This window comes from Trachymyrmex cornetzi, unplaced genomic scaffold (assembly GCF_001594075.2).
Source record: "Trachymyrmex cornetzi isolate Tcor2-1 unplaced genomic scaffold, Tcor1.1 scaffold16, whole genome shotgun sequence".
NCBI lineage: Eukaryota > Metazoa > Arthropoda > Insecta > Hymenoptera > Formicidae > Trachymyrmex > Trachymyrmex cornetzi.
In genome coordinates, this window is record NW_017296201.1 from 2,440,584 (window position 1) to 2,558,121 (window position 117,538).

Consider the following 117,538-nt stretch of genomic DNA (forward strand, 5'->3'; position numbering starts at 1 on the left):
GGCTTCCTCTATCCACAGAAATACATACCACTCTCTATTCCCCGTCTATTCGCCCGCGCGGATCAGCGAAAACAGAAATACGACGGGGAGAGCGAGAGGAATCGCTACTTTTTTGGTCGAGCCAATCGGTGCGTGGCAGCTGCGATCCTTTCTCGAATCTCTTTCCTTTCGCGTGTGTTCCCTCTTTTCTTCGGACCGACAGGCCCAGGTTTTCCCGGGTAATCCCTTCGAGGAAGAACGTATGATGGGCGGCGGGAGGGAGAGAAAACAGAGAAGAGAGAGAGATAGAGGGATAGAGCAGAGCGATTTCGCGCGCGCGGGAGCGGAAGAAACGAGGATGGCTCGCGAGAGAGGACGACCGACGGATCCTGCGCTGTTTGCCTTTTATTAAACTCTTGTTAAACGCCGCCTTTCACCGCACACACAATTGAATCGGCAAAACAGCGAAGATAATGCCCCTACTGGGCTCGGTATACGCCCGCAGGACGTGGTGGCTGCAACGAAGGAAGGAGAGAGAGAGAGGGGGGGAAAGAGAGGAGGAAGACTTACCGCAAACACCAGTTCCTTGTACGTCTTGAAATGGACACCGTGTAATCCGCCTCTTTATGCAGCGACTGCGGGGATCGTCCGGGATTCTTCTTCAGCCAAGAATCTCGCTCGCGCAGCGGAGAGGATCTTCTCGGCGTGAAAGGCGGTCTCTCCACGATCAGCTCGAGATCGATTTCTCGTGAAAAGAAACCTCCGCAAAAATGACGTGGTCCACCCTCCGCAAAACGGACCCGTCTGATGAAAATATTTGGATGTTTCCAACTCGAGATCGACACGGTCGTCGAAAGGGGCCTCGTTTCGGTTTCAAAAGGCTGTGGAAATCGAGGGCCCTCTTCTTCCTCTATTACTCCGCGACCAATGGAACCCTTCGCCAAAGTTGTTCCTTCCACGTCTTAATTCGCATAGTCGTGACACGCGAGAAAGAGGATCACATTCGTCAGACCACCTTAAATCCGTAATTCAGGATAGAATTCTATTTATACTTTTGTGTCATGTAATATGAGCAACAATTAAAATGAAATAAGATTCCTTACATTAAAACAAATAAAAATAAATTGTTTTAATTTAGCGCAACTGTTACACCGATTCCTAATAGCCCTCACTTTTAACTTTTTAAATTTATTTTAATACAAAAAATATTTAAAGAGAATCAAAATATGTAACTATGTAAAATGTACATTAAAATATATGTCTAAATATGTGTATATATACAACATATAAATTAATTCATAGAGCCCACTTTAAACAATTTATGGTTTGTATCAAAATTTACAGTAAAAGTCTAGTTTTGTACGGAAAGAAAAATAAATGAGAATCAAAATACATAACTACATAAAATACATAAAATGCATACATAAGTCAAAATAGAATTATAATTATGATGTTCTATACAATCTATAATTCGTATCAGAAAGTTCAGAAGAGAATTTTATTCATGCTTTTATTCGTGTAATATAGAATATAATATTTGAAAAGAAATATAATATATTTATTATAAATATATATTGAAATGTGCATATATACAAAATATGCGATATTTATAAAGCTACATGTAAAATTCTCTCTTAAAATCTAAAATGTTAGTTCTATAGATTATTTAAAACGGACTTTTAATCACTTTAAAACGATTATTTGCTTTTATCAAAAAGACGACAAATTCACGTTGCACACTTCATTCGTAACGTTTCACTAAAAAAATATGTATCTCAATATTATTCGATAGAGAATCGAAAGTATAAATGGATATTAACACTTCGTTCGCGGGAGCCCTCGCTTGAATCGATTAGGAAACAAATAAAAAAAAATATAACAATAAAAAAATCTGCGTGTGTTTTCCCGCGACCGTCTCTCCCCTACCCGCGTCGATTATTATTATCCGCGGTCGCTCGCAACGGTTCGTTGCGTCACCGCTCCGCCCCGCCCCGCTCCGCTCCGCTTTCGGGCACGCATCGGTGACATCGGTTTGTAAAAAAAACACTTTTAATCGCTGGCTTGAGATACGTCTCAACATCAGAGGTTACGCCGTGAAAAATAACGGCGATACACAAACGGCGATATCGCGGCTCGGCAGAGTTCTATCATTATTTATTGCCGTAGCAGAAATGAAATTCCTGGAAGGCGGGAGGGGAAACGGGCGTTTTTCTCTCGATCAAATCGCATGCAAACAATCGCAATGCAATCGCGCCGTCGCGAATAATACTCCGGCTGTTCCGCGGAAATTGGAGTGGAGCACCTGCGAAAAAGGAAAAAATTGTAAAATTCGTGGCTCGTTTTACAACCGTTGCGGAACAATCGGTTAAGCTTCTCTCGAGAAATAGTTGATTCTCTGGAGAAGTTTCATCGATCTCTATAATGTAGAGCATTTAATTGTATTTAATTAATTCGCAGATTTAAGAATATTTGATTATCGTCATAGATAGCATGAGAATGTAAATAGATCAAATTCAAGTTTGGATAAATTTAAATAAAGTACCTAGAAAGTTGGACACCTTACACTTTCCTATCTAAATAAGCCATATGTGTTGAGAACGTTTTTTTATTTGTTATTTTATTAATTATATGCTTTACTTTTTTTAATACAACATAATAACTTAAAGTTTGCTTTATTCGGAACTATAATAATATAATTTGATTTATTTATATACATTTTTCAAATAAAACTATAGTTGTGCAGGTTTTATACATGGTAAAACAATCATATAACGATATTGTTACTATCATTAAAAATTACAGAATAAGGTCTGTCTTTGAAATTTTAACCTCTTCTTCTTTGTAAAAATCCACTTTAAATGATCTACAATCTCTGGTACACAATTCGCGTCAGATAAAAATTGAATACATTTTTATTAAATACGATTCGTATATAATTTTATAGCATTCATACGTGTTTTATGAGATAATATCTTTTTCATATATTTGTGTGTATCTTATGATTCTTCAAATATTTTTCATGTTACATAACACATCGAATTGCAAATAAAATTGTATTTTGAATTCCAACGCGCCAATCGCAGATCGTCCAAAGCGGATCTAGGTAGCGTAGCGTGGAAAAAAAAGAAGAATGCGCGGGAATGATTTATAAACATCGTTTATTTCTGCACTGTGTATTTTGTAGTCGGCTCGACAATGACGGGAGCAAAACAGTTTTAATCGTTTACCCGCGCACTATCTCGCGCGATTCGTTTTCTGTTTCATACACACCTACAGTGGTGACATGGTATAACGAGGTAAAAACCAAATAATAAGTACTCGTACAAAATGTAGAATATTTTTCTATCTTTTTCCCTTTTTTTTTTTTAAAGGAGTCGGGGAAAGGATAGAAATTTTTGTTTTAAGGACACGTGATAGGACTCTGTACACGCGTACGCGTATATTTATACATATATATCTCATTATGTACACATATACTTTTTTTTCTACACATTCTTTAAACAGAGATGACGTTGTGCATACCGATAGGTGTATCCTCGATGTAACGGTAATTTATATTTTGCTTTATGCTTACATTTTTCTTATATTGATTACCGTTTTTTGTTTCGTCTTCTTCTCCCTCGTCTACCTAATCGTCAGTCTCGTTCATTATCCAATGACCGACGATTATTTTAATTGATTAATAAATACAGTGGCGAAAGTACGAGATTATAGAATCTGACCTGCGCTCGCTCAACGCGCCGAAGCCTCCGAGATACCGATATAGTTGATATATGTATCTATATACTTAATTGCTAATCGCTCTCATTAGATATTACGCAACGTTTGACCTTTTAACCGCTAAACTCTTTTGCTCTATGGTGCAACCAGCAATAATTAACTTATTAATGAGTAGACTAATTTCAATTTAGATTATAAACGGTTCTGAGCCATGTTGCGGGTGGCAAATGGAAAGAACGTTCCGTATTAAAGAAAACGGATTAAAGAAGTAAATATAGGGAAGCTATATAAAAGAAAAAAAAGCAATTGTAGAATAAAACGTGACGTTACACTTTATCGAAACGAATATATATGTTAAAAAGCCCATTTTTAAAACGAAGCTACATGGTAAGAATAAAATGTCGTCAATCCAAAATAATCCCCTTTAAGGTAAGGTATTCGAGGTAATTTTTAATAAATAATATATTATTCGTTTACAATTTCATATACAATTTTATCCCAGAACGAATCTATCTCTATCATTGCTTAATTATAATTTGTTAAAATTATAAAATTTGTTAAAATTGCTAAATTTCACATCTTCAAAGACGCCTGTCTCCCCATTGTGACTTATTGAATTGCGTTTTGTGCAACTAATGACGTTACCGAGTTACTTTCATAAAGTCTCTCAGTTCAAAACAAGCTCGTGTAACAAGAGACGGATACGCGTTGCCAGTTTGTACCAGTCAGTATTAGTTTGTATCAGTCAGTATTATCCGGCAGCACGGAGAAATGCGTAACGACACATATTTTTTAAGTAGAAGATCCTGACGTAGCCGTTTCTTACTTATTATCACTCGCACAAAAGCAATTATACCAGTATAAATACCAGCAATCTTCTCTTACCTCTTTTTTTTACATATATTGTATATCTTATTCTACTTACAAAAAATGTAAAATTTCATTTAAATCTATTTTTTACTTTTTTTTAGGTTTTGCTTTTTTTCTTGCTCTCTCGCATGAAATCATATGTTTCCACAATTGCGCGTTCGCTATAGATTAACAGAGCGTATAATTCTTATTCCTGAAAGAGTGTTAAGGTTCATTGTAATTATATAACGATATCATTTTTACTCTAAAAATTGTATGATACGAAAAAGAAATTGGCACTCCAGTTTTGGATAAATTGTTACGGGATTGTATAATTGTATAATAAGTAGACACACAGTCTATAATATTGTGTGAATTAAATTTCTATTCTTAGATACGAGAATGATTCCAATTGCTCTGTTAAGGAACCTAGTTTTAATATCAAAGATAACTTGCACCTATCCCGCGATGCGTTTATTTTTCTCAGAGAAATTATAGAATTCAATAAAAAATCTTTAGTGTCATGCTTATCCAAAAATTTAACGATTAATATTTTTAATATTTGTAATATGCGTGTATTCGGAACGTTATTGATAAAATAAGGAGGAGAAAGAGGAAGAAAAACAAATAAATTAATTAAAACATTTGTAAAGAAAAACATACTTCGTAAGTATTATCCTGAGAAGTGTTCTTTCGTCAACGAGATAAAACGCAACTAATAAAGATAGTATGCGGGATTCAGTGTTATCTACCGAATGTTTATCTTTTTCCTGAGCGACGTGGACCTAAAAACTAAGTATTTAAATGCTATATCTTCGTGGAGAAATATACGTATCGTGTTCCATATGATACATTTATAAATTCGGTAAGATTACGTACATCGAAAATATAGATATATAATATATACATCTTTCTGTTGTATAGAGCCAAAGTAGAAGTTTCAGTCGCATGGAAAACATCGTAATGTACTTCGTACACGAGTTCAATATTTTTCTCGGGTTAAGGTCTAACCGGTATCAGAGAATACATCGACAAAGCTAGAGAGTCAACGTAACGATTTGATTCTTCGTACTTCTTAAACTCCGCATTAGCGACTCTATTGGTAATACAATATTGTTATTACACTTCTCAATTAAGAAGAATCATTTCGTTTCTTTGGATTTTTTGATCGCGAGTCTCTTTAACACCTATATTCAACATGGTTTAGGCGTGGGCCTCGTTAACTTCTTTTCAGCTTTCAGCTGCGATTCCTTTGTTATCTCTTGCTCCTTCGTCTATGTTGGCTGACTTTACGCTACGAGTACATTATAATCCTATGATAGATATATATCACGCCACATATACCCGATATGTTAACATTTGAGCATCACCTATGATTCGAGAGGTGTTTTTGGCGGGGTGTAAGACATCTCCATCGTAATACCACCACTGCCGCGTCGAAATCGTGATGGGATACCCGGGATGTCAATGCTGTTGCGAGGCTTGCGCCTGCTGAGATGCCTCTCGACCCACTTCAACATCGTCAGAACCGAATCCGTACTGGGCAAACGTCTCTCCGCGGACGTGCGAATGATGTGCGATGATGCCACGCGGAAAGTAGCCGCCATACCTTTCAATGCCTAGATAAAAATAAACAGGTTTAAATGTTGATAAATTATCAATGATAATACACTAATGCAAAATGTCCTTCTTGATAAGCTGACTATTTTCGTTCGGACAAGAGCAGTAGAAACGATCAATTTTGTACCTTCATCGCGTCCTCATCCGTAACATCATCGCCAGCGTATATAATTCTAATACGCTCGCTCCAGTCTAGACCAAATGCCGTGCGTAGGATGTAGATAGAAGCACGTCCTTTGTTCCATTCAACCGGTGGTTTCGCCTCGATGGCGCAATGAGCTGTACAGGCCTTGAATCCAGCACCCTCGATGAGTCGTTTAGCCTGATCGACCATCCTGGAACGACCCTCCATCGGAGTTTCACGATAATGGAACGTGAGAAGCGCACCTTTATTTTCGACCCAAGCACCGTCCCTGCAGAGCTATCAGAAAAGCAAGATCGGGATAAATATGTGTTTATGATCACGATCTCTTAATGATTTCGCATAATTATTAAATATTTAATTTATTTATTAAAAATATTTAATGGATAGCATCACGTTAACAGTTTCATAGTCATTGCGTATCATCCATCACCTTCTATCAATGAGAAATGTTTCAAGCGATAACACGTTCACACACATATCTATATTTATATTACAAGGATCGATAGTAATCTGGTCGATAGTACCTGTTCCTGAAGCGTTTGCATCAAACTGGCCACCTTGTCCTCTAATTCGGCAGGCATTGGATGGACAAACTTGCTGCCATCCGGATGCAGGATCTCTAGTCCATGATTGCCGGCATACGTGATACCCTCTATTCCGACCATCGATTTTACATTGATCACGTTTCTGCCTGATATAATCGCGATGTAAACATCTGACATGTTCGACAACCTTTGCAAGACGTTCTTCGTTTCGAGCGGCAAGATCGCCAGATCGGGATGCGTGGCGATGGGCGCCAACGTACCGTCGTAATCCAACAAAAGCGCCAATTTATGATTTTCTCCGATGTACCTAGGGGACATGTGGTTGTCACTGGATCGTTATCCGGCTTTCGTCATGAGTCAGGTAACATTCGCTCGCGCGGGCCCGCCGGCTTTTATAAAAGCGTTTTCTTGATTTTTCAATGTCTCCCACCCCATGTCAATCACCCCATTTACAAGTCGGGCATCAAGGTATTTTTAGGATCAATACATCTCGCATAGCAAAGTGCATCGTAATTCATCGTCGTCACTGCCATCGGCGACGACGTCATAAGCATAGCCGCATCATATCGTTACGCTGCGACGTACCCAAACTCATGCTCGGTTTAAAAGTACTTAAAAGCGTAGCTGATTTACAATACTATTTAACGACTAAGGCATCAATGCAGTGAGCCTTTTTCCTTGCAAGTGCTATTTTTACACGAGAATCGCTAATCAATTTGAGATAATAATAATCTCGTGCGATACTCGTTGTTTATATATATATATATATATATTTGTATATCACCTTATGGATATCTCCCGTTCATGCGCATGCGCTGGTCGGGCCCAGTCATGCACATCTTTTAACAGATCTGATACCTACTTGCTCAAATAATCGTCGAAATCATCCATAGTCACGGGCTGCATTGTAGTAGCGCCCACGGAGTCGTGCTCCTCGAGGGATCCCATGACCTGAAGGAAGGACTTCATCCAGTAGTTAACATCATATATCCTCTCACGCCGACGTAAGTGATTCATTCTTAATGTACGTTCGTCTTCGGGCATGGTGAGCGCTCTGTTAAAATCAGTGTTTAAATCTCGTTTTATTTCGTTATAGACCATCAAAGTGTATCTTAATTAAAACTAGAGTACAAGATATGGAAGAGTAAAACTTTGATTCGATAAATAGTATATAATTTATTTTACTCAAACAGTTCCCTTATGGTTTTATTATTGAAACGGACAGTCATGTACCTGTGAATCACCTCCGCGGCCTCGTCGATCTCATAAGGATTGCAAATCAAAGCTTCATGCATCATTTCACCGGCTCCAGCGAAAGGCGATACTATCAGCACGCCCGGCGGTGTATTGATTTGACAGGCAACAAATTCCTTGGCAACTAAATTCATACCGTCCCGAAGTGGTGTAACGAGAGCAACGGCGGCATCCCTGTAAAACGCCGCTAGCTCGTCCTGACTCACGCAGCCGTAAATGTAACGTATGGGCGACCAATTGGGTGTCGTGAAGCGACCGTTTATGCAGCCGATCAGTTGATCCATCTCGAGCTTCAAATCCTGATACTCGCGGACGTCCGTGCGTGAGGGTACTGCGATTTGAAGCATCGTCACCTAACATACGCCACGTGATTGAATATGACTGTTCAAACAGCTCCGATAGCATCGGCAACTACTTTGCGAAGCAAGAGCTCGCGAGTAAGCGTATTAGATAATGACCTGTTCGCGATGCTCGGGATGTTTCTCCAACAGCATCTCGAAGGCTTTTAATCTGTGAACCAGGCCCTTCGTGTAATCGAGCCGATCGACGCCGAGGACGATCTTCTGATTCGACTGCATGACTTTTGTTGCGGTCTCTGCCAATGAAACGAACCTATCGAATGGTATACCGATAGGCAGCGGTCTTACCCGCACCGTTCTACCACCGTGTTCAACCAGCAGGTTCTTACGGTCCACTCTGCAACCGAGACACCTCTGGCAGCAATCGACGAAATTCAGGCAATAATCCTGAATGTGGAAGCCCACCATGTCGCATCCTAAACGTCGCCACATAGGAGAATCACGTTAGAAATTAATTCGAGAGAAGTTATTCAAGACAATCTTATCGCGATATCACTCACCCAGCATACCCTGCAGGATTTCGTCGGCCCACGGGAATAGCCTGAAGATATCCCATGGAGGAAAGGGTATGTGAAGGAAGAAACCTAATTTAAGCCTGAGATTCTTCTCTTCAGCCGCCTGTCTGATCCAATTAGCGGCCAACATCAAGTGATAATCATGGACCCATACTAACGGTGTACCGTTCTGCTGATTCTCTTGTTCCTTATGAATTTGTTCCAATGCACCAACCTACGTCAGACAGAATCATTTGGGAGAGCTGATCAATTATTTAATTATTACAATCATATTTCGAAAATACTGAGTATAGTATTTCTTTATAATAGCACTTAGCTCATAATTATTGTAATTTCTTTTTGCAGTGTGAGAATAGTAAATTATTATAACATTAGATATTACTACATTTGCATCTTACTGAAAAGGAAATATTGAATTAAAAGTGAATTGCGAGGTCTAACGACGTTGAGGATAGGAATTAATGAGATAATGAGTGGGAGTAAAAATGTTCTCAAACTGCAAAAACGCGATCAATAATCACAAGTGTAGAATCATACTGTCTTCGCGGCGAACTGTTCGTTGACCGCGGAATACGCGCGCCAGTGTTCCGCGATGAAGGTCGCCCGATCAGGCATAGAATGGAAGAGAGGCCAGAAGGTTCCATTGCAGCATCCGTTGTAGTACGAGTCAAAGATGCCGGCATCAACGTGAACCGCTACTACCTGAAAGTAAAGAGAGAAAGAGACTGAGACGGGGGAATATCTCGTCACGTTTCTCCGCAATCATTCGTACTCATGATATGCATTTCTATCGATATTTCAAGAGGATTAATTTGAGTTACAAGCATGCGAGTACAATGCAATTATTATGTCAGATACAGAAAATCTTGGCAAATCTATCAGTGAGTACAATTGTTTTTAGGTGCTCCACATGTAAAATAAGTAATGTACAGCCGTGCATGCCATGCATATATTGCATATACATGCATGTATGGTTATTAATAATAATAATTATTATTATTAATGATATTATATATTAATTATTAATTATAATAATAATCATTGTTAAATATATGATTATATAGTTCATTTAGAATAATAATGTCCAGTAATAATTATATATAAAATTATGATTATACTGTGTGCGTTTCGATTCTTTTTATTAATTCACAAAATAAACATCAAATGACTTAACTTTGTGTATTATTTTTTCTCTAGATTTTAAATTTATCCTACAAAGAAATGACAATCAAGAATTAAAGAAAATAATGGTCAATAATGATTTTAATAAAAAAGTTAATAATACATATTTATCATTATGTCATTAATGATAATAATAAGTTAATACATTAACGAATACATTAATATGATATGAATACTTCGAACTTTAACTTTTTAACTTTTTTATTTTTCTTAATCAGCTCGCATTATTTTTTTAAATTGGATTTTATATGTATCGAACTTGATTAACGATTAATTAAAAATTATTCCGCATAATTTATATCAAGTTGAATTATTATTGGTCACATTGTTCCAATAAAGATTTCAGACAAAAGAACTTCAACAAAAGCTATATCTTAAAAAAAAAAAACAGAAAAAATATATTTTTAAAAGCTTCTAACTGTGTAATATGTTTAAAATATACGTACATCAGTAATATGTTTAAAATATATATACGTCGGCGAGCTCAAGAGTCATTATAAATGCAACGGAAGCGATATATCGCAACGCGAGAAATTGACTTAATAATAAGAAATAAGAAAAAGTAAATATCAGCTGCTAGATCAAAAGTATACGTAAAGTCTAGTTTTGTTTAATCCCGAAACACATAGGTGTAATAAGCCTTAAGAAATCAGTTGATTATTCTCTTCATATTCGACTGTGATTGATGAATATCTCACGGCTTAAAACTTACTAAACCTATTGTATGTTTCAGGACTTACCGGTCTTCTCCTGAATGTCACTCGTTATCCCGCGAAATTTTGTTATTTTGCCAGCGACATCGCCTCCTTTATTTCCGATTGCTCGCGTGAAAACAGGCCGTGCCAAGAAAGATCACTCCTGACGCAAATGAGCAATCGCTGACGGGCGATAACGCGGTTTAATACTTCTACGATAGACATAATCAACCGCGGCCTGGTCGTCGGTTTGTTATTTCTTCGGACGGATATCGCCGCTTTACGGGCACATTAATTAAGAGAGGTCAGGGAAAGCGACGCCGGCTCTCTTTATCCGTACACGCGTCCGGATTGGGAGATCGTCGCGCTTTGTTTTATCGCACGAAAAAGAAAAATCTCGTGCTCGTACATCGTCGAAGTTGCTTAACCGCGTCACGATAAAATATATATCAATTCACCGACAGTGAATTCTTTAATCGTCGAGCGAGATCGGGAAACAAGCGATGACCTCGATCGATTTTAATTTGAGGGATCGTGGGGTCAAAATTGTGTTAAAAACGAAGCTGCCGCTTCAAATTATGAACGTCACGTTAAAGCGTTATAAATGCAATTAAAGAAATCGTAATAATGTATTTAAGGCGATTAGTTTTTCAAGAAGTTTCTCAGGCAAGAAGTCTAATCGAATTTGGTGCAAACGATTTGAGAAATACGCAATCAAGAAATTTCAAATTGATCGAATTGTTATCCAATAATTGCGAAGAAAAGATTTAAAAATAACTGAATCATGTTATTTGCGAGAAAAGATGCTTGGAAATTGAAAACAAACAAAAGATTTCGTATACTAGTTCTGACTGGTATACTGATTGATACATACTGACGTATATCATCCGCGGCGCAATTTTTTTGAACGATGATCTCAGATCTTCCTTATTATTAACATAATTATCTTTGTTATTTAGAAGTATCGGAGGCTCAAAATCGCAAAGGCGGATTTTTATAAAAATGTGTATCTTGCATCTCTGTTTCGCCCATTTAAGGAAATAATGAAAATACTTTAATTACTCGTTATCGCGTGTCTCGCAAGCGTACTCCACGTGACATGACATGATAGTCAGCTTTTCCCCCTTGCGGCGTTGTTTTTTCTTCTCGTCTTCTTTGTTTCCTATATGCTCGTTGTGTTATGCAAACATATTATTGAACGTCCCCCGGCCAGTGATAGACGGCAAAATAGGGCGGCTGAGCAACGGACGACGTATATAGCCACTGACGAAACGCTAATGATAGTAATGATGAAATCAATGCAAGGCGGAAAATTAAGTTGCAAAATAAAGTAGGAGGAAGAACTTTTACAGCGTCACAGTAAAAAAACAATTTGTTAGCATCGATAATCCAGGCGGTATCGCTGATCGATGGGAAAATCAACAAATCATTGCCTTTATTGCCTTCACATAATTAGAAAGACTTTTCCGGAGAACAAGAAAGGTAGTACCCGTGCACACTTGTGTAGTATTTAATTCTACTTAATACAAAATAAACCCAGAAAACATATTTTGGACAAAAAGTCCAAATTCAGAACGTAAGATATCTTGAGTGGCGTCTGCAATGAGATTTAAAGACATAAAACTTAAGTTTTAAGCCTCAAATCGTAAAAAAATAACCAATCAGACGATTGTGAGAATAATTAATTATAATTATTCTCAAATTCGTTTAAGTGGTCAATTTCTCACAGTTTAAAGTTTAAATCTTATCTATCGCTTTAAAGATACTTTACGAGAATGATCTATAATAAAAGACGTCTAAATACGTCTAAGGGTGCGATCCATTTAAAATGCTTTGAAACATTTGTAGCATCAAGTGAACCGTAGCCTAAAAGATAAGATAAAGATGTTTTATAAGACATCTTATGTCCTAATTTTGGATTTCGCGTTTGACAAGTGTCTTTCTAAATAAAGTATCTCTAAAAAAAAGCGTCTGTCTGAAAAAAGACATCTCTTTAAAACAGCTATAACAATAATAATCCTTTCCTTTATATCTTCACAGCATCAAGTATCAAGATACATAAAGCTTTTATATTTTTATTATTTTAAAATCATTATTTGTAATTAAAGTGATAATTACATAAATAATTATTATTTTGATTACAAATCTCTCTATTGGTAATTTTTCGAGATACTTGTTCAAATGGAATCGTAATCGTTAATCCGTAGTCGGGCATAAAAAATTAATACTTTCTGGGATTAGTGTTGTCTTCTCTCCTTTCCTCTTTTGCCGAGTAATCTAACGTCGGCTGAGTAAGCTGCGCCATTGTGTGAATTTCACGTAACGATAATAATCGTTCGTCGCCACGCAGCCTGCCGGCCGCGCCGGGCTTAATCACCGCCCGTGCTGTTTTATTTAACGATGTCGAAGGCTATCAAGGCTATCGTTTGGACATCATTATCGACGATCTTGAAGACTCTTGCGGCGATTCACGTGATCCATCGCAACGTTCGCTCGTGGGTGTATACATGGTGCCCGTTAATTTGTTAATCGCCGACATAGCATACCGACAGCTAGCTAAAAGTCATCATTCCACAAACGATAGGCTTGCAACGCTGTTATACAGTTGATAGCCCGATTGACCTCGTGACAGTGCCAGCTATTTTGGACTTATTCATACTTGAAATTGTATTAGGTGACCGATAACATTAGGTGTGTGCAAAAGTTTTTCTACTTTTTTAGTATTTTTCTTCTATTTTTTCGGCCAAATCATGTAATCGACGACAATAGCGTTTGGCATTAATGACTTCATTCAATTTAAGGGCTCTTAATGAAACATACTTTTTACATCTTATTAGATGCACACGAGGCATCTTCATGCCTTCAAAATTACTGCAGTTTGTAATACGATCATTTGCATGTATTGTGAGACGCAGTATGTACCCTCGTTAAGAAAAGTAGAGAAAATTATATGCAATGTCAAATATAAAACTTCGTCGTTCATCGTGTTCATTGTTATTTTGTAAAATTATATGCATCATTAAATTATAAAATATAGCGTTTCAGGTAATTCGAGATCAGTCTTACAAATATACGATAAGGAAATAAATTATTTGAATTTACAAAAATTATATCAGAACGTTGAAGGAAAAGAAAAATTCGCTAAAACTTCTACATCTAATAATATTAATAAAAGTAAATAATAATAAAAAAGAAAAGAAAGAAAAAGAACGATAATGATGTTAATAATAATAATAACAGAGATAATGCTAAACGCACTTGATGTTACATATTTATATTAACTATTATGTGATACATGAAAATGCATGTTGATCCAAATTCCATCTCGATGAACTATTAAATTGGAAATCGAAAATCAGTTAGTCCAGTTCATATGTGGCGCAGATAAATACGGAACGTATTCGTACATGCATAATACATGATCGATATCATTGTGCCAGATACATGGCGTGTCAAAACGTAGGAATTTCAACATTTGTTTCCTACGTCATTTTTCCTACAAAGGAAAACAGGTCACCGAACATTTCTCTGTTCATATCAGAAATGTTCCAATAAAAACTGTTAAAGCGCGCCGTTTTTATCGTGTTGTTTCAATCTAGCTAACGACAAAGCGGTTTACGACGATTAGTAATATGAAGTGCGCGCATTAATCACTATAAAAGCTTTATGCTCTACGTGTAGTAAGTACGTGTTGAAAGAGAATAAAATAATCGCTTCTCAGAATGCACAGTCGCATTGCTTTCGTCGGAAGATACGCGACATTGTGTGTCGCAAAAAGTCTATTTTCTAAACGAATATATAAGCTGCTTTGAATTATCGCCGAATTTTCTAGTGTCGAGAGAAAGGCAAAGGGCATCTCCGAATCGATCTACTTTACCACTTTTTTCTACATTGTAAAAAGCAATTTTCGTATAGTCAATGTAATGCAATTCACAAACTTGCACGTATTGAAACTCTTTGCAAACCCGTTACTTCATAAATTCGCAATCAAGTAATTCTATGTGACATTACACTGTTAAATCTACAGTATCAACCTAATTTAAGTCGTCATTGCTCTTACTCAATATATAGTTATTTTATATTAAAACAATGGTTTTTGACACTATAGATTTAACAGTATATGTCGATCGAATAGCGCTGGTCCTAGTTGTTACAAATGAAAGGTAGGAAATTGCTGTCGTTTTATTATTGTCGACGCTACTTGCAGCAAAAGATGATCATTTCGAAACATTCGATGGCGTATGGAATATTACAGGTTGATCGAGGTGGGGAACGGTGACTATTCTCTCCGCCACGCGGAGGTGGTACACATTGTCAATGCCAAGCATAGTATACTTCGTGTAATTGAAATAGCGATAACGATAAGACACCGCTTGGTCCACCTGAGTTCTGAGTTCTGAAAATCTTTCTTGACCTCGTTTTAGTCTAAATACCCAGAAGACCTTCGTGAATGTCTCTATACTTAATATTTAAATACCTTAAAAGATTGAAGACAAGGTATCGCTACGACTTGGTGATCGAGAACGAAGATCTCAAGAGCAAGTTTCAAGTTTTAAATTGTTAATAACCTTCGAATAAGTTCGAATATTAACTCTCTGAAATTGATGGGTCTATTGGACTCACTCGACTATAAATCTTTGTAAAAAATGTCAAATAATTCAATTTTCTTTAAGTTGTATCTGCAAATTTTTTATTTTTAATAAAAAAATAAAATGTTTGCGATTTAACCGGCTGTTGTATCGAAAAATTTGCACACAAAAGAGTCAAAGTGATTTCTAACAATACGCGAATTAAATAACTGTTTTTTCTTTTTTTCTATGTATGAACGATCGTAATGGTTACATAAAGCAGCGCAAATTGCGGTCGTAACAAAATATCAACACGTTGCGATTAATCGTCGTTAACAATGACTCACCTTACGCGATAATAGACCAGCCGTCGGCGTGCGATCGTTAGGATCTGATTCGGGAATTGGCTCATTCGGGTTTTCCATGTGCATACCCGGCCATCCGACCCACACTCCATTTCCGTTTATAACAACAGGCGCTACCGCGGTTACCAGACCACCGGCGCTGTAAAAGAAAGAAATTTACGAAAAGATGAGCAAAAATAAACAGCTCGTAAAAAGTAAAAGCTTCAGATTTAAAAGAAGAAATTTTCTTTCAAAATAATTTTTATAAGATTTTACAGTAGAATTAGAATTAGAGAAAAAAGTACGTTATAGGACAGTATCTCATTTTATTTAAATAAAATGTTATTATAATTCCAAAAAAGCTATAATTTAAAAAAAATTAGTATAATTCCAAAAAAATTAAATATTTTATTATAAAATTATTTATTTATATAAAAAATAGCTCTTTATCTTTTATTTAAAAATCCGGCTGTATTAACGTGATATTTTGAAAAACATTACAAAAGTTTCGATACCATTAGATCGTTAACAGTAATGCCTATACCTGTGAGCTCTAAAAAGACGCAGAGTTCTATAATTGAGGGGATGGGCGGAATAATGGTACAATTCTACTTAGGCCCTTTTTCCGGTAATTAGCTTTTTCATGTATAGTTGATAAGTATTGTAACGTAATAGAAAAGTATTGTAACATGTAACTTCTTAAAGACATTACATAAATTCATTTGATATTGGACCCATTTATGCATAATAAAAAAGTAGCAAGTTATTTTAATTTTTATTAATATCAAGATTTTGTAATTAGGTCTTTATTCCGCCCATCCCCTCAATTATATCTAATATTTTAAATTTAATCGGTGACATTAATAAAATGGAAAATAATTTGACAATCGCATTAAGCATATTCTTGAATTGTAACTACTTTCCATTTTAATTGTTTACAATGCATACATTAAATACACAGAATAAAAAGATTATAAAAATAGAAAATTTAATATTGCTCGTTATCACCATAGAATTAAAAAATGGGAAAAATAGAATATAAACATCTAATTGTAGGAAAGTTTAAGGCCGATATTCATAGTTGGTTCTTATATATTTAAGCTCATCTTAAATATATTTAAGACGATTTTACTCTAAGATGTTATAAATAAATCAAAGAACAGTATTAGCATCTTAAAACATTACTTAAGATGGTTTTGAAATAAGAACCGACTATGAATATCGGCCTGAGATCGCTATCAAAACGTGTCTCGACTCTTTAATGAGAAGTCGATAGTATTGCTATCTTAAAACAATTTTATTTCGAGTGTAAATACTTCAAGACAGCGGAAAAGAATCGGTTAAAGGATATATCCTTGTATTCTCGTCATTTTATGGCTTAATTTCGCTTGCATTTTAATCGTAGATGAAAAAAACACATTTCTCGCGTGTAAAAGTATATTAGAGAGAGCGTACGCGATTGTTGTAATATAGCGTATTAATTGATCGTCGCAGTTTTGTTAGGACGCGATTGCCGTAATTAATTATACATTTAGCGGACACGTTCGAGCGCGACATTGAGTATAATGACCAACTTGTTTACGTAATGCATCGTTGATTGTGCTCGCCTTGCTTGTAAGCAATCAAGAGAGTTCTTAACGTGTGTTGAAACTGTCGAAAGTACACTGAGAAAAAAAAGTTGCTGTTTTAAAAAAAATATTAGTTGATTCAACTAAATGTAGCGGTCACGGACTGTCATTCAACTAAATATTTGTTAATTCAAACAAATAACATGTTTTAAATTGCATGATTTTATTAATCTAAATATATAAATATTTGAACTAAATAATCATTACAAACTAAACGCATTTAGTCAAGTTAACAATTTTTTTTCTTAGTGTACGCAAACGCGTAAACTTCGATCATTGCGTGAGTATCGTGCTGTTTTTGCATGCGATACATTCACTAATTAGTCAACGCGTATCTATACTTTCAAGCAAACTTTGTCAATATCGCGCGATTTATTTTTCCTCTCCAATGAAAAGGTTGACGTTAAATTGATCAAAGAATATGTGAATGAAAGGAGACAGTATAGATTCTCACATGGACTATGCTATGCTTTGTGATCACCTCCTGATTGATCTTTACGTACACGGAAAAAAACAATTTTCTTGAAATATCTATAAAAAATTTAGTTAGATATAAATCTGAAAATAAATAGTTTATCAAAAAATGTTTTTTTTCTAATCACCAGGTGCTTTTTATAGATTTTTGGATGGTGAAAAAACAAGGCTGCAAACCAAATTTTACCAGCACGTTAAGTTTCTGAAATAATTGAGGTTTAATGTGCAAAAAATGTTTTTTTGCGATATTTTATATTTTTTTTAAAAAGCTCACAAAAATCTGTATTAAATTCTTTATATCGTGGTTGAAAAGTAAGAAATCGAGATAAAAAAAATACATTTTAGGAGATGAACGGTAGTATATTCATGACTTCTGATAAAAATTTCAGGATACCTGTTGCTAATATTTTTTTTACAAAAAAATGTCAGGTATTGCAAAATGCCATTTTGAATCTTAAATATTACGAAAACCTCATGCTGAATTTGATTTGCGATATAATTTTTAGCATCCAAAAATTTATAAGAAACCTTATCTAGCTCAAAAAAATTTTGTGCTGTAATTTTGTTTTATTATCAATATAATTACGTAAGAATTTCAAGTATAAGCAATATTGCAAAAAATTTTGATATTTTAGCAACATTGTATTGATTTGGCGCAACAATATCGGACGATGTAGCAAAAAAGAGGATAAGTTTACACAAACTGAATCGAACGATTCGACATACGTGTGCAACAAACAGATTCGACGTAATCAAGCGCATTGATACGTCCGATGTCGAAAATTGACCGGTTCGTATTATCACTTCAGAACGATAATCAGAAACAACTGCACTCACGTCAGTGTTTTTCCATGATCCGGTGTGAGTCTTTTGTACGCGAATACATAGCTCGATCGTGAGCTGCGATACCCATCTTGCGTGGGTAGTCTAATGCTGGATTCACTCTGCGTCCGATTTGCGTCGTACGACACACATCGGATGCAGAGTGAATCCAGCATAAGAGCATGAAACACACAGACCGGCAGACACGCGATAGACACGTGCGACAATTATGACGCAAGTGATGTCCATATATCGGCCGCTTTGAAATCCGCGGTAATTGCGCTCATCGGGCGCTTCGTATACGATGGTACAGGCGATGCACGTAGCCTAATTTATCTTTTCGTTAGCCTAATTCATCTTTCCGTTCTTAGCCAAGAACACTTTATTACCGTTTCGTAAAAATCGATTGCTCGAGCATAATTATGTGCTCATCCTGAAAAATATTATATTGGAAATAACATCGGTGGTCATTCGTGAAGTAGTTGAGGTCACATACAAAAAATTAATTTTTTTTTAAATAAAAAAAATTGATTTATAAGAAATTACTGTAACGCAATGGAAGTGGGTTGCAGTAAATCAATTTGATAAATATTATCTCTGGAATAAAATTATATCTTCGATATTCAGAACACTATTAAATTTGTAATGTCAAATTATATTCAGTTAGAATTATTTTTAATCATTTTTATGAGTCACCACTACTTACTCCTCGAATTAAATTAACAATTTAATTCAAGAAAATGCATTAAATTTGAGTTTATTATTTACTAAATGCATATGTAATATAGATGATGTTTACTTTGACACTAATCAGGGAAATAGATTGATTTACGCATATAGAAGTTAAAAACAATAAAATGTTATTAACTTAAAGAGTTAGATTACCATTGTTTCTTTGATATCTAATAGTTAAATATTGGAAACCTTTTTGCGATAAAAAGATATATGATTTAATTGAATATAACAAGAAAAATAGAAATCAAAGGTTGATTATGAAAAACAATATCCTTCCTTTGCACAGTTTGTATTTTCACCCCGCAATTTTCTATCTCTGCTGCATCAATTTCGGGACATAAACATCGTGAATGTAAAAAAGCGGATACAAACTTATTGCGTATCCACGAATCATATCATTGTTACGCATCGATGTAGACAGCGTGTCGCATCGTCAGAACATTATTAAAATTGTGATAAAATGATAAGTGAAGAAACATTTTGTCAAATCATTGAATTGTTATGCAATGATAATACAATACACAGATATACAATAAATCTAATATTCGCTAATTAAGATGATTTTAAAGGTGACTCTATATGGTCAATAATAGAGAAGACCGGGACTCGTTGATACTGCGTTCCGTTTATGTACTTATAACGAAAGAAACAATGGAAAAGTTACCGGGAAATATTTCTTTCGTAACATAGGTACTTTTTTCTAAGTTCATTTAAATCAAACAAATATTACGATAGAAAAAGAGAAAAATCTGATTCAAGAGAAAGCAAGTAAATTTTTGAGCATTTCATAATTTTGTAATAGGTCTTGTATTTAAATTTGTTATTGCCTTTTATAATTTCGTATTAATGTTTACAATATTACACTGTAATATATTATGACATAGATCCTAATAAAGCGATACTAATTCTCGAGAATCAAGATCAAGATCATCCTCAGTATTCTACACCAAAAGTGCAATTTTACTGAAAAATCTAAAAATTTAGATTCGAAAAATAATTTTGTTGGACCATCAAAACAATTAGATAGGACGACAAAATTGATTGCTAGAATATCAAAACATTTTGCAGCATTACTCATCATACTTAGCTAAGTATGAACCATTAAAATAATTTTGCAAGTATCCTAGGATACTTGCAAAATTATTTTAATGGTTCAGCAAAATTTATTTTCAGATCTACATCTAACTTAATTTTTAGCTTCTTCAGCAAAATTGCTCTTTCAGAGTGTACACTAATCTATTTTAATATTAACCATACACGATCAGTAATATTGTCAGTATTCATTACTGATAATATTAGTGACCGTGTAGGGTCACCTTAAGAATTCGCATTAATCTACCCCGATTCGGAATACATAAATGTCGCGTGACATTTTGTAAGAGTTACCATTTATATGCTCGCGATTAGATTACGCCCATCAAAAAAAGTTATTTTGAATGTGATTAAGAAAAACGCCTCGTGCATGTTCGCTCGCAAAGTCGATCTCTTTTATCAATTCAATTAATCTTTTTCTCTTATTTGGACGTCTTCTTCACTGATGATGATACGGCCAGAATTCAATTAATCGCTTGGTATTATCAATCGTTCTTCGGTCAATCGGTCAGATTTTGCAGTACGTATCGAATTTTCTCGATCGCTGGCACATGTCACGAATACAGCAATGTAAACAATATCGCGTACAAGATCAAATCGTCAACATATTTGCCAAGTAGGAAGTCGCGGTGGGAAGACTATCACTCTCCAAACACGAAAATTTTAAGTTGAACTTTGTTATTCGCATTTTGTCGCTCTTATTACATCATCGATGTGCTGTATCTATTGATTATCTATATATTCGTCGTTTATTTTCTGATACGACGCGTCTTTTATTGAAATAATCGCTCTTTTTGTTTATGACATATGCATGTTTGCCATGTATCTTTCCTTCTACCTCATTCGAAGTGAAACGTGCACTCAGAAACGTTCCTCTTATAATTTTCCACGCGTTATTAAGAAAATGATCTTATTTTAGATAATTATGAACACAGTATTTTCATAATTATAAATTTTTTTACAATAATTCGCTCTGCATGAAAAAAAATTAAATTTCAAGATCAAACTGATTCAAAATATTTAAAAAAATTGTTACGACCCGTTTTTTTCTAATGTAGATTAATTTTTAGAATTAGAAAAAGAAAAAGAGTAAGTTAAATCAAGCTTAAAGTTATATTAGAGTGGAAACGGGCATTAAACTCTTTTAATAAACTCCATCTTGCTAATCGCGTTACGTATTTTTACTTTGAAAAGGTTAAATGCGATCGAGACGAGAGAACAAGTCGGTGTATACAAATCCGTAAGATACAAATCATTGTTATGCTATAGAAATATCCTGTAGTTTGACTGTATCTTATGTAAAGATAACGACAGTAGCGAATGATGTAACTCCAAAGACGACACATAATCACAAGTAATTTGTCGTATTCGTTATCTCAAGCCACGGTTTTTCAGTTAAATATATAAAAAACGAGATGTAAGTGACATGAATGTCGACAACTTTGAATGTTGCAAATGACATTACGATCTTAAAAAGGAATCGCTCGAGTAATAGCTACAATAATAGTACAGTCCATCTGGTTATCACAAAAGAAAATGCGATGTATATACGCAAATGCGTGAGATATATAATACGTGTTGTCTCAGTGTATAAAAATAGACATACAAAAACAGAACTTCGTAGTTTAAAATAGCGAGTACTACATGATGATTTGCATAAACCATATCGCGAAGTTTCAGTCATTTATGTATTAATTTATGTATTAGTACACACGATAATTTTTCGGTCCTTTACACACGAGTCATCCTGGGTTAATTTTCATCACTTTAATAAATATACAAAAATTATATTAAATAATTCTTACGTATATTTTAACATCTTTATACAGAAAGTATTTATATAAGATTGTGTATTTACAAAATTTTATATAAATATTATAGCTAATTACTTAATAAACTATTCCTAGTTTTAGTAGAAAAGAAATGTATAGAACGTCAGAATGTCACGAATGACCGAATCGTGTGTACTAAGAATCAATTAAAGTGTAAGAAATGAGATTTTTTTAAAGAACTGATTTATGCGACCGCATAAATCATCATACAATCACGCCGTTCAAGACGCAAACACTCGCGACAAACATTGAATACGGAGTGACAGCCAAGTCCTCTCTCTTTTCGCGACTGTCATTCGATTTGCACGTGGTCTCGCGCAAATTCATAAACTCATAGAGCATGGACTACGCCATTCGTATGTAAAGAGTATAGCAAATGTGATTAACAAAAATGAGAGAGGAAGATGGTCGATTCCCTCTCATTACATCATTGAATGGAAAGAGATATTCCTCTTATTTATGTCCCTCAATTTTACGTAGTCCATACTCTATGTCTTTGATTTCACGCATTTTTTCACTAGAAAGATAATACAGTCAACAATGTTACAAATGCTTTGAAGCATCCTATGACTGACCAATTAGTAAAATGCTTTCCTTTGAATCGGTCAATCCAATGCTTCAAACACAGACTCTGGTCACACCCAGAGAGATTCTCTAAAACTTTTAGAATAAATTTCACTCTGAAGAGTGAAATCCCACCCTTAAAGATTGAAAATTGAGAAAAAGTAGCTCGGTTTTTTTTTCAAGTGAGGTTCTACTCCAAAGAATTCAGAGAGGGAGGGAAAGAAAGCGACACTCACCTGGCTTTGCGCTCCAGCTGACCGGTTATCTCGTTCCTTTTCAGCACAAATGGCAACCTGTTGCTCACGACGATCATGCTCCCGTTGGAGGTGAAGCTGCCCGGTTCTATGGACCACATGGTGGTGTCAGTATAGTATCGCGACGGGCTCACGCGGGAACGTGAAGGTGGGAAGCGCGTGGCGGAATGTTTGGTGGCCGTGGTTTCTCAACACGGTCGTCCTTGCCAACGCGAAACGTCAAGAGTCACGTGCGTTCAACGCGACTCGATAAAAAGATGCGGCTCTTTTATTGTCTCTCTCTCTCTCTCTTTCTTTCTCTTTCTCTTTTCGTCTATCAGAAATCGGCTCCGGGTGCGCCTGAATCCCTCGCCTAATTATCTCGTGCGCGAAAATCTTTTCGCGGTTGCAGTTTACTGTCGCTCTTGGCCAGGGTCCATGATTCACCGGCGTTTTATTTCTCGCCGGTTTATAGATTGCGGAAGGAGAGAGACAGAGAGAAAAAGAGAAAGAGAGAGAGAGAGAGAGAGAGCGAAAAGTAAAGGGTGGGGGAAAAAATATTAAAAAAGGTAAGTGTGGGGAGCGGGTTGGTCGGGTTGCACGATGCGTCGCGTTACGCAGCCAGGATGACACTAAACTGAAGTCAACTAACGCCGTCGCGCTTTATTCCTCTTAAGTCGGTACGACCGTTTGGTCCAAAGTGCGCTCTCTGTAACCATATCAATGACGGAGGCCGCGACCTTTCAACCACCACCCGCGCGCGACCGGCCGCCCTCTCGACCGCCGTCGCCGTCATTGCGCGATCAAACAACGCTCTCCGCGACCGAGATGTCGTGGTCACCACCACCGTCAGATGCCATGTAAACACACCGGGGTAACACCCCGCGTCCCGTTCCGAGAACGCAAGATATCGCGGGGACCGCCCGCTCCGATCCGCGATATTCTCTGCTACTTCGAGACCGGATCTTCGACGGCGACGATTTCGGCCGCGGCCACGTGACGAATGTTCGAAACGCGCTCCTGAATGCATGATCGATCACTAACCGCGAATCGCTAATCGATCGTGGTCGCGTTCTTCACCTTGCGAATGAACCGCCTTCTCTCGTGTATGACGTCTGCGTTATATCAAGATTTTTTGGTAGATAATTTGTTTTACCGCGAACAATTTAATTTGTAATAGAGACTATAATAGAATTTGGTTAGCAATTTGACGAGCAATTTTGTTAAAAAAAAAAGAGTGAAAAAGGAGACTGTATATACTGTCTTTTTTAAATATGCTATATCTCATTCTAACACTATCTTACTCATTCTAATTTATTGAAGTTGATAAAATCGATGGGCCAATTCAAAATTTGTCATCTCGTGGCTGAATTGGATCTTTAATTTGTAATTGACGGGAAAAAAACGATGAATCAACTGGAATTTTGGTGAACGATCCAGAATTTGGATTAAATCTGTTAGATGTTTGGTTAAATCTGCTGAAATTCTAGTAGATTTAACCAGAAATCTAGTAGACCAGAATTCTGATCATTCATTTTCCATCAGAATTCCAATTAATTCAACTAAATATTTTTTTTCATGTAAAGACACCATTTTCGAGATAAAATTGATGAAGCAAGTTTATCACGGAAAGAACGATTTTGCTGAAGTATCTGAAAATGGTCCTGAAAATAATTTCGTTCGACCATCAAAATAATTATTCTCTAAAATTCTCTAAGGAGTAAATTCTTACTGTTAAAGACTGGAAATTTTGAGTTTTTTTCAAGACTAGCTCAATTTTTACTCTTTAGAGTGAGATTCCACTCTAAAGAATTTAGAAAGTATTTAGGACACTAAAACATAATGAGCAATGTTGGAAAAAATTTTGACAATCATTTTACATGATTATTTTGATGATCCAACAAAATTATTTTTAGATCTATATCTACCTAAATTTTCAAATACTTTAGCAAAATTGTGTTTTCCATGCATAAATATTTTTCCGTTTGGCGTGCAAACAACCTTGTTTCTAAATTACTACCGATTGTTCGATGTTCTTTACATAAGATAAGATAATATTTTACTCTTCCCATTGAATCTAGATAACTGAAATAGTGTTTTATCGACAAATTGCTTCGGTAAGATCACGACGTGTGAGAGCCTCATCAGAGTTAAGGATTAACACTCCAATATGGGTGAAAACGACTCTTCGTGGGCTTTGAAGATCTTGGAATTATCGATATATAACTAAAGTAAAAAAACATGACATTATGCGTCTTTCTTTCTAAGTGAGTACTATATAAATATGGTGACGTGGAAATTGGAGTGATTATCGAAAGATTTAATTAGTGTTTTTTCGCGGTTGAATTCGGAAAAAGATTTATGATGAATTATTCGCGCCTCGACGCTAAGCGCGTTTTTAGCCGAAAGCTGTGATGCAAATACATCTGAAAAAAATGTTATCGTCACGTTGCGAATGCGTGTCACCGTCGTTGCCGTCGTCGTCGTCTTCATCATTGTCGTCATCGGCGGGCTCACGGGCAAAATGCGGAAAATTGGCACGCGTCGCGCACGCGGTGCGCGCATTTTAATCTACGCGGAAGTATTTACATCTTTGCGGGTACATTAATGACGCACGAGCGAAAAACAAGAGAGAGAGGGGAGACTAGCTACACGAAAAGAACGATCTTGCTAAAAATGATTCGACGTCATTCTCCGTTGGTCGTGACACTTCTAGCACAAAGAGATAACGTTTCTTCAAATTGTATGCGAAAAGAACAATTTTGTTATCTAAAACTTTAGGTAGATAAAAATGTGAACGTAATTTGTTGGACCATAAAAATAATTGTAAGAAACACTCAAGTGATAAATAATGCTGCAAAAAGACATTCCAGTAATGAATTTTCTACATAATTATTTTGATGATCCAACAAAATTATTTGCAGATCTATAGATCTGAAAATAATTTTGATAAATTATAAAAATAATTACTAAGTTTTTACAAGAAATAATTACGTAGGAAAGCATAATGATTTAGATTTTTGATATTCTAGCAATCAATTTCCTACGTAATTATTTTGATGGTCCAACAAAATTATTTTCAGGTCTGTATCCAGCTAAATTCCATAGTAGCATACCTAATTATTGGCACAATATTGCCCAGATATTAGCTCAATATTGATCCAATATATGCCCAAAATTTAATTAATGTATTTCCAATAAATTTCTACTAGAATTTTTAGATACTTGAGCAAAACCATTCTTTTCATGTTTTAATTGAAGAAATAATATCTCTTTTGACGTTGAATTTTTGTACCAATTTTTATGCTCAAAACAACCGATATGTACTCGCAAATTTTAAATAACGATTCTAAATATGTGACTTGGATTTGTAAATGTATTAAGCATATATATATATATATATATTAAATATAAAGCTTGTGTCATATTACGCATTGGAGATTGAGGATTGAGAATTGAAGATTATTCAATCAATCAAAACAAAACAGATTGAAATTAAAATTATCTGACTCGTCGACCATTGAAGGATGGAGGGGGGGAGGGGTTGGGGGCCAGCTAAACAGATGTCTCTTAACGTTTGCCTAGCTGGCTCCTCCACTTAACCAAATTTTAATGAAAAAATTATGGAATAATGCGCTATTTATGCGCTACCTATATCCACAAAAAAAAATTGTTGCGCTCATTCCGTTCGAATGCGAGCATTCGTGAGCAAACGAAGAGCAAATGAATGCAGAAAAAAATATTCGATTTTTTAATATTTTAAATTTCGTATAACTTTTGAACTGAGAGTGAGCAAACGAAAATTCCGACGGAGCACTTGTGACACTTCATAAATCAAAGAATTGTTTTGCACAGTCAGTGTATTTAATTTTGCAATTTTAAACGACTTAGGGGTGAATATGACTGTCCGCTCCAAGAGAGAAGTGCCTTAAGGGTTGCAGCGCAACCATCAAAAATGCCTGGAAATAGTGGCGCATAAATCTTGTGTATTCAATTTTCCAAATCGGTTGTTTTGAACAGGTGGGGGGGCTGATTGATTGCCTACTTAGGCCCCCACAAAAAAATTTTTTTTAGCTAAACGAAATGAGCGCAGAAATTTTATTTTGCGGATATGGGTAGCGCATAAATAGCGCATTATTCCATAATTTTTTCATTAAGATTTGGTTAAGTGGCGGGGCCAGCTAGGTAAACGTTAGACGCCCCCCCCCCCCCCACTTAATCAAATCTTAATGAAAAAATTCTTAGAATTAGAACAAAACGGATTAAAATTAAAATTACCTGAACCTTGGTCGAATTCTAATCTTTAATTCGCAATCCTGAATCTTTTCAATGCGTAGTGTGACACAAGCATAACACCGATATGGACATATCAAATTCTAAAGTAATTTGCTATCGGCGCTGTTGTCTCTCTCTCTCTCTCTCTCTCTCTCTCTCTCTCTCTCTCTCTCTCTCTCTCTCACATTCTGTCATTATCATTCATCAAAGTAAAACAAGGATAAAATAGCGTTAAGAGCGTATTTTCCGAACGCAGCCCCGGATAAACAATCATATGTAAATAAATGAAGTACTTGAATTACGCGATATTCGCAATAGAAGGTAAAAGAATATGTATGCACATGCACGCGTGCACATCACCGTTCATTTCGCATTGGAAGCTGCACGTATGCCGGGTTGTCCGTCAATAGGCGATTATGGAAATATTTCAGTCGCGTGTAGTTTTTGTTTATACTGCTTGATGGAAATTTTAGAACTGTTCATATGGTTGAGTGTTGTTTTGTTTTCTCGATAGAATGTAAGGCATCAATATTTATTGCGACGATCGAATTTTTCCAGTTTCACGAAATTTGTACAGTTAACTTATCTTACTTCCATAACTTTGTGTAAGATTCCAGGATAGAATTCTTTTTCTAATTTTATACGCGATGCGTTTTAATATTTTATGTGTCGCGCGTATTTAAATTCTTCAATGGTTTTTGTAGATAATACAAAATTATGAACAGAATTTTAACATAAGTGTTACTCTAATTCTATCCGGAATTTTAATGTAAATGATAGAAGATCTAAAGTGACACTTTAAAGCTCTAAACTCTTTAAAGAAATACAAAGAAATAAAAAATTGAATTGTTGAAATAAAAAACTTTATAATATTTATACATGCATATGTTCAAAGCTATTAGTTTAACAACTTAATGCTTTTGCGATCGTTTTTATTATCAACGAAAATCATAAAGATAAAATGTTGTCAAAATCGATGTTGTAAAAATCGATTATATTTATATTATTGTAGATATCTTATTGAAAAATTCAAATCATTGTAATCTTTCTTTAGGATCTAAAATATAATCTAAACGTAAAACGATAATAGCACAGGTTAATTGTAGCTAATCAGCACTGGCTGTATTGTTGCGATTAAAATATTTTAATCGGATTAATACGCCGGCTCAACATTGATTTTCTTTCGGATTCCCCGGCTTTCGGTGGTTATCTAATCTGTTTTTTATACAAAATTATATTTTTTACTTTTATTTAACTTTTATGTCTCGTAAATAAGTTTATTACGCGATAGCGTTCCGGATGTACTTATTTGATCTATGAATAAATCTATTTCGCAGATAAACGTTGGACGTTGGAATGCACAATAGAATCAACGTGACCTCTCAACCACGATAAGCGTTCATGTTAAACGTTTCGAAGCATTAAAATGTGAATCACGAGTAATTGTCGAAGTGTGCGATTTTTTATCTGATTATACAAGCTCGAAAGTATTTTTGAAAGTGAATAATCGAGACAAGAAAATGAGAAGCGATATTATAAAATAATGCTGCAGAATTTAAATTAAATCAAAGTTTGCCCAGATTTTTCCTTAAATGTTCCTTTATAATAAAGAAATAAGTACTTTTTTAATCATCATTGTCTTTCTTGTTGAACTATTTTCATGAGTTATACGTTGATTTATCATTCATCGCTGTTCGATTGTCGATTTTAATTTTCAATTGCATGTTTGCATTGAAGACGGACAACTTCGATTGACAGAAGAAGTATTATCGAAGACATAAGAAAAGAATATGTGCCAAGGTAATGAAGCAAGAACTTGCTTTATTTACTAAGTACTAAGACAATCGAGGGTCATCGGCGTCTTTTAATTTTGAAAAGGAGCACATCAGGATTTTTAATTAACGTTTAACAACTAGGTTGACATTTCTTACGTTATTATCCTTACAATAAAAAATAATAGAGTTCAAACTCTATGCGAAATTAATGTCGAGCTTCGATAAAAAAGATAGGAGAGAGATATTCTCTGAAAGTCTTGTATCCACGATGCTAAAAATCGGTCCGAAATCTCGGACCGAATTGCATTGGTCAGGTTTGAACAACGAGAGCATGCACCAAGGTGATCACAGATATATGAATGTTTCTTCTCAAATGAGCCCTAGTACTATACACAGAGTATAATACAACATTACGGATTTATAAAGGAACAGAGTGACTCCCGGATATAACCTGCACTGTCGTGGCCGGAGTTATGTCTAGAAATTATCTTACCGTGAATTCGCAATGTTACACACTCTGTATATCACATAATCACACCAGAGTTTTTGTTTAGGAGGTAACGACTTATGTATATGTGCCTTCCAACAAGCGACACTGCGACATGTGATCAGGTCATCTTTGTTTAATATTGGTGAACAATAAGGATGTAATGATCCATTGTGTCACATCGTGTCATTTGTGTCGCTTGTTGGAAGGCACACTATGGCTGCTTTCCTTTTAGAAGACACAGTCGACACAAGTCGACACAAGTGTCGTTCTATCTTTGTCACTCTCTGAATATCAAGAAGGATAGAACGACGCTTGTGTCGATTTGTGTCGATTTGTGTCATCAAATGGAAAGCAGTGTACATTACCTCGGTGCATATTATTCAACGATATTACTTGCCGAGATCGGTGACTAGCATTTCATGGGTCTCCCCAAAACAATTCTTCATTACCGCACGTTAAATTCAAACGAATTAGTCGCACGTTCATTGCGTTGAATATTGGGTCAAATACATGTAAATTACCAATACGTAATTACGGATTCGACCGGATTGGTCGCATGTTTCATTCCTATGCACATTGGATGAGATACGGAAATTAAATAAACATCCATAATTACTGATTACGGAAAATAATTTAAAAAATTCGAAAACTTAATTCGACATCATTTCAATAAATAATTTTTAACATTTTTCAATAATTTCTCGTTTGCTGGGTTATAATATAATTAAGGTGACTACTCAGGAGCCTTAAGTATAACTAATTTGCAAAAATCTCAAATTAATCCCGAATTTAATTTTAAAGTGTATGTTAAAATTTGCAACACTCGCCCTTAAAAAGTTAATTGGTATTCGTGACAGATCAGTATACTTTTTAAATGTATCTTTACTTAAAGTTAATTTAATTGAACAATTTTTTTCATGTTATAGCTCAAAATTTGAGGAATAAGATTATGTAATTTAAAAGTATGTAAGGTTTTAAAAATATATATTATAAATAATTTTTCATAATATAGTTGAAAAAAACATCCAAGTCCACTAGACCCGCAAATACCGATTAGGGTTAAATTAACTATAAACGCAGACATAACGGAAATAACGTAAAGTCCAACTTTTTAAATAAATAATTTCAAGTCGAAGAAAAAGAATACAGGATAATAACGTGCATAAATACATTTTGAAGAGTTAAAACTTTGCTAATGATCTTTTCTTATTTTGAATTAATATGTATAAACACAAATATCATAAAAAATACATAAAATCAAAATACTTAAATATGTTCTCCGTATCGGTATGATAGGGTTCTTGGGAATTCGAGAGTTCACGTGCTCTGTGTTTGTCACAAGACGCTGTCTAGCATCTTATTATGTAAAATCGAAACAACGCATGTGTTGGAAGAGCTCTTTAGAAATAAAACGAATGTGTGGGCGCATTCCATTTATATGAATCGGTTATATCCAAATCTTTCGTAATCAAAATCGGAAATAATCGGTGACCAAGAAATTGCGCAAAATGATTCGGCAAATTTCTGTTTGATACTTGACGTAAAGATTGAGCGCGAAAAGTCAACGGGTTTTTGCGATTCAATCGGCTGTTAACAATAAAAAGACGCTAAATTTCGCTAAAATTCGATAAAATTCGATAAACTTATTTAGACTATACGTATATATTAGAAAGAATTGAATTGTATTAGCATCTTTCTTCAATCCAATATTTAGAAAGAAAGATCAATATAATTCAAGTTCCTTCACTCTTTTCAAATTGATACTAGATTTGCTCGCTTTGCTCGAAATTTCAAAAGATTTTTGCATTTAAAAGGAGATAAGTATATATAACGTTGAAGAGAGAGAAAGCAAAGTAAATAAGCAACGAAAACAGACCTAGTGGCAACTTCATAGGAATGCACAGTAGTCTATTCTTATTAAGGCGGTTTCAAACATGACCAATATACGCCAACTTTATCGTATATTCGCCAAATACTGGCCTACATTTATATAGAATATATATAATTATGCATGTTATGTGTGTGTAATATTTGCTAATATTGGCATACATTGCCGTCAGGAACCACCTTGTTACGTCTATAATAGATCGATCTTTTCGAAGTGCACTTTCTTCCCGCGATAATCATTTCTTCTTTTTCTGAGGCTTGCGTTGCAGACTTACCTCTTCAAAAGCGAAAGAATGTAATTAAGAAAATCGCTTCTCATTCGTTCTCAGCAAACGATCGGGGGAAGCCAAGGTTGTCGTTCGAGAGTGCGTGGACGAAATTAATTCGGTAGATACACATGTGAATCTGTCTCACACTCGTGGCGATTTAGGCCCAGTTTCACAACTGACGGTTAACTCTTAACCGCGAGGTTCAACTTATTCATTATCTCTTTTCAATTCTAGAATTGGAAAAAGATGAGAAATAAGTTGAACCTCGGTTAAGAGTTAACCGTGAGTTGTGAAACTGGGCCTTATATCGCCAATAATTTTTTTGTACGTGGCTCGCTCGCGGACGTGTGCATTCAGTGACACCGGAATGACGACATCGACGTAAAAAAAAAACCGCGTGGCAAACTGACTCATGCGGTTCTTCCTCGCATCGTACTATATAATTCACGCGCATCTCTATTTTATACCTTTCGCGCAGATTTCTCGGCATCGCGCCAAATTGAATCTTGATCAAGTTCTCGGTCCAAGTTGCAGGTAGATTTCGAAATCGCACGGTACGGTTCGTTTTCCGAGGTCAGTTTTCCATAAGATAAACAGAACGTAGATAAACTGAAAAATGAGTCATTGCCATTGCGAGTTAACATACTGTGAATTTGACCGATCATGTTTCAGTGCTACAGATTGTATTGTTGTACGTAAATACATATATCAAAGTGCAGCAACATAATATGAGCGCTTTAAGCGATAAAATTTGTGTATACTTTCGCTAATAATACGATGATATAATTTTATATTTCTATCAATCAAGATAATATTATCTCTTTATCATTATTACGTAACTTCATCTATAACAGCGTCAATATTTAGAACGATTTCAAATTCCGATTAAACTGACCGACAGAATCGCTTACAGCAAAATTCCTAATTATACAATTCATTGATTCTGATTAAATAAATTTCAATTCTAATTTAATTAACTTTTTATATTCTACTTCTAAGAATTAAAAACAGATAAAAAGTAAATTATAAACAGAGATTAAGTTAATCTACATTGGTATTGTGAAATGAGTCTAATGTCAATTTTTACCAAGATAGATTAACTTTATACAAATTAGATAAAATTTATATAAATTAAAGTTACTTTATATGTAATCAAATTGTATAAATTAAAATTAATCTTTACATTTATATGCCCATTTTTATCAGTGTAGATTAATTTTAATCTTAGTTTAACTTGTTTTTTATCGTCTTTTAATTCTAAGAATTAGAAAAGGACAAAGAATATTAAATAAAACCGAAATTAAAGATAATCTACATTAGTAGAAATATAACATAATGTCTATTCCTGCCCATATAGATTACCTTTAATCTTAATTTACTTTTTATCCTTTCCTAGTTCTAAGAATTAGAAAAAGATAAAGAATATTAAACGAAATTAAAGTTATTCTACATTAGTAGAAAAATGGACACAAGTCGATCAAGTTAATCTTTTAGTTAATCGGAGTTTAGTGCATGTGAAATCGTAAGCCCAGCGATTTCAATTTCGATTAAATTATAAAGGAATATAGAGAACGCTTATATAGGTATGCTCCGAAGAAAAAAAAATACGCAGCGCGCAGAAGTCCGGCTCGCTCCGTTCAAACATTGTTTTTGCGCAGTTGTACCTTTTGGTACTTTCAACCTTTAATTTACAAGAAGCGCGATGAGTGATAAGAGCCGCAAAAAAAAAGCGTGAAAAAAACGAAATCAGCGATGAACGCGCGTGCGATGACTGACAACGTTCTTTTAGCCATCAGCCAATCGACCGACCGGACGGTTTTCATCAGACGGCAAAACTGACAGGTCGACCTGGGGACACCCACCTCAACTCGATTGTCGTCCTTTATTTCGTGTTTCGTGTGACAGCGTGGACGTAAAGTGCGTCCTCGGTGTTCTTCCGAATGACGAAACTGGACCTTTTCGAAGATACTGTGCATGTACCGGCAAATGACGCGATGATGGCGACAGTAGCGGCGCCGATTAGTATCTTCACGAGAGATGCTTTTTTGAGAAGGTAACACCAGCCAGCTCCGGCTATAACTGGTGCCCTCCTTCGCCAAGTTTCTAACCGAGTGAAGCTAGCCGCTTGAATCGATAATGGCCTTGCACGGCCTGCCAACGGTGAACGGAACAATTTCCTAGGCACTAGTGTCAAATATATGTAAGCCGTTGTGTGCTTGAATGTTCAAAAAATTTTGCACTTAAAATGAGATAAAAGGTTTGTTCGCGTTGCTTGAAATTCTTTAAAATCTTTAAAATTTTTGTGCTTAAAATGAGGTAAATATATATTCGGACGTTAATGAGAAAGAAACCGAAGATACTGTATAAAAACTAAAAAGTGTAAGCAATTCGAACAGACCTAAAGGCCGCAGCACAAACTTTTGCAAGGAAAGGGAAAAAAATTATTTTTCCCAAATTAAATTACGGCTAAAATATTAAGAAAATTGCAACGCGGTTACGATATTCAGAAAAGTCGTGTTTTTCAAGAGCGTTTTTTTTTAAAAAAAGGATAAAATAAAAATTTGTTTTGATACCTCACTGTATTTGTACCATTTTTGCATTTAAGGTGCAGATAATTTTATTTATTATTATTTTAAAAGCCAAATTGCAAGATCCAGCTCTTTAGAAAACTTTATAGCTTCGCAAAATATAAGTCAGAAAAAGTTTCATGGCAAAATATTTCTTTTACAAGACATTAATATACTATAGAGTGCAGATATGTATCTGCACTGCAAATGAAGTATAAATCGAGTTTTCTCGTTATTCTACCGGCCTTTAAACCCGTCGAAATATATCATATTTGTGTGTGATTATTGATTCGTGAAATTTTACTATTAAAATTATATATATATATATATATTTAGTTAAAAATTAAATTCGTTAATTAAATTATCGTGTGAATTAAATATTTGATTAATTTGAATTATTTCATTCAAATTATTTTGTAGAGACGAGAAATTTATATTTTGTCTATATTCGTTATAAAGTTGCCGAGTTTTCGAAAATTAAGAAATTTAAAAAATTAAAATCAAGAAATTAAAAAAATACGTATTTCGATTGTAATCGTTACCTTTGGTTGGAATACATTTTCTTACCCAGTGAGAATGACAATGAAATTGACATCGAATCGATTCGACATCGATTCCATTGTTATTTCTTACTGAGTTATAATCTGGTAAATTTGACGATGTGAGAATCTTGAAGAACTTATTATATTAATTCCAATTCTGGGTACTTTTTATCGAACTATATATATTTTTCTTTTCAATAGATACAATGATTCGAAAAATGTGTATCTCAACGCAGTAAATGAGAATGGTTTGAAATGGACTGAAATAGAATCAAATTTTTAGAGATATATGTATTCGCGAACATTAAAATGAATCCTTTTCAATCCGAATGTATTTATTATATTTAGGAATTGCATGAAGCACATTTCTATGCCTTAATTTCAATATAAAAATAATATTTAATTTTTTTTCTGTGCCTCATCTGAATACTTCTCAATTCATTTTGAATAGGAAATGCAGTCTTTCAATCCAATTGAATCCAGTTGAATTCAATTCAATCCAATTTAATCCAATTGAATTCAAGAAAGTTTTTGTTATTTAAAATACGCATTCAGATAGATAAAATTTCATTTCATTTTAATATTTTTAATCCATTGTGGTTTATTAAAATTAAAGTCTCGCTGTCTCTTATTAATTGGAATATCTTCGTGATGATAACTTTTATAATAACATTTTAAATTTCATTTGTCTGGAATATTTTCTCGCGATAAGTATGATTGTTTGAGCATCTTAAGAGATTTATGTTTGACCTCACATAAATCTGTCTACCGAAAGTAAAGCCTATTCTACAATGTGCGCTATGTTTCCTGTTACTTGTTTTTTACATTTTACTTTTTTCTCCTTTGCAACCGTTTTATCGATAATTGTATTTCTTGCTATGTATTTCTTGTTTCTTTCGAAGTTAACTTTTATCTCGGGCGATATAAAATGAAAAACCGGATAAGGAGCAAAAAGACAAGATGTACAAAATAGCAAAAGGCAAGAAACAGGAAACAAAAAATACATTGTAGAACAGCCTTAAGATTACGTTCCAAACTCAAGCAAAACAAATAACGATAATATTAAAATAAATCGGAAATGATTGAAAAATGACTTTTAATGATCATTTTGGAATCATTTTGATCATTATGACTTATAATGACTTATTGTTGTTCCGCTTGCGAAACGTCCTCTCCAAGGAAAATTTTATTTGATAATACATGTCACGTGTATAATATATATATATTATATCCAGTAAAATTTTCCTCTGAGAGGACGTTTAATTTGGAATGTTATAATAATCCTTAAAAATAAATTGTATATAAGCTTATGTTTTTCAGCTCGATTTCTCATAATTTATCTTTTCTCCTTTTCTCGAACTCCAACATGAAAAAGAAAGAAAGCTGAATCATGAAAAAAGTTGAGCTGAAAAAGTAGACTCGTAATGACGTTCTTAATTAAAGTTGTACGCGCTTGCGTGCGATGTGTTCCGCAGCGTGGCCAAGTGTTTATCAACGTTCGTCGTGTACGCAATAATACATACGCATTTGCAGCATTTGCGCGCATCTCGAGCTCAATGACGGTAAGTCGTCGGTTTTTTCGTGTAGGGAGAGAGAAAACGGGAAGTGTCGCGCATGGAGATTACGAATATAAATAAACCGACCGTGCGAATTGGTGGCTTTCCGTAGAGTATCGGGACTATCGGGAGCGCCGCGAGTCCCACCGCAGTCTCTCGACTCCCGGAGCTGGATCGCGAAGAGTCGCGAACACGACCGGGTGAAGTACGACGGGGAGATTCGTGTGTGGGGATCCAGTAGGAAATGGCTGCCGTTTTGAGGAGAGAGTTTCGTACCGTGACGAGCGTGCTCGCCGGCAACAGGAATCTACCGTTGCTCGCAGCCGCGCGGTAAGCACAAGCGAACTCGTGCGGAACATGATCGTCGTTATTGTTTTTTGCAATTTTTTTTAACTTCTTAACGCGAGAGCGATCTGTACGTGAGAGTCCGTAACCGCGCGCGCGTGACGGACCTGCTGCTCGGATTGACTAACAGCTATTATCAATTCGTAGGTATCTAACGAGATCGTCGATCCGTTATGACATCAGCGAAGGATGGCTGAGCAAACTCCTGGTGAGGAAGATCGAGCCCACGAAAGAGTCGCACTCGCGAATGCTCTCCGACAAGGAGGTCATTTATGCACTGCACACTCAAAACATACGGCCAGATTCGATTGACAAATACTTGGCCAACTAGTGAGTCGACATCTTTGTGACCTTGCATCCGAGTGCGTGATGGTTCACTGACCTATAAATTCGATGCAATAGGATCGATCTTTAGCTGCATGCAAGGACGCTTCTAATTTGTTTTATTATTAGTAGTTTGTTACCCTTTAAGGCTAATCTAACAGTGTACTCTTTGCTTCATGTTTCTTGATTTTTACCTCTTGTCTTTTTGCTTCTTCTGTTTCTTCGTTTTAAGAGAAAAGTTGAATTTTAAAAAAGACAATTCAGGTAGAATGGTAGAACACAAAATCATAATGAGATCAAGATGACACCAAGTTGAAGTAATTTTAGGAAAAATCATAGTGATGTCTTTCGATATACTTTGACAACGATTTTGTGATGAATTCTTGACACGATAATAATTTTTAAATAACTTTTAATTAAAAATCATTTAAGATTATTATCGTATCAAGAATTCATCACAAAATCGTCACCAAAAGTGTTTTGAATGACATGCTTTTCCTTAAAATAACTTCAACTTGATGTTGATCTTATAACTTTGTATTCTATCTGAAAAGAAACACATGATGTCGATAAAATAGTTACAAAGAATGAAAAAGGTAAGAAGTAAAAGCAAAGAACCCATTGCATATTAGCCTTTATAGATATTGCAATTCTTTAAAATATAGTTAAAACTTGTGTTCTTTGTTATACAGTATTATATATTTAATTGATATCATTTGTATGTACTTGTTTTATAACTTTTGTAGGTTTAGTAGATTATCGAAAAATATATATTAATGTTAAACTTTAAATAAGCCTGATGCTAAATGTTTTCATGTACGTTTCTCCTTATCTTTTTTTTTATACCATTCCAGTGAGGAACACGTTAATCTGATACACTCAAAAAAATCTGATTTAAATTGCGAATTAATGGGTTCGTGGACAGTGGAAGTAGGAGACTTGGATCAGGCTTTACATTTATGGCAGTACACAGGTGGTTACGAACGTATAGATCATACACAAGCTGTGCTTTCTAAAGATGAGGTACGAAATCTTTTGTAATATACAAAGAAAAGATGCCAGAAACATAGATCTATTCTTTTCAGCTGAATTTTTTGCATCACTCATCTGTTCTTTTCAATGAGGAAAGAAAAAGAAAAAAGATAAATAGTGCAAAAAGTTCAGCTGAAAAGAACAGATCAGTTGCAATGAACATTGATGGCTAAAACCTAATTTTTATAGTCTTATCAACGACTGCAAACGGAACGTGGGAATTACTTAAGATCACGTCATTTGCAATATCTGTTGGCGTTCAGTTATTGGCCACCGCTGACAAAAAGGAAAGGGCCAAACAAATATGAAATACGTAGTTATAGTTTGCAACCAGGCACGATGATAGAATGGGGAAACAATTGGGCTAAAGCTATTAATTATAGACGCAACAATGACGAACCGTTTGCTGGTTACTTCTCACAAATTGGTAGATTGTACAATGTACATCATATTTGGTGTAAGTGTGAAACCACATATTGTTTATATTACGCTGTTTTATGTACATTATGCTCATTCATTTTCATACATGTCGCATAATATTTGTTTTTATTTCTCAGGTTACAAGGATCTTCAATCACGTAAAGAAACGCGTGAGAGTGCTTGGAGATCGCCCGGTTGGGACGAGTGTGTCGCTTATACTGTACCTTTAATAAGAGAAATGCACTCGCGCATATTAAACCCAACTTCGTTCTCGCCTACGAAATAAAATTTAAACGGGTGCGAACACAAATGCATTTGTATATTATACCAGTTATTTCTTATAAATATATATATGTACGGATTGTAATATTGTAAAAACATTTGTTACATGTATACACTGTGTAGATTTAAGTATATGAATTATTTACGCGCATGAGAAAAGCTACAAATTTTTGTTGTATTACAACTGGCAGGAATGTAATAGTTTGTTACTATTTGATGTTATACACTTTCAAAAGCGACTGTTTATATACATATGTATATGTACATACATATACATATGTACATATATAACATATACATATATATGTATAAATATTATATATAAAACATGCCATTTTGTCAAAATGTCAGTTGGATCACAACATATGTATTATATATGTCTGTATAGAGAGAGAAAGATATAAAGGAATAATCTTTATATTCTTTCGCTTTTTTTTTCTTCATCTACATTCATCAATTTCAAACTATCCAATAGGAAGACAATAGGACACGTTTTGATTTTACTAACGACTTTCTTATTTGCCATATTTTTCTATTTTTGCGTATTACAATTGATATATATTACGAAAATGCATAGATAATACAGTATAATAACATAAGTAGAAAAGATGTACCTGAATTTATAAAAAACAAATCATCAGTAAAATCTACATATCGTTTAAAAGATCGGCAAGTTGAATTAAAATGCATTCATAGTTCTAACATTTTTCATTTTTATTATCTTATTAATATGTATTGTGTATTGGATTAAACAGTTTCAACTGTTTAAACCTTAATTTACGCGATGCATCACCGCATGTTTCTTTCCCCCAATCGATTTAGTTACAAAATGCGTGTATATTACTTAAAGTTAAAACGAAATTGAATATTGGTATAATAATTATTAAGAATGTTTATGACTCGATTCGCATTTCGTATGCATTTCACAATTATTTATTCATTAGAAAGATATTGGTATCTCAATGGTAAGATATCTATCTCGATCAAAATTTACATTTTATGTGTTAATATAATAATAAAGATAATAATAAAATAATATTAATAAAACATAGAGAGAATATATTAGAGTCTATTATACGTTATCTCATGCTACGGATGAGTTGTATGATCATATATTGACTACGAATATTAACTCACCCACTCAGGCAATTACATTCAATTCGATGTAAAACACTTCAGCATTGTCAGAAAATTCTTAATGCAATTATTCTCTTTAATTGCAATTAATAAAAAGTTAACGTGCTTAAAATATAATATTATTTGTTTTAAGAATTTTCCGTGTTAATATTTTTCAATCTAGACCTATACACATAACAAAATTGAATAAGGAATAAATATTACAGATGGTATTGTTGAGAATTGCCTTAATATGCACATTATGTATATACATGGAATCTCATTCTACCACCGAAATATAGTGCAAGCTGATTGGTGTGAGTGTTTTTGTCTAACAGCAAAATGCAAGAATGAGTTATAATGGAATTACCAATAAAGCTTATAGAAGGTATATATCAAGATAAAAAGGAAATTAGATCCAAATTTCACTAAAAAAAATCAATTTCAGGTTTGCTAGAGAATAAATCCAACATAAATTTTATACAACTTCGCGCGTACATGAATCTTGTTTTCATAATGCTGATGCATTTTTAAAATAAACATCCTTTTTTTGAGGAGGAGGGATCGCGCTGTAATTTTTTTTCCATAATTACATAATAGCAAACTAGAAAAATTATAAGAATCTGTGTAATAATATCGAAAATAGAAAGTACCTTCAGAAATAAAAAATTATATGTACGTAACATTCATACTTGATCTTAAATAATATCAATAACGTATCTACTTGTCGCTATTTTATAAATACACGTACTTTCTTATAATTAGCCTTGTTTAATCAAATTAACAATAATACAAATAGTTATTGAATTTTTATTTGGCTGTCTTTAAAAGATATCAATATTTTCATGTTTATAAAACATATCTGTGGGAGATTATTTTGTCTAACAAAATTTTTGTTTAGTAGATCGGTCTGAAGTATTTTCTACTTTCCATGGTATCAATAGTATTTATTTTGTAACACGACTACGCCTATTCTTATTACTCTGCGTACTTCAAAAAAATGTCGAAAATAAAAAAAGGAGTTACGATTTATCTTTAATTAAAGCCAGAAATTGTATTGAAGTATATATAGTTACATTCACTTCGGTGTTTCGTGTACAAAAAAAAAACAATATTCCTGTAATTGGCCGATGTATAAAGAAGACATAATTGATACTGGAATCGTAATTATTACAGCAATCTCAAAAATATTACGTTTCTATCTGATGACGGTGAACTGTACCGTAATACAAATCACCAGCATTACAAAAATCACACCTTAAATGGAAGTAAGTGAAGAACGAGCTCGTCAAATAATCACAAGCATAATTTGATACTATGATATTTGATATGCTATGCCTATGATTAATTGTCTAGCTTACCAGTTATCACATTCCAAAGTTAACTGATAAAGTTAGCCATGCACACGTTTTTGGAAAATTTTTATAAATCTCTCTCTCCGTGCACACACACGCACGCACGCACGTACATGCACACACATACACACACTCATACATAGACACTCTCTCTCTTTCACACTAAATATTAAATATCATAATCAAAATTCCATATCGCAATTCTATGTAAAGCGAATAAATATTTACAAAACTCTAGCAACATCGACAATTAATTTCCTAAATTGGGTATTCAGCAAGTTATAGTGATTACACAGACTATAGTCGAGAATAATCCTTTTGTTACATACATACAACTTAACTCAGAGACACAACTCGTGCTATAATTAAAAGTGCATATAAAACTTAACAATTTCCTTTTATATAGAACCTTCCTCGGTGAAGGCAGGTTTGAAATCTAAAACTTTAATAATCGTAATTGTTTAATTAGTTACTTATAATAACAGAAAGACGTATTGTATAACATATTAAATTAGTCTAAACAGTTTTCCTAAACCACACATTTTACGTAATTTAGAATCCGGTTTGTTAGCACGAACAATCTCTGTTAATCTGTTACGTTTCAAATTGATTATAGTAATTGATTTCGGACATCTCCCTAATAAGAACCTAAGGAAGAATTTAAATGTATCTTCATACACACATGGATGTCATCTTACTGTCTTTTCCATAATGAGTTGTTACATTTCGATTACTATGTATAATATGCGTTTGTATTTACATATCATAATGGGAAATATTTCGGTTGATTGTGACAGTTTTCCGTATTGTACAATTTGGAACATATAACCATGATAACAATTGTATTGTTTATGTTTTACTACAATCACTCATATCACTATAATTGAACACACTTTTAGATATTCGTTCGATGCATGCTAGCCGCGTATAATTTTCGCGTCAAATTTCATTTTCATGAAAAATAAAAAAAATACATAATATATATATATATACATATTATATATATATATATATAAAATAAAAATTGGAATGTATATGCTATGTTGCCATTGATAATGCAAATGACAAAATGTTTATTATGTGAATGTCGTTTAAAGCTTTCAATTTTTGTTTAAATGTATAAGAGTTATATGGGGGAAGAAAGATTAACGAACTTACGAAATAAAATGCAATATTTTTGGTCATGCCCCGCAATATGTTTTATAATTACTTATATTTCTTCTAAAACTAAACATTTTTGTTTTAATTTACGTGAAAAATCTCAAGTTATAAGCGTAAAATAAAATTATAGAACGTTAGTTCTTTTTTTTAATATAATATATACGCATTAATATATAATACAAGTATTTGATTGGCTTTCTCAACTATCGTTTACAAGTATTTCATGGTGACATGTTTTACTGCTCTCCATATGTATCTATAAATATATATTAAAAAGAAATTAATTGAATCGTAAAAATTTACATTCTTTATGATAACAATGAAATGCTTTATACAATAAAACTTACTGACATTTCATATTTCAAAAATAAATGGACTGTATGTGTTGCTAAGTATTAACTACATAATACAGTAGCACCCCTGCTTAAAAATGTTATCATTAATGGAAATACACTTTCTTAATACGTACTTTTTGAATTTAATAAAAAACGAGATATTTGTTTTTCGTTGATTTTCTAGGAAAATTGTTATATAACAAAACATCGGAAGGAACAACAGTCACAATCATGGATACGGATTTTACATGTATAATGGTTTCGTGATATATAAAATAAAAAATATATGAAAAAATAATAAATAGGAAAACAAAACATGTATATTTTGATGTAAAAGTACAACATTGGGATGTGTACTGGATGAAATTTCGAATGCAGTTATAGAGTATATGATACAATATAAATATAATGGAGCGCAATGAATCAAAAAGTACACTTTAGACTCTCGTAAGCAATTTGGAGGAACAAACGTTTGTTGAACGTTTATTCTCGTAAAACACAAATAATCGGTACAATTGAAATATTATGAAAAGTGAATATTTTGGGGAATTTACATATCAAATTAAGATAAATGTTATAGCTATCAGTATAAACGTGTAGAACATTTAGTTAATGCATCAATAATATCAATTCGTCTTATATTTAAAGTAATTAATATCTGCATGATTTTATTCCTTTTCATTAAATATCGTATTTAATATATAAATACTTTTAACTCCACTGGTTTAATGCTGTATGAATAAAGACATGGAAATGAAAAGGAAATCATGTGAGACACTAAATAACTAGCTTTATAACTGAAAATAAATTTACTTTATAATAACGTAGAAAATATTTAGATTAATAAAAAAACGTAACATCTTCATTATCAAGAATCTTTCATTATATAATGTGAATATTTAAATTTTCTTAAACAATGCAATAATAGATATAAATTAATATATCACATAAATAATTTTTATATATTAATTTTATGTAAATTACATATTTAGGAAACATCCAAGATACAACGTTAAAGAATCTTACAAAGCTGCGTTTAGAAATTTCACCTGGGTATATCTAGATATCATTTTATTTTTGTTTAATATTCAATAAACAACAAAGATAAAATGATAATACCCTGAATTCTCAAACGCAACAGGAAACTTGAAAGGAATTGAAAAGTGAATACCAATTGCTTCTAATTCTCAACAATAATTTTATTAGCAATTAAATTCGTTATATTGATATAAGTTGAAAAGTATAAAGCAATAAAAGGATAACTTGTTGTATCCTGAATCTAAACCTCTATTAGAGAAATGCACGTTTGATTGCTGATATTTACACTTACAACAAAAAGATAGTTTTACTAAATTTATTAGAATATTACTTTACAAATTCTCCACTATTACTCTTTAATGAATATATGTAATTAAAATCTGGAAATACGTAAAAAATATACTAATGCGCGCGATGCTCAATTATCACGAAAAACTTTAAAGTTTTTTTTCGTGAAAGTAATGTAAAAGTCAGAACACTACACTGAGAAAAATATCTCAGATTTATCTAAGGGAAAAAGAATAAAATATATATTATTTTCGAGCATTATAACTATTGTACTGTTATTTTTATTATATTTGTAGCATATTAATAAATAAATGTTTCTAAATTTTTTTCTGTGGTATAGGTGTGTATAAAATTCTTTATTCCCTATGTTGACATCATCTGGCCTATAAATTTAAAGATTCTTTAATGAATATTAGAAATGAAATTAATGTTTGAAAGTTTTTCCTTTATCTCTATATGCATCTCAGAATATTTGGTTACGATTAATAAATATTACAATGTTGCAAAAAGCATCTAAATTCTTCTTCAATATGAAGCTTTCTCTTTCTTTTCTGGCAAAGTATGTCGATACATCTGGACGATTAAAAATTACGCGCCTATGACAATTTCAGTCCAATACACATTCCCAACCTTAACAAATCTTTCAGGTTCGGTTCAATGCACGCAACGAGCCAACCCTTGTTATATTTGTAAGTCATTGAATTATTATTATTATACGTCGGCAGACTCGTCATGTACTTACTACACAGGCAGACATACATACATATACATATACATACATAGATACGTACATATATATGTATATGTATATTAATATGATTAAAATTAAAGACTATTAGGGGGGAAGGACGTGGAGCTATTACTGTGAGCCAGACTTAACATGGAGCCACTAAGGCTTTCATCGTCTGGATAAGATTCTTTTGATGCTTCAGCTATCGCCAGAGCACTGCAATCATTCGAAAAATACTATAAAAATATAATGTAACGTTTGCGTTTGATAAATATAGCATATTTCTTGCAAAAAACTTAATTAAACTTTGTACTATATATTTTCATTCTCTGTTAACGTACCTGAATCCTATTCTTGCACTTTCCTCATCAAATTGCTGCAATTCCCGTTCTTGCCTTTCATGTAACAGGCGTATACGTTCACTACGTTCTCGAAGGAATTCCTGAGTTTCTAATTCCATTTTTTGTTCAAGTAAAGCTCGTCTAACGGATACACGATCTTCCAATTCACGACGTTCCCTGTTCCTCTGCGCCTCGGCTTGCATCTTATTTTTTGATTGGTATGCCATTAGAATTTCTAATTCATAATTTAACCTTTCCTGTAAGATTAATATTAATTTATCATTAATATCGAATAATTATAAAGTGTAGCATAGTATAATATGCAATAATATATGATAATGTCAATTGTCGAACCTTAAGATTATGGCATTCTACTTCTTGTGACTCGTCTAACCGTATACTTTGCTTTTGGAGCATTTCAGCAATACTTTGCTCATATTGATCACCTAAAAGTGCTAATTTGCGTCTTTGTTCTTCCTTTAATTTTTTAATAACTGCTTTTTGCTCATCCTTAGCAGTCGTTTGCAGGATTTGAGCTTTCAACGCTTTATATTGTCGTGTTTGTATTTTACAAGTTTCTCTAAACTGTTTACGAATTTGCATTTCCTTTTGCTAAAATTAATAAAATTAAACTTCATTTGTGAATACAATATCACATATGTAAAGAAAACATTGGAAATAATATATACGTCAGAGTAGAATTTCTTTTACACAAATTATTCTATATAAATACAATAAAATTGATATTAAAGTATCAATTTTAATGTTTTACTTGAAAACATTCATTCTAAGAACAAATATCAATATTTATGTTCATATTATTACATATTGTTATTTACCTTGAGACTCTTCGGTTGTTGTTTAAGTTCTAACGCATGCTTTTTACGTAGATCCCGTTCGGCCCGTTGCATATAATCCTGCTGATTACAAAGTTCTGTTGAATGTTGTCGATGTACTTGATCCTCACGAAGTGCGTGTACTGCTCTTTGTTGTCTATATTCTAATTCTTGCGTCTTTTCATGATGTCGCAGAAGCATAGCATGTGCTTGCTCCAGCTGCTGTTGCCGTTTATTCAATTCCTGTTTAATATATATACATATATAAATGTATATAATGTAATAAAAAATTGACACTCTTAAAATATCTTACATAAGACAAAAATATCAATAAGAATCAATAAGCTTGATCTCGGAATTAACACTACGGGAAAAGAGTTGTTGACTTAAAATATTTAAAATAAAAAAATACGATATAGAAAAAATTTCAAAGAAAAAAAATATATGAGAGTCTAATAATAAAAAAATCTTTAAATATCAATAGTAATACGAACTTCACGAAGAAGCTCCTGTTCCAAACTATGGAAGATGAGTAACTTTTTTCTACGGAATTTTCGAATTTCAAGATCCAAGTATTCTCGTTGTCCCCTCGCAAGCCGTTGTTCCTCTTGCGCTTCCATCTGTCTCAAATTATCTTTTTGACTTTGAAGTGTAGCATCTCGTTGCCTCTTTGGAGTTACTTCGTCCTGAGAAAGTTCTTTTTTCCATCTTTCTTTATAGGCCTATATAAATAAAATCATATGTTTAAAGATATAAATTAAATGTGTAAGATATGAATTAAAATTTTACGATAAATTTGTCATGCCAACATCTTACTTTGTACTCTCTCTTCTGTTGAGCTTCCAGAGTTTTACGGTCAGCTTCATGTCTACTTGTTATCTCTTTATTAAGTTTCTTCTCAGCATTTTGATTTTGTTTTAACTTGCGTTCTAACTCTTGTAGATGTCTGAGTTGCAATTTCTCGAGATCCTTACTAAACTGTTGTAACAAAGTTTCATACTCTTTATCCAACAGCTGTTTATGTGACTCCATTTCCATTTTGCAACGTTCCTCTAATTTCACCTATAAATATAAGAAATATTACATTATAAATATAAATATTTAAAAAATTTTTTCATAATTATCAATAATTATCGTTTAGAAATTTAAAATCTCTTTACTTAAATACATTTTTTAAAACAATTGAATCATTTATCAAAATTTTAATTCTTTCAGACAAGTTTCAAAATTTATCAATCGTAATTATGTGAAATTATTTGTAAAGATTGTATACATTTGTGATATTAAGTAGAATGTTTGAATTCTTACCAAAGCACCTTGGTGCTCTCTCCTCATTCGTTTATATCCACTCATTTGTTCATGCATTTCTTCTTGCATATGTTCTTTTTGTTGTTTCGTAACAATTGAAGTTGTCCTAATTGTTGCAAAATTATTGGCACCGTGTTCAAGAAGATTGGCAGTGACACCACCTGCTGAAACCTTATGCCGATTTCTGACAGATCCTGAAGAATAATCATTACCATCAGCATTTGGTAGCGGCAGGCTATTGGTGGAGGAACTTTGAGAGCTTGCTGAGACGCCCATCGAGTGAATCGAGTGTTCTGAGGTAATTGAATTGCTTTTGCTACTATCGCCACCTGTTTGTTCATCAGGAGTATCTGTAAGTGATTGTAGTTTTGAAGATTCAAAAGTATGTACAGCACGTTTAATTAGCATACTAAAAAAAAGTATAAGCGTAAAAAATATACGTATAAGATTGATATTTGATAAATAATGATCATACCGTCAGCATCACCAACTGTGCTCTCTGTTTCACATGCGTCGATCATCAAGATCTTCTTCATTTTACGATAATTCAAATTATCTAATTCCCGAACAGCGGCTTTTGTTCTCTGTATCAAATCTATCAAAACTTGAGGAGAACGTGGTCTGGTGACAAATTGATGCTGTAAAATTGAAAGCCTATAAGAGAACAACTAGACTACTACTAACATACTATATATAATAAAACAAAAAAAAAGCAAAAATACATGCGGATGTGAAGTATCGCTACAGATATACATAAGGACAACTCACTGATAACAGTTTCCCGGATGTTGGTCTTTCAATTGGACTTTTTGTGAGACACACCTCAACAAAATGTCGAAAAACATCAGTCCAATCTGGCGAATTTAACGTTGGAGTGTCATTCTGTGCAATATGATACAAGGCGCTCATTGCGTTCATATTAAAATAAGGTGGCTTTCTTTCCGCTATAATCAATAATATATATAACGTAAGTTTTGTGTTTAAGAATAATAAGAATATAGATAAAACTATTTTTCTTTGACAAAATAGAAAAATTGAGATGTTAATTAAATTATAGAATTTTATTTTGAAAAATTATATTATCTTTTGAATTGGAATAATCATTGCCACTTTGTTGGACATAAAAGAATTGCCATAAACGCAGATATTGAATAATTGTAATTATAATTTAAATTATATGGTAATAATTACTTTAAGTTGTTGATGTACAAACATATTGATGTTGTGATAAATTTTTATACATAATTATAATTAATATGTTAAATACATATACCTAATTCGATGCACGTTATTCCTAATGACCATACGTCAACCTTGCCATCATATTGCCCCTCGTCCATAGCCAATATAACTTCTGGCGCCATCCAGTACGGAGTCCCTACGAAGCTATTGGCTGGACATTTTATACTCGCGGACCCAAAATCAGCTAATTTCACTGTACCGTTCTCAGTAAGTAGAATATTTCCAGCTTTCACATCACGATGGATTCTTCCAAGGGAGTGAAGATAATGCAAGCCGCGCAATACACCTTCGCATATTGCAGCTATTTCTTCTTCCTTTAGTGGTCTTTTGTGTACCTCAATAATATCTGATGCAGAGCCAAGACAATATTCCATCACCAACTGCAAAACAACACACGATACAATTTTAATATTATTTAGAAAATGCTAGTTTGAAGGATTTAAAATATAATCGAATTAATCGAATAGATACAAAAATATCATACATACCCAGGCAGTGTGGTCCCTGAGATAGCAACCCTTATACTCTATAGTGTTAGGATGATTAAGTTGCCTAAGAAATCGAATTTCCTTTAAAATGTCTTGCCACTTTTCCATCGTTTGCTTCCCCAGGTAAGACATTTTCTTGATGGCAACAATTTCTTTGGTAACCAGGCATCGTGCATAGTAAACAGCCCCGAAACTACCATGCCCGATCTCGCGCAAATCCTCAAATATTTTCTCCGGATCATTTTTCTCAAATAATTCGGCAATCTCTGGGTCCTTTAAACTACCAGGCCTTGCAACAGCTGGCATAGTCGAGTTGTTGATAATTAGATGCCCGAGGCCTAGTCCAGACACCTTACCCTGTTATCTTTAGATTCCTTGCCCGAACCGTCTGTTTTTATTGAATCCTCTGTCAGTCCATTCCCAAACTTAACATTCTATAAAAGAAATATGTTTTTAGGTCTTGACATATTAAGCTCATAAAATTTAAAGCTACAATAATTAATATATATTGCATCACTATATATATTGTTTCATAATCTAATCAATTACATAGAGAAGATATAAAATTATTAGAAAAAATACTTAAAAACTCATAAACTGTTATATGAGACGTTAAGGGCAGATTTCTTATTTTATTCAGAGATAAGTCTTTACAAAATTATGCCAAAGAAGATCAAGATTTATTAACTTTTAATTTTTAATACTAAATAGGAATTTTCGATAAATACAGGTTTGTGATAAAGATCATTATAATCAAATAAGATGAAATTTCATTTCTTTGTATTCTCAAAACATTCACGTAGCTAATATCAATATCTTAATATGTCAATATTTTTTAATTTATTTCAAATTTCAACAAGGAATTTACACATTTCAGTATTTGCAAATCATTAATTTTATCACACACTAATTAAAAGTGATAACTTTGCAATGAAAATATAAGAATACTTTCAAATTAACAATTTAAAATCTTAATAATTAATGGTATCGTTCTTGCATAATTATACAGATAAAGTATATTTGTGTACTTTACATTAATCAGATTATCATTCAATTACAAAACGTTTCAATTGTGTCTCCTTACAAATTTCATGTCTGCATTTCCACAAAAAAAAAACTGTCATGTTTTAATGTCAAGAATTTAACAATAAAGCCTTGCAGTTTTACATTATAACCGATTCGCACCGGAGATTATCTTGGAAACACTACTTTCCTACTCATATTCTCTAATTTCACTGTATGAAAGTGATTGCAAGCGTTTTAATTGCAAGCAATTAAATTCTTTATGAAATTTTCAACTCCGAGTTCATCACGGGTCCGAGAACTCTCTCGGGACGAAACTGTTCGTTTCTCGGAAAAGCATCCGCTAATTTTCCACTCGTGTATCAAAAGTCGCGAGGCCTTCCTCCGAGCCGGATGTACCTTACGTGTGATTTACGAGCGTAAGGACTGAGTGTACACTGAATGGTAGCACGGCGCATTGAAAACGCAGAGGCACAACAAACATTTACGCTCGGCCCATTGTCCGAATCTTGTCATCGGTCGTTGTCGTATCGTTTCCGTTTTTTATCTCGTTCGCGGGGTCGAGTGAGGATCTAAATGCGATTTCCCTCGCGATCGCGACGGCGAGGAGGGCGAGGAGAAAACATGTAACGGCTCAAACGACACAGAAATAGGCACGTTCTTCCTATAGAAGTGACGAGAACCGCCGCAGTCCCGTCATTGTTATCGCGTTAGTCATGTTACTCGTCGTGGTCTCGAGCAGTCTCGAGCGGCTGATACCTAGTCTCTATCATCAAGGAGGCCGATTCTCGATGGAGAGGAGACTATCGGAGATCGTCGTTTCTGTGACAATTCCGTCGCGCGAACAGGATCGGATCAGGAAGAAGAGAAAAAGAGAGGGCGGAAAGGGGAGAGGGGCAAAATTCGGCAGGGCGCGCACGAGAGAGAGAGAGAGAGAGAGAGAATTATCGACGCGCGGCGCCGAGGGGGAACATCCTTAAATGCGAGCGAGCCACCTCCGGATTCGCGATCCTTTTCGCGAGAGATTGGTGGTGACGCGATGACGTCGGGGAAATTCGTTGGCGGAGGAAAAGTCCGCGGGCAGATCGGACGATGATGATGACAAAGACAACGACGTCGGTGATAACGACGGGCAGATCGGACGACGACGGTGACGGCGAGAGTTCGCAGGAGGTGGAGAAATGCGGGCGTAAGGAGGGTTGGGTCCTCGGCGCTCGTCGGGCCAATCGGACCCCTTGCCCCACCTCTTTCCGTCGCCGTCCTCGTCTTTCTCGCGTTCCGCCGCACCCCCAGCCGCGTCACGGACGTCGCGGTGCAGCGCTGCACCGTCGACGACGACGGGACGAAAACGTGTACCTCACGCGTTATAGCGCGCGCATCACGACGGCCGGTCCCGTCACGTCCCCGTCCATCCATCCGTCCATCCATCCGTCTGTTTGTCTGTCCGTTTGGGTGGCGTGACATCGTGCGGTTTCACGCGCCGCGATCCACGGCGGATGGGAATCCCGTTGGGACACCAGGGCAGGGCTCGGTCGGGCTAAAAAAAGGGTCGAGAAAATTGTATTCACCTCCAAAATGGCGAGGGAGCGGGCGGGGAAGCATGCGCCTCGTAGGCTCCGTGTGCGCTCTCTTCAGGCGGAGGCGTAGCAGTTCTTTTTCCTGAACCTGGCCGACGATCCCGCGGGCATAATTAAACTCCTGCGATCCTCGGGCGAGCCCGTCGTTGATTCGCGAAAGTCGCGCACCGCGCCCCGGAACAATACACGCTTCGTCGTCGTCGTGCCGTCGTTGTGTCGTCGCCGTATTCGCACGTCACGCACGCACCTACACACACGTACACATATACTCTCTCTCTCGCCCTTTCTCTCTCCCTCTCTCTCTCTTTGCGTACGTGCGCGCGAGCACTCTCTCGCGAGAGAACGAGCCGCGAGACAGCGAGCAACGACGAGGCCACCGTACCTCGGATCCACGGACGACCACAAGGACCGTGCGCGAGGATTCCTCCACCTACGTCTCACGTCCGATTTCGCTCGTCCCGCTTCGTACCGTACTTGCACCGTATACACTGTACACACTACACGGTACACGGTACACCAGGCGCGAGAGCCGTCCGTTCGCGATGGCGGTGGCGCTCTACGACGGTCACGTTGCGAACTAACTCGCCTCTTACCGTCCCTTTCGTTGTGCTACTTTATCATGATACGATTCAACGAAAAGTGGAAGTTTCTCTCCTATATTTACTGACTGACGAATAATTTGGAGATCTTTGATAATTTCACCGATATAAAAATTTCTATATTGTTGACGAGGTCGTCCTCAAATGTTTATTTTACCGATTTAATTATAGTTTTTGTGATTCAAAATTTTCTTTTTCAACGTGCATGTTCAAACACTAAAAAAAGTGGAACATTCTTCATACCAGTATGCTTCAAAGATTAAAGCGACTCGATTTTCTCTTTTAGAATATATTATCTGTATGAAACATACAAATTTATAAAATTACAGGAGAATTGCAAAGGGGGACGCTTAATTATAAAATTATAAGCAGTTTAGAGAGAAAATCTTTTTGTTTATTAAAGATTTTTGTTACTTTCATTAATATCTAAAAAAACCTTAAACATTTTTGGATTATCACGACGACTTTATAAATAGTAAAGTACTTATTACGTTCTCATGTACTGCAGCAATTTATTTTCATGTACATACATGTATGTACAAAATACAATTAGCGTCCATATATGTATAAGGTTTTTAAAAAATATCTTATTTTTAAAAATTATATGTATAAAGTTTATGAATATAAAATAATAAGAAAGAAATATAAGATATTTACAGTTACTTTATCACATAAAAAATATTAACTGTCCTATTTCGATATTTTTTGGTTTAATAACAGTTCTCTTCTCATGTCCGTTCTAAATCTTCCATTAAAGAAGTAAGAAACGTGTTGCCATTGATTAATCTCGTAGTTGCCACGACAAACTCGACATTTACTGAAAAAAATTATATTACATCTATTATATACGTTATATTATATTTATTTATACAAATAAGTACTACATAATGTAAATTACGATACTCACACTCTTCCTGTTGCGATAGAAACCGAAGAGCAGATATCTCGGCAAAAGTGCATCCTCCAATGAAAAATACTAGAATTAGTTTCGGTGGTTCCGAACTGGAGTCTTCGCTAGTAATAGAATTTCCTGAAATAAATATTTTTTTAAAGAATAAATATATTAAAAATAAGCTACAAATAAATCAAGATTTAGACTTGACTTACGTCTCATTGACAAAAATACACTGTATGGGATGCTGTTTACAGTAGGACCTGGCAATAATCCCATCACGTCGTTCAATCCTTGCCATCCGTTTGGTTGTACTAGTTGCTCCGCCAATCTCACGCTCAGTGGGGCATATATGGAATGTACGTAACTAATATCTTTCGGTGTTACTTCACTCTCGTCTTCGACGGTGAGCCTTAATGCTTTTCTTAATACTGCGTATTGTCGTACTGACTGCTGTTGTTTCAATAAGCCAGCCTTTTCCAAGTTTAATATAGTTGGCAAATGTTGGTATCCGTAAGTGTGAATTATTTCTCTTTTATAGTAATCTAATAGCTTTGGTTTTAAACCAGAGTTTGTTAACGATTGTATGCAAAGGAGACGTAAAATTTTCAATAAAGATTGTTGCTGAGCTATCATATCTTCGATATATGCATTCGGTTTGTCTGTGTCGATACAGTTTAACAATTCTTGTTCGACTTGCAATGATTCTAGAAAGTTGCTGGAGTCGGTGACTTCTTTTATCATCTCAGCGATTGTGGTATCTAAATAAAGAAAAGTTACAACAAATTATTAAAACAAAAAAAAATAAAATCAGAAAACATTAAATCCAAACACATCTTTTTATTACTTACGCCTTGCTAAAGATTGTTTTGTTGCTAGCATGTGTGGTAATCGTGCAACAAACTGCTTAATTTCTTGCACACTCTTATCTCCGTGTCTTTCGTCAAATTGAGACGAAATCACTTTAGCTTTTTTACTAAGAACTGGCCCAACGCCGTTAAAATTTTTATCTCTGTAAAAATATAATATGAAGAATTGTTAGAGAAATTTATGTACAATTACACATATACCTAATCTCAGCAAAAAGTTCTTCTCCTGAATTTAATATAATTTGTTCCTTTTCATTCAGAGACATTGCTGTGGGAGAGTCATCAGAGTCGTGAAACTTTCTTGCAGGTAATTGCACAGTATCTATAATGGAAGATATTTCTGTTATTATTCCTTGTACAAATTGCGTTCAAATTAAAGGGATGTTTAAAAATTATAATTCTGAAATATAAAAAATGTACAAAACCAATACTTTACTGTATTTTATTCCATATATTTCATCAATTAAACCTTCGTAAGTCAATTGTGTGACTAAAGGTGACAGTAAATCTACAGACCGATCCAACAATAATAAATGTTCAATGGCTACAGACGATGCAGGGTGTGATTTATTATCTTCTTCCTCTCTATTTAGTCTCTCCAGTAATTCCCAAACTTTACTGGCAGCTGGTCCTCTTCCTGTGATTTTCGAGATTTTACCATATAACTTTTGCAAGCCTTGTATGGCTTGTGCAACTTGATAGAGACAAGTGGGATCATTTTCCAAATGGAATTCCTTAAAGGATCCACTGAGTTCCATTGAGAGCAGATCATTATCAAATGGAAAGAGATCACACTTAAATTCTTCAATCAGTGTAAAGCTGCCAAAGACACCACGATTCTGGAGCTTCTTTTGACAAAGTAGACTCTTGCGTGGTACAAAGAACAAGTGAAATTCTTTACGTGGTCTCTTACCCTCTTCTCTGCAAACATATAAATTTCTAAACAAATATATATTATTTTGTAATAAATGTTAATTTAATTCAAATTATAATAAAATCTAGACATATGACTTATTATCATTATATATTATTAGGACCACACAATTTTGATAGTCTGTCTGCAAACATATTTTTACTCCTTCCAATTGCAAGCTGAATCTTTTTTGTCCAACTCAATTTTTTTTACTGCTCTAGACTTTCAAGAAATGTAGAAAAATTCAGGATTGCTTTTCAACATCTCTATTATATTGCCAAATAATTTTTTAACTCAAATGCTAAAATCTGTATTTAATAAAAATTGGAAAAGAAGGCAGAAAGAATGAAATTTGGCTTGCATACAAATGAAAGCTGAAGACTCTTTGTTAATATCACCGAATAAATATGTTGTATTCTATCTAATAATGTTTGCTATGCACCAACCCATGAACATTCTCGGCAATCAGATCCATAAGCTCCAACTGTGGCCTCGAGATAAATATGACATTAGCAATGTTAGGTGGTATCGTTAAAGTCCCACCGTACAGTGGATACATTTTCACAACACCGTACTCTTCCAGTAAATTATATTTGGCGACCAGACCAATCGGTCCGGCCAACGATTGGTCCCAAATAATAGCCTGTGAAAAAAAAAGGAAAAATATATCATAAAAACGAATTTATAATTTGTTTTGATATGTCCAGAGAAGTTTAAGTAAGAGTAAGTACCTTTGGGCCATCACATTTTTCCAACAGACAAAGCAATCGGTTTCTCGCCTGTTCCTGAATAAGTCCGACGTTCAATCTACCTCCTGTCAGATACGACATGATTGCTTCGCAAAATTTTACGTATTGACTGCACTTAACATATCCGAGATTACTTTGACAGTTGCAGACGACGGAGTTTCAATAAAACCAGAAAAGCTTTGAGAGTAAACTGGAGTAGGAGACGGAGTTAAAGCTAGCGCCTCTATGTGTATAAAACGTAGATATGAACTATGTAGTCAAGTCTGTGAATATTTCTGATGGATAACATAATCTTTTTTTGTTCCATTGGGTTTTATTCCGTGGTATTTCCACGCGTTAAATAATTCTTTTATTTTTTTATTAATAGGATATGCGTTAGAATATACTATCAGATACGAGAACATTATCATATTTTGGTAACAAGGAAACATGAATAATCGACGAAATACTGTCAGAGAGAAACCTGAGAGTGAACACATCCCGGTCGGCCTTTTTCATGTACCAAACTAAGGTAAAGTTTACATTTTTGTGGTTCTTTGCCATATTATTACGTGGATTAGATAAAGACGAAAAATCAACTTTGTTCGTCCTTGTTTAACCCATGTAATATCCCAGTAAAAAAATTTTTCATGCATGAATATATATAAACATACATACATGCATAAATATTCATACATGTATAATTATATATGTGTGAAATATGTCCATACATGTTCATACATCCTTCTTTCTTTTATAAAATTACTTTTTAGTGTAATAGAAATAATAATACTAATGTGAAAACAAAAAATAATTAAAGGGATAATTTTCGCATTGATTATTTTAGAAAAATACAAGTTTGGAAAAATGTGAAAAAAATTGCTCACACATAATTATTATGCATAATTTTATATACAGGGTGTCCAGCGAGACTTTCCCAATTCTCCACAGATTAAAGTAGATGGGATCGAAATAAACATAAAAATCTTTTACCATTTAGCGATATCCGTAATAATGTAATTGTATGAATGAGAGCGCGCCGATAGAAAGAATAGAAACGGCTCCGACCGCTCTCGAGGTATAGTCCGGCCCAGTTTGTCAAACAGTTGGTGCGCCGGCAGGAGAGGTAAGAGAGGAAGCGCGGCGTTGCTCAGCGCTCGCCAGTCGCCATTGCCACTCACACGTCTTCACACGTCTCACCGCACCGCACCGAAGGACTCGCACGATGGCCGCTACGCACTTTCGCGATTACGTTACATACGTATGTAATAACAATACTGCAAAAATAGGACAAATACAAACCATAATAAACTTCGATGAATAAAAATGTCGAAAGAGAGAAAGCGATGAAACCTATGGAAATCTACGGAAAATCTAATTAAATCGTAATCTATCGCTTCTCTAAATCGAAAGCAAAAATTTTAAGAAAAAAGTAACCGGAAGAAATAATATTCTCCACCATTCTCTATCGTTTCCTGTTAGGAAGGTATGATTTCATCGGAATACGATAAAATGAAACATCATGTTACTCGCAAGTTTTGTTGGAATCTCTCTTTGTATGTATACTTAAGAAATCACTGAAAATCTGCCATAGTTAATAGTGTATTTACGGTAGTAGAAATTCTAAGCTCACTATCGCATAATTATCAAAAAAGCTCTTTGTAGTTAACCGTATCAACGATATTTGACATAGCATTGTGCTCTCGAGGTACAATTAATTATCGTAGGCGGCTCATCGAAATCTATTATAAAATCGGAGAAAACTACATTTTTTTCTATGGTATTATTACAAAAAGCGTATAGCATATTATGCTTAATAAGTATTTACTATGGCAGATTTTCAGTGATTTTTTAAGTATACATAGAAAGAGAGATTCCAACAAAACTTGCAATGAAATTGTACATCCGCCGCTTTCCGCCAAGATAGGCGAATGTTATGATTACAGATTACTGGGCACCTATTATGGAAATGTTCTGAATTGATTCCGATCGGAATTATTCAATTATTCCCTAGATTTCTATTGTGTTTTCTGGAGAAAACGAAATAATTCCGATCGGAATCCATTCCAATTATTTCCATAATAGGTACCCTGGGCTCCTATTCTGTAACTGTTTTACACGTCTATCGACAGTTGTCGGTGTCGTTGCGCAGCTTTTTCACCATATAAAATATCTGCGCAACGACACCGATAATTGTCCGTTGTCGAGAGGCGTGTAAGACAGTCACAGAATACAGTTACTGGTTACTCGTGTCAAATTATTACCATGGCAACGCTATTAGCCGTGAAACGCGAATCACACAATAGCCGCGTGATCTCGCGTTTCTCGGAACCGCTGATGCCATACGCCTGCGCGACTCAATTACATTTACACATGAATTTCAGCATAAATTATATGAACCGTAATAAAAAAATTACAAGCAGGTAGTCGCGTCGCGTGCGGCTCTTTCACATTATTTATTGAAATCTAATCGCGAAGAATGCCAAATATAATACGAAAAGATGTACTTTATGAAGTTAATCATACTACATTTTATGAATATTCACATAATACTAGTAATCGTATTATATCTAGCAGTTTTTGCGATTATTATGTTTCAAAAAGAAATGTGTAGAAGAGCGACACGCGACACCGGTTACTTGTCTGTACAAACGGTATCACACGAGTCATAAAAAAACAACCTTAATATGAATATTCTCATGCAAATAACGCAATTCCTACTTTTACAATAAATATAGTTTAATAATTTAATTAATTTTTTGTTTTTGTCCTTCTTTCGTTATACGATCCGTTAAAAAACTAATCGTAACTTTGAAACTATTTATCGGTGATAAAAGAAACATTTCTCTTTTTTATTAGTCTCTAGCCCATTTCATTGACTTTAATCATATCTTATAGACATCATCTATAAATAAAAGATTCAACCCTTTTATCTGCTCTGAATTTATTTCGCAATGACGTCGCAACAAATTGCAGACGTGAGTTTGATATTTGTTTCTAAACGTTAACCGATTGCATAGTAATTGCATACTGATATAGATAATAGCTATATATATTACATTTTTCAGACTATCTTCCCTCTCACGGGTACGACCTTGACGTGGTAGGAGGGCTCAGTACTCAGAGGACGTTTACACGAAAAAAACGGGTTTTCTCAAGTATCTAAAAATTTTCGGATCTATCTGAATGATACATCTGGATAAATTTTTAGATATTGAATAAAACCGTTCTCTTTGTGTAAAAATCCAATGAAGAAGCTAACGTACCCTCGTCGCCGATTTAAAATGAAACGAACCGCAGCCGGTTCGTCGCGTCGCGCGTTTGCTCCGGGAGTGCCGTTCAAGTTATCGGACTCAAGTTATAGTCCGCGCGCGATTATAATATGTAGTGTATTATTCGCGAGTGTTTTACGCGAGTGTCCTGTGCGAGAGGATGTCGACCCAACTCTGAGAGGAGGAGGAGGTCTGGGAGAGGCATCGGATATCGGCGGAGCAACCTTGCGGTAAATATCGTATTTGTTTATCAAATTTGTTTAAAAATTTTTTTTTGTTTATTCTTTAGTCGTTTTATTTTACAATTATCTAAAAATAATAATTAGAAAAAAGAATTATTTTAGAATTATTTTGAAATTTTATAAGTATGTATTTTTAAGATCTTTTTAGAAAATGTATAATTATTTTTATAAATATGTAACCGAATAATGAATTAAAAAATTTAATGCTCATAAAAATTATATATTTTAAAAATTATATGTTTCTTTTTTGTTTATTATATGATTATTTAAGGGAACTTTGCGTTTAGTAAAAATTTTTTTAAATAAGGATTAATTTTTTTTGTTCTGTTTTAATTTGGATTTTATATTCTTTTTGTTACAGAATTATCATAGCGACGTTGTAGGTGTAATTCCGCTGTTGCGCATCGGGTTGGTAAGTGATGAATTAATATTTATGTGACTTCTTTTACACATGTTCAATTAATGATTCCTTTAGTTATTTTGTACATGAGAAAATATCAAAGTAAAATTATCAAAAAATCAATAGTTGATGACTTATGTCATACTATATTTTAGCATATGTATTTTGATACGAAATATGCTAAAATAAAATAGAAAATATCTCGTGAACTATTGACTTTTTGGTAATTTTATTTTAATAAAATTACCAAAAACGTAAAACAAGTTTAAACGTCAAGGGTTAAAACATTTGTAGTTATTTGTAGACATTATATTGATAAATTATTTTTGTAGAAGTTCGCAAATAATATCCAGCGCGGCTCGAATAGCTAATTAAATTAATTTTATTGAATCGATATTCGTACCAGTTTTATTAATATTACAGTAACAATTCTCATTGTGGGAAAATTACATTTTATTAATTTCGAATATTCTAGCTCTGTTGCAAAATGCAGAATAGTTCTGTAGTTGTTATACTAACTATTATTAATATAATGGCTATTATTATAACGGCTTATCGAAAAGAACATAGAAATGTAATAAATATAATAATTTAAATTCAGCTGGGAACGATGGGAGGGGAGCATCATTACATCTCTTTGGATTATACATACCGGCAGAAAGTTTAGAACCAACGTGATATAATTTTAAAATACATAATTTATAGTAAAATTATAAAACAAGTATACGTTAAATAGTTACGTAATGATACTTGATTATACCTACATATTATAATGCTGTGAAAAATAAAATTGAACTTGCATATATTTTAAATAAAAAGAACAAAATAAAATCTTTAAAATGCTTGGTCTTAAACTTTCTGACGGTAGTGTATATTGTATCACGACGATTTTATAAACAGAAAAGTACTTGTTACATTCTCACGTACTGCAGCAGTTTATTTTTATGTACATACATGTACATATATGTATGTACAAAATACAATTAGCATCTAAATATAAGATTTAAAAAAAAAAGATCTTTTTTTAAAAATTATATGTATAAAATTGATGAATACAAAATAAAATGGTAAGAAATATCCCAAGCAAAACAACAAGTCATGATAACGTCAAAATTACATTAAAATGAATCGGAAATAAGTGAAAAATGACTTTTAATGATCATTTTGATATCATAGTGACTTGATGTTCTGCTTGGGATATGATATTTAGTTTACTTCATCACATAAAAAATATTTACTATTCTATTTCAATACTCTAGTTTAAGCAATCCTCTTCTCATGTCCGTTCTAAATCTTCCATCAAAGAAGTAAGAAACGTGTTGCCATTTATTAATGTTGTAGTTCCCACGACAAACTCGACATTTACTGAAAAAAATTATATTATGTTTACTATAATATATACGTTTATTTATTTGTGCAAATAAATACTTATTAATATAAATTACGATATTTACGCTCTTCCGCGATAGAAACCGAAGAGTAGATATTTCAGCGAAAGTGCATCCTTCATTGAAAATGACCAGAATTAATTTCGGTGGTTCAGAATCAGAATTTTCGCTAGTAATAGAATTTCCTGAAATAAATTTTTTTTTTGAGGACTAAATTACATTAAAAATAAGGTATGAATAAGTCAAGATTTAGGTTTGACTTACGTCTCGTTGACGAAAGTACATTGTATGGGACGCTGCTTACAGTAGGACCTCACAATGATCCCATTACGTTGTATAATCCTTGCTAATTATTTGGTTGTACTAGTTACTCGGTCAATCTCACATTCAGTGGTGCGTACATGGAATATCTTTCGGTGTTACTTCACTCTCGTCTTCGATAGTGAGCCTTAATGCTTTCCTTAATATTGCATCTTGTCGTACTAACTGCTACTTTTAATAAACCAGCCTTTTCCAGTTGTTTTGTTGCTAGCATATATGGTAATCGTGCAACAAACTGCTTAATTTCTTGCACATTCTTATCTCCATGTCTTTCGTCATATTGAGATGAAATCACTTTAGCTTTCTTACTAAGAACTGGCTCAATGTCGTTAAAATTTTTATCTCTGTAAAAATATAACACGAAGAATTGTAGAAAAACTTGCAATTACATATATATACCTACTCTCAGCAAAAAGTTCTCTTGAATTTAATATAATTTGTTCCTTTCTGTTCAGAGACATTGCTATAAACCAACCTGTGAACATTTTCCGCAATCAGATCCATAAGCTCCAACTGTGGCCTCGAGATAAATATAACATTAGCAATATTAGGTGGTATTATCAAAGTTCCACCATACAGTGGATACATTTTCACAACACCGTATTCTAATAAATTATACTTGGCGATCGGTCCGGCCAACGACTGGTTTCATACAATAGCCTGCACAATAAAAAAGGAAAAATATATCGTAAAAACGAATTTGTAATTAATTTGTTTTGATCTCTCCATGAAAGGTTAAGTCAGAGTACCTTTGGGACATCGCATTTTTCCAGCAGGCAAAACAATCGGTTCTTCGTCTGTTCCTGAATAAGTCCCATTCAGTCTACCTCCTGTTAGATACGACATGATTGCTTCGTAAAATTTTACGTATTGGTTGCACGTAACATCAGAAAACCCTTAGTAAAAACCCTTGTAGAAAACTCTTGAGAAACTTGAGAGTAAATTGGAGTAGAAGACGGAGACTCTATGCTCCGTCTCGGAGTTAAAGCTAGCGCCTCTATGTGTATAAAACGTAAACATGAACTACGACGTCAAATCCACGTATATTTCTGATGGGTAATATTATAATCATTTTTTGGTTCTATTGGGTTCTGTTTTGTGGTATTTCGACGCGTTTAATAATTTTTTGACATTTTTTATTAGATAACCCAGATAGCACAGAGAATTAAAAAAAATTCAGTGATATTCTGAATTTATTTTCAGATGCAAAAAGAAATCTTTTTTTGAAAAGAATTCTTTGTGCTATCTGGAAAGGTATGCGATAGAATATACTATTAGATATGAGAGCATTATCATATTTTACTAGTAAGAAATCTTTAGCTTCTTAATGGAATTGGTTTCGTTATTGTACGACAATTTTGAACAATTCGACAATGGATTAAACAATATGTTATATGCAAATTTTGACTTATTTTCATAAAATCAGCTATTACTGAAAATGTCAATAGCTCGATTTTAAAGAAAATTTTAAAAAATGTTTTTCTCTTGTAGAATCAAAGTATGAAGTATATACTGTAATATCCTAGAGGTGATTTTTTTTTAAACAAGCCGATACCGATTTATAGTTGATTTTATGAAAAATGTCAAAAATTGTATATAACATATTGTTTAATCGATTGTTGAATTGTTAAAAATTGTTGTAGAATAACGAAACTAATTCTATTAAAAAGCTGAAGATTTCAGCTTTTCGACGCGTTTTGGCTGACTTCTGTACGATAATTCGTTCAAAAGTTATGATATTTTTTGTGCGCGCGTGCAACTCCATTTCGCTTGGCGTCTTGTCAGGGCGCTCCGCAACTTCGCTGCGCAAAGCACATTTTGCATAATTTCTTACGTGAAAAGTATTGCCCGTACGACAAAAACTTACACAACCTTTTCTATGTAAAATTTTCCGCTCTTTAATTTTCCTTTCTTATATTTTCTTGGTAAAATTGATATTTATCGAGATATTTGCAAAAAACCGAAATTTGGACCCTATTTAATTATTATTAAATCCCCTTGTTTAATTATTATTCTTAGCGGCCACTGTACACAGTGATATACTTTTTTCTTCTTCAATCTTATGCAAAAATAAAGGTCTGTGCAAAAATTCACCCTGATGATAATTTTTCCGACATCCCGCTCAATTTTCATCTAAATTGACTGTACTATAATACTATGAGAGTACTGTTGTATTACTCTACACAGAGTAATACAACATTACGGATTCATAAAAACAGAGTAATTCCCGGATATAACCAGTACTGTCGTGGTCTCAGTTATATCTAGAAATTATCTTGCCGTGGATCCGCAATGTTACACACTCTGTATATCACACCAGAGTTTTTGTTTGGGAGGCAACGACTTATGTAATTAGAGTGAAATCACACAGTGCGGAAAAGGGTAGCGGAAAGGTGCCTTTTCATGCTGACGCGCTCGACGCTTATTTTTGGCGTTAAAATAAATAAAGGTGCTTTTTCATGCCGACGCTCGAGGTTTATTTTCTGCGCGTCAAAACATGTCACGTGATAGAAACTAACGAATATCAAGCGTCAATTTTAATCACGTGACCTAGGCTGTGGTCAAAGTCTCGCTACAAATGCTTTGAAGCGTTAGATGGACCAATTAGAAGAAAAAATTTTACAAACTGATCAATTAAAAAACGCTTCAAAGGATTTGTAACATCGCATTGACCGTGCCTATAGTTTGACGCTGAATGTGAGCGTTGAGTTTAGCATGAATAGGCACCTGAATATAGAGATGCGTCATTGAAACAACCAATTAGCGCTACTCGGAATAACGCAGAATAACGTTGATTGGGTACTTCTATGACGCATTATCTATTCCGCAATCGTTTTCTGCATTGGTGATTTCATCCTTATTGTTACACGTTCATTGTGTTGAATATTGGGATACCAAATGTAAATTATTAATACGTAATTGGATTTAACCGGTCGCTTGTTTTATTGTGCAAATTGGGTGAGATACAGTAATTAAATAACCATCCATAATTACTAATTCAAGCGGATTGCGGATAGAAAAAATTAGAAATCCGAAATATTCAGTTTTCGTATTAAAAAATAAATTTTTTTAAACCCATGCATTTTTGCCGTATATCCCATGGGGGTGGGATATACGGCCACTCACGAGAGGATATATGATCCATACAGAAATCACAAATATTTCAAAAAATTTAAATGAAAAGTTAATAGTTATCGATAAAATGTAACTAAATAAAGTTAAAAAGTTAAGAGTCTAAAATGTAACTAAGTTAAGTTAAAATTATTTAACTTTTCAACTTTTTAACTTAACTTTTAGCTTTTTAACTTGGCACTACCCAACCCTGCAAATAATCTATAAATAAGATGTAAAAAGACAATGTAACTTGCATTTATTCAACATATACTGACTTATTGAGTACAAATATATACTTTGCGTATCTAATATAACTTAAAATAAAATTGTTATTGTAAACAAAAATTAATAAGAACGCTGATTAATATCGAAGTATTAATCCGGGTGTTCTAGAATCATACGAATTCGCTGCTTACAAGAAAGGATTGTTTTTTATTTCTGAAGTTATAATATCGAATATCTTTTAACATAATATATAATCTTAGGTATTTTAAAACAAATTTAAAAAGAATTTGATCATAAATATAACCTTTCCTATATTTGCGTGTAACAATTAATAAAAACTTTTTAAATCTTCTTTTTTAGGAAATAACTGTGTAAAAAAGGAATTATATAATATTTAGAATTTAAAATAAAGTAATTTAAACTTTTAACAAAAATTTGTTTGAGTATATTTTATTTTCAATCTTTGAATTTTTTACTTTTATTTTTCAAGTTTTGCTTTTTTCACCTTTTTCTTGAACTTTTTTTTTCTTTTTAATTTACTTATTCTTTTTTTATTTTAATTTTCTTTTTATGTGAGTCTTCTTTTGTTCTCTCTTTACCTGTGTCTTTTATTCTCTTTTTACTTGTGTCTTCTTTTGCTTTTTTAAATTCTACTCTTTTGCATTTATTGCAAATTTCATTATGTAATGTACATGTTTCGTGCAACCATTTTTTGCATTTAATAGATTTAATCCAATCTGCTTTAGATAATGTATTATTATAGGATTCATAGCATTCAATGTATTCATACTCACTTTTTTCGTTTGAGTCAATTTTATTTACTGTACGTTCCTTCGATCTTCGTTTCTCTCTTTTTAAATTTATCATCTCAGAAGTTGTAACAATCATAGCAGACTGTTTTCTTAAACTGGGCACATGGGTTGTCTTTGATATCGGAGAAACTTTATTCAATACTTGTCGTGAAAAACTTTTATATTTGTTTCTATTAAAGAAGACTCAGATTGCTGGCACAGATTACTTGGCCCAGGTTGCATCATACTTTCATTACTCAATATGCATATTTGAGTGATCGTTAAATTGTCTTTATCGTTTATTGTTACAGGAGATAATATCTTTTTATCACAGTCACTTTCTGAAGAAGAGGATTCCTCATGTTCAGTTATTGCACTTTCCAGATATGCATGTTATGGTATTGCCAATGGACAAAAAGGATATATTGCTGTCGCTCTAAATCTTGATATTCCCGTCTGGGAAGTAGCCGCTTGAGATCAAGCTTTTGCTAATAAAGTATAAATTCTTCCGAACTTTTTAGTTGGATTCGCGTTACCCCATTCACGACATGCATCTCGGAAAAACGTTTTTAATGATTAATTTAAAAAAGGATCTGTCAAGTGGTTGAAGATAGTGTGTTGTATGGCTGGGCAGGCAAAGAATATTAACATCATTGTCGATAGACATTGTAACATGTCGGGAGAGTTTACATGGGATCCATAACCATCTAAAATCAGTAAGCAGGATCCTGCACTTTTTCTAGGAATAAAATGGTTTTCTAGCCAATCCATGAAAAGTCCTTCATTTATATATGCAGATTCCTATAAAATATAATTAAAAATGAAAATTAATAACAAAATATAAATTAATAATAAATATATATTTATCTGTTAATTTAATTTATCATATATTAAATTATTTAGCTATTGTGCTCAGGAATCAGAAGGAAAAACGCCATTGATGCTTTGGAACGCTCCCAGCAAGTTTGATTATATTATCAATATGTCATCGTTTTTGCTCCCGCTTCGCTCCAACTTAACTCGGGAGATGGGTTAGCTGGAGCGTTTACGTAGCAATTATAGTATTCGGAACAGTAATGGATCAATCAGAGCATAGCGTTTAGAGCGTAAAGTTCAAAACATTGGAAAGAAGCAAATGGATCGCAGCCCAAATCGACATCGATTTCATTGTCATTTCTCAATGGGCGTACTCGAAACGTGGAAAATGTGTTCAAACCCCGTGCTGCAGCGCGGCGGTCCTGTTTCGTTTTGGTTTACCTGCGCATTACGCATTGCGCAATTAGCTTCACGGGATTCGTCTCTCGCTCATGACGCACTGCGCGGGAGATGAATCCTCCCTTCCTATATTAATTCGATTCAATTATCATGCATGGGCACGCATTGTACGCAGGACAAGGGTGGGATGGGCTCCGATCAATAAGCATAAGATGTCCAATGACAGCTCTTTGTATCGTCATGTTTGAAAAAGCAGAGCTTTCATTGGATATCGTCTACCGCTTATCGCGTCCAACATGCAACAGGCATTACGGCGAAATCAGCCGAATTTAATTTCGGACGCGAAAGAAACTCATTCATCATGAAGCGCATGATGCATCATTTGTCCTCGTTGTTCACCAAATAATAAAGAAGTATAAAACGATTCATCATGCGCTTCATGCGTAACTCGGAACGCATCCTTAGTCTTAAGTCACAACTTTTGCAAAATAATAAGATTTTACAATTGGAGAGCACCCAAGGATGAGTAAGGATCGAACCAGGCTCTAAATTAAAAAAAAAAAAAGCAGTAGCTCCATCGAATTTATTTATATAAAATCAATAACGTTTTGTCGTATCCCATCTATTTCTCATGACGATACAAAATTGTGAGGTTATAGTTGCATGTCAATAGAGTTGCTTGCATCTCGCATGTAAAAATAAAATGTTTGCTTTCTCTTTCTTTAAATGTCTAATGTATATTTATCTCGTTTTAAATGCATGAATTATAAGCAACAGGAATAAATCTATATAGATAAATAATTGAATATTTTACAACAGTCTGAAAATAGCTATAAGTTCTCTTTCAACGAGCCACTCTTTTCTATGCAGAATTCCGTATGTAAAATAGAGTTAAAACCTTTGATCTTCAATATTGATATCCAAAGGAATGTATTACAACATTAAAATAAGTGGTTTATTAATAGCGTATACATATTTCAAATAATCAGAGGCTTATTACAATTAGATGAAAAGTTTTGCCTTCCTGCTACAAACTCAACAACGTAATTGATTATATAAAAGCTGTAGAGAGAGAGAGAATAATCTTCCCAGATTTAGGTTATAAAATAACAGCAATTCTCAGAAATGAATTGTAATATTCCCATGTAATATTCCCTTCATTAAGCATATCAAAACTAGAGATCACGAAAGACAAGCAGGCAATTTTATTATTACGGCAATTTCGACTACGAAAATATTGTTAATTGATAATCACAACGTTATTGCGAGAAAAGTGGATAAAAGCAATATCGTTGTGGCCTTGGAGAAAGATGATTATATCAATAAAATAGAAGAGAATTTGACTGATATACACAAAGACTGTTTCATTTTACCGTGATATTTTTACGAAGCTCAATTTTGCAATTTTTTTGCGAATATTGTTTGACAAAAATCATTTTGCAATGTAGAAATGTGCATTAAAAGATATCTATATAAATAGGAATTTATAGATAATGCGCTTCTTAATGAAACTCCTGTTTTATTGATTTTTCCACAATCCGCAAGCTCTTGGTAAGATGGGATTGAAAGAGTTAAAAAACGAATGAGTAGCGTTTGAAATGTAATCTAATTTTTTGTTACTATATTTTTAGGATTTTCTTAAGATCACTGATTTATTTGCATATTTACAGGATTACATTGAATTAATTTATACAGGGTGTCTCGTAAGTTTTTGTCAAACGCTTTCGTGTAGATAGAGCGGACTAAATTGAGTCGAAAAGTCTTCTACCATTTTGCAATTTTGGCAACAGTTATTATTTACTAAAAAACGAGATATTAATTACTAAAAATTGCCGAATATTGGTTTTCAATAATTTTTTACTCAAATACTATCAACTTTACAGAAAAACTGAAAAGAGAGAAAAATCATTTATTTTCGTTTCATAGAACTCTGAGAATTTTTTCAGAATTTTTTATCAACTATTTAGTACTGCATTTTTTTTTACCAATATAAGAAAATAGAGTAGGGTAGACCGGGGAGTAAAGGGCCACTTTTGACATTTTTTGCTATAAAATAAAAAATATTTGACTCACACAGATCGTGTTGATATTTTTCGAAACTGAAGACCTTTGACTACAAAATTCTCAATGAACTCAAAGCCCTTGATCATTTTTCTTGCTTTTGTTCTGTGCTACTGCAACAGAGTTTTCTCGAGCTATGATCTTTCCAGGAACTTTACGACTCTTTTTTTTTAGGTTCAATTTCCCTCTGAGCAGGACTTCTCTTCAGTTCCTCCATTCAGGGCAGCTAGTCTCTGGAGGAACCCGCTTCGGACATCCTCTCATCTTCGTGAAGGAAATTTTATTCCTCTTGCCTCTTCTCTTGAAGCTTTGGGAACTTGTTTCTTCGTTTTTCAGACGGGGGGAGGGAGATTTTTGACTTTACCTCTGCCCCCAGTTCCCGCTTTGGCATTTGACGCTCACCGGACTCTTTTCTTGAAAGATCTTCAGCCTTTAATGAATGATATAGAAGGATCGTTCAGTTGCTCATTGCGTCAATCTTCCAAATTTTCTTTAATTAAAATCATTCGAGCACAAGAATTTTCCTGTCTAAAAGCTTCTTTTATTTCAACTCTGGCACAATATTGACAATCAATACTCGCATAAGGACGTCTAAATAGTCTGTCGGCATTCCCGTGAGAAATACCTTTTCAATGAATTACCTCGAAGTCATACTGCTGAAGCTACAGCGTGCCGCAGTTGACTCTCTAAATCCCTAAAAGACAATAGTCATCTAAGCGAGACATGATTTGTATGAACCAAAAACTTCCGTCCGTACAAATAATGATGAAAAGATTTCATTGACTCCACAATCGATAGGAGTCGCGTCGCGTCACACAATAATTCTTCTCCGACTTGCTTAAAATGCGATTATAATAAGAGATAACTTTCTCCGCTCCGTCTTGTCTTTGTGATAGACCTGCGCCGATTCCAATATTCGACGTGTCCGTCTCAAGGAGAGCTTGCTTAACTTTACTCCACTGCGTATTTATGTCCGTGTAATTTTCCTCTTTTCATTTGACTTGGTTTCCTGTTGAGGTCACGTGCGGTCCTCCCTCTCTTTATTTAATAGATCGCAATCCCGAAACATCAATCCCCATGGGGGCGTATCCTTTCTTGACGGTCTTCATCCTCAGTCATATATCCGCCACCAGCCGCTCCTAACACGAAGAAAAGACGCTGTTCGTAGCCGCCCGTTTCAAGTCAGACGCTACTGGTCTCGCCATATTTGACTACCGTCACTTAGTTTAGTCTGCAGGTCGATGCAATTGTAGAAAGGTACTATTTCTATGGTGTGTCCTCGTACATCCCTATAAATATATATATTTTATATATTATATGTTTTAAAAAAAATATATTTATATACACACACATTATCTTTATTTGAATATATTTATATGTATTACAAATTAGCGTTGTAGAACTTCTTCTGCATATTATGACGCCAATTCAACTTAAGAAAGAATATTAACAACTTTTAAGGAACTAAATAAGGAGGCTTGAAAATCCGAAGGAGCAGAGCTTAGGAGAAGCATCAGGTGCTAGTGGGGCAACTTTACGGTAAGCATTATGTTGCTTACTTGCTTGAAATTAATTATTTTCCTCGAATTTATTCGGATAGTTTTACTAATGATTAAAAATAATGTGTTATTAGAGTAAAAGAATTGATCTGAATTTTTATAAAAGTTTATTTTTGTAAATATCTTTTTCGAACAATAATTATTTTAATAGAAAATCATAATTTTAACTATATTTTATAATTAACTATGACAATTTTAATAGACATTTATTTGAAAAGCGATTAAAAAATTATATGCTTGTAAGAACTATTTTTTAAATCATTGATTATTCTGCAGAGCGCTACTTTAATTTGTATTATATTCGTTACGGGGTTATCGCAGCTACGTGACTCCACTGTTGTGCTTCGTTTTATGAGTGATAAAAACGTCTATTAAGAATACATTCTGGTGTAACCGCATTAAAAATAAGTCCTTTTTTGAAATTTTTTTTTAAAGAAAATTATAAGACACACGGTTCTAATTTTTGACATACTTATTAATACACATGTCAATATATGAAAAAAATTTTTACAGTAATAATTTCATTCCAAAATTCCAAGAAATTAGTTGAGAGGCGCAGCGTTGAAAAAATGAAATGATCGAACGGTTGACACGATATCTCGAGAACCAATAGCCTGAAATATAAAACAAAATTTTTTCTTAAAGTTTATTTGTGTGGCTATCGCGTAAGCAGAATTGTTGAAAAATATTGATAATTCGTGAGTTGACACGTGTTTTTAGAAAGTGACGTGAAAAAACGCATTTTTTTCGTTCAAAAAAGTTGAATAAAAAATTTAATTTTTAATGAAACCGGTTTATTCCACTTTACGCGATAGCTAGTTAATCTACGAATACAACGCCGCAAGAATTTTTAAAATTGGTCGGTAAATTTTTCCAAAATTGTGTCAACCATTCAAAAAAACAACGTTTCGAGAGAAACGCGTTTAAAGTTTTTTTTTAGATTTTTTTAAAAATAAAATAATAATTAAACTATTTACCGTTAATCAGCGATTCCTTGAAATTTTTTGAAAATTTTACACCAGAATGTACCCTTAATAATAAGTTAACAGATCCGTGAAAAATGTATTAAATGTATTGTATCGGCATAATTATAATTATATTAGAAATAAGAAATAAGTATGAAATTTTTCATGGATCTATTATCTTAAAATGGATAAGCTATAAAGAGTTATGATACAAATATTTAAACAAAAAATGAATATGAAGAAATTGATCCACCATTTTGCGTAACTATAATTTGCAGAAATTGTATTCAACCGTTTCATGATTTTTATTAAATTTGCGTTAATTTATCTACATGTATACACTGAGGATGACCTGACAAATAGGTAATTCCGTTCTTCGTAGTTACATTCTTCTACTACATCGATCGCAATTTGTCCGTAATGATAATAAAATTAGTTAAACATGTAGACTCATTTAGTAAAATTGTACAAGCACACATTCTGTTATCAAATTAATACCATAGATTATAAAAATTGAACTGACAATGAATAAATGATCGTTATATTCAAAATTCTTAGTCTACCGGGTGAGTTTTTTAATCTGAGACTGCAAAATATCTGAAAAAATAAGCATTGTACGAAGAAATGTTTCAAATAAACCCTCAATACTTTTGAGGGAGCAATTCTATCCCGCAAAAGTTAGCCGTCTCCCGTCCTCTCTATGGGTGGAGCTGGGGGTAACTTTGAAATCTTAAATTGGAACCCCTACTTTTTATTACACATTCTAGTAGATCTCGAGAACTTTCCAAAACATTATAATTAAGTACTTTTCGTTAAGTACTTGTTAAGTTATAAAGTTTCAAAGTTACAGTACCGCTGGCGCATTAGCTTTACACAAGGTGCCTGACCGATGACTAAAACCTCTTGATTGTTCAGAATCATGTCCTGAATAACATTTATCGAGATCAAAATCATTGGAGGTTCATTCTTTCATTCATTCATTCATATACTATATTGCAATGCATAAAATTTATACATAACAAATAGCAAGACATCAGCAGAACTGCTGTTACAAATCGGCCAGTAAGATGATTAAACAAGATATTACGTTAGACATAAAAGAACATAAGCACGCAAAAATAAACAAAATTCAAAAATAAAAAATAACCAAAATAAACCTATTCAGGGATTATTAACAATAACTAGAACATTTGCATTACATTTACCTTTACATTACAAGAACATTTGCATTAGGATAACTCCGGCAAATACGCCGCGCTGGGATTTACGCCGCAGAAGTCAGAAAAAATAGAAGGAGTGGGGGTAATTTTCCCACAACTACTCTGTTACATGTCTTTCTGTTATATTAGTATTGTGTTATGATTTCAATTTTTTACTGTTAATATTAATGAAATTATTGTAAGTTGATCCAATCATAAATTATAATCTATTAGGTGTTAAACTTAATTCCTGCCGTTTTTCGTCTCCAAAATTGATTTGTTTCGAAGGGAAATACCTTTTAATCAAAGTATTATATTAATAAAATATTATTAATTAATAATAAAACAGAAAATGGAGGAAATTGCTTTGATTAAGGTATTCATTCATCTTCCCTTCGAAACAAATCAATTTTAGAGACGAAAAACGACAGGAATTAAGTTTAACATCTAATACATAAAATGTAGATCATAACGTCAACATAAATTATAATCTACATAAAATCATTATTGTAGGACGTGCAAAAGACTTAGTGGTTATTTCGTGATACATGAGTGTAGAGGAATAGTAAAGTATGTTGTATAAAACAAAATACAAGTATTTTGCTCTTGTATTCTTTGTTTAGTTTATTGTCTTGTATATCCCACCTGTTTGGGATATATGGCATTTTTAACAGGCGGGATTTTTGTCCAAAGCATACAAAGTGCGTAGATTGAATTCAGTGCACTAAATACAATAAACGCATTACATGAAATATGTACCTCATGTCATAACACTTGTAATACATCTGGAAAGATTGTGTGTAATTATTATTTATTATTTCATATACATATTTACCATTTTTATTCCTTAATTCAACTTTATAAACACATTTTATAAGTTATTATGTCATTTTACGTTTTATTTATATCCATTATTTATAAAATTTTCATGAGCCATACATATCCCCCTTCCCCCTATGAGTAGCCATATATCCCCACCCGTATGGGATATACGGCAAAAATGCAAGGGGGTTTAAAAAAGTTCATTTTTTTATACGAAATATAAATATTTCTAATATTTTTTTCATAATAGTAGACAGTACAAAGTTTTTACTGATATAGTTCGTTTACTTTAAACATAATAAATAATACTTAATAAATTAAGTTTTTGATAGGTGCGGCGTATATACCGGAGTTACCCTAGTGATATCGAAAAAAGAATATAATAAATCTAAAGATATATTTTCATACATATGTTTTTGTAATTCTATAACAAAAAATTTAATCATTCAAATAACCTAAATTTTATTATTAATATTTACCTTAATATAAACGTTTTTGCTTTTATAATATCATAAACGACCATAAAATTGTTTTAAATTTTCAGTAAATTAATTTGTGCATATATAATATGTGATCATCATACAAGTCTATCTGGGATGTATCTCGAATTCATAACCTGATAAGCAATAGCTCTTCATTACTTTGCAATTACTCGATTCACGATTTACGTATCGCGTCCACATTTCCATTCCGAGAATGGTGCATAAATTATATTTAAATTGGCAAAAATTTAAAATACGAAACACGAAATACATTCCGATTCAAGCATTTTTGAACCGTTGCGCTCTCTCTCTCTCTCTCTCTTTCTCTTTTTCGGTAAATAAATATCGTAATAAACCAGTAATTTATGATTCACAATAAATGCTATATTTACATTTGCATCTTCATTATAAAGTCGCAAGAGATGCAATTAAATCCGCGGCGGAAGAACGGTTGTACTTTTATTTTTGTTATTTTCATTTTTGTACTAAAAATTTATTTTTACGTAAAAATAAAAATAAGAGAAACAATTTCCATCCTAACATTGGGGTCTCATCAACATTCCATTCTCGCAATTTAAAAATTAATGCTCCCTGCAGAGCCTCCCTCTCCCCCTCACTCTCTCTCTCTCTCTAGAGCAGCAATAAACGCTTAATCAATCAATCAATAGGTCTGTTCTTTTTTAGCTGAACTTTTCACCTGTTCATCTTTCTTCCTCTTCTTTCGTCTTGGAGAGAAAAGGAAGAAAGACGAATTGGTGGAAAAGTTCAGCCAAAAAGAACAGGCCTAATCAATCAATCAATCAATCAATCAATCAATCTCTCTCTCTCTCTCTCTCCCCCCCTCCCTCTTTCTCCACCATCCCTCACCCTCCCTCCCTTCATTCCCTAACTCCCTCTCTCCTCCATTTTTTTCCTTTCCTCCTCCATCTCCTTCATCCAACCCTCACCCTCCCTCCTTCCCCCAACATTCTATCTACTACTTCCCTATCCTACACTCCAACTCCTACATTCTTCCACACATGCTCCCATGATTCCATCCCACTCCCACATAATCTACGCTTCCTTTCCTTCTCTCCTTCCCAATATCTCCTTTCCCTCGTCTCATTTCCTAATCTAAACCTAGCTACCCTTCTATATCTCCTCTCTCCTCATCCTTTCCTAAAATATGCCAGAATTCCCTCTCCCTTTATCCATCCATACACCTATTATACTCCGCCTTCCTTATTTTTTCCCATTCTTCAAACCTAATCCCTCCCTCCACCTCCCGCTTTTGCCAGCTTTCCAACTCTATCCTCCCTGTCCTCGAAATATTGTCCTCTTTCCTTCTCCTACCCTTCTAATTTTCTTCCTTTCCTTATATTATCCCTTATCTTTTTCAAACATAACTGCGCCAAAAAACTACCCTCCTTCCCCTCAATCTCTCATTGAATGCCCAAGCCCTTTTTCGCGCTCTACCTCTTAACTTTTCCCTTTACATTTCCTCCCTTATCAACTTGACGTCTAGCGTAACCTTTCCTCCACCCCTAACACTCACCTTAAATATCTATCCTGCAATTTCTCCACTCCCTCCCTTTCTTTCCATCCACAAGAATGTGTAATAAAAAGTAGGGGTTCCCATTTAAGATTTCAAAGTTACCCCCAGCCCCAACATTTTTTCGTACAATGCTTATTTTTTCAGATATTTTGCAGTCTCAGATTAAAAAACTCACCCGGTATGTAATCCTTATTTAACTGACAACTATATTAAAGTATTTGTGATAAATAAAATTAGTGTACCTCAATGTGAAGGTTTAGCCAGAATAATCCAGTGATTGAAACAATGAGTCAAATTAATTCAACAGAGACAAATATTTAATCTTTGACTCATTTTTTGTTAATTGTAAATTTGATGTTAAAAACTAATTAATCTCAGCATTTTTGAATGATCTCTCTTAATTTCTGCTTTACACATTTCTTCTTTGATCTCCCTTTACAGTAATCTCTTTGTCTCGGCTTTCTTAATCTCATTTTTTCGAAAGTCTTTGATTTTTTGTAAATTATTTAATATTTCTACAAGTCAATGTGAGGTTGCTGAGTATATGACAAAGATTTGCTGCAGAGGAGAAACTTGTAGAACAAGAATCAAAGGGAAATTGAAAGTTTTGGTTTTATAATGCATTATTTTTATAGTGCAGTGTTTTTATAATGCATTGTTACAATGTTGTGCTTTACAATGTACTGTTTCTCTATTGTGTTATTTTTACGATACATTGTTACACGCAGTTATATTCTGTTATTTATAACACAGGATAGAACTAAACAATGTACATATTTATTATGAAATGAATTCCATAGACCATGGCTATTTTACCCGCTGGAAATTTTCGTGGCTATATAGTCTTATGTACACACTTTGCGCACATAGAGGCCGCCAGTAGACGGATTTCATTCATAATACAGGCACGTCCATACATTCTCCCTGATGAAATCTAGTAATCTTTATTGCTCGTGCGCAATTTACGCTCTGTCTTTAATGGTGGCCGAGATACCCCGATAGCTAGTGCCCTCTGGGACTATTGGTCACACAAAGGTCTTCGATTAAACTCCACTTGTGTATGACTCATTCGATGAGGATGATTCATTTGATAAAGATTTCAATTAATTGAATTTTTCAAATTATTCCTTATAAAGTAAATTATTTACAAAAAAGGTAGTATTTTGGCACTAAGACAAGCGCAGCTACATTTTGCCAACATTAATGGATTTGTTAATTTTTGTAATTTATACCTATACTTTATAGAAAGAAAAATTATAACCGTGAATTTTATAATTAAAATCCTTGCTTTAAAGTAATTCTGCCGTTGAATCGTTAATCGATAATTAAATTAATCGGAGTCTGTCTTGGCATTAATAAGTTTCTAATCTCTTAGTTTGCTATATATACATTCGGGTTTAATATTTTAATATTTCTAAAATCTCTAATTAATTTACTATGTCGAATATTCGTAATATTCTCGGAAATTTGGTTTTTCTTTCTATTTTATTTCGACTACATCGAATAATCGCAGCGATTAGTATGCTGCCTAAAGTTTTAATATTGCGAGAATCGCAATATCGTATTTCGATGTATTTCTCATGTCATTGCCAGTCATGGAACGCGTCGCGATGGATTGTGGAACCACGTTCAAGCCGTTATATATTTTTTGCAAATGTTGTCATATAAAAGTAAATCTCTTGCTCAAAAAGTTTCTACGAGTGTCTCGCAAAGTATCGAACGTTCGATATAGCACGTCAAACATAATATGTAATCGCGGCAAGGAAATAACTCGGCATGACATGGATAAAGAAGATCGATTCCGTACACAAGAATGCTGATAGCTACAATTACGAGCTCGAGAGGGGCGTCTAACGACAACTGCATGTAACGTTAACGCACTACGACGGGTTGACATTTTACGAGTCGTACGCGTAATAATTCCTCGCGACCGAGGCTCACTCTTGAGCGGTAACAATAGCAAATAGGGAATGGTTTGAAAACGACCCGTAATCCGTCGCAATTCATATCCGTGAACAAAAGCGACGCGAAATCTGTCGATGAGTGGTAAGGCGAGTCATGAAGTATACATGGTGGAAGAAGACGAGATGTAACAGTGCATATATCACACGTCATAACCAGCCAATCAAATGCTAGTCATTCAAATTCTAACCAATCAAATGCTAGCATTCTATTGGTTGAATATGAAAAATTGACTACTGCACATCTTTGAAATTGTTACACCCTACCTTATTCCCCATAGAAACACATGCCTACTGACGTGTGGAGTTGTCAGCGTATTGGGTGCCTTGTTCGGAGCGCACGCTTTCCATATGAATATTCGCGCACTGTAACTACTAATTTTAATCATCGATTTATTCTGTCCCTCGCCCCATCTTCTCATATACATATTTAAAGTTACACGTTTAAAGCAGGGTTGGGAAGTAACGCGTTACTTGTAACGACGTTACATTTTCGTTTCTTTTTTTTTTGGTAACGATTTGGTAACGCCGTTACTTTTTTTTGTTAGTAACGAAAAAGTAACGACGTTACATTTTTTAAAGTAATGAATAACGAAATTGACTCCTTTTATCGTTATTTTTTTATAGATCATGGCCGTCACGGACAATAAAATTATAGGTACTAAATAAACAAAAAACTTTTTGCCTATTGTTTGTTTCATTCACTATTCTCGCTTTAGCATAAGAACACTAAAAATTAAAATATCTATTATATAATAAAATACCGTAGAATTAAACATAAATATGTAAAATATTAATAAAAGATAAAAATGTTCAAAGATAAATATCTTTCTAAATATCTTATATTTAATTTATATTCGGTCTTAGCATTCTATCTTAAAAGCCTGTTTTAACATTAAAAAAATGTAATTATGCAGAAAACAGGCTTATCCATTGATTTTGATGAAACTAGGGTCATTCGATGCATTTTTCCACGAAATCTCACTTCAATAGTCTTTAACTATTAATATCTCACTTCGCCGGGCAGAGCGACACTTATTTTTCTGCCAGATTCGTTCATTTTGTGCAAACGCGCGTCGAATTGTCCTAATTTCATCAAAATCGGTGAGTAGACCCGTCTCCTGCATAATTAGAAAAAAAGTAACGAAAAGTATAATGATTTTTTATCGTTACTTTTAAGTAACGGTAACGCATTACTTTTTAAAATCGGTAACGATCGAGTAACGGTAACGCGTTACTTTTAAAAAGTAACTTTCCCAACCCTGGTTTAAAATTACATTGATTCTCTTTTAAGGACAGACATTATACGTTTGCATTAGTTCTCACGAATTTTTGGAGATTTGGAATCAACAGAAGCAAACTTTAGGGATTTGCTTTTGCGATAAAAAGAATTAACTGTTACAGAAATTGGTTCAAGATACGAATAGTTCTATTTGTCCATAAAATTAGGTATAGAATTTATTATTGCGTCAATTTTCTGGGTCCGTATCTTTTATTGATTTTCTCGCAACTTCTTAGATCGCGGTATATGGGGGAGTGTTATCGGTTTGGCAGGGATGAGTGCGTATTTCTGTGTTTGTAGTGCACCGTGTCAGTGTTCCGGAGACTGCGCAGCATCCCACGCGGATAAGCGGGGACCACGCAGTGGTAGAGCTTCGGGGAGAAAACGCGAATAGGAAAGGCAGTTTGGTTTATAATACGTGGGTGTAGAAGCAGTGGGGATGGCATCCCAGCGGTTCTCTCTTTCCGCTGATACGATTTCGCTCCCCGAACCGCCGTTTTCGTCCATCCCTTCTCGTCCGCTTGGTATTTAGTTACTTTCTATCCCGCCGCGTCTTCTTCCCTTCATCCATCCAGTACCCCACCACCGATTCTCCCACCACGTCGTCTGTCGTTTCGACATCCCCTCTCTAACACTTTTCGTGCTACTCGCCAAACGGGGGACTCGCTACCGGCCTCCCAGTGATTTTCGCAGTCGGGGATCGCGTGACACGTGCGTGAGGAAACCGATCCCGCTTTAGGGTACCTATCATGAAATATGTCGGAATGGATTCCGATCGGAATTTTATTCCGTTTTTTTTTTTCTAGAAAATACAATAGAAATCTAGGGAATAATTGAATAATTCCGATCGGAATCGATTTCGACTTGTTCCATGATAGGTACCCTGGTCCCGATTTCAATTGACGATCAAGTTTACGTCCGCGTCGCGATCGCGTGAGATCGACGGTCGCTATCTGGCCGAATTCACCGGCATTTCATCGGCGAGTGCCAAAAAAATAGAAGAAGAAGAAAAAGAAGAAGAAGACGGTCGCTATTGGTGACCAATTGACGTTTTGTGACGGATCCGCGAAGAATTGATTCTGTCTAAGAAGCGACACAGTACGACACAGTAATCGTGTCATCTTTATTTAATTGATAAAAAGGATATAATGATCTATTGTCACACAGTGTAATTTGTGTCGCTTTTTGGACTCTATTAGTTACGGAAGGACGGGGACGATGAGAAGTCGGAGATCGTAATACTTGAACCCGATGATCCATCGTCATTGAGACAACTCCAGCGATCGTTGCAATTGTGCTGATAGCTGTCACGAACCTCCTCGAGGTGGGCTTTAAATTTGGTGTGCGCGTTTTGCTTGAAATGGTTTCCGTCTGGGGGAACGTTGAGTCCGGTGACTTATGGCATCCGTTAAAGATCGAGTATCCTCAAATAGTTATCGAGATTTTAAACAGTTTAACTTTCATGAAGAAAGTTAATACGGTCTCAATCCTGATATTAATTATAAGTGCGATCAAAGAGACGAGCTACGGGTAACACGATAGTAAATATTTGACCGAATTACGGTCACTTTATGCGGGATCTACAAGTCATAGAAAATTAACCAATCGTAGTCTATTATTGTTCTCATATCCTTCTCATATTCTTCTCATATTCTTCTCATATTCTTCTCATTTGACTGTGATTGGTTAATTTTTTACGACTTTAAGACTCTACGACTTCTATTGTAGACCTCGCAATATAATTTCGTTAAAATTTATTCTTTGGTCGCGTAATCACGTTTTGTCTTCTCCACTGGTATTAAAATAATTTTGCAAGTGAGATTCATTCTTCTTCACTTGTTATAAATGTTTCACGGGAAGTTATGACAATTCCGTCATCGGAAGTCGTTTCCTTGTATTGTGTCGTTGTGATTTTTATCGTTACAACGTAGCGTTGCTTGGTGTTTCATTTTCTTTCTGTCTTCTTTTCTATCACTGTCTATTTGATGGAATTGTTTCATATGTACATTCGTTCCTGACATTTAATTGTCGAGTAAAGAACAGATGTAAAATAATTACATTCCCTTTCTTGTGCACGCAAAAATGATGCTAATGCATGACGCACGAACGAAGATATCTCCGAATGAACTTCGTGGTGTCACATTATTAATTCAAAGCGATTTCTCTAAAATAAGACATCCGCGGCCGGGTGAGTTATAAAGAGTTTTATCTAGGAAGCAAAGCGACGTTATAATTGGATCTGATCCACGGTTTCTTAAATGATACGATGTCGAAGACTAATTCAACGAATTATAAAATTCAATTATAAAATTTTGTTTTATGCAATAGCGATCTTTCTCGACTCGAATAAATTAAATTAAAGATATAAAAGATACGAATATATCTAACAGTATATTATATACAGCGACTGGTAAGTGTACTTATGACCCAAAAACTAATTTTTTTAAACAATTGTCGTTCGTTAATTGTTAAATGTTATACGAAAGTATATGTATTGATGTGAGAAATGTTCTAGTTAAAACAACACAAAATAAAAATAAAATCAATTTTGATTTGGGTAACTCCGGTATAATACGCCACACCTATCAAAAACTTAATTTATTAAGTATTATTTACTATGCTTTACTATTCCTCTACACGTATGTATCATAACCACTAAGTGTGAAATAACCACTAAGTCTTTTGCACGTCCCACAATAATCATTTCTTGTAGATTAGAATTTATGGTGCTACTTAGCATAGTGACAAATCGATTCAACTCACAATAATTTTATTAGAGGAAATTCGCCGATACTGACATAGGTCTCCTAAAGTGACACACCCCCTTATTTTTCGGAAACTAACTATTGCGTTTTATTAATACTAATAAAATCATGATCTGTTTAGCTAATTAAAGAAGTACAAACTCATAATTCGTAGGTTTGTGGCTTGTTTCTATATCAAATCAGCTAAAAACGAATTCTACAAATGCGAAAATAAAATTCTTACGATTTTCTTTTGCAAATTGTGAGGTTTAAATAATAGTGACTATATTATTGATAATATTACGTCATTTTAAATACTTGTAGTTTCTGAAATAAGTTTTATTTATATTATTTTTTCTCTTAGTCTTTTCATAATACGATTTTTAATTTAAAATTGGGGTGCAGCGTAAACTGACACATCTGTCCGTAAAACAGACCATGAGCTAACTTAATCTTTATAATGTTGCTTTATAGTGTCAAATAAGTCTATTGGAGCTGAAGGCAATCGTGCATATATGGAACAACTATAGAAAAACTATCGCGTTACATATTTGCATTTTGCAGAACAGCATAAATTAAATATGCATATAATTCAATAAAAATGTTTTATAACGAAGTAAAATGATTCTGAAAAATCTTATATACATTCACTTATAGGTACTTTATACAGATAATTCCTGTAAAAGAAAAAGAATAGAAATACGTAGTATTACTGCCTACTGTATCAGTTTTGGAGCCGATTTTGTCAGATGCTCATTTTTGCATAACTTACGAAAAACTTAATTATTGCAAAATTGCAAACAGTATTATAAAAATTGCTTATACTATCTGATAGAAGACACTTTTTACTTTGTATTTATGTTTTTGAAGTTGTATTTTTACCTTTTGTTTAAGAAATATTGTCTAAAAACAAAGTGGTATGTCGGTATCGGTGACCTTCCTCTAATATTAACAGTAAGAAACTGACATCATAACACAATACTAATATAACATAAAGGCATGTAATAGAGTAGTTGCGAGAAAATTACCCCTACTCCTATTTTTTCTGACTTCCGCTGCGTAAATCCCAGCGCGGCGTATATACCGAAGTTACCCTATACTAATTAGAATTCTGTCGTAATTGTCGTAATTGCATTTCTGTAGTTCAGTATCTTTATAAAATGTTTCACCCAAAAATAAATATTCTGCCGTTTAACGGTTCCGCATTAACGTCAGAGGATTTTCCATTTATACATGACCTTGAGAGGATACTCTCCAAAGTAGAGGAATTTCGTTTACCCATGACAGATTGGCTTTAAGATTGCAATTCTCTTAATAATAGAAGAATCTCTTTGCTTAAATTAAATATTATATTTACTTGTAATAAGAAAATTATGGTTATATCTTAATGAAAAAAATAATTCTTTTGTTATTGCTTTTTATTTTTCCAATTTAATTTATATTTTTACTGTTTCGCATACTTATATTTCGTCTTATTAACTGCAATTAATTATTGAAAAACGCATCACATCGCTGGCGCCGGTAAGATTTGAACCTACGATCCCTAGAACGGCAAGCCTAATATATTTACGCTGAGCTGATCACACGCTTGTGATCGAGTCATTGCCAACGGTATACCTCCTACTGTAACCATTCTTAATTTCATGATGACAGTTTCATATTAATATTTGATGAGGTTACATAGAAACGAAATAACACGCTGGTATTTATTAATTCGGAATAATTAAGATAAATATTATATGAAAAAACACCATTGTGGAACAATATAAAAGTGTCATGTTGCATGCACAATTTGGTCCCAAAAAATAAATATTTATTTAAATTGAAAATATGAATTAGGGGAGATCGGGACCGATTGTCACAGTTTTTGATTATTGATTTTTAGAAAAAAGTGGATGCCTGAATTTTGAAATATTATATACGTTACAATATACCTACATCCTTTAGGTATTAAAAAAAATATCACTCGTGAATTCATCATATCATAAAAATAAGTTATTTAATTTTAAATGAAGCTGCGAAAATATGACAATTAACCCCGTGTTCTGGGTTGATTGTCACACGTTTTAGGATTGGCAGTAACATATTTGTTATGGACAACACATATAAAAAACACAATTTTTATTTTAATATCAGTTCTATATTTTGAGAAATAATAGTAATTATAGTATTAATACAAATAAAATAGTTATTTTAATCATAAAATATGTCATTTGTTTTTGTACCATAGTTTTTATATGAAAAGTGAAAAAACATATATCTATATGAAATATAATATATTTGTAAGTATATTCTCTGAAAATGTGTCCTCTAAAGATATTAATTGTCACCTAACTTTGTCTCATTTTGGTAAATCTACCCCACATAACCATTTTTAATAAAAGAGATTATATTCACAAACTTAGTCAGAATAATGATTACTTAATTGTAGCAAAGATCTTCTAAGATAGATTATTTTCTATGAATACAGGGATAGTACGATTAATAATGCCAAAGACTTGTCAGACAACAAAATAGGTGATTACAAAACTTTACTCACCGATTTTCTCAAAAATCGCTATAAATAATATATACAATGCTTGTGATGCAAACCATTTTACACAACAAATTAATATTACATCAGCTATCTACAGTCAAAAAAAGAGATTTTTCTGGGGGTGATCCCGATTGATCACGGCTCGATTGGACACCGCCAATCACAGCGACCTTAGGAGCTTTGTAATCTCAAGCGCTGTGAGCGGCTCGTGTCCAATTGAGGTGTGCCCAAAAAGCTGGGTGCCACCCTTTTTCTGCCGTGTCTTGTTTGAGTTATAAGCATTTTGACAATCAACCCCGTATGACAACCAGCCCCGGTCTCCCCTACTTCAAACAAGAAAAAAATTTCTTGTTTCTAAACTATGTTTTACTTTTCCTAAATCTGTTGTATAGAAAGTAACCGTTACTTAAAAGAAGAAAAATAAAATGAATAATTGCTTATTACAAATATATAATTGCTAATTACAAACTTCGTTTGTCGGTTTTGTCAAAACGAGAATTCCTGTTGAAGAGCAACGGCTAGCGTAATCGTAAATGTCGAGGAGCGGTTTGCACGTCGTCGGTTCGTGCGCGATGTAGTTTATGATAATATTTAATCCGGTTACAGCGAGACGAGTGTACGTGAAGCGAGCACACACTCGAGCGCACGAGTTCTCGGAGGTGGTGTGGTCGGTACCCGACCAGTCGATGATTTTTCCGACTGTGTCTTCGTTCACGACGTAATCCAGTTATAGTCCGAGGTAACCGACGCTACGTCAGTCCGCGTCTGGATGGTATACTGTTTCGAGTGTTTCTTTATTAGTTTGCACTCATCGTGGGATCAATGCGCGATCAATCTTCCGCACAAATGTTACCACGGGGTGATTTTATCGCGCGGATCGCGCAGATTTAACGCGTCATGTATTCGCGTGTTAACGAGATTGGCCGTCAATGTTCACATTCGTCTACCAATATGTCATTCATTCATCCGCATCGCACATCGATGTCATTGATCGACAGTTTCTTGCGCCGACTGTGTAATTAATCAGTCGATTGATTGTTCTTTGTGATTCTTCCCGAAGTTGTACATCATAAAGGAAGTGGAATTTGTATTTGCATGATTTAATTGTAAATAGCATCGAACGTATTCGTCAAACTGTTCGATTGAGGTGCTTCGTTCGACATGAACTGTAGTCATTCGCAGAAGTCTGGCCATCGCACTTATCGAAATATCAAAGTTTCCGTAGATCGAGTGTCGTCTCTTTGTAACCAGTTGATCATTTCCATCTGTGGTTATGAAACTGAACTACGCGAATAGGGTATCTCGAGAAAGCATTATTTGGAGAGTAATACTGAACACTTGTACCATACGCGTGTACGATGAAACATTAAGTATGCCACGAGTCACAAGTGCCACGATCCCCCGTGAATCATTATTAGTATGTGATATCTATATTGAGAAAAAAAAGTTGTGGCAACTATAAAATATAATTCTAAAATTTAAATACTTGCAATTAGTTTTAAAAAGTAATAAAAACTAAAGTAGTACCAAATACTAAAAATATTGCACACGAGGGGATAATCACTCTTGAATTCCGGTGTACAATCTGTCAGAAGTCCGATGAAGTCCGATGAAGTCCGGTGAAGTCCAGAGAAGTCCGATAAATTCATGAATTCCGATGAATTCCGCTGAATTCCAGTGAAGTCTTGAAATTCGAAGTTCAGGAGTACATCTATTTTTTGAGTGGTTACCCCCTCGATTGCACAGTACTATAAAAATATAGTTTTCAATATTACTTTAGTTCTTATTACTTTGTAAAATTAGTTGCACACAAGTACTTAAGTTATTAGAGTTGTTAATGTAGTAGTTGTTAAAACTATTTTTTTCTCTGAGTGTATAGTTATCGGTATATTAAAACTTTGCTGATTGCGATCGCAATTAATTTGTGCCAATTCTTGGAATGTCACGGTGATATTGCAGAATTCGGAAAGTGCCGCTTTGAGCCTTTTAATCTTCTTTCTACGAAGACTCGCATCGAGGTGGCTCGTGACAGGGATAATCCGCATTTCGCTTCGACCAAGGAATTAAAAAACTTGTTTCCAGTTCCGATCGTAGAAACTATATGAATGAAGTTCAATATAGTCCTTCCGTTGTTTTGTCGACAAAACGATATCTGTAGAATCGAATCCGAGGAAAAAGCAAACTGCAAACTACGTAGAAGATGAACGATCGAAGAGGGAAAGAATGTATGTGAGAAATTTAAATATCATTTATATCGATTGGTTGAACTAGTGCGACGTTTTGCAGCTTCCTTTTCAAATTCTCTCAATTGATTGATATATACACATATATTCATACGAATTGTGTAGCCTTTACTCACGGAAATTTACAAAAGTGTGATACGCAAGTGGCAGAAGCAGTAAGCGGTAACGTAAACGATTCCTACAATTGGAGGATCTGATCGAACAAAGAATAGGTCGATTGAAGTGTTTCGTTAGATCGTGACTGAGGTGTTCCTACTTCGAATCGTTTGCGCGAGTGATCACAGTGAATTGTCGTGGTATCGAAGGATGGAGAGGAATCGGAGGAGCGCGCGGTCGCACAAACGTGGGAGGACAGGATTTGCGTATTCGTGCGTTTCCTCTTGAGAGGCTGTGCGACGTGCTTCCGAACGTATATCCGTGCGTTAAATACGACGAGTACGTCAATTGATCACGAATCAGCAAATAGGGTGTCGTTGGTGATGTTCGCCGAGCGATGGGAAGATGTGTGTAATATAAATTTGTCAATCAACGCGCGAGAGGGAACGTGGAACGTGCTAACGCATTTTTCGCGCAAACGGATTCCCAAGTCTCAAAATAACAGCTATCGATTGGAGACGTACCGTCAAATCATCGATAGGACATCCACCAAATGCAAAATAACGAAAATCGAAAGATGTCTATCACATGAAAGGGGATTAATTAACTTATAACATTTTAATTACATTTAAAAATTATTATTATTTAAAATTATATATCTTATTCTCATTAATCTTCATTACTTCTTCTTACTAAATTATAAATTCTTAAAGTAAATACACTTTAACTTCGAATTATTGATTTTATATATAATAAATCTAAGAATTTTCTTAATTTACAAATATTATAACTTTATATTTATTAAATTTTTATATTATTAAATTAATTTTAACTAAAACCAAAGTTTTAGGTATATTATTGTTAATAATATTGAATAATTAATTAATCTTTTCTAGTTGAAATAATTTAACATAAATTTCTAATTCATTATTTTATGAAAAGTTTATTCCATTGGCTTTTATTCAATCGTATACGTCTTACACTTTTTAATTGAGTATCCGATCGAGTAATCCGAGCATTGTGTGTGGAAATCCCACAAGGGAGAGTGTCACGATGCAGTGACTGTATCGAAAGATTGAAAGCTGAATTAAAAGTCAAAGGAGATCGACAAAGTGGAAGTGACGATCGATACGTTCGAGCGTCGTGTAAGATTCAACTAAACGACAGAGGGAATTTTGGGATCACAGTGGTCAATCGCCGTGATCGATTGAGCTTTGAAACGTCGCGGAATGAGCTGAGCGACGTGTCGAGGGGCACCGGAGACGAGCAGGAGCCATCCGGAAGAACCATCATCAGCGAGAAAAGAGGAAAACGCGAAGGCGAGAGGTCACGTACGCTTGTATTTTTATCCTCGCGGGAAATCAGCGTTCGTGGAGCGGAGCTGTCGAGAGTACACAGTATAGCGAGACAACGTTGTCGTTCTTTATCACGATGGTCGGCAAATTGATAACGAGTCGATCGTTACGTTCTTGAGGAAACGAGCCTCGTCTGAACAGAAAGAGAAAGAAGGTGCGTCAAGGAATACGTTCCTCGAGACGATTCAAAAAAATCGTAACGCTCTTCTCCCGGCATTCATCGACACTCGTTTCAACTACACGCTCGGAAATTATTTTCGAGCTTTATGGCACATATAGCGATGTGTTTTCCTGTGCTGCTCGCTGCTGATCAAAAGAATAGCTCGATCATCGTACGAACGTGCGGTGAAGAAAGGAACTCGGTTCTAAAAATAAAAGTGTAAAGACGTCGTGATTTTACGATAGAAAATTGTGGGCAATCCGAAAAATTGGAGAGGCCGAAAGGTGAATTCTGAGAGCAAACGAAAGTAACGGCAACACGAACGCTAAGAAAAAGGATAAGTAAATTCTATCCAAATAAGATCTATCTTCTTCTTTCGGGAACTTTCGGCGCGGTAATTTATCCGCGTATCACCCTTCACAGTGGCTTAAGGATATCAAAAAGGATTTAGGATATGCCTCGGCCTCTCCCGCGAAATTGTCAGGAGTAACAGAATCTTTACCGAGAACAGAGAGAAATGAAGTTATCAGTGTCGGCTTACACAGCTCAGGCCAGTGCTCACAAGAATCTTTGCTGCTATCAGCAACAGCGGAGCTACGGAGCTACGAATCAGGCGGCCAAGGCTCGGACCCCCTCAGACCTCGCGATGGCCCTTCCTGCTCTTAAGGTTTGTACATCATAAGGTAATAAATAAATAGAAATAAAACATACTCTGCTATAGTTAAATATTAATTTATAAAGATTGCCGATTAAGCGGGTAAAATCGACGCATAAGACAACTTTAAGATATCTTTCAAAATTTTTTATTAAATATCTTTAAGATGTTTCTTAAATAATTCTTAAAGATACCTCAAAGTTGACATTCTATTCATTAGATAATTAAGAAAAGATTAAGAAAACAATTTTGATTTGGTGCACTGTATCTGCTCACAAGCGATATATTAAAAATTTTTTGAAACTTTATTTTTATTAAATACTTTTATCATGATTTTAAGTATTTATATAATGAAAAATTATATAATAAAATTTAATACATAAATTTCTAGATAAAAATATTTACATTTTTATCTAGAAATAGCGTAGTAAAATATCATACTTTGCCTCGATAAGTACACGAAGAGTCGTCGCTGAGTATAATATTGTTACGTCCAAACCCTGGAAAATTCAATCATGGAGACAATGAGAGAAAATGGGGAGGGTTTGGAAGGACGGTTAGACTCATTATCAGTCTCACAAGTATACGCATACAGGCGAACGCACTTTTTATGGTCCCGGAATATGGGTCAACGTCCCGAAAGGACGCTATGAAACCTGTTCTGATAGACAGTGCGAACGTCGGTCCTACTTTTGGGTCGAAGAACTTAATCCTTTTAACCCGGAACTGGATCACGTATTAAATCTCAGGTATTAAAGGAACACTCCAAGAATTCATCGATTCTTTCTCTTTCAATCGCGAATCTTGAGCGTCCATCTGCTCCAAAAACTCGTCTATTAATCGAACCATCTTTTTATTTTGAAGCTCAATGTAAGTCAACTTCTATACTCGGTCGTATAGACCAGAAATATACGTGGCTACAGAGTAACCCGATAAAAAAATCTGAACATTGCGCCCTGGAACATTGGGCGCTGATAATTAATGGCGCGTTACATCCCCAGTGTGCGGTTGATTGGATTGGAAATGGGTGTATCGGCGAGTGAACGAGACTACAGAACACATCTCGCTTGACAGAAAGCAAATGCCGGATAAATTAATGCCGCAAGCCACACTGTAACATACTGATGTTCTCTCTCTCTCTCTCTCTCTCGTGCTGCGCACTCTTTAACCTTACCGTTAATGTACCACTCTCCAGAAATAAAGATGTCACGCGCGGTCCGTGCGCAGCGCAGCCCAATTACCGCTGATTGCCCTTCGAACGTTCGCGCACAAAGTGCTCCTGCGGGACGAACGCTTCGAGAGAACAAGCGGTTCGCGTTATACTTCGCGTGACACGGACGATGCCACTTTAATTACGCGTATATACTTAAGTCGAAATAGGAAGACTTTTAATAAAACTATAATTTTAAGAAAAATTAAATTACTATTACTTTTTTTAGTTTAAAATTTATAAAACACATTGTATAATATTCTTTTAATATTAAACGGAAAGATCGTCTCTTTTGTAATAATTGTTAACTTTCTAACAAATTATCTGAAGGGCAAAATGATTCTCACTTTTTAATTTCGTAACCACTTGAGTGTAAATATAATATAATGTTCACGTGGAAGTTTTAATTAAAGGGCTTTTCTCATTTAGCACGATTCCGTCACATGTGAGATTAATTTCGCCAGATATCGGACAAACCTCGGCAAATCGATTCGTCAATTGCATGTTGTTTCCTTGAATTCTTATTTTACATCGACGCGACGTCTAATTGTCAGGTCGCGAGGTCATTATTTCTAAAGCTCTATTTTAATAAAAGTAGCGCAAAAGTCCATCATGTTGAAACTAATGAACCATGTTATATTAAAGAATTACTAAGCGCTTATTGAACGATAGACTAATTAGGTAGAAAAATATTGAGTTTTTTTTTCTTTCATCGCTAATATCTCATTATAAATTATTTCGCCTCTGCAGAGCTAAAATAAGAAATTTCGATCGTGCATTGCGAGATTTATTTGAAGTAAACAATCTTTTCGCTGGGTTTGCAGCAAACAGTGCAATACTATGCGATTTTGTAACGAACAGTCTCAACCAACCAGAGTATTTTGCACAAAAATTGTCATTCGGACGGTTTACTTATCTCGCGGGAAATAGTCGTCGTATAAAACTGCTTGGGGAGAAAAAGCGGGTAATGTTGTTTCACGGAAATCAACAAACAAACATAACAGCTATGTCGATGTAATGCGGCGAAAAGCGGATTTGTTTGTACGAACGCGCGATTTACTCGTTGCACAATGTACATGCGCCTTGCTTCAAAATCCGAGAGAGTATTATTATCACCCTAGTAAAATAGTAGACATTTTAGCAGACACTTAGTATAACTTGCCTCGAGACTTCTTGTACGTAAGAGGCAACAATACCTATAAGAGAATTAGATATCATTAATAACGATCCATTCTTTTTCTGTACGAAGGAATTATATATTCTTAGTTGCAACGTTTTTTCACGTGGAGAAAATATCGAGCGCGTGGTTTATCAGTCTTCGGCACAGATGTCTATACTAGTACTACAGTTTTATATGTCAATATAATATATCTAGAATGTAAAACAGTAACAGTGTTAAAAATCATAATGTAGTACATCTTTTTTTTAAACGTTTTTAGTCCAAATATCATATTCAAATATTGACTGAAAAAGATACTGGTGGAGTAATCACAATTTATGATCCTTTTCGTCATATTTAAAGAAAACATATAAGTAGGAGAGACTTGTGAAGAAGGTAACTCGGGCGCCTTTTTGCGTTAGGGCGGATACGAATAGAGGGATGGTTAGGAAAAACGGTAGACGAGAATAGCATGGAAAGGAAGGTCGCCTATATCGTGCGGTCACAGAGAGACAGCATACCGTAGTCAAGAGAGAAATACGATTGGCGAGGATATTGATCTTCCTTGGGAGTTGCCATGTGCAACGTCGTCGGCGGTCCTATGCTCGAGCGACTTCATGATTCTTCTTTCAAGACAGCAACGCGTCGCGACGCCATCTAACTGTTTTCCCCTCTTTATTCTCCGTCTCTTATCACCAACCGACTTTGAGAGGATTCCGTCTTTCTTTACACGTCCCAAGAAGTTCTCCAATTTGCTCGGTCACTTCTGATACCATTGCTTACACTTTACCCCTCTTCCCAAGCCTCCCTCTAGCATCGCAGGTATCATTTGACACGCACTTGAATCAAAGTTTAGATTACGAACATTCGAAATATATAATTTCTATAAATATATAATTTCGCTCTCTTCTCTCTTTATCATAATATAAAACTCGATGGCTTATTATAAGTTATCAGGGTAAAATAACTGATACGATTTATTTAAAATAAAAAATATAAAATAAATTCCAAAAACGTATTCAAAATATTAAATAAGAAATAGGTCAGAAGAAGTTATTTAAAATAATTAATACTAAAAATAAGGTTTTAATGATCTTGCAAATTTTATTTACGATAACATTTGCAGGATGCGCTATTCTCGATGCATTATACGAGAAAATCAATGCGGTAATATGCGCTTTGTTTGTGTTCACGAATTATAAATCTTGTATGTTTTATTCGGGATTAGGATTCTATATTAAATGAGAACTGGGGCTTTGTTTCGGTAACTGCGCATGGCACGCGAACATTTCTGTACAACTAGCTCGTTTAATGGCCGAGTAAATAAGAAGATGCGCGATCGAACAAGGTTTTATAGTACGAAAAAAAATCTTAATATTGCATTACATTACGCAACTATGATTTATGATGTTGTAAAATTAATGAACGTTCTTGAGTCAGTTTTTTGTGACAGTTTCCTAAACGCAACGCGTTTTCCTGCCGTTTCTTTTGTTTTGATATCATTCCTTTCCATAAATCGTTAAAATTATTTTTATTTTTATAAGTTATGCTACACGTCCTGTTATTTTCAAATTAATGTAAAAAATATACTTACGTTATAACTAACTAGAAATATAAAATTTTTATCAATGTCATGATATAAATATTCTCTCTTCGATGTCGCGAATTTAATTCCTTGTTCGGCTAGATAAATGTATTCTAGTTTTTTTTCTTTTTGTAATAAAACACGTAACTTCGGGCAGTTGTATGTGCACGGGATTGCGAACTTTATTAATTAAAACGAACTTTTTATCGCCGTTGCGCAAGTAATCGCAAAGAATTGGGCGAGATTATTCTTATACATAAATACAATACTTTTTTTAAGAACACGACTGTCCACCTTGCGAAATTAAAGAGTGAGAATCATTTTGCGCTTTAGATAATTTTTCAGAAAGTTAGCAATTATTAAAAAAAGACGATCTTTCCGTTTAATATTAAAATATTATACAATGTTTTATAAATTTTAAACTAAAAAAAGTAATAGTAATTTAATTTTTCTTAAAATTATTTTTATTGGAAGTCTTCCTATTTCGACCTAAGTAATAATTTTAACTTAACTCTAGTGATATGTAAGTATAACTCATTATTACTTTTATCTGTGTAACACTGATGGATTTGAACATTCGCAAAAAATGAAAGATAGATTATTTTTTATCATGAAATATTTGGGTATAAATAAATATGGCTTAATTATTTTTTTTTAATTCTTCATTGAATTGTTTTTTTGACATAATTTGCTATTCGGGTTCTGTCCTGGATGGAGCAGTTAGACGTGAATTAAAAGGGGAAAAGTGAATTACTGAACGCAAGCGTGACAGCTGTGAAATTAAGTTCCTTTACTCTGAAAAAGCATATCCGACAAGCGCGGAGAGGGAAATACTAACGGGGAATAATAAATGGCTTACGAGGAGGGATGTCGCAAACCCCATCACTATATCCCTCTTTGCGTTACAGGGTAAGTTCGTAACAGTCCGACTGACAATGAGATAGAAACGAAGCGCGCTCCTATTATTTGCATTTTGTTGTAACGCAGACGGATATTTACATACTTTTATGTGCAAGAGTAGCGGTCATATCCTTAGATGGACATGGATGCAAATTTCCCGATACATCGTGTGCCTGGAAATGTCGCTTTTGCCATTGTTATTCACGTATTTGCACTGAGAAAAAGATGCTTCAAAGTTTATTTGTGAGAAATATATTTATTTCACACTGAAATAAATATTTATTTATATACGGGCGAAATAAAATTTTATTTCTAGGAAATAAGCCATCTATTTTATTTTTTTGCAATTAGATAATGATATATATTTCACAGAAATGTATATTTCGTCATCACAATCAAATTTCGTACGTAACATTTGTTTCGCAATACTTCGACATTTCCTCTCAGTGTACTAAGCCTCTCAGATGTACGAGACTCATCATGGTGTAAAGGCTGTGGCATAGAAAAAAATTTAAGCAGTAATCGATTCGGCCAATCACACTAAAAACCGAAAGGTAATAACATAACCTGTAGCAAATCTAAAATATTGATTTGTTTACTGCTTACTTTTTGTGTGCTATAGTCTTAAGCGTCTCGGACGATTTTGCATCGTTAATCAGATACAATGATGTTCTTCAGGCTTTTGAGAAAAATGAAAGCCGAGCAAAGTCGGAAAGTTGAAGTGACCTTTAGAACTACTCTAGTCTCAAACTTATATTCCAGTAGTTCCTCGAATCTGCATTTTTATTAAAATCGCTTGTATTCCTTTCATACGCAATTACGTATATGTCGTACACTGAAAAAAAAGATTAGCTACTGCAGCAAATTAGATGGTAAAATATAGCATAGTATTTTTAATTGCCTGTAGCAGCCAATTTTTCGTTGCAAATATAAAAAAATATAAAAAAATATGTATACATAACAATGAAAAACAGCAACAAATTGCTAACTTGCATATTTCGCGAGCAACAAATTCAGACGACATCTCAATACCAATTTTAATCGAGCAACAAATTTTTTACTAATACTTTACTCTTGTTCCGCCAGCACACTGAGGTTTTTCATTATTATTTATACTTATTTTGCAAGCATCAAATTCGTAACTTGCATATTTCGAGAACAACAAATTCAGACGACATCTCAGTATCAATTTTAAGCGAGCATAATAAGATTTTATTATATAAAAATTATTAACAATAACGAGAGAATAAAGAGCACATAAGAGTCAAATATAATAAAGTATGCACTTGGTATTGCAAAAGTTAGAGAGAACTGCCTTGATGTTATTTAATGATTATGTACTGCCTGTGGAGAACCGTCACCAGAGATGTAAATGCGTTGCAAGCTAGTACTGTTATGAAACGAGAGAGTAATTTTGAAACAAATCATGTTGGTGTTGGCTTCCGCGAGATGCAATCCGACGACGCAACGTCGCGATCGATATCGTTGGAATATGAGTAAATCGAAAAAGAGGCCCACGTTATCTAGAAATACAGCGTTTTACACTCGCGAGCCGTGTGTCACCGAACGTTAATGACGCATGTTAAAATTTACTTGACTGAATGAGACGAAAGTGTCTTATTCATTTCTGCAAAAATATTCTACAAAAATTTCCTATCTCTATTTTAAGATTATTTCATAACTAGAAAATATCCTGAAAGTCATATTCAAAAACTTGAAGAAAATATGCGTATTTTATATTAAGAATCGTTAAAAAAACAGAAAAAATAAGTTAAAATTTTATAAGTTAAAAACGGCAAAGCTATAAATCTGCTTTTCTGATTTTAATTACCTTCAACTTCCTTCCGTCGAAAATTATTACATTATCACTAATAAAATTTAATCGGTAATTGAAGTTTAAAACTTTCGTGACTAGCATAAGTGAGGTTAATTTTTTAACAGAATTATTGGTAAAGAAATTCTCAAATTAGAATTCTGCTAAATTGATATTCCGCTTCTTAAGTACCGAAAAAAAAAATCTCTTTTATGAAGCTATATAATGCACACAGCGTGAGAATTGCATAGCACGTGCAGTCGTTTAATTTAGTAAATTGCTACAAGTCGTGCGACAATCTGGAATCGAAATTAATGCGAAATGAATGTCCGCGTTAATTTGCAAAGTTCATGCGATCCAGTTAAATGAGTGCACTTTCTATGAAGCTAATCGTTCTTCATCAGAAGATTATCGACATATGGTTTAGAGAGCGTTCTTGGCCGCATATGGATTTTTATGACCAACTGTCGACGTCGGCGCATTTTATACGCAATCGACAGTTAATGGAAATCGAAAATATTTTATCCCGGTAATTAAATTTATCACCATGAGCAACGCGTCGCAACGTCGTTCAATTTTTTGGAAATATAATGCAAATTGAGTACCGGTAATACGTGCTCTGATGTACACGGAAAACGCACGTAGAGCGCTCGAGTCAAACGCTATACGACAAATATCAAAATATATGATGCGTCATCAACTGCAATTTAAATATTCTGCTTTATAGCCATTTTTTAATAGTTCCAATAAATTTTTCCTCGCGCGCTATTTTATTACGGTAGTTAATTATGGTATTAATATAATACAATGTGCATATAATTTAGTAGCATTATGTGTACATATATCGACGTACATTAGTAACAGAGTTATGAATCTTTGCAGAATAAAGTAGTCTAATTTTTTATCGAGATATAAAATAACTAAAAATTAGACTACTTTATTCTGCAAAGATACTCTGTTACTAATAATGTTAGCTGATTTTATTTTTTTTAATTTATGCTAAAAATGTTCTAATTTACGGGAAAAAAATAAATATTCCAAAAAGGTTTCGTTTTCCATTGTGTTCCGGAATCATCGTTAATTTAAATGTATTCTCGGCGATGGCAAGTAAACAGCTCATCGATACCGAGCCGTCACCGTTCAAAACATGAGATATCTCGCTCCTGTTCTAACCACGTTATCTTTTTCAAATGGCACGCCCTAGCGCGACACCCGAAAAACTGATGAACTATCGCGCACACGTTCCGCGTGTGAGAGTTCAATTCGCTTCCCGATTCTGATTAATACAAATTAATCAGTGGCGCGACGGCCGCGTGCGGCTCTTACAATACAGCCGAACTTATAAAATATCATATTGCCAGTATGATGTTCGTGGCCGCCGGTTTGTATTGACCGGAAAGTTAATATTATATAAGATCAACTTTACAATATTTAATTCTCTATAAACAATTATATCATTTGTTTCGACAATTTCGACTTCTCGCTTGCGTTTTTTTAATTGCAGTCTGTTGTACAGTATGTACCTAATCTTGCGTTATGATTATTATCAAGTATTTCGCGTTGTATTGTAATTATATTATATCTTTTTCTATTTGTATTCCGCTTCACACGGAATAGCTCGTATATATTAAACTAATGAAAACGTAACAGGAAAGTAATGGTAATAAAAATTGTATCTTTCAAAGTTATTTTGTAATGATTAAATAGCAAAATGTTGTTACAGAAAAACAAATATAATTTATTTTAATTTTACTTTATTTTAATATAGAAATATTAAATATTATGACTTTATAATCTGTTTTCACCGCACCGCGAAATTATTTTCGTTAATAAAATTTTTCGATATTTTACGGTACCTCGCCAAGTATTATCGTAATTGCAAATTAAGTAAAAAAATTATTACCTAACGTTATTTTTTTTATTTTATACAAATCTTGACTTGTTGGAAAGGATGATGATTTATAACATTTAATTAGCCGAGGAATTAGCTTCGATTTTTGGACTTTAACGGGAATCTATAGTTTGAACAAGTAATCGATTGATGAAAATGACATTTCATTATCCTATGGGGAGCGCTTGGCGAACGTAACATTCTTCTTAATTGTGTATCCCGCAGTGACGGGTGTCAGTAGCAATTTCCGTTTTATGGCAGTGTCCGTCGAATATTTGAGGATCCCGTATCAGCGCGTGTGATTGGTCGCGTTGGATTTATCAACTGTCGGAGCCCTACCAGGGACGACAGATTTTCGAAGCCCAAATCCTTTATTTGTCTGCCTCGTGAACTCCACTGACGCACCGTCGAAAGCTGTCACGTTTGTCACAGTTTCATCTTTTTGATTTAATCCTCAAACCAAAATTTCTGACACTCGTTTTGTTCAGTCCGTTTTTTTAAATACACAATATACAAATAATATTATTAGTATTAATTATCGATTACAATGAAAGCGAAATTACGCGTTAATATAAATTTCGAATTATAAATTTCCGTTGATATATCGATGATCTGTTTCAAAAGTCGATTTCCGGTGTATTATTATTAGTTTCAGATTTACGATCGTCGCAAGTCTATATCTTTTGTTGCGTAAAAAGCTTGATTAATAATCGAAATTAGCCGTTATTTTTTGTCGGTAGCGCAATGTCCTTAATTGATTCTCACATTGATTTGGATAGAAGCTCGTTATCAGGTCTCCAAGAAGTAAGCCGATTGTTTAAATAATATACATATATTTATGTATTTTTTAGTTATGCTTGGCTACCTATATATCCTGATTGAGATATGCTTGATAATTCCATAACGCAATCTTATCAACGATATTTTATTTTGACGAAAGCATTTTCCCTGGGATACGAATAATGTTGCTTCCACTGATAGAGCTGTATTGAGGACATAATTCTTAAAGAGTCAAGATTGATGTATCAATAGAACAGATTTTCTCATTTTATCCTCCCTTCGGGAATTACTGTGGAGGGTCACGACTAAATTCTAATAATTGATGACTAAGTCAAATCATTTTGCCTTATACTTTCGCAAGATAGGGCTTCGATTTTGGATTTAACCGATATAGTTTGTGTATTTTCAGTAGGAAATTAAAATTAGCCTATCAAATCCAAACGATATTTCGATAAAAATTCCTAATATTCGATATAGAAAAATTCCCACAATAATTTCTAATATGATTGCAGGCATTTACAATACGTAGAAAATTGACGATAATTAAAAGTAAATTTTCATAAAATCAATAAACTATATATATATATATATATATATATATATCTTAAACAATTTCTAAATACAAAATCTTGAAATTCGATGACTATTTTTTCCGATACCACTAGATAAAATTTTTATTAGTGCACATAATATTTTTTCGTGCTATTGCAAAAACTTTTCCTCCTATTGTTCTGGCACGTATATTTTCGGTCAAAGCTAAAATTATAGCTATGATATCGATCTTAAAATTTTCATACCAATACCTTCTGTAATAATTTAGAGCAATCATAAATTAACTGAAATTCTTTATATCACGATTATGACCTTTAATCGATTAAATCGCTGCTAATTTCTAGTATATTTTTAAATCATGTAAAATTCGATAATGTCCTTTCGAGAGGTGTCTCGGTATCGTGTCATTTTTCGTTCGTCAGAATCGCGAAAATATTTTCCGATGGCTGGAAGAGACGTTCTTCAAACCGTTGCAATATCCCGAGACTCGAGATATATCCCAAAGAGCTGGCGGCTGTGTCCTAATTTACGACAAGGTGTTTACGTCGAATCGCCCTATATACTTAAAGCCGCATAACTCCCGCTACTTAAAAATGCTTGATGATGACATTAAAGATCTTTCTAATACCGCATGGGTACCGTAGTATAGCCGCGAAGATCTGACCGTAACCGCCGCGTAAACACGAATTTAAGTATATAATAACGTTGACGCTACGTTATGACTGTGCAAATGTGTCATGAAGATGTTCGGAAAACATCTCGCAGTTTTGCACTGCATTACCCGTAATGCAGTATCATCCGATATGGGGATCATAGCCGCATTTTAGCGGTATTTAAGTGCGAAAATGTCGATACTTCAGTGTTTACTCAGCACATCGCGTGAAATGATATGGGACAGTTATGTGAAATTATGCAAGAAAATAAATGTTTAAATGAAAAAAATAATCTACATATACGGAAAGAACAGTTTTACCGACATTATATCTAAAAATTTAACTAAATAACAGATCTGGAAATAATTTTATTCAACTATCAAAATAATTATGAAAGACGCTCAAATTGATTGCTAAAGTATCAACATTTTCTACAACATCGCTCATCATATTTAAATTTCCCACATAATTATTTTAATGATTTCAAAAAATTATTTTCAGGTTTGTATCTAGCTAAATTTTAGATACTTCAGCAAAATCATTCTTTCCATAGCATCTATTTTATTATTATACTTATCGTTTACATATTTTTTCAACAATAATTAATTCAATACAGCGCTACTACAGCGTTAATTTATTTATTGTAGATAAAGTGTGTCTAGTGTTAATGTCTTATATTTCACTCAAGAACGACTCCTCTGGGTAATTATCTTTTAGTCTGACTCTAAACAATAGAAGAAAAGTGGAGTCTACGCAAAGTGAGATACCTTGAGAGACTTAACTTTACCGTAATATTTTTACGTCTTACAGTCTTCGTTATGAGATTGAATAGAGCTCATATGGTTCTAAAATACCAAAGTCCTGGTGAATGTACTTGCATATTCAACATCTCCACTTACAGCACCAGGTAACCGTAGTTTACACAGTAATGAGAATATAAACAATTTAACTCGTATACATGCCTAAGAGTCTCTATAGGCTTCGTCAGGACCTTTTCGAAGATTTAATAAAATCTGAAATCCTCATACATGCGATCGTAGAAGTCAATAACAAGACAGAGGTCTTTCATACGTTAGAGATAATAATGATCGATTGAGAAAATAAAACTAATTCTGTAGTTCAATCAAAGTATTCAAAATATTCGGTAAAAGGAGGATGTTAAGTTAAGCAACAAGGACTGTGTTGTTATTTAAGTGACTTAGAGCAGATTTTTGAGTAATTGACGAGCGACAAAGAATCTAATACAAAATAATCATTTATAGTGAATACGATTGGACGCTCAGTGTGCACTAATGCACATTAAAGCCGTTGTACACAAAATAACGTGAAAATATGTTTATAAATAAACACAGAAATCGATTAAATCGTGAAATACTCAATACATTTTATTATACTATTAGGTAAAATATATATTTCATAATTCGAAATATTTGTATTTCATTTTTATACTCAAATCAGTGTACATCGGCTTTAATATTCACCAGGGTGAACTAGTGCTTTCAATCGAATTCACCATTAGTTTCATATGTAGGATAAGTTGGGGGAATATACCATTCGTTGTGTTTAACAATGATACCGATTAGCAGTACTTGCGTTAATGACATAGAATTATTTACAATTGTGTGCTTAATATGTTGCATAAGTATCAAGAATTTCCTCGCAACAGTATTGTTTTTATGAGGTAAATATGACGGCATGGTATATGAAAATGTACTTCTTATAACTTTTATAGTGCTTTATGTAAGTTATCATTTAAACATTACACAATATTTAGCTCGATTATAGCTTGTTAATGTATTAGTGTAGGTTAAAATGAAAATATTCAGTACATCGTTGATTCATTTTCTTAACAGTCGTACTGTACAGGCTCATCATAAGATGAAATGACTTCTTGGGGCAATATGCCACTACTTTTGTTAGGATAAAATGCCAGTAGTCATTTTCTCTAATATATAGGTTAGAGCGCTATAAACAAACGTTTTGTCGCATAATTCCGTTGTGACAGGATATTCGTATTGACAAATACTTAATAAATAAACTTAAATATTTATTTATTTGCTTATTATTGTATTATATTAATTTACTACTCAATTCAAAATTCTGAATAGAGAATACAGTGTTTTAATCCATTTTAATGAATTGAATTTTCTTGATTACTGGAACTTAGACTACTTGTAACACTATGTAAATATAAAGTAAAACAAATATTTATTTATACGTTTCATACTTACACATTACATACTTTTACTTTTAAAAATGGCCCAAAATGTAATTGGATAATATCTAATTGTTGCAATAGATGGATTCACTTCGTAGAAAGATATATTTATTAAAAACGTGTCTCAAAGTTTTTATTTTACATGTTGTATAACTTAATCTATCGAAGTTATTATTTATATCCTTATATTGTTTATATTACCTATATTATGTTACAAATGTTTATTTTCATCACAAAAATCATTAATAATGTGGTGGCATATTTTTCAGTACTTTAGTATTTCTTTATTTTTAATAACAAAAAATGAATATATTCGATTCCAATTATACACAAATAATAGATAAAAGATGGAAGAAAAAGATCAGTATGTAAAGTTATTTTAAATTGAACAAATAATTACTAAAAAATTTAATTTCGCTTAAGTGTGGCATATTCCCACTACTTACCCTATTATTATTCAAGTACTAACAATACAATTTCTGTTGTTTAATTCCCGAAATATCTTAATATCTCATTTAACAACTTTTATTGCTTTTGATAATACAATATATCGCTCATCGCTCGACTTCGCTTAAGTAGCCCTGAATATATGATTTACATCTCGGAACTTCTTCATTTTAGCCGAGAAGACAGCGACCCTAATTAACTCCATCTCCTTTTCATCGCAATATCAACTTTTAATTGAGTAATAAATTTTTTCCGCGAAAAACCGACTTTAATACATCTCTTACGTCAAATATGAGATTAATAAAAGTGAGACGTTTCAACAGCTACTTTCTCGAAATCTTGATCGGTGTGGAAACATCGTCGGCTCCATTTCGCACAGAGCATAATAACATCCTAGTGTGAGATTCCGTTCAGAACCATTGTTATTTATTTTAGGGAGATACCTCGTGAATAATGCAACCTTCGAGTTTGAAGGGAGGCCAACGATTCCCGGCACGGAGCAGGTCAAAATCCTGCAACGATAGCTTCGCCGTGAGTCAGCAGATGGTCAGAGCGATTCTGAAGTGTGCAAGTCTCTTTCTCTCTCCCGCAACGGAAACCGCAATTGCCGCGTTCTAAAATTCCAATCATGCCTGCATTCACACGACCCGATAAATTACGGTTGGGTCACGTCCTGCCCGACATTGGTAGCATTCGGGGCTGCTGACAACCTAACCGAGGATGATATTCTTAACCCCTGAGAACGACGGGAAGCTTTTCTCGAAACTTTCGTAAAATTTAGATAATGCTGTTACGAGATATATCGAAAACATTAACGTTAAAGGAAAACAAATACCCATGCAGCTTTGAATATTTTATGGTAATTACACGTTGAATTTATTTTTTCAACGCCATTAAATATCATAAAAACGTGTGAAATATTTACGAAGCGAACACGTGAAGTGAACATCACGTGTTCGCGTAGCTGCGAACTATGAGAGTATAGTCAGAGGACGAGAGAGAACTTTTACCATAATGGATTTAAACAGTTAACGTAGTTAGCTCTCACACTCGGAGTGGACGTTTCGTGCAGTGGCGTTACAACGTGCCTATTCCGACTAGGTAAGGACATCATTTCCAACTAATAGTATTCATTAAGGAATCGCGATCAAAGTAATTGTCACAGTAAGCTCTTTCGCATTTATTACCCTTCGACGTTTCGAATCCTGGATCACTCCATATATCTCTCAATGGATGTCCCCGAATAAATCTCATCAATTCAAGAGAGAAATCACTGTTTCGGCAAACACGTGGAAAGGTTCATTTTTAGTCCTTTTATTTTTAACAGAAAAGTTACGAAGTTGAAGGTCAAAACCGAATCACGTACGAGATGTTCCACTTCCGTTATAATTTAATTACTGTAGAAGTAATTTTAACAACTAATTTTTCCTGTAATTCTAGAAAGAAAGTTATTTGTTGTAAAGTACAAAGAGTCGTGTAACTTCTACATTGTGTACTTTTTGACAAATTTACAAAAGTGCATTTTTCTCGACTAAACTTGGAAGATGATAAAATTCGATTAAAGTGATACATATACACGCGCGCAAAAATGTCATTCACGTCGAGAGATCTAAGATTAGATATCTATCGTAACACTATGTAAGGCATCTCGCAAATCCATCTTCTAAAATGTATGAGCAAATTATTTGTGCACCGCTGTCCTATTTGCTCTGACATAATCGTTCGACATACAGCATAGAGTCGGTATGAATAGCCGACGAAATTGGACAGGTGAGAAATGAACGTATCGGTTATGTCTTTGGTTTTGCTTCGGTAACCATGTCTACTGCAATTTTCAACGAACTTGACTTTAGTTAGACAAGTCTGGCCACTTTGCAAGATTTTCAGTAAAAACAACAAGCGAACTTTCAAATCTTCGTTTAGTTAAATATCGAGCACAAAACATTTTAAGCGCAATTAAGAATCTTTTTCTCAAGACTCGATATTCTGCATGATTCTTGAGTTTCTACGAATTTTCGAGAAACTTATTTAAAATTTGTTTTTCAAATCTTGTCCTTATGAATATGCATTAACTGAGAAACAGAAGAATACCGCACGTTGCAGCATTAATTAGTAATTAATTACAACACAATAGAAAAAAAGTAATAGTAAGAAATTAATTTATACCACAATTCGAGCAAAAATTGATTTTAATAATTTTATAATTGTAGTGTATTAAGATTCTCAGATTGTTAAAATTAATATCTTTTCACACGTAAATCGGATACTTTTCAAAACTATTATCTGATATGAGCAGATTAATCGAAATAACATAATTACATACTCAATTTAACAAAACATTGTATTATTAGTTTGAATCAATTAAATAACATTGTATTTAGAATAATTATCGAAGTCGCGACGCCAATTTATTAGCTCTAATAATATGCAAGTCCATATTGAGATCATTTTAATCATATTAATAGCGAGCGACCGATCGTATCCACTCACTCGTACAATCCATTAACTAATAATTGCAGTGTGTGCAGGACATAAATGTAAAACGTATTATAAAGCTACTCGTTGCACCTAATCTTTGCATGTCATCGAGCCGTTTGCTTAAGTAGCAATTTAAAGGGCGGCGAAGATATACCGTCGACGTGCTCGTTACACAGTAACGAGCAATTGTCGAACCGTAAAAAAAGCAATTTAAGTGATTTTGTAATCCATGATTCGATTACGCGATTGCAGCCTATTGCTAGGGCATGAACTTTGCAAATTTAAATTACGCTCGCGTTGCATTCGACACTTGGGAACTACACCGGTATATCGTACGGCGTTGTAATTAAAATGTTCCTAGTGATTAATGAGACGTGCGCGACCAAGTGCTCTTTCTTCCTTTTTCTTTCTCGTCGTCTTTCTTCGTTTTCTTGACTCCTCACTTTGAAGTCTTTGGTTCAAAAAGCAGTTCTGGAGATTAATGAAATCTCTTTTTTTTTCAACATATTCATTTGAGACATCGATAATTGTTTACAAATAACTTATTCCTTTCATGAATTAATTAATTGCCAATAGCAATTAATACAAGGATTAATAAAAAAGAATATTTATTCAGTCTTTCATTCAGATAATATAGTCTACTATTCTGTTATAACAGTAATGAAGATCGCGCCGTATAAATTTACTTTCATATACGTGTCATATACGTGTCATGTAGAAATATGTTCATTAACACACAGTATCATCTTTTATGAAAACAATTTTATCTCTTTTTACACAGGATATGTTTGAAAAAGAATGTTCCTTGTAGATTTGCTTTAATCAGCGTACATGTGTATATGTGACTAGATACGATTAATGAGATTTGTGTTTACACATTAAATAAAAGTAGAATTTAACAAAATCTAATATCTCAATCGGCACAAATTAGAAATAATGTAACATCAGTGTTATAATTTCAGCAATATAAACGTAATATAATCACGATTGCCAGCTTTCGATCAGTGTTCCGCTGGAACTTGAAAGTCCATGCACCAGAGATTAGACTGTTCTGCTAGAGATCGATTGCTCACTTAGATAGCCTCTCTAAAAAAAGTCATCAAATTTTTTATTGTTCTGCCGGAAATTTCTTTTTAAAACCGGAGGAAAAGGTGTGCGTGTAAAAAGAGAATAAAAGGATCTTTTCTGTTTTTATTCACACAATAATTATACTTTTTAATCCATTTATTTTTTTGATCTCTTCGTGAAATTATATGTTATTCTTTTTTAATATTAAAAAGAAAATTTAGAATGTGGAGATTTTCTCGTCTGCCGGAGTGCCGGAGATTGGTTTAAAAAATCGGAGTCTCCGACAAAAAATCGGAGAACCGGCAACTATAAATATAGTGTTACATAACAGTTATATCGTTGAGTTCGAAATTATAGCGTTGATGTGATGTTACTTTTAATTGGTGTATGTAAGAGCGGTAATGTTAATCTAATTAGTAAATTATGTATTTAAATATTATATCAAATTAGATCCTCTTCAATGATTCAAAATGATTGCATGTAATCGACAAGAGTTTGAAGGAATAATTTGCAGAGATTTGTTTTTACTAACATATTCACATACAGATATTATGAAACACAATTATGCGACATACGTTATAGCATGTCGTTATAATTGAATCGTAATATTATCTTAATGTACAACGTAATATATTAAATATATCGCTTCAATAAGAACACACTAAAGATATAGAATTAAATATTAGAATCAAATCGTATTATCGTTCATTCAATCTGATTTTTACATGTTTTTACGTTGGATATTATCGCGGTGCAAGGGTGTGATATGTACATTAAGATTACCAGATTAATATTTTAACTAATATAGTTTGTATATTTTCAGTAGAAAATTAAAATTATTTGACGAGAGCCATAATTAATTGTTTGGCGCAAGGTAAAGAATTAATATTAATGTATTATATAATTACAGTTATAATACCAATATTAATAATAATTCAGCAATAATATTCTTATCAACATAAACGCAATGTGATAGCTTTTTATCGGTGATTTATTTATGGTTTATTCAAATCCCTTCGCAAAATTAACATTTAATGGTTTTTATAAATGGTATATTAGAATTTTTATGATGTATGTTAGAATTTTATTTTTATTTTTAATAAATCTAAATAATATTAAAAAATTCAAACTAACAAAGCTTACAACAGTCTGAAAATAGCTATAAATTCTCTTTCAACGAGCCACTCTTTTCTACGCAGAATTCAGTATATAAAATGGAGTTAAAATAACCTTCGACCTTTGGTATTGATGTGTCCAAAAGAATATATTACAACATTAAATTAAGTGGTTTATTAGTAGCGTAAACACATATCTCAAGAAATCAGAAGCTTATTACAATTAGATGAAAGGTTTTGCCTTTCTGCTACGAGTAGACTCAATAGCATAATTGGTTGTATAAAAGCTGTAGAGAATAATCTTTCCAGATTTAGGTTATAAAATAACAACAAATTCAGAAATGTAATATTTCCTTCATCAAAACTAGAGGTCACGAAAGACAAGCAGGCAATTTTATTATTACAGCAATTTCGATTACGAAAATATTTTAAATTGATAATCAGAACGTTATTGTGAGGAAAGTGGATAAAGGCAATATCGTTGTGACCTTGGAGAAAGATGATTACATCAATAGAATAAAGATAATTTGACTGACATACACAAAGACTATTTCATTTTATCGTGATATTTTTACGAAGTTCAATTTTGCAATTCTTTTGCGAATATTGTTTGATAAAAATCATTTTGCAATGTAGAAATATGCATTAAAAAATATCTATGTAAATAGGAATTTATAGATAATAAACGATGATTCTTAATAAAACTCCTGTCTTATTGATTTTTTCGCGATCCGCTCTTGGTAAGATGGGATTGGAAGAGTTGAGAAACGAATGAGTAGCGTTTGAAATGTGATCTAATTGTTACCATCTTTTTAGGATTTTTTTAAGTTCACTAATTTATTTACATATTTATAGGAATACATTGAATTAATTTATACAGGGTGTCTCGTAAGTTTTTGCTAAACGCTTTTGTGTAGATAGAGCGCGGACTAAATTGAGTCGAAAAGTCTTCTACTATTTTGCAATTTTCGCGATAGTTAGCCAGATATTAATTACTAAAAATTGCCGAATATTGGTTTTCAATAATATTTGTTACTCAAATACTATCAACTTTACAGAAAAACTGCAAGAAAGAAAATTTATTTACTTTCCTCTCATAGAACTTTAAGATTTATATTAATAAGATATTTTTTCAGAATTTTTCATCAACTTTTTAGTGCTGCATTTTCTTTTTACCAACATGAGAAAATAGAATAAATAAATATTTTATAAGAAATAAAATAAATATTTAACTCACACACACAAATGTGTTGATATTTTTCGAAACCAGAGATTCTTCCTTCTTCCCCCATATACAACTCCATTCTAATCCCCATCAACATATCCCCCGTTACCTTTCCTTTCTTATTTTTCTTCTTTGCCTCCTGCACTCTCCATACATAATCCTCTCCGGCAACCTTTCTTTTAAATACTTCCTTCCCTTTTTCTCCACCCATGTCTCCATTAAAACCATCGCATCCCACTTTTTCAATCTATCCCAAAAATCCTCCTTCCCCTCCCCTCCTCTTCTCTCACCTCCCTCCCCCCCTTCTTCGCTCCCTGCTCCCTGTTATCCTCCTAGTCCCCTCTCCCTATTATCTCCCTTCCCCTCTCCCCCTATTTATCCCCTCCCCTTTGCCCTCTGCTTTGTCCTTTTCACCCTCCCTTCCCCTTCTACCCTCCTTATTATTCCCCCTTCCTCTCCCTCCCCTCTTCCTTCTTCCTTCCCCCTGCCCTCTTTTTTCTCCCTCTCCCCATTTCCTTTCCCTTCCATCCCTCAATTCCTCCCTCTCTTCATCCTATTTCCGCCACACTCCCTCTTGCCCCATTTTCGCTTTCCCCCCTTCCTTCCTTATCACTTGCCTCATCATCCATCTCATCTTCCTCTCCTTCCATGTCAGATCTTCCTCTATCCATATCTCCCTTCCTCTCAATTTCTCTTTACTTCTTGAAATCTTTCCCTTATTCTTCATATTCCCCATTGTTACCACCCCCATCCATCCCCTCTCCTTTCTACCAGCCTTTAACTCCCTTACTCTTTCAACCTCTACCTCCGCCTCTAAACTTCCCAAAATCTCTCTTATCTTCCCGTCCATCTCCCCATTTCCCCCCTCTACCCCTTTTATTAAAATATTCTTTTTCCTCTCTTTTCTCTCTCTCTATTCATTCTTTCTCTCTAATCTTCTTATTCTTTCCATCCACCCCTCCCTCCCTTCTCTCTCCCCTATCTTCTCTCTATCTCCTTTTTCTACCTTCATCCCTTCCCTCTCTCCTCCCCCTATTCTCATTTTGTCTAATTTTCTTTCCATCTCCTTCAATCGCTCAATCATTTTCCCCTTTTCTCTCTCCCACCTTTCCTCCCTCTCCTTCAGCTCTCCTTTCATCCTCTCTACCTTTTTCCTCATCCACTCCTTCTGCCCCTCCACTACCTCTCTTATTTCTTTTCTTACTCCCAATAAACCCTCCTTCATTTCCTCCCTCATCTCTTTTAATAATTCTTTCATCCCCCCACCCCCCCCTTTTCTCCCGGAGATTTTACCGTCTTCTTACTACTCCTAAACGCATCCTCTACCTTCCCCTCTCCCTCCTCTCCACCCTCTCCATCTCTCTTCCTTTTCTTAAACTTCTCTATATCCCCCATGCTTCCCCTCCTCTCCCTCTCTATCGTACTAATCCTATCCGCCATCCCCTTCACCCGCTCCTTCTCACCCTCTCCTTTCTCCTATCTCTCATCCTCTCTCTCACTCTCTATCTTCCTATCACACCGCCTTCCAATCCTCCCGAACAGACCTTACTTTTCGCCTTTAACTTATATTCCTCTTTCTCGATCTCACTTATCCCCACCTTTCCGTCTCCTCGTTAACTTCCCCGCGCCCCTCGCACTCTACCTCAGCTACGTCCCCTAACCTCAACCTCTCTTTCCCTTCTTCCTGTCTCTTCACAGCCCTTTTCCTTCCATTCGCACACTCTCCCTTTCTTCTCTCCACTCCCTCTTTCACCTCCACCCACATTCACTCACACACTCCTCTCTTACTCTCCTCTCACACTCTCTGCTCTACCAACTCCAATTTCATCTGCTCACTTTTAATACACCGGAAACGGAAGCCCAAAATTTACTTAACTAAAGATACTTATTCTACGTAATGATTCATACCCAATTTTCTTGACCTTCACCATTTTATTTTTATTTTTGTCCAAATTACAATATACTTGAATCTATTTTCGTTTCGCTCACTTCTTACTATCTCTAATCCTCCCTCGCTTCTTGATGAGCCCGGGATGCAGCCGCGACCCTGTCTCCGACTGCATTCTCCTCTCGAGACAGTATACAAAGGCCTCCTTGTCCTGCTGTCCCTCTTTCTCCGGGCGAATCACCTCCTTCCTTCGGCCTAGCCGTGAACCTCCTCTTGCTACGGGGTTGCTTCTTTCTTTCCTCGATTTTACTGGCAAACTTCCCTTTATGCCTCGGTTGATCCTTCCTTGCCTTTGTTGTTGTCGAATGTTCATCTCTACGTGACTTGTGTTCCCGGTCCTTATCCCTCTTAATACTTTTTTCTTTCCTTTCCTTTGACTCGTCCCGGCTTCTCTTCTTTCGCCTCTCGGGTTTTTCCTGCACCACATTGTATGCCGTGACAGGCCTATGTTCCTCCGGGATAGTATCGAGGTCCGTTGATACGCTCCTGAAATTCGCCCTTCTCTTCGCGACAGCTTCCGACAATGTAGAGCGTGAGCTATCCCATAAATTCGCTGGCAATTCCCGCTCCAATGACCTTTCCCACTCTTCTCTCTTTCTGGCTCGTTCTGAAGTAATGACTCCCTCCTTAAACGCTGACCTCCTATTTTGCTCCCTCTCAACTTGCAATCCTTTGTAGTCTCTACGCAGCTTTCTCTCGCTATATGTTCGTTCGAACAGTCCTGGTACGATACTAAATTATTTTCGCTACCGCGACTCGTACTTTCTCCTATTGTTCGCATTCCAATCGCAAGGTTGTTTACTGCGTGATTCTCAGCCTTGCTTGATTCCTCGTGATAACAACATGACACCTGTTGCTTTCGCACGCTATTATTCTCACGTTCAGATTCAAATTTCTCTCTACAGGGATTCTCTTCCTGCGGATCCTCGTCAGTGGTGCTCACTTCGGCATCCAATTCTCTCGTCCATGATAGGGTTACCGCTTTCTTCTTTCTCCTCTCATTCTAACCTCTTCGTACTCCACTTTTACTTCTTCCTCATCATCACTGACTATTCTCGGCTTTTTTTAACTTTTTTTTAACTTTTTTCAGATGTCTTCTCATCACCAATTGCGTCCATGGATTTTTGCGTTTCGATGTCGTCCTCTGATTGGCTGGCTTCTCTGGTACCCCAAACTTGTCTCCTAACCTCTTCTTTTTTTGATCTTCTTGCCTGGGTAACTCCTATTCCCTTCGACTAATTTCCAAATTTTCGGTGTTGTCCGCTTCCTTTCGCCGTCCCGTTTCTGTTCCGCCATATTGGTTTTCCAAAAGTGTGGGTATCTCATGAACCAATCGTTCGATTGATCTCATTCCTTCTGTATTCAATCCAGTTTGGCCTTGCAACTCTCCTCCCTGAATTTCAAAATTTTCTACCGTTTCGTTCACCTGCCCCTCTGTGGGTAATTCAGTACACAGTCGTCCTATTCCTATCATTCCTTTTGCGTTCCTCCTCGTTTGATTTTTAGACGTTGCTCCATAAATTTGAGAATTTTTCACCGTCTCGTTCATTAACTCCTCCAGGGGTGATCCCGATTGACCACGGCTCGATTGGACATCACCAATCGCAGCGACCGGTGCTTAGGAGCTTTGTAGTCTCAAGCGCTATGAGTGGCTCGTGTCCAATTGAGCCGTGCCCAACTGGGTGCCACCCGCTCCTCCATATTATCCATGGGTAACTCAGCCTCCAATCGTTCGATTTGTTTCGTTCCTTCTGCCTGAAGTATGATTTGTCCTTGCAGCTTTACTCTCTTAGTTTCATCTTTTTTCATCGTCTCGTTCCTTGGTTCCTCCGTCTTGGCTCCACGTAACTCAGTGTCCAATCGTTCAATTTGTTTCGTTCTTTCTGCTTCCAATATGTTTCGATCTTGTAGCTCCACTACCTGAATTTCGAAATTTTTTACCATTTGATTCTTTAGTTCCTCCATCTTGATCTCTATTTCGCATAACGCCACATCCATTCGTTCGATTTGTTTCGTTTCTTCCGCATCCGGTTCAGCTCGCTCTTGGGACTCCATTTCTTTACTTCGCAAATCTTTTACCGTCTGGTTCTTTTGGGTTTCCTTTATTTCTCTCAATTCTTCTTCATCACTAGATTCCAACGCGATCATATTAATTTGTTCCATGAACCTCAGTACCTTCTCCGTGCCAAAATGTAACAACAATTGGTGCACTAACATGATAACCTCTTACGTAATTTCCTTCGATAATGCCACTCTGTCTCCATCATCTCCGTCGTGTTTTACCCTATACAAACCATCTCGTTCATATATCCTGATCTGGATATTCTCCCGCAGCCTCTCTTAATTGCTCATCTCGGTCCTGCGCCTGTCTGATTATTGGAATCAAATATTCCGTGTTACCATCCGTCACGTCTTGAATCAATGTAGTCTTAATCTTCGACTCCGCTCCTTTCACGATTCCTCTTTGCATTTGTGATAACGCATCTGCATTATCTTCGTTACGCTTTTCCTCTACATGCTGAATTTCTAAGTCGAATTTCTGAAGAAACGCAAACCTCGAGTTATTACATACACATGTCTCCAAAAACTTGACAACCTGGTGATTCGTGTGCACTCGCACGTAGCTTTCCAACAACACCGTGTGCCACTTCTTTAATGCCCATACAATGGCTAGACACTCCAACTCTGCCACTGAGTAATTTAGTTCAGCACCCTTCACACTGCGACTAGCGTACGCAACCGTATATATCTCACTTCCTCCTTCCTGATATTGATATAGCTTAGCTCCTAATTCGTCCTTTGAAACGTCCACAAACAGACCGAACTTGTGCCCAGGTTGAATGAGATACAGATCATCCACTTGCTCAAATATCCTCTTGACATTCTCGAACGCTTTTTGCTCGACCTCCGTCCAGATAAACTTTACGCCTTTCAACAACAACCTCTCTAGTGGCCCTGTCAGCTTCGCTAGATAGTTTATAAACTTTCGATCCCAATTGACTAGTCCTAGGAAAGCCTGCACCTGCTTCTTTTTTCTCGGAGTGCTGAATTCTCTTATCAATGCCTTGGTTTCCTCATTTATTTCCGCTTTGATGCGTGTAAAAGTATGTCCCAAAAACGTTATCTCTGACTTTAGGAACTCGCATTTTTCCTGGTTTAATTTGAACCCTGCGATTTTCAGTCTTTCCAACACAGTCTCCAAATCACTCAGATGCTCCTCTAAAGTCTCTGAAATTATCAGAACATCATCAAGATAGACAATGACCCTCTCTAGACATTGATCCAATGCTAAGTTCATTGCTCTTGTGAATGAAGCTCCAGCGGTTTTCAACCCAAAAGGCATTCTGTTAAAAACATATGATTGACCTCTAAATAAAAACCCTGTATATTTTCGTGACTCCTCATGCAACGGAATCTGCCAGAAAGCGTTGGAGATATCTAATGTACTAAAGTACCGCTTTTTTCCAATTCTTCGAAATATCTCATCTATTGTCGGTGATTGGGCGTGGTCATTCGCCATTCGCCGATTCAACTCTCGTGCATCTAGACACATACGAATCTTCCCGTTCTTCTTCACAACCACTACCAACGGATTGATAAACTGTGTAGCCTGCTTCCTCACGATTCCTTGTTCCTCTAATTTCCGTAAATAATCCGCCACTGCCTTCTTGTGTCTCTCTGGGACCGGATACGTCCTCTTCTTAAACGATGCCCTTGTTGTAATCTCTATATGGTGCTCGTAGTGATTAACGCATCCTGTTTCTCCGTCGAATAACTCTTCTTTTGCTCCGATCAGCTCATTGAGCTTCCTTTTCGCCTCATCCATTGTTAACGCCGCAACCGTCTGATGTCTATCTATCTCATTTCCGAAATCATATTCTATTTCGGCTCCACATCGCACTATCATTTTGTTAGTCGATAGAAAATCTATTCCAAGGATTACCTCATACGCCATACGTTCCACTATAAAAAAGTCGTGTTTGCACTTCCTTTCACCGAACACAAACTCCACTCGTGCTTTCGCGATTATCTTGCCCTTTTCCAAGAAAACTCCTTTTATGATCACATTCCTTATCGGCACTACTCGCATCTGCACACTGGCCTTCGCCAACCTATCATATACCGTTTCCGTAACCACTGAGATCTGCGCACCCGTGTCCACCAATGCTTTCACCTTGACCTCGTTGAAGAATATCTCTACTAACGGCACCGATGGGTTTTTAACCGGGGTTCTCTGTTGCTCCTCCATTTCCTCGTCCACTTTCTCCAACGTCCTTCTCAATCTTGAAATGTTTATTGTGCGATCACTCGGGCCTTCATCTCTCCCGATCTTCTCCGTGGTCATCTTCCGATTGGTCGATCCGCTCCTCTCGTTCTCCACTCTCCTATCTTCTCGCGGTCTTGCACCCCGCTGGACATATTGATTCCTTCTCTCAGGCGATGAGTATCTCTTCCTTTGTTCGTAATAATTTCCACCACTAAGTTTTCCCTCCCGTGGTGCGTCACGTGGTCCATAATTGTATTCTTCTCTCCTCTCAGGCCTCGGCCTTTCCTCATATCGATAATCTAGTCGCTGATATGGTACTTTTAACTCTCCTTTCTCCGCCTTGTTCATAGTTTTCCTTGATTCGAACTCGACCCGTTTCTGCTCCACCAGCATTTGGCTCCTCTCATCCTCAATACTTGATAATAACTTCACTAGATCCCTAACCGTCGTCTCCCGGATTTCTCGCGAAATTTCAATTGCGAAGTGACCCTTTAGCGCTCTGATCACTTCCTTTTCACTCATTGGTGGTGATAACAACTTAGCTTGTCTCGCCAATTCCAATGCATAATCTACCATCGTCATTCCTTTATCGGATCTATATCGACCAGTGTATATTCTTTGTCTGAACCGCGCCTGCTCTTCATCTCCCCAGAAATGTTCTAGGAAATTTTCTCGCGCCTCTTCATAACTATCTGGCTTATTAAGCTCGTACCACACTGCCGCCTTATCCTTCATCGTGATCCCAAAGTAATGCAATTTGTCTCTCTCATCGACATCTTCATATTCGGCTATTTTCTCGAATTTACTGATAAATCTTATCGGATTTTGGCGGTCATGTCTTCCGTAGAAACTTAATTCCTCAAACGGATTCTTTAACCACCCATCTCGTGGTAATCGAATCCCTGGCACTTCTGTTTCTCGTATCACCTTTTTCCGCTCCTCACGGACTTCCTTAACATCTTGGTCCTCTTTTTCGTTGTATTCATCGATATCACTCCAGATCGCCTCAATTCCGTCGTCGTTCTTCGACTGTCTTCGGCTACGCAGTGTCTCCCGCGTCTCATCTCGTAACACTGTTTCCTTTCTTGCTTTTCCCATCTTGACCTCCATACTTGCAAAGCGGTCCAAAATCGCGTTGAGGATTTTTTTTGTGAGGCTTAAATTCTCAGCTCTAGCTCTCTTTGCAATCGATTCGGCCTCCTGACAGGCATAAATCATCTTCTCAAATTGTTCCATTTGAGCCAAGACCGTCGCGAACATGTCGTTCACACTCGCCGCATTTTCACCCACTCTTTCCACTAACACGTTACTTCTGTCCATTTTGTCCAAAAACGTTTCTGACGCACTCTTCCTAATCTCCGGCGTCTTATTCAACTGTTCCTCTAACATCGTTGTCAGTCTAACCAAATTCGGGTCAGACATAATTTCACGCACTTTACCACTGCGCATCTCGCCCTTCTTTTTCAGTGAATGTGCTACTCCCAACATTTCACCGTCACTCTTTCCCGTTTACCAGAGATTAAATCGTTAATCGTTTTTATATCACGGCTACACTCGCTTCTGCAACACTTGACCGTACGCTCTATCACTCCGCACTCTCTGTGCCCTCTCAAATGCACCACACTGTCCTAAGTCACTATGTCCTTTCGTCCTTGTCCGACACTCTGTTCGCGACACTCCGCTTAGCCGGCGTACTCGTTTTTCCGCCCTAACACGACTTCCTCGTCAATACGACTATGAGTGATTAGTAGTCCACTAAAAAACACTGTCACCGTTTATATATAAATCTCCAAGCACTGTTCCACCGTCACGATCTTGTAGAACTTATATCGGATAGACCTGATCATTGCATCCACTGATTTTCCTACACCTTTCACCGTCACTTGTCCTATACACTTTCTAACACTTAACAACACGCTGTCTTTCGTTCTTCAAAGTCCTGTCACGGTCGCCACTTTTTTTGCTCTTTCGGTAACACTACGAAGCTGCACTTTCAGAGTACCTCCAAGTGGATCCGTGAGAAGAAAAATTCTCGTGTCTCCTTCCAAACACGAGCGTTGCAGGTCCTTGTCTTCAAGTTGAAGCAGTTCTTTCGTGGAAAGTGTTCTATCGTCTCTCCTATCCTCTGTGACCGGAATCTGTAATTCTGCTATATTTTTCGGTCCTTTTTTATCATCTAATACGGTCGCCACTCCCTTTGACCTCCAAGAGAGGAGGATATCGTTTTTATTTAGTATTTGTCGCTCTTTTACTTATAACTCAACAGGAGTTTGCTATTGATCAGATGACAGTTTTCTTCCACTCAGACAACACTTTTTATTCAGAAAATTATTTTACACTAATATAACAGTTTACAAGAGGTTGGCTATCTGCGATAGTTCAACGTGATAACACCGTTTTCGTTCACAATCACACTCTGTCTTGCCGGGGTGTTCTCGCGGATATACTTCTCGCGTAGATTTTTCTTTACAAAATCACCCGCTACAACAAAGCCTAATGTCTAATCTTACAACGTTTTTCCGAAAATCCAATTACTGCAAGTACCGCACAATCGCGTATAAGAAATTCCCGCTACTACTCCACGCTGCTCCGCTTTTCCGCTGGGCTTTCTCCCTCCAGCTTGCTTTTTTCTCGCACCGAGTTTCGCTCGTCTTATCTTCGTTTTCTTTATTCGCACTCGCTATCACTTCTATCGCTCACTATTTTCCCTTTGCTCCGACTACTCTCACTGCTGCGCTCAAAAATCAAATGCAAAAAGCCTCTCCCGCTGTTAAACATACTCTTATATACCCGTCAGTATCCCTGCTACACCTTCGCGCTTGCGCATACGTTCGAATAGCTCGACTCCTCTGTATTCAAACATGCTTTAATCGTTTCCAGTGCTTTTCCCACTTATGCTTATTTCGGTTTACCTATCTTGCATTGACCAATCCCTCGTCTTTATTCCCTTAATTATGTACAACATTTACTTTTTTAGTGTCTCAACGAGAAATGAAGGTCTTTTACTTCTCTTTTTATAAATATGTCTGTCCTTGATCCCTTTCCCTTCTAACTACATTATTTTCTTCATTTATCGTTAATCCACTCGCTACTTACATTATACATCATCGCTTACTCTAACTTCCGCTACATTCCTGGTTCCACATCTGCTCGTGTAAAAACTTTATTTTTATATATTATATATTTATATATTTATAATAATAAATCAAAATCCCACGGTCAATCCCTTATTCTTACCCCCCTTTATCTTTCCACCGTGGCGTTCTTCTTTATTCCACTGGGAACTGCCCTAAACAGCCCCCCATGCGTCAGCTGGAACGAGGAACGCCTTGAATGAAAATTTACTTAACTAAGGATACTTATTCTACGTAATGATTCATATCTAATTTTCTTGACCTTCACCATTTCATTTCTATTTTTGCCCAAATTACATTATACTTAAATCTATTTTTGTTTCGCTCACTTCTTATTATCTCTAATCCTCCGCTTCTTGATGAGCCCGGGATGCAGCCGCGACCCTGTCTCCGTTGCAGTTTCTCGTATGGCGGTCCTGATCCATTTAAACAAATAAAAAAATTAATACAAATAAAAAAAAACGGATAAATTTGTGTATCGTGACATCTTACAAAATCATATGCTTTTGTTTCTTCAATTTAATTTAATTGTGATCTTTATATAAGTATATTTGAGAAAAAGCTTATTGTTTATTGGTGTATGAACTGTTATCTCATTATATGATTTTCAGTTCCAACCTATGTATCTTAGAAAATAAATAATATAGAGTAATGCTCAAATAATTACTTTGTTTCTTAACTTTTGTCAATAACTGTATATATATATATATATATA

At 34.7% G+C, this 117,538-nt stretch overlaps 5 protein-coding genes and 1 long non-coding RNA gene across 11 annotated transcripts; 1 reads left to right on the plus strand and 5 right to left on the minus strand.

Annotated features, from left to right (window-relative positions):
• Nucleotides 1-5,387: 5,387 nt before the first annotated feature.
• Tps1 (Trehalose-6-phosphate synthase 1) lies at nucleotides 5,388-33,884 on the minus strand. 3 transcript variants are annotated; one of them, XM_018503977.1, is made up of 12 exons: nucleotides 23,808-24,013; nucleotides 23,159-23,264; nucleotides 15,779-15,935; nucleotides 9,524-9,688; nucleotides 8,972-9,200; nucleotides 8,571-8,887; nucleotides 8,092-8,465; nucleotides 7,721-7,912; nucleotides 6,838-7,165; nucleotides 6,296-6,589; nucleotides 5,919-6,167; nucleotides 5,388-5,842 (listed from the first exon to the last, which is right to left on the minus strand). In XM_018503977.1, the coding sequence occupies exons 1-11, from the start codon at nucleotides 23,872-23,874 to the stop codon at nucleotides 5,919-5,921; spliced, it is 2,478 nt and encodes an 825-aa protein (XP_018359479.1). In that variant the 5' UTR covers nucleotides 23,875-24,013; the 3' UTR covers nucleotides 5,388-5,842. The 3 variants fall into 3 exon arrangements, with proteins under 3 accessions (XP_018359479.1, XP_018359481.1, XP_018359480.1); XM_018503979.1 differs by lacking the exon at nucleotides 23,808-24,013 and adding an exon at nucleotides 33,714-33,884 and having other exon boundaries at nucleotides 5,388-6,167; XM_018503978.1 differs by lacking the exon at nucleotides 23,808-24,013 and having other exon boundaries at nucleotides 5,388-6,167; nucleotides 23,159-23,801.
• A 2,548-nt stretch (nucleotides 33,885-36,432) lies between these two features.
• Nipsnap (protein nipsnap) lies at nucleotides 36,433-39,177 on the plus strand. 2 transcript variants are annotated; one of them, XM_018503746.1, is made up of 6 exons: nucleotides 36,433-36,522; nucleotides 36,629-36,846; nucleotides 37,009-37,191; nucleotides 38,040-38,208; nucleotides 38,407-38,674; nucleotides 38,775-39,177. In XM_018503746.1, the coding sequence occupies exons 2-6, from the start codon at nucleotides 36,761-36,763 to the stop codon at nucleotides 38,921-38,923; spliced, it is 855 nt and encodes a 284-aa protein (XP_018359248.1). In that variant the 5' UTR covers nucleotides 36,433-36,522; nucleotides 36,629-36,760; the 3' UTR covers nucleotides 38,924-39,177. The 2 variants fall into 2 exon arrangements, with proteins under 2 accessions (XP_018359248.1, XP_018359249.1); XM_018503747.1 differs by lacking the exon at nucleotides 36,433-36,522 and having other exon boundaries at nucleotides 36,529-36,846.
• A 5,369-nt stretch (nucleotides 39,178-44,546) lies between these two features.
• Tao (Serine/threonine-protein kinase Tao) lies at nucleotides 44,547-52,317 on the minus strand. Of its 3 annotated transcripts, XM_018504148.1 has the most exons (13): nucleotides 52,140-52,317; nucleotides 51,749-52,004; nucleotides 49,158-49,591; nucleotides 48,701-49,049; nucleotides 48,196-48,371; nucleotides 47,903-48,065; nucleotides 47,428-47,777; nucleotides 46,936-47,181; nucleotides 46,614-46,841; nucleotides 46,123-46,362; nucleotides 45,638-45,895; nucleotides 45,284-45,540; nucleotides 44,547-45,158 (listed from the first exon to the last, which is right to left on the minus strand). In XM_018504148.1, the coding sequence occupies exons 3-13, from the start codon at nucleotides 49,461-49,463 to the stop codon at nucleotides 45,038-45,040; spliced, it is 2,694 nt and encodes an 897-aa protein (XP_018359650.1). In that variant the 5' UTR covers nucleotides 49,464-49,591; nucleotides 51,749-52,004; nucleotides 52,140-52,317; the 3' UTR covers nucleotides 44,547-45,037. The 3 variants fall into 3 exon arrangements, with proteins under 3 accessions (XP_018359650.1, XP_018359651.1, XP_018359649.1); XM_018504149.1 differs by lacking the exon at nucleotides 51,749-52,004; XM_018504147.1 differs by having other exon boundaries at nucleotides 51,749-52,317.
• Nucleotides 52,318-53,027: 710 nt separating this feature from the next.
• On the minus strand, nucleotides 53,028-55,954 carry car (vacuolar protein sorting-associated protein 33A). The gene is made up of 8 exons (XM_018503739.1): nucleotides 55,762-55,954; nucleotides 55,477-55,673; nucleotides 54,554-55,038; nucleotides 54,319-54,439; nucleotides 54,100-54,260; nucleotides 53,464-54,009; nucleotides 53,264-53,386; nucleotides 53,028-53,173 (listed from the first exon to the last, which is right to left on the minus strand). Exons 1-8 carry the CDS (start codon nucleotides 55,858-55,860, stop codon nucleotides 53,085-53,087), a joined length of 1,821 nt encoding a protein of 606 aa, XP_018359241.1. The 5' UTR covers nucleotides 55,861-55,954; the 3' UTR covers nucleotides 53,028-53,084.
• Nucleotides 55,955-60,765: 4,811 nt separating this feature from the next.
• On the minus strand, nucleotides 60,766-62,301 carry LOC108758675 (uncharacterized). Its single transcript, XR_001939957.1, has 5 exons — nucleotides 62,131-62,301; nucleotides 61,857-62,041; nucleotides 61,325-61,725; nucleotides 61,127-61,245; nucleotides 60,766-61,037 (listed from the first exon to the last, which is right to left on the minus strand). It is a non-coding gene; the product is annotated as an uncharacterized LOC108758675 (long non-coding RNA).
• Nucleotides 62,302-109,475: 47,174 nt separating this feature from the next.
• LOC108758560 (protein PXR1) lies at nucleotides 109,476-110,390 on the minus strand. The gene is made up of 2 exons (XM_018503562.1): nucleotides 110,366-110,390; nucleotides 109,476-110,143 (listed from the first exon to the last, which is right to left on the minus strand). The coding sequence occupies exons 1-2, from the start codon at nucleotides 110,388-110,390 to the stop codon at nucleotides 109,476-109,478; spliced, it is 693 nt and encodes a 230-aa protein (XP_018359064.1).
• Nucleotides 110,391-117,538: the final 7,148 nt, after the last annotated feature.

Excerpts from the sequence above, each read along its gene's own strand:
- Tps1 (XM_018503977.1), bottom strand. The coding sequence starts at position 23,874 with ATGGTTACAGAGAGCGCACTTTGGACCAAACGGTCGTACCGACTTAAG. Across the intron at positions 9,689-15,778 it reads CTGGTCTATTATCGCGTAAG|GTAGTAGCGGTTCACGTTGA; the intron begins GTGAGTCATTGT and ends CTTTACTTTCAG. Across the intron at positions 7,166-7,720 it reads TTCGACGATTATTTGAGCAA|GTACATCGGAGAAAATCATA; the intron begins GTAGGTATCAGA and ends CATGTCCCCTAG.
- Nipsnap (XM_018503746.1), top strand. The coding sequence starts at position 36,761 with ATGGCTGCCGTTTTGAGGAGAGAGTTTCGTACCGTGACGAGCGTGCTC. Across the intron at positions 37,192-38,039 it reads GACAAATACTTGGCCAACTA|TGAGGAACACGTTAATCTGA; the intron begins GTGAGTCGACAT and ends ATACCATTCCAG. Across the intron at positions 38,209-38,406 it reads CTGTGCTTTCTAAAGATGAG|TCTTATCAACGACTGCAAAC; the intron begins GTACGAAATCTT and ends TAATTTTTATAG.
- Tao (XM_018504149.1), bottom strand. The coding sequence starts at position 49,463 with ATGCCAGCTGTTGCAAGGCCTGGTAGTTTAAAGGACCCAGAGATTGCC. Across the intron at positions 45,541-45,637 it reads TAGAATGCCATAATCTTAAG|GAAAGGTTAAATTATGAATT; the intron begins GTTCGACAATTG and ends TTAATCTTACAG. Across the intron at positions 45,159-45,283 it reads AGTGCAAGAATAGGATTCAG|TGCTCTGGCGATAGCTGAAG; the intron begins GTACGTTAACAG and ends GAATGATTGCAG.
- car (XM_018503739.1), bottom strand. The coding sequence starts at position 55,860 with ATGTCGTATCTGACAGGAGGTAGATTGAACGTCGGACTTATTCAGGAA. Across the intron at positions 54,261-54,318 it reads GAACTTTTTGCTGAGATTAG|AGATAAAAATTTTAACGGCG; the intron begins GTATATGTGTAA and ends ATATTTTTACAG. Across the intron at positions 53,387-53,463 it reads TGTATTTTTGTCAATGAGAC|GAAATTCTATTACTAGCGAA; the intron begins GTAAGTCAAGTC and ends TATTTATTTCAG.
- LOC108758560 (XM_018503562.1), bottom strand. The coding sequence starts at position 110,390 with ATGGACGAGAGAATTGGATGCCGAA. Across the intron at positions 110,144-110,365 it reads CGAGAGAATTGGATGCCGAA|GACTGTTCGAACGAACATAT; the intron begins GTGAGCACCACT and ends GTATCGTACCAG.